Genomic DNA, 144,179 nt, shown 5'->3' with positions numbered 1-144,179 from the left:
ACTTAAATTATTTTTTCAAAAATTTAATTAACTTAAAATTATTTTCAAAATTTAATTAACTTAAAATTATTTTTCAAAACTAATTAAAGTTATTTTTCAAAAAAAATCAATTTAAAATTATTTTTTGAAAATTCAATTAACTTAAAATTTGTGTTTTTAATTACCTTAAAATTAATTATTAAAAAAAAAACTTATGCAGGGGGCACGTAGGCGCCTAGCGGAGGCACCTCCCACACGAGGGAGGCGCCCTTAACCACGGCGGGAAATTTCCCACCGTCTTAACCAAAGGCGCCTCGGATGGTCTCCGAGGCGCCTCTAACCTCCCCTTAGAGGCGCCTTATAAATCACATAAGGCGCCTCCAATCCAAGATTTCAGAAACGAACATAAGCTTTTCTGTTCGTTCACAGTTCGCTTCTCTCCCGCGATTCCCTTTCAAAATCGAGTGATTCCTTCCCCTAAGGCGCCTTCAACCCTTTGCAACTCCCTTACCCCCCTACAACGCCTCTTAGGTATATCTTACACCTCCCTATTATTGTTATTTGTAATTATTCTGCATTTTTTTTTCATATATTGTCAAATATAGGAAACGTCAAATTGTTGATCCTACACCATCTAGGGCCCCTTCCACAGACCCTAGATTCCCCTCGGAACAATATAGGATAGATTTTGCTAGGTTTACCTTTGAGTCCATTAAACCAAGATATATAGGTAGGGCATTTCTTGCCCAATATTGTATCCTTGCAGTCCAAATGATAGATTTTTATCATTTAAGAAAACTGGTTAACTGCAATTCCACAGTAAATCAAAACTTGTGTACCCAGTTCTATCACAACCTTGAAAAGGTTGATGATAGTACCTATTCCACCAGAGTTGGTGGAACTGACATTCAGTTTACTCCCTCCCTGCTTCGCACTAGCTTAGAGCTTAGGGAGTCTCAGTGTACATTTTTATGTTACCCGAGTAGGGAGCTACCTTTCGATGATCCCTATTCCCACATTACCTTAGATGACATCTACATGCATTTTTTTGGGGAGGAGAGATCCTTTGGCCTAACTGAGTTTAGGTCTACTCTTCTTCGAGTTTAGGACTATGTTATGTACAGAGTCCTGACAGCATGCATCCTGCCCATCACATCTCGAGACGTCTCGAAGATGCGATCATCCCACTCATTCTTTTTGTACGCACTCAGTCAGCGCCTAGATATAGACATAGCACTACATATGTTTCATAACATCATTCATGCATCTAGTACAGTTATATCTGGAGTGATTCATATACCCTACTGTCATATCCTGATCCAGATTTTCTCCGACTCTAGGATAGACACTACCAGAGGGGCACTCATCCCACTTACTATATATGATGAGTTAGGTCAGCGTAGTCTTAGATTAGCCGGAGTAGAGGTCATTGCCGAGGGGATTCTGGCCTGGAAGGGCCGGCCACCGCCAGTCGCTGCTCCTGGTGCTCCAGAGGCCGAGGACGTACCAGGTGAGGGTGAGGAGTGGCCCGACTTCCTGGCAGAGGAGTTTTTCGCAGACCCTTCCACCTCTGTCGGACCCTCCACATCAGCTGGGTCTTCGACTTCGGCTCCTCCTTCCGTCGAGGACAGACTTGCTCGGCTCGAGATCCAGTCCACTCAGATGCGACGGGCTGTTCTAGATAGCCATCGCTTCCTCCGATCTCTCCGATCCGAGATAGCTGCAGGGTTCGCGTCTCTCCGAGGTGAGATACGGCGCTAGGGACAGCCTCAGCCGGCACCCGAGCAGCCTCTTGCACCACCTCCAGCTGACGACCCTCCAGCTGATGATCCTGCTCTAGATGATCCTGCCTTTTGAGACTATCACTTGATGTATCTTGGACAGACACCTATTTATCTTCTCTGATTGTATTAGTATTTGGTTGATTTCTACTTACTCATGTTTATTAGTTTTTAGTTGTTTACTGAAATAGGTATGTGTTGAGTACAATAGTTTTTTATTTTCAAATCAGCTTCATACAGTTTTCAAAATCATCGTATGTTTTAAAAATTCTAGGAAAATATTGTTTTTAAAATTCCAATTTTACTAGACTTTCAAAAATATGGAATTAGCTTAGGCTCTACCCTAGAAATCTTGCTCCCCTAGAATTCAGCCAGAGCATCTCACAAACACCTAGGCTTACCTTGCTTGTGTTTGAAAAACATAGAACGACGTGAGATGCATAGGGTACAGCCTGGACTCAAGAATGCTTATATCTGTGCATCAATATGAGTCTGGGCGTTAAACACCTAGTCAACAGTAATCAAGTCAAGTCTTCCAGCACTAGTCAAATCTAACTGGATCTATTGACTTAACTTAACTAACCTAGTGAAAGCTATTTCTCTCTAAGTAATTAGCTAGCAGCTAACTGGTTAGACATGTGGCCGCAAACCTAAGTACTTGATTTTTAAACCTTTTTTCTAGGCATGAACATTAGGGCTCTGATACCTTACTTAAAGCGAAATTAACTAATCAACAATCAATCTAACTCAACTCATGCTTGGACATTAAGGATTAAAGCTCCTCCCTTGCCCTCAAAAGCTTTAAATTAATTATTTGACTAAAAGAAAAACTCTTTCAAATTTAAACTTTAAGCTAAGTTTTCAAAACCTTAAACTTTCGAATCATTTTTGTGTACTTTTTGAAAATTCTGGCTAAGTATTTTTAGACTAAGCTTTCAAAATTCTGGCCATTTTAAAAAGCTAAAGTATTTTGAAAATTTAACTAAGTACTTTTCAAAGTCAACTTTTTAGCTTTTTGAAAGAAAAATTGCTCTTTAGATCTTGGTTTCACTTAGCTAAAGAATATTATACAAAACCAAGTGTTACCAAAATACCTTGTCCCTTATTAAAAGCCTAATGTTTCAAAACCCTGACTAAATTGCTTAAAACTTAAATTGTTTTTGCTATACTACAAAAGAAAACTCTTTCTCCAGTAAAATTAATTTTTTGAAAACCAAACTTCGAGCTCAAACTGTTTTAACTTAGTGAATTTGATTTACAAGAAATGTTGCTTTTAGAAAGTTCAATTTTTTTTTCTCTTTCCTAAAAATCTTCACAAAGATTTAAGACTTTTTTCAAACGTGCTTATTTTTTGATTAATGGCAAAGGGGGAGAGTAGGCAAATTCAAAAGAAAGGTTAATAAAATTTTTTTTAAGAATGCCTTTATTAAGGGGGAGCCTGACGAAGTTTAAGTGTTTAGCTTAACCATGCGTGCATTTAAAATCTATTAAGCTTGCTTACTTAAAGTTTATGTATCTATTTTACTTAGCTTTGAATTTCAGTTGCCATAATCAAAAAGGGGGAGATTATTGGTGCAGGAAGCATCCGACGATTGACCGTTGTTTTGATAATGGCAAAGGAATTCAAAGTTAAGTTTTCTTGTGATCTAACATACTTAATTGAGTGTTTCAGGAAAGTCCTAGCTGCGGTTAGGCAGGTAGAAAACCCTAGGGGGTGGTAACCCTAGGTCATAGAGGGTGGTAACCCTATGCGGAAAGTCTTGGCGGGTTGAGAGCTTCAGGCAAAAGTCCTAGGGGGGATAACCCTAGGTGGAAAGTCCTGGTGTCGCGAACCAGGTGAAAGACTGGACCAGCCAGGAAGCGGAAGTCCAGTAGAAAGTCCGGAAGTTTCGAACGCTGAGCAAAAGTCCAGTCGATCTGGAGGATCGCACTAGCAACATGTAAATCTCCTGAGTGGAGTAGGTGAGGACGCGTTCCCCGTAGAGGGAACAGTAGGTGTCGGGTCGACCTAGGGTTTCCGGTTGGAAATCCGAAGTCAGACCCGGATAGTCCGATGACTGTCAAGTTTATCTATCATATTATTTCTGTGCTAACTTTGTTTTGCTGGATTAGTATTTGGGACTAACACAATTTGCAGGAATAAAGGAGCAACTCAGACCTCGGATGAACAGTGTCCGAGGCGCCTCCATGGGGTTTGGAGGCGCCTCGGGTGCTAGCCGAAGCCAGTTGTCCAGAAACGCTGGAGGCGCCCTATATGGACTTCAAGGCGCCTTGGAGCTGGGGTTTAAGGTGCCTTGAACTGGCCTTTAAGGCACCTTGAGGAAGATAAGCGCATAAGGAGTCTACACTGATCTACGCGGCTGAATCGGCTCGTTGGAGGCGCCTCGGACAGCCTTGGAGGCGCCTCCAGCACTGTTTATAAGGGGACTTTGAACAGCAGCTCAGAACAACTTCTTCCAAGCGATCTTTCTGCTACAAGCTGCTTACGAGACAATCTCAAATTGCTACAACGAGATCCCGACGACCCGGAGCTTCAGCTTTCAGTATTTCGTTGTCGGTATAAAGTTTGTTTACTTCTTTTACATTGTACTTAGTTTGTACTAACAACTTTCGAGCTTATAGTTGTTGCCCACCGGAAGCGATCAACGATCACGGGCCTTGAAGTAGGAGTCGCCACAGGCTCCGAACCAAGTAACCAACTTGTGTTAGCGTGTGCTCTTTTTGTTTCCGCTGCGTTTATTTACTCGATTGTTTTACGATTCTAAAACGAACGAAATAGCCACGAGCGCTATTCCCCCCCCCCCCCCCCCCGTCCCCCCTCTATCACTTTTGATCCAACAGTACCTTTATGAGGGAGATTGGTAGATTACCCACTATTAGGCTGCAGCGACTGACCATCTCTTTATCGTCCGGTGATGCTCTGGACATCACCCAGGAGGTCAAAGGTTGCCCGTTAGATTTTGGCAACATGATACTTACGGCAGATCTTTTAGTTTTAGAAATGGTCGACTTTGATATTATTCTGGGCATGGATTGTTTGTCAGCATATCATGCTACTATTGATTGCCAAATGAGGGTGGTCACATTCCGACCTCCGAACCAACCCTTGTGGGATTTCACTAGCATCAGAGACGACGACATATCGACTATTTCGACGATTCAGGCTCAGAAGCTGCTGTCACATGGTTGTCAGGGTTTTCTATTATCTTTGATTCATACTGAAGACAGCAGTATTTCTCAACTCTCCGACGTTCCAGTAGTCCGAGAGTATCCGGATGTATTTCCAGAGGAGCTACCAGGTTTGCCTCCCAGAAGGCAAGTAGAGTTTGCTATTGAGTTGATTCCAGGAACCGCGCCGACATCGAAAGCTCCTTATCGTATGGCACCAAAAGAGTTGAACAAATTGAAGGTTCAACTCCATGAGCTTTTAGACAGGGGATTTATATGCCCTAGTGCTTCTCCGTGGGGTTCTCTGGTATTATTTGTCAAGAAGAAGGATGGTTCTCTGAGGTTGTGCATCGATTATAGACAGCTGAATGCAGTGACTGTCAAAAATAAGTACCCCTTACCACGGATCGAGGATTTGTTCGATCATCTCAGAGGTACCTCAGTGTATTCTAAGATTGATCTGGGTCCAGATATCATCAGTTGAGAGTCAAAGAATCTGATATTCAAAAGATAACATTCTGTACCAGATACAACCATTACGAGTTTTTAGTAATGCCATTTGGGCTTACCAATGCTCCAGCGGTATTTATGGATTTGATGAACCGCGTCTTCCTGGAGTATCTTGATCAGTTTGTTATCGTTTTCATCGATGACATATTGGTCTACTCGCGTTCCGAGGAGGAACATGCACAGTATCTTTGCACAGTCTTGGAGATTCTTTGATGACATCAGCTATATGCGAAGTTCAGCAAGTGTCCCTTCTGGCTACCTTCAGTCAGTTTTCTAGGTCATGTGGTTTCTAGCCGAGGTATTTTAGTAGACCCTCAGAAGATCGAGGTTGTCACCAGTTGAGAGCAGCCAAAATCAGTGCAGAAGATCCGTAGTTTTCTAGGACTAGCTGGATATTACAGACGGTTCATCAAGGGTTTCTCCCGGATTGCTATGCTACTGACACGCCTGACCAGGAAAGGCGTGAAGTTCACGTGGTCTGAGGCCTGCGAGACCAGCTTCCAGGAGCTAAATTGGAGATTAGTGTTGGCTCCAGTTTTGGTTTTGCCTGCTGGAGAGGACGGATTCGTGCTCTACACTGACGCATCTCTTCAGGGTTTGGGCGTTGTTCTGATGCAGCACGGCAGGGTAGTCTCCTATGCTTCTCTACAGTTGAAGGAGCATGAGAAGAACTACCCAGTACATGATCTGGAGCTAGCCGCCATCATCTTTGCTCTGAAGATTTGGTGGCATCATCTGTACGACATTACGTTTGAGATTCTTACGGATCATAAGAGTCTCAAATATATTTTCACCCAAAAGGAACTTAATCTCCGACAGAGAAGATGGATGGAGTTCCTGAAGGATTATGACTGTACCATTAGCTATCACCCGGGGAAAGCTACTGTGGTTGTCGATGCACTCAGCAGGAAGTCCAGAGAGACTTTGGCTTGCCACCGAGCTTCAGTCATGGACTTGATTCAGGGTTTCTCCGGGTTGGGGCTTAAGGAGTAGGGATAGACAGAGCGAGGTGTTTTTGTTACTATGGTTGCTCAGTCGTTGATCAGGACGAGGATCCGAGAGGCCCAGGCCGGTGATCAGCATTTTCAGTTCATTGGCATCCAGATAGCTTCCGGGCAGCAGACAGAGTTCACCTAAGATAATGCGGGTATTATATATTTCCGAGGCCGATTATACGTACCTCCATCTCACCCGATCAGGGAGGAGTTACTTCAGGAGGCTAATCGCTCCCGATTTTCTATCCACCCAGGAGGGACCCGCATGTATCGAGATTTGAGGCATTCTTATTGGTGGAATGGCATGAAGAAAGATATCACGAAATTTATAGCTAGATGTCTAGTCTGTCAGTAGGTGAAGGCTGAGCACCAAAGACCTGCCGGATTACTTCAGCAGATTCCTATTCCTGAGTGGCAATGGGAACACATTACCATGGATTTTGTGGTGGGTTTGCCTAGGACACGTCAAGGCCATGACCCAATTTGGGTAATCATTGATCGATTAACCAAATCCGCGCACTTCTTAGCGATCCGGAAGATAGATTCCTTGGATCGATTGACAAATCTGTATCGCCGGGAGATCATCAGATTACATGGTGTTCCTTTGAGTATTATTTTGGATAGAGATCCACGATTCACGTCCCGATTCTGGCAGAGTCTGCAGTAGGCCTTAGGCACTCAGCTTTGTTTCAGTACAGCTTTCCATCCGCAGACAGATGGGCAGTTAGAGCGGACCATTCAGACTCTAGAGGACTTGCTGAGGTCTTGTGTATTAGATTTCAGAGGCAGTTGGGAGGACCATTTGCCATTGGTAGAGTTCGCCTACAACAACAGCTTTCATTCGGCTATCCAGATGGCACCATTTGAAGCGTTGTATGGTAGGCCTTGTCGGGCACCCACCCTCTGGGATGAGGCTGGGGAGGCCCAGTTGCTAGGGCCTCATAGAGCTCAGCAGGAGGCAGAGTTGGTCCGTACTATCAGACGGAGGATGTCAGAGGCCCAGGACCACCAGAAGAGTTATGTTGATCGGAGATGAAGACCCCTGGAGTTCTCTACAGGCAACCATGTATTTCTATGAGTCTCACCCATGAAAGGGGTGAAGAGATTTGGCCTTAGAGGTAAGCTAGCTCCGCGCTACATTGGACCTTTCCAGATCTTGGAGAGGATTGGAGCGGTAGCTTATCGTCTGGCACTACCATCGTCCCTGGTAGGCGTTCACGACGTATTCAACGTATCTATACTGAGGAGATACGTAGCCGACCCAGCACATGTGCTATCTGATATACCAGTTCCCCTTCAGCCTGACGCTACCTACGAGGATGTTCCGGTATAGATTCTGGACCAGAAAGAGCGTCGACTGTGGAACATGACTATCTGATTGGTTCAACTCGAATGGCAGCATCATTCAGATGAGGAGGCCACCTGGGAGCTCGAGGATACGATCTGAGCTCGATACCCCCATCTTTTCACTTAAGGTATGTGGGTTTAATTTACCATTCAATATTTATACTCATTATATGTTGCTCGTACTTGCTGATGGTAGATAATGAAATTTGGGGACCAAATTTTTATTAGTGGGGGAGAATGTAAAATATCGAAAATGGGTGAATCACCATAAGGGAATTTTCCAGAATTTTTAGAAATTTTTCAGGAATTTTTCGGAGACAGTATAACTTCGGTTACAAGGATAAAAACTGGGCCCCAAGAAAGCCTGTTTAAGCTATCCCATTTAACGAGGAAAAGTCAATTTTCTTTTTTTTTTCCTTTTTAATTTCTATTTTTTCCTTCCCCCCCCCCCCCCCCCCCATCGAACCCGCGTGCCCTAGCCTCTCGACGCCGTGCCACGCCGAACTCACACTCGATCTGCCATAACCGCAAGCGTCGGTTTCTTTCTCCCGTGCATACAAAACCCATCGGCCGAGCCCCTCTCCTTGCGTCGATTCCTCTTGCTCGTGAAATCCCTCTCTCCACGCCTCTCTGCATCGTCTCCACCCACCACAGCTCGACGCCGTCGGCCAGGGGAGATCTGGTGTCGCCGAGTTCCCCTCTCTTTTGCGATCACGCTATGCCATCCTCGGTTGATCGCTGCCATCACTGATCGCTCCATCACCGATCAGTCCCATCGCGCCAATCACCGGCCACAGGAACCCTAGCGTCGAATCCTCCCTCTCCTCTCCTGGTCGTGGGCATTGGAGACCGTCGGGAGTCTATCATCCGAGTCTCCACCTCACCTGTGCCCAGGGCCGCCGATTGCTTCTTCTCCATCGCGACACCGCTATTGCCCGTCACCGCCGACCCTCTTCCGACAGTGAACATCGAGCAACCGTCGCCAGCCAAGGTCCCTACTTCTTCATTTCCCCTCGTGTATGTGCCCTAGACTTCCACCACCACCTGTGGGAGTTGTTGGACAGATTATCCGGTTGCAATTCCTTCCGAGCTGCCAAAAATCTGAGATAATCCTCAACTTTAACCACTGATTTGGGTAGGGGAATGTGAGATGGTTAGTTTGGGTTACTTGGTTTGATATGGAAATTGCTGATTAGGGTTTTTGTTTTCCAGCAGCAACCGTGCATCTTGGCTGTGGATCAACAAGCGCGGTTGTGAGGTGAGGTATTATTCTGTGAATATGGGAGTGTTACGTATTTAACAAGAATTATTAATGTAGGTAAATACATTGAGTTAGGTTGGATTTGGAATTTCTTAATTTGATTAGGATTTAGTTTAGTTAATGGGTGCATGATAGAATTAGCTAAACTAAACATTGTGATACAGGACTTTGATTCGAGACGGTGTCTCGACAAGTGATCTATTTCGGATATGATCCTCTTATTGGAGGCGGGTACCTTGACTTATCTTTTTAGATATGTCATTTGATATGCATAGTAAGTTTTAACAAGTAGTAATAATAATTATGTTTTTTATTTGCATCGGTTTGTCACTATCGTATATCTGTTACATGCTTGCTTTTGCTTACTTGTTATGCATTCCATGTTAAAACCCACCTGATTTTATATGCTTATAGAGGTAGTGACATAACCATGTCTTATTATGTTCAGGTCCTAGGTTTTTATACCTTATCTTATTTGGGTACCTAGACTATTGATTAGATCTATTTATCCTATGGTACACATTATGTAGAGATGGATAGGATCAGGATATTTCCATACTTAGTGTCATGCACCATCTCGCATGATTGCATGTTGTACGATAGTCGGCTCCATTATTATTGAGCGCATCGCCAGTTACATAGATCTGCACACACAACCACTCATGGGTTAGTAGTATGTCAGGCAGGGTGTGTGGCAGTTCTGTTGTTAGGCTCCGCTGGTCCGGTGACTTAGCGTGGTAGCCGGCAAACAGTTCTGCTCTGTTAGGCTCCACTGGTCTGGAGACGCAGCGTGGTAGCCGGCAGACAGTTCTGCTCTGTTAGGATCCGCTGGTCTGGAGACGCAGCGTGGTAGCCGGTAGATAGTTTTGCTCTGTTTGGCTCCGTTGGTCCGCTCATGGGTACTGTGACACAGCGTGGTAGCCGGCAGAGATCCCTCCTCTGGATTGTCTCAGGGAGATGAGAGCATTGCGCTCTCCCACTTATGATTTGGGGTAGGAGGATAGGTGTACTCTAACATCATTCCGTCCACTCAGTCACTCAGGAGCAGTGATGGCAAAGTGCACGGTTGTCACAACCCTACCCACTCGGTCTCACCATCGTGTGTGAGACGACTGACTGGCAGTAGGGGTGACCAGGACATGTCATTGGCATCATGCACATTGATGCATTTATTGCTTGTGTTTGCTGCACTTATATGCTGCATATTTGGTGGATGCATACATTTGACATGCATACAGGATTTATGATACTCTTGGTCTGATGACCTTTTTATCTCTATACCAGGTCCTGTTTAGTACAGTTTTTCTCCTATATATTTCAGTTTGCATTTATCATTCCTATATCAAGAGACTGTACGCATAATTATTACTATTAGTTATTTCTTACTATGCATGTCAGTAGTTACCCGCTGAGGAGTTGACTCACCCCATTGATATTACTATTTCAAGTTGACGCTGTTCGGAGATCTCCAGTCGCTAGTTCCCTTGCAGATTACAAGGATGTGTGATTATCTTTTGGTTTTCTTATTATACTATACTAGTCTATGTTTTCAGACTTGTTCTGGATTTGACACTTGGATCTTGTACAATCCTTTATTTGTCGATGGGTTTTCTTTTTATATATATTTGGATATGTTCTGCTACATGCTTGCCTGGACGGCAGAAGAGGTGAGTTGATTTTATTTACGTTGTTGTGATTTGTATTTTATGTATGTAGTTGAGTAGGATATTGTTGGTTGCTACTCGAAAAACCTAGAGGTTCCACTGTACAAAAATTTTGTACAAAGGTCTGAACCTTTTCCTAACTACCATGTGTTCTTTTAAATTAAATTTTGGATCGCCTGCGGAACTTAACACGTTTGATCTAAAACTTAATCTATTTGTTCTTTTAGGTTTAGACTTGGATCTCCTGCAGAACTTAACACGTTCGACCCAAATCACCTTAAGTTATTAATTCCATTAAATATTAATTTCCATAATTGGTTCCCAGTACTGACGTGGCGAGGCACATGGCCTTCTTGGATATGGGAGCAACCACCACCGACTAGACAAAACCTTTTATGGAAAGCTAATATTTAATTTCCTAAAATAACTTTAGGTTAACCGAAAAGAACAATCAAATCACAAGGAAAAGAAAAACAAAAGAACACTATATTGAAAACAAATTCGAAATACTAGAATCGTATGCCTCTTGTATTTAGTATTATTTCCAAAAATAACTAGTATGATGAGGAAAGAAAAATACAAGTTATACCTTTTAGAAAAACCTCTTGATCTTCTACCATATTCCTCTTCTAACCTCGGACGTTGTGTGGGCAACGATCTTCCGAGATGAGAACCACCAAGCACCTTCTTCTTCCTTGTAAGTTTCGGCCATCAAAACTTCTTCTAGGATGAAGAGGTTCGGCCACCACCACCATGCTCCAAGGGATGCTAGAAAATAGGCTTCTTTTCTCTCCTTCTTCTCCTTCTTAGATCCGGCCACCAAAGCTATCTCCACCATGAGAGAGTTTCGGCCACACAAAGGAGAGGAGAGAAAAGAAAGGGCCGGCCATACCCAAAGAAGAAAAGAGGGAGAAAAATAATAGAGACATTCACCATGAAGTCTCCTCTACCCCCTCTTTTATAATCCTTGGTCTTGGCAAATAAGGAAAATTTAATAAAAACTTCCTTAATTCTTTTGCCATTGAAAAGGAAAATTTATTTAATTAAAAATAATTTTCTTTTCATCATGTTAATGGCCGGCCACCTTAATCCCTTTAATCAAGGAAATTTTAATTCACACAAGAATTAAAACTTCCTAATTTGCTTCCGGAAATTTATAAAAAATTCTCAAATAATTTTTCCCTTCATGGTGGTTAATAAAAAGGAAATTTTATAAATTAAAATATTTCTTTTAAACATGTGGATAAAAAGAAAGTTATCTCTAAAAAATTAAAATCTCTTTTAATCTACAAATAAGGAAAGATATCAAATCTTTTCTTAATCTTTTGTAGAAACTTATAAAAGAGAATATTTAATTTTAAACTCTCTTTTAAATCATGAACATGATTAAAATTGAAAGTTTTCTTAAAATTTAAAATCCTCCTTTAATCAACAAATAAGGAAAGATTTCAAATTTTAAACTCTCTTTTAAACATGTAGATGATTTATAAATAAGGAAAGTTTTTACCAAAAATTAAAACCATCCTTTTAAACTACAAATAAGGAAAGAGATTAATCTCTTCTCTTAACCTTTTGTAGAAAGTTATAAAAGGAAATTTTTAATTTTTTAAACTCTCTTTTAAAATCATGATATCCACATAAGAAATAATTTTAATAAAAATCTTTTTTAATATTCTAGTGGCCGGCCACCTAAGCTTGGGACCCAAGCTTTAGCCGGCCACCTACATGACTCATCCACTTGGTCTTGGCCGGCCCTATCTTGGGTTCCAAGCTAGCTTGGTCAGCCCCATTGGATGGGTAAGAAGGTGGGTATGCGGTGGGTATAAATCTCTATATACTAGAGGCTACGATAGGGACTGAGAGGAGGAATTGGTTTTGATCTCCCGATGAAATTAAGCATCCCGTGTTCACCCCGAACACACAACTTAATTTCATCAATAATAATTCATTCCACTAAAGAACTATTATTGAACTACCGCACCAATCCCAAATTACATTTTGGGCTCCTTCTTATTATGAGTGTGTTAGTCTCCCTGTGTTTAAGATAACAAATGTCTACTAATTAAGTAAGTTACTGACAACTCACTTAATTAATATCTAGCTCCAAGAGTAGTACCACTCAACTTCATCGTCATGTCGGACTAACTCCACCTGCAGGGTTTAACATGACAATCCTTATGAGCTCCTCTTGGGGACATTTTCAACCTAGATCACTAGGACACAGTTTCCTTCTATAATCAACAACACACACTATAAGTGATATCATTTCCCAACTTATCGGGCTTATTGATTTATCGAACTAAATCTCACCCATTGATAAATTAAAGAAATAAATATCAAATATATGTGCTTGTTATTATATTAGGATTAAGAGCACACACTTCCATAATAACTGAGGTATTTGTTTCTTTATAAAGTCAGTATAAAAGAAACGACCTCTAATGGTCCTACTCAATACACTCTAAGTGTACTAGTGTAATTATATAGTTAAGATAAACTAATACCTAATTACACTACGACCTTCCAATGGTTTGTTCCTTTCCATTATGGTCGTGAGCTACTGTTTATAATTTATAAGGTACTGATAACATGATCCTCTGTGTGTGACACCACACACCATGTTATCTACAATATAAATTAATTGAACAACTTCATTTATCATAAATGTAGACATTTGACCAATGTGATTCTTATTTCTAGATAAATGTTTATACCAAAAGCTAGGCTTTTAGTATACACTCTAACAGATATAAGTTTTGAGCTTTATGAGTGTAGTTGAGTAAGATTTTTTGAGATGGTTTTCCTTATCGTTGCATTAGTTTAGTTTTACTATTAACTGCGTGGGTGTTTACTTATTTTTTTTTATTGTTATTGTTTCGGTCATATTGGCCGAGGTATCTGGATGGTTGTAGGAAGTTTCAGATTGTCACCCGTACAGAGGAGATGCTGCCGAAATTTCTTCTGGCAGGGACTCCCCCGGGGCGTGACAATATATAGATGTAATTAGGAGAGAATTAGATACAAGTTTTATTATTTGGTTGATTGGCTTTAGGAAACTCAATCCTCCTCTCCCTCTCCTCTCTCTCTCGCTGCCAACAAAAGGGTGCTCTCTCTTATTGTCGTGACCACCACAAGGGAGAAAATTTCTCCCTTGTGTACTCTTCTCCTTCCTCTTGATTCCTCTTCTTTGCTCATGGCTAGTAACTTCTTAAGGAAATACTTATACTCAAGGAGTTGTTTTGAGGAGCTCGGCGTGGATATGAATAGAGGTGAGGTTTGACAACATCGCTACAGCTAATGCCCTTCTCGTTATAGGTCATCCATAAGGTATCCTAGCGTAAATTTATTTGCCGTAAAATTTTAATTATGCGATTATATTTGTCATATTGTATCCTTGTATGCGTGTAATGTGTATAATGTAATAATTAAGAATTATTATTATTTTATTTTATTCTACACATGTTTACGAAACTTGTTCTAACACGCACCCACATCAGGCATATCCCAATAGTATTTCCTTTGAGTTTGCTAAATGCTCTTCCCTTTGCTTCTTGCTCCATCTTGTTTTGTTGATTATTGTGTTATTTTCATCCCTAGGTATCTCAAACATTTTTCCATTATTAGCATAATATTGAAATCAGTATCAAAGAATACCTCCATTCTCTTTTTCCACCAAAAGAAGTCTCCTTAGAATTTAGGTGGTTGGATGTGTGTTCTAGCCATTTTGTTGAAAATGCTCTTCTCAAAGATTAGTCCGTTGAAGGGCAACCTGACTCTAATACCACTTGTTAAGGATCGGTGGCTGGCTAGAAGGGGGTTGAATATCTCGGTCATCCTAAATTGATCTTTTTTCTACAATGTTAGTTACGCAAGTAGAAATGAAACAAAACTAATAAGAAAGCTAAAGAATTAACACAAACTCTAACACATTGTTTAACATGGTTCGGAGATTGCTTGCTCCTACTCCACGGATTGTCCTTGAGATGGGCGATCTCTCAATCCGTCGGTAGATTAGTCCCTAACAATCTTTGACTAAAGCTTCCTCCCTATCGGTGGATTGAAACCTCTCATAAATCTCTCTTCCTCTTTATAAGATAGAAACTTAGATTAGGAGGAAGAGAATTGACTTAGAACTTAAGGGAATGACTTAGGAGTATTCTAGAAAGAATCAGTAACCTCCTTCATCCTCAAAGCTCCTTTAAATAGAGTGGAAAGAGTTGATTACAAGACAACTCATTTCCTGCACCACTCGACTGTTTCATATACCAGTCAACTGGTGTAGCCATTGGACACAACCAACGGTACTCCGTAGAATCTAGGATTTTGCCAACACCTTTCTGCTAGTAGATTGGTGCCATTACCAATTTGGACCAGTCAACTGGCCTTTGTACCAGTCATCTGATCCCTTACATTCACTCACACTCATCCTCTTCAGAGTTGCCCTTAAAGCCCTCTTCCTCGACCTTCATCCCTTAGATGCACTTGAGCCCATGGCTCCTCTTTATGTCATCCTTCACATTGCCTTGAAGTTTGCTTCCCTCAGCCCACTCCTTTTCTCCTTGTTTGGAGGTCCCTCGGATACACCATCCTTCACCGAAGGTTCCATATCTATTAACAAGAATAAATATGCAAGCTTCAACAGACCATTTATGGACTGAAGTAAGCATCTAGTATTGGTACCCCAAGATAGTTTTGATATGATCAACTAAGTCAGGTTAGGTTCTATTAGTGTTTAACCTTATGTCTAAGTGTGCAGGAGCACAAGAATTCGAGCAAAAGACGCAGCTAACAAGAAGGATGGCATGGGAGAGAGCCGACGGGCTTAGTGTGTTCGAGGGACGAAGTGCTACGGAAGAGTACATGGACGAACAAGAAGGAGGCGTGCGACATTTCTAAGGGACGAGAAACCGGAACGGAAGCTTGCTCGAAGGCCAGAAGTTGGATTCGGGTGAGCCCTATTCTAGATGGTCGAGATCACTCAAGCGAGCAAAGCCGGAGCGAAAGACCCAGACCAAGGTGAGCGGAACCGAAGCAAAAGGTTGAGACCGAAAGTCAATAGGTTGTTGACCTTCTTGGTCTAAGCGCCCGGACTCACCAGACTCCGGGCGCCTAGACTAGGATCTTTATCCGGATCATGTCAAACATGATCTGTTGTGACGGGGGTAAAGTTGTATCCCCCTCCAAGTGCCTGAAACTCTTCTAAGTTCCCTGACCAAGGCTATAAATCTAGTCCCAAAGGCTAAGAACAATAAGAAATTAGAGAAACAATACTTATGATTTGTTATGTTTGAGTTTAGCTTTCTATTTTTGAGTTGTGACTGCTGTAAGAGGCTTCTCCGCCCGAATGAGACTTTAGTGAGCTATTAACTTTCTTGGATTAACAACCTCCCCGGTTGTAACCAAGTAAATCGATTGAGCCTCTTTTTCTTTATTTAATTACTTAATTCCTTTTATGCAAGTGTTTTATTTAACTAAGCTATAAAAGATCGAGAAAGGTTACTTTAATTGTGCAGGTTATTCACCCCCCTCTAACCGGTCACCCAAGGGACTTACAAGTGGTATCAGAGCCTAACAGCTTCAGAAGGACTAACTACCGAACGAAGCACACAAGATGGTCGGACCGAGCATCTTCCCACCAAAATTCGAGGGAGAATTCACGAGTTGGAAAAAAATGGAGGTATTCTTTAAAACCGATTTTGAATTACTTTTAATAATGAAATTTGGTTTTGTAGCACCTGAAGGTAAAGAAAAATACCAATGGATAAGAAAAAGCAAGTCGACTTCATGGAAAATAGGAAAGTAGAATTCCATCTACTGAGCGTATTACCACCACAAGAAGTAACCGAATCGGAGCCTACCAGTCTCCCAAGGAGCTGTGGGAAAAATTCCTGGAACTATACGAAGGAACCTCGGAGGCAAAACTTGCGAGACAAGGCCTGCTTAGAAACCATATCAGCAACCTTCGATTAGAGGAAGGTGAAATTGTTGCACACCTTCAATCAAGGATCAAGGAGCTCATCACCAAACTCACGAATCTCAGAGAAAAGGTAAACAACTGAGATTTGCTAAGGTACACACTTAATGTATTCCCTAGAAATACTGAATGGGCATCATTAGTAGATGCTTATTATATATCCAAGGAATTAGAAATAAATACCTTAGAATAATTATTTTCAACTTTTGAAGTGCATGAAATGAGATGTGCAAATCCGAAGAAGGAGCCGAAGTACAACATTGACTTTAAGGCAAAGAAGGATGAACAAGACTCAGAATTCTCTCTCTGTGATGATGAAACGACGCTAATGGTATGTAAATTTTAAAAAAAAATTAAATCTAGAAAATCTAATCATCTGTAGGATAGAAAAAGAAGAAGGATCAGATGCTACTACTACGATAAAGAAGGACACGTAAAAGACAACTGCCCTAAATTGAAGAATAAGGACAAGGGCAAGAACAAGAACAAGAAACCCGTCCAAACAAATAAGTACAAGAATCTAAAGGTGACATGGGATGAAACATAGTCCGAATTGTAGATTGATGTCATCACCAGACTTGCGCTAGTGGCAAGTCATAAAGAAGACGAAAACGAAGCAAGCTCCTTCGAAATGAGCATCAAAAGTATCAATGAAGGGGGAGCGATATCGGAAGAAAGTAGCACTTCAGGGGGGGCTACGGATAATAGGATCGATGAGGTAAGTCAGGTATGATCTCTTCCTCCTAATAAGTTATTCAAGTTCATTAAAGTATTATCGAAAAACTGTTGTAAGACGGAAAAAGAAAATAAAGAGTTAAAATTAATTTTAACTAAATCTTCTGTATTAGAAGATTTTGATAAATTGAAATCAGAAAATGATAAATTGAGAACAGAAGTAGAAAACTTGAAAAATAATGCATGCTCAAATGTTCAATAAACTCAAAATTATAACGGATTAAGCTGGCATCTCAGATATCATAGGGGCCAAATCAAAAAATTATCAACAAAATATATCCCTAAGAAATTTCTGATTAACCCAGTCAGGAGGAACCTATATTAGGTTCCAAAATCTTACATAAATTAAAAAAAAATTTAATAGGGCTTTCAGAGAGAAAATTAAATATTTAAATTTCTTTAAGAGACCTTGTCTAGAAGTGGTTGTTACTCCAATAACCAAGAAGGCCTAGTGCCTCATCACAACCTAGAAGTCAATTAATGAAATAAATATTTAATTGATTAACGGATAAGCATTTAATTAAAATGCTTTCAATGTTTGTCAAAAATAGATTTTTTTTAAACAGAAAAAACTAAAGTTTTTTATTTATCTTGCAAAAAAAATTTTAACACTTAGAAAGTTTTTTAAAAGTTTTTTTTTTACTTTCAGAGTTTTAGTAACCCTTAGACTTTTTATCATTGTTAAGTGGAATTTTTTTTGGTACCCTATTTTTAATGTGATCAAAAGGGGGAGTAATAAAGATTAAGTCTAGGGGGAGGGTAGTAGTATTTCAAATTTTTGTATTTAAATTTTTTTTGGTACTAACAAATTTTTTTAAACTGCTATTTGTTTACCTAACTTAACTTGGATTTGATCACATCAAAAAGAGGGAGATTATTGGTACCCAATATAGTTTTGATGTGATCAACCAAGTCAGGTTAGGTCCTGTTAGTGTTTAACCCTATGTCTAAGTGTGCAGGAGTTTAGGAGCAGAGGAAGTTGAGCAAAATATTAGTGGGAGTGTGGTTATATTCCTAATATTATATGTTAATGGCACATTGCTCATAGGAAATGATGTGCCATTTTTACAGTCAATTAAAGTTTGGTTGTCCAAAACATTATCCATGAAAGACATGGGAGAATCAACTTACATCCTTGGGATGAAAATCTATAGAGATAGATCAAAAATATTGCTTGGTCTTTCACTGTCGACATATATAGATAGAGTACTAAAATGATTTAGCATGTCTGAATCCAAGAAATGTTTCATACCTATGAGGCATGAAAGATGGTAGAATTTGCATGGATAAGATATCTTATGCGTCCGCAATAGGATCTATCATGTATGCTATGTTATATATAAGGCCTGATGTATCATATACTCTGAGTGTTACGAGAAGATACCAGTCTGATTCAGGAATGGATCACTGGATGGCTGTCAAGAAGATCCTTAAGTACTTGAGAAGAACTAAGGATATGTTCTTGGTATATGGAGATGGTGATATGATCATATGCAAATATACAGATGCAAGTTTCCAGATAGACAAGAATGACTCCAAGTCCCAATTTAGATTCATATTCATATTAAATGGAGGCACAGTTAGTTGGAAAAGTTTCAAGCAAGACACTGTTGCAAATTCTATCTATGAGGTGAAATACATTATAGCTTCGGAAGCAGCAAAGAAAGCAGTTTGGATCAAGAAGTTTGTTACTGAACTTGGAGTGGTTCCATCCGCTGTTGAAGCATTACCTATTTACTGTGACAACACCGGAGCTATTGCGTGAACAAAGGAACCAAGGTCTCATCAGCGATCAAAACACGTGCTTCACTGCTATCATCTGATTAGGGAGATCATTAGTAGGAAAGAGATACAGCTCGAGAAAATTCTCAATGAAAGGAATCTAGTGGATCCTTTGACAAAGGCTCTACCATAAAGTTTGAGAGTCATGTCCATGCTTATAGTTTAGAACACCGTGGCGATTGGCATTAGGTCAAGTGGGAGTGTTAGATTTTGAGGGATATCCTAAGGCAACCTCCTTACAGTTTTTACTCAATATAAATTCACTATTTGAGTGCATATTATATGTTTTATTATCTTAAACTCATTTAATGAATGTCCACAATATAATTCATAGCATGAGAGAAATTATGATTGGATCACAACTAATGATTATCTCTATATGTACAACTATGAATGTATTGGAATTTCCCTAGTTGTCAAATTGATGCATTCGGATATCATCAATTTTATAAGAGTAGTATTGGTTATACTCCTTGTTTCGCCAAGTAGCTATTCTCACTGGCTGGAGACATTAGGATGTTGAGAGTTAAACGTGAATGCTAGTTATGATAACTAGTTTATTGGAGTGACTCGCTGCAAGACTTTATATGGTTATCTATATATATGAATGTCTTTAAAAATCTTACAATAGCTTGAGTGAAAGTTTCCTTCGACTTGTGGTATACAAGTCATCTTGGTCATAGAGACTTATACTTTAACATCTTAAGAAAACACCTCATTGAGGTGTGGACCTGGGATGATTGGGAATAAGTTGAAATGCTCGAAGATGTTTGGATAGCTCACAGAGGATTCAACGCTCCTTGCGAGGAGACGTATACCCTATGACCACTCGTTAGGATTATTACTCAAAGTCTTTGGTCAAAGAATCTCATGTTAAGAGTGCGAGACTCTTAGACATATATACAAGTAATTTGAATCCGTTAGAATGAGAAAGTATTACCTGAGCTAGGTGTGGCATAGTCAATCTAATGGGGACAAACACATAGACAATATCCTGAACAAAGTGGGTATAAGACAAGTAAAAGGAACAAGGTAATACTCACTGTAGTTGTTGAAGGGATTAGAATTAGTTCTAAGATCAACTATGATTTTCTGGCTAATTGGGGATCATGAGGTACTGCTCATGATCATTCTATAATTAAGTAGTTAATTATGTATGACCAAGATAAACCGAGAACCTATTGGGTCACACCCACTAACAAGTCTCTAAAAGACGTAAAATAAGTTTAAAATAAATAGGATTCTTAGATCAAGAGATAAATATTTGGTTGGACTATACATAAGACAAATATGGAAATATTTTTCATAATGAAAGCACTGATGGGTTACATCTCTTATGGTAGAGTTGAACCATATTTGGTTTAATTATGAATTAGTTATGAACCAACTTATTTTAGTTGTGAACCAAACCATGGGGTTAATGGGCTAATTTTTTATTAAGGGATAATGGGTTGGATTTGGACTTTCTAATCCGAGTCATTAAAAAGGATTATATATAGATGTAATTGGGAGAGAATTAGATATAACTTTCATTATTTGGTTGATTGGCTTTCGGAAACCCAATCCTCCTCTCCCTCTCCTCTCTCTCCCACCGCCAACAAGAGGGTGCTCCCTCTTATTGTCGTGACCACAATAAGGGAGAAAAACTCTCCCTTGTGTGTTTCTCTTCTTCTTCCACTTGATCCCTCTTCTTCGCTCATGGCTAGTAACTTCTGAAGGAGAGGCTTGTACTCAAAGAGTTGTCTTGAGGAGGCCGACGTGGATACTGAAGGATCAAATAGATAAGAGAGGGGGGTGAATCTTGTCCGTTAAAAGTCTTTTCTTTATCCTAAAACTAAATCAAAGTAAGCAGTGGAAATAATAAAACAAAAGCAATATAAAAGAGACACGGTTATTACTTTGTTCGGAGCCTATGTCGACTCCTACTCCAAGATCCACGATCCTTGGTCGCACCATTGGGTAATCCACTAAAACTTCTCTTTCCGAAACCTTCAGAAAAGAGGTAATTCGTACAATTAGGAAAACGATAGTAACACACTACTATCTTCTTATAATAATAATGATGCAAGCTAAACTAAAATACACCGATAAAGAATAGAAGGTGTAGATCGTCGGAGGCTTTTTAGTGTCTAGCTTGCACACAAGGTTGAAGCATAGTAAAGCAGCAGTAGCACAAATGACAAGCAGAGAGGATATTAGAAAAGTTAACATGGCTCAAACCTCGAGCTGTTCTTTTATAAGCCATGTTCGGTAGACCAAAAAGATGGTTGGTCGACTAATCTTTTTGGTCGACCGATCTCCTTATCGGTTGACTGAACGTCTAGATTTGCTTCTTTGCCAAGATCCGATTTTCGTTGCATTAAGTGCATTAATTGTTCAGTCGACTGATCACCTTGTTCGGTCGATCGATCCCTTAAATTACCTGAATCTTCTTTGTCATTAATGTTTTTAATGTTCAGTCAATTGATCCCTGGGTTTGGTCAACCAATCATGTTGTGATACCATGTTTATGAGCCTGATCTATTTCTCCATTTTACTTGTTTGGTCAACCAAACATTCATTCAGTCGACTGATAAAATACCCTAATATATCAATTGAACCTCTTGTTCAGTTGACTGAAACCTTGTGAAAATGAAGATCTATGAGTTGTGGACGCGCGTAGCTGCTGACAGAACCTGATTCTGAGTTCTGAGTCAAAAGTTATGACCTTTTGAAGTTTAAGGAGTCATATGATCCTGCAATACAGAGTTAGATAATAGATATTGAACCTGCAAAACAAAGTTAGGTAATTGATATTAAATATGTATGAGTATGATAGTTAGCACTGTCTTGATCTTAGCTTAAAAACCTCCGTTGGTTTCTTCAGTTGAATCAGCGGCCTAGGTTTGTCCTTTCCCGGAAAACGATCTCCCTATCGCTCTACTCTAGTTGCTTACCTCAACCTACCTACCAAGCATTAGGTCCTCCAGACCTATTTGGACTTTGTTGCCTACCCATGATTAGAGCTTTCTCAGTTGAGTAAATAGTTGCACACTTAGTCAAATCATCAGATCATAACAAAACTTAACTTGAACCTTTGACAGCATCAAAACTCAGGTTTAATTCTGGTGCACCCTACAACAAAATCCTTCTTTTTGATGTTTGGCAACCAAGTTTCATAGTTAAATTTAAAATATGCAGAGTTAAGTAAACAAATATTTAACTCTCCCCCTGAGTTTAATAACTCCCCTAAATTTACTATCTCTTCCCCTTTAATACACATTAAAAATAGGGGTAACATCAAACAACATGTTTGAAGTAGTTCAAGAGAAAAATTAAGTGTTTGAATTTAGAAAAATCTTTTGGAAAAAATTTGAACCAAAGTTCTCTAAGTATAAGTTAGAAGTTATATGATTGAAAATTATAGTACAAAATGTTTTTAAAAAATGCACAAAATTTCTAAGCTTTGAATTATTTTAAAATAATTAAGTTAAAATTTTTGAATTTGATTTTAGAATAACTAGGAAATTTTCATGAATAAGTCTAAGTTTAGAAAATTTTAAGCTTAAATTTTAAGATTTGTCAGAAAAATTTAGAAAAAATTTTGAATTTAGAAAATTTTCTAAGAGAAAATAGTGAACTAAGTTTTGAAATTAGTCTTTAGAAATTTTAGAAAAAATTTCTAAGTCAAAATTTTGAATAAGAAACTTTAATGCAAAAATTAAATTTTACAAATTTTTCTAATTAAGAACATTTATATTTTTTCAGGAAAATACATAAGTGTATAATTTTTGAAATATTTTGTAAAAAGAATTTCAAAATATATTTTGAAAATCTATAAGTCTAAAAGAAATTTTGAAATAATAAGTTTTGAAAACATGAATTTTGAAAAATTCTAAAAAGGTTGGTTTTGAAATAGATTCAAAAAATAATGTTGATGCTCCCCTTAATTAAATAATAACCTAAATTTCAAGTAGGATATAAAATGTATAAGTTAGACCAAAGTTTTGGAATAGTTTTTAATTTACTTAATTCATTTCACCATTTCTAAGTTATCAAATCAAATAAACCTATAGTTGTGTGAGATGGTTCAAATTATTTTGGTAGTTAGGTTAGATTAGTACTTGATTAATCATTAAAGTTTAATTTATGGTTAAAGTTTAAAGTTAATTTAATTAAGGATTAATTCAAGGTTAAGTTTGATTTAGTTAATTAAATATTATTTTCTAAATTTTATTATTGAATTATGTAAGTTAAACTTAAGTAAGGTTAGTTTCGAATTGATTAACATTAATTAATTATTATTTGGATTTATAAATTAATTTAGGATTAATAATTTATTAAAATACTTGATTAATTAAATATGAATTAATTTGAAAATTAAATAAGGTGATTAGTTTAAGTTGTTGATCAATTTTAGATTAATTAAAGTAAGATAATAATCAGTTAATTAATTTTGAATTAATTAATGTTAATTTTGAATTAAATTAGATTAGATGAGATTATTAATATTATTTCATCTTAGATTGAGTTTACTTTAATTAATTTACATATTAAATTAGATAATTTCTGAATTAATTAAGTTGATTAAGTTGAGAATTAAATTTGGATTAGTTTGAATTTTGGGTTAATTAGATTTGTAAAGTTAAATTGATTAAGTTAAATTAATTAATTTCAAATTAATTAATGATTTATTTATTGTTTGAATTAATTTAATTAAATTAAATAGGTTTGATATTAAAAATATTATTTATTAATTTATTTGTAATTTATTGTATAATTTAAGATTAATTAATTTAGAATTAATTAATTAAGGATTAATTTAAAGCTGATTTTTAAGTTAATTAATTAAAATAATTTAATTATTTTGGATTAACTTAAACTTAATTAATTTAGGGGTAGTAATTAATTAAAAACTTATTAATTAAGAATAATTGATTCATTTATTGATTAAATTAGATTAATTAATGAAGTTGATTAACTAAATTTAACTTTAATGGTTAATTTCAGTTGTAAATAATTTGATTAATTAAGAGTTATTTAATTGAATTAAATTAGTTTTGGATTAGCTTGATTTGATCGCTTACATTATTAAAATTATTAGATTAGTTATTACTTATTTCAATAAAAAAAAAAAAGTAATTTCATTTTAAGTTAGAGTTATTTTAGTTTTGAATTTTGGAAACTCAATTTTAATTAAATTAATTAATTGATCAATTAAGTTTAGAATTAATTAAGATTACTTAGAGTTAAGGATTGATTTATAGTTTTAATTTATTTAATTAATAATTTGATTATTGATTTAATAATTCATTGATAATAAATTTAGTTAAGTATATATTAAACTTCGATTGAGTTAAAAGAAATTCATAATTTGATTAAGTTGAGAATTTTAGTTTCGATTAATTTATAGTTAAATTAAATTTTTTTATTAAGAAGATTATTTATGATTAATTTTTATTTAAGCTTTAATTTAAGTTTTAATTAATTTAAGTTATTTTAAATTTTAATTAATTTTGAATTAAGTTATAATTAATTAATATTTTTAATTGGGTTTAAATTTTCTTAAGAATTTTGAAAAAGGTTGTTCAATCCATGTTAGATTCAAACTTAGCTTTGGGTTAATCAAGTAAGCTTTCTAAGGATAATTTTTAGTGAGTGGCAAAGCATATGACCTTCTTGTGTATCAACGATAGACCACTTTCTGAATACTTTCCAAAATAGTCCTACCCAAAAAACTTAATACTAGATTTTTGTCTAACCAGCTCATGTTAGGCTAAGGTAGCTTCGGCCAGATCCACTAAGTCTAATGCACCAGGTAGAATATGTTGGTGCAATATCCCCTGGGTCAAGGTTGACTAAGCTTGAGTTGGCTCAAGTTTGAGTCTCGATGTTTGGGTTTTGATGTTTGGAAATATATGGATATTACAGAATCATCCATTTGGAGATATTGTTGGTGCAATTCCCCTCTGGTCAAAGTTTGACCAGTTAGATGAGAAAAAGAGTCAAGTAGGTTAAAGGTTTGATTGGATACTTGATTGGGAAAGTTCTAACTGGAGGTTAGGCAGGTGAAAGTTTAGATGAGTAAAGTCAGGCAGTGGGAAAGTCCTGGTGAGTGAAGCTAGGCAAATGGAAAGTCTTGGTGAGTGATGTCGGGCAGATAGAAAGTCCTAGTGAGTGAAGCTAGGAAGATGCAAAGACCTGGTGAGTGAAGCCAAGTACGTGGAAATCTAGGTGGGTCAAGGTTGACCGGACACATGATGTTGGGAAGTCCAAGTAAGTCAAAAGAGTGACCGGATACTTGCCATAAGGAAATCCAACTGGGTCAAGGGTGATCGGACATCTGGTGGAAGGAAGTCGAAGTGGGTCTTAGAGGACCAGACACTTGGCATGAGACAGTAAGTCCAAGTGCGTCAAGGTTGACCGAACACTTAGCACGAGAAGAAAAGTCCAAGTGGGTGAAAGGATTGATCGGACACTTGGAGAAGAAGTCCTAGCAGGTCAAGGTTGACCGGATGCTAGACATGAGGAGTTCCAACAGGTCACGGTTGACTGGATGTTGGAATTGGGGGCCCTTGAGCTTGAAATAAGCAAGTCAAGGGTGGTCAATCGATCAGCCGATCGATTGAACCAAAGCCCAATCGATCCGCCCATTGATTGGGAGAGTGTTGCGATAAACAACAGCCTAATCGATCGGCCGATCGATTGGCATCTTATATCGCCCACACAGAAGCCTCCCCAATCGATCAGCCGATCGATCGGCCGATCTATTGGTAGTTGGAAATCACGCGTGACACGATAAAGGCTGAATCGATCGGGCGATCGATTCAGGCTTTTTCCAACAGAGCACAAAGGTGCTCTGAATTGATCGACCGATCGATTCAAGCCTTCCCAATCGATTGGTCAATCGATTGGGATGTGACTGTTGCATAGGTCAAAGACATTGGCAAGCGATTTCTTCAAAAAAAAACTTTTCGCCTGCTCCATCTCGATCTTCAGGTGTTCTTCTCCACCGAGCTCACACACACACACACCAGATCTTGGAGGCTTAGAGAGGAGTGTTGTTGCACTTCCAAGCAAGTCAAGAGGTGTATTCAAGCTAGAAGAAGAGCAAGCTAGGGTTTCTGTATTGTAAATCTTGTAAGATTTGCTATTGTATTAGTTTGTATTTCGTTCTTCTTGTATATCTTGTTGTGTGAATCTTGTACGAGGTTTCTCCACCTCCAGTAGTTATCAAAAAGTGTTTTAATTAGTGGAGTGTGTGTCGCGTGTGGATCCTTGGATTAGTTACATCTTCTTGAGGTGGATACCAAGTAAATCTACATGTTAGCGTTATGAGTCTTGTTTCGAGTTCTTTACGCTGCATATCAACAACACCGAAGCAAGCACACAAAGCGTGATGAGCTATTCACCCCCCCCTCTAGCATCAATCGACCTTAATAAGTAGAATCAGAGCGAGGTTGCTTTTCACCGGAATCATTGTCGGAAAGGGCAACAAGCTAGAGGGAGAAGAAGTTGAAGTAAAGTTCAATAAATTCAAAGACTTCATCAAAGGCACAACTTCAAATGGAATTCCAAGATGGATTCGGATTCGACACGAGGGTGCCTCCACCGTACACATCAACAAGTTTTGATCTTTGGAAATCAAGGATCAAAAATTTCTTCATGGTGGACATAGAGCAATGGTTTGTTCTAATAGAAGGTTTCCAAGCTCCAACAAATTCAAAAGGCAAAATTCTCATGAAGAGCAAGTGGAGCCAAAAGAAAATTCAAAGAAGCGAGCCCAATAACAAAGTGACCAAAGTATTGGTCAATATATTGTTGAGCAACATTTTGAAGCAAATAGGAGAATTTGAAGATGTCAAGGAGCTATGGAGCAAATTGGCTAAACTCTATGAGGTCCCCTCCACTGTACTAAACCAAGAAGAATGCAAAGATGGTGACTCATTGGATCAAAATCAAAAGGAATAGGACTCCGAAGTTGAGAGATGCTCAACTTCCAAAGGAGAAGAACAAGAAGTTTCATCCTCAATGGAATGCAACAAAAGGGGCAAAGAGGGAGCATACTCTTTGTTCAATGAGCAAGAGGATAAAGATGAAGAAGCATCCACCTCTAGGATTGAGGGGGAGTGTCATGTATTGACACTGGAGCAAGAAGAGGCTTCCACTTTCGGGTCAAATGAAGAAGAAGAAGAAGAAGAAGAAGAAGAAGATGATGATGATGCTACCTCCACAAATCAAGAAAAATCAAATGGAGAATCATGTGCCACCCCTACAAGTAAAGGTATAACAATTTCAATTTTAAATAATAAAAATCATATTATTTGCTTTGAGTGTAGGGAAAGAGGACACTATAAGAGCAAATGTCCAAAATTGGCCAAGAAAAAAGACCAAGTGGCACCCAAGGGCAAGGAGAAACCCAAGAGAGTCTGTCCCATGGAACGCAAGGGCAAGGAGCACATTGTGTATTTCTCTTGCAATCAAAAAGGGCATTATAGGAGTCAATGTCCTAAAGAAAAGAAGTTGACCAAAGTCAAAGGAGGAAATACAACTCAAGAGGGAGCTTCCAAGGTAAAATTCAAGGTATCATTCATTTAACCTATTCCTTTAACCCATGATAAAAATCATGCTAGAAATAATTTATATCATTTTAATATTATTTATCATGAAAATAGGAAGCATGATAGAATTAAGGAAAATCATGTAGCCTATCATGCTAAGACTACTAGACCTAAGGCTAGGAAGGTAGACAAATTAGGTAATAACTCTAAGAATTTTAGTTATAGGCCTAAAAATAGAAATGCTCATAGAAATCAAGAAAAATCAAAATCTAAATATTTAAGGTTGGAAAACCAAGCCTTGAGGTCAATGCTTGATAAATTACAAAAGACCCTAAAGAAAATTAAAAATGTTATTAAGGGTCAAAATGAGCATAACCTAGGAAGAGTTAGACAAGAACCATCCAATGGTCATAGAGGTTTGAGATACAAATCCAAAGCCAAGAAAGATGTTCCTTCTTATCATAGGGTTCTATATAGTTATGGAATCAACCCTAGGTCTAATGATCAAGTCAAAAATACAAGGAAAGTTATCCCTAAGAGTATTTTTGCCAAGACCAACGTGGCTAAGACTTTTAAGAAGTCAAAAAAAGTCACCAAGAAGGTCACCAAGAAGGTCACTGTTGGTGCAACCTTAGGTCAAGGTTGACTTGGTTGACCTGACTCGAGTTGGTCAAGGGTGACCTGACTCGAGTTGTATTTTGATGTTTGACAATGTTTGACGAGAGTAGAAAAGTTGTATTCTGATGTGTTGACAAGAATACAAACTTGGGAGATTGTTGGTGCAACAGTAGGTCAAGGTTGATCTGGTTGACCTGAAAAGTCCAAGCAGGGAGCTTGGCACTGGAAAAGTCCAAGCAGGGAGCTTGGCACGCGAAAAGTCCAAGTATGAAGACTTGGCACGGGAAAAGTCCAAGTATGGAGACTTGGCACTGGAAAAGTCTTGGTGAGTGAAGCCAGGCAGTGGGAAAGTCCTAACTGGGATGTTAGGCAGTTGGAAAGTCCTGGTGAGTGAAGCCAGGCAGTGAGAAAGTCCTAACTGGGATGTTAGGCAGTGTGGAAATCCTGGTGAGTGAAGCCAGGTGAAAGTCCTGGTGAGTGAAGCCAGGCAGTGAGAAAGTCCTAACTGGGATGTTAGGCAGTTGGAAAGTCCTGGTGAGTGAAGCCAGGCAGTGAGGAAGTCCTAACTGGGATGTTAGGCAGTGTGGAAATCCTGGTGAGTGAAGCCAGGTGAAAGTCCTGGTGAGTGAAGCCAGGCAAGGGAAAATCCAGATGGATCAGGGATGATCGGACATCTGGTGTAGAGAAAAGTCCAAGTGGGTCAAAGGGATTGACCGGACACTTGGTGGAGAGTCTTAGCAGGTCAAGGGATTGACCGGATGCTAAGCATGATGTACCAACAGGTCAAGGTTGACCGGATGTTGGTTTGGGAGACTTGGGACTTGGTTTGGGCAAAAACCAAGCTCTGGATCGGTCTGCAGACCGATCCAGCGATACGTTTGTGTATCTGATCGATCTGGTGACCGATCAGATAACAAACAGAAGGGTTCTGTAAGACATCTGATCGGTCTGGAGACCGATCAGAAGAGTTGAGCAGAGACACAGTCACCTCTCGTACAGAGACTGATCAGGGTACGCACAGAGAGTTGGGCAACTCTCTGTGCTCTATTCTGATCGGTCTGGGGACCGATCAGCATAGAGCCTGATCGGTCCCCACGACCGATCAGACCAGCCCCAGACCGATCAGGGTGATGCCTGATCGGTCCACACACTAGCCGTTGCGACACAACGGCTAGATTCTGTGTCTTCTGTGTCTTCTTCGCAGGTGCAGGTATAAGACCTCTACAGGAGACGAAGAAGATAACAACTCTCTTCCTCACGACACTGCGATTTGAGCTTTGCTGAGCTCCTCTTTGCTGAAGCTTCGCGTGAGCTTCGTGCTGGTTTTCTAGCTGCTGGCATCCGTGAAGCTGCTGCTTCATCAACGGACTCCAGACGAGAAGGCAAGCTTGTTTGTTTTACATTCATATTGTTCTTGCTCTTCTTTGTATCTCCTGTATTGCTTTTGCAAAGATTGTGGTGAGGTTTCTCCACCCACAAGGAGTATTTATTAGCCGGATTTCCGGGGACTCATCCACCGACGGATTGGTAGGCTTCGTCCACCTTACGGACACGCCGAGGAGTAGGAGTTCATCTCCGAACCTCGTTATATGGTTTGTCTTTCTTCTCCTGTTTTCTTTCTACGTTGTATTTCCGCTGCACTAACCCAATCGTAGGAAGAAACGCGAAAGTTTGGGGTCGGCTATTCACACCCCCCTCTCTAGCCGTACGAAGGATCCTAACAAGTGGTATCAGAGCAAGGTCGCTCTTCATCGGATCAACACCCGTGGGAGCAAAGCTAGAGAATGGATCTCTATGGAGAAGACATCACCATTCCACCCTTCTACGAATGCGGTGACTTCGCGTATTGGAAGGTAAGGATGAAGTACTTTCTTATGACTAACATAATGAATTGGTTTTGTGTACAAGAAGGTTTTATTCCTCCGGTGGATAAGGAAGGAAAACCACTTGAGAAGAAGGAGTGGACAAGAGAACAAATTCACAAATCCGAAATCAACGAAGAGGTAACGAGAATAATTGAATTTTCATTGCCTACTAACATCTTGTGTAAGATAGGTTACAACAATGCCAAGGAATTATGGGATAACTTGGCCAAGTACCATGAGGAGAGCTCCACTTCAAGCCATGAAGAGGAGCCTAGTGAGCCAAGTAGCTCACATCATGGAGGGAGCGAATTGGGAGTTGAGGGCTACTCAACATCCAAGGAAGAAGAGGAGGAGAGTTCCTCTTGTTCAAGATCGGAGCAAGAAGAAGATTCTACCTCCGGAAGGGATGAAGAAGAAAGCTCATCTCCACCCTCAACCCTAGGTAACTCAAGCAATTTAAGTTCAATTAAATTACACATTATGTGCTTTGAGTGTAGGGAACATGGACATTACAAGAGTAAGTGTCCGAAGAGGGTAAGAAAGACTCCACCGGCACCAAAGGTCAAGGAAGCCGGAGTCCCAACACGCAAGGGCAAGGAGCACGTGGTGTGCTTCCAATGCAAGCGAAGGGGACATTATCGGAGCCAATGTCCGAGAGGGAGGCAATCTCACAAGGACAAGAGATCGAGCACATGTATAGGGGGAGCTAGGGCAAACCCTAAGGTAATCTCTAAGGCACATTCTTGCAATTCTAGTAGGATGCATGCTAGTAGCCTTATTGCTATTGTCAAGAATGATAAGCATGTTAATTATAGAAATTGATACACATGCTTAGGTGCCAAACATGTGAGCCTAGATAAGGATAACACTAGGAAAGCCAACCCTAGAATTAACTCATCTAAGGATAAGGAAAATCTAGGTAGAAATCCCAAATCATCTAGACATATGCCTAGGAATACCTCAAAGAAAAATGACAAATTAACACTTGAGGTATTAGAGAGGGAAAATCAAGTCTTGAGGTCAAGACTTGATAATTTAGAAAAGGCTCTTAAAAACATGGAGAAGTCATCTCTAGGGTTTAAGAGTCAAAAACCCAAGTCCAAGGACAAGAAAGGTTTGGGTCACAAACCTAAGTCCCAAGTGGTCAAGCCCACTTATCATAGTGTTCCATTCGATTATGGAACAAAACCTAGGGCTAGGAAGACCATTACCAAGGTCACAAGGGAAGTCACCCCTATAGTTGACCTTGATGAGACCCAAATGACCAAGGCTTTAAAGCCTAAGAGGGTCATTAGGAGGGTTGCTAGGGAAGTTATCCCTAGTGAATATTTAGTGAACTCAATGAGCTCTAATAGGTATTGGGTTCCTAGGAGCATCTTCTCTACCCCATAAATGGGTTAGAGAGTGTCAACTCCAATAAGAAGGGTAGTTAACCCAACTTTGAGGAATTGACACTCAAGGAGCATTTTCAAGGTTTTGTGAACCTTTGAAAATGAAATGGAATTATCATTTACTCCTTGGAAGAGTAAAATGTGCCATTATGGAAAAGAATAATTTTAATTGGCACAATTTGGGAAAATCTAGAGAACTCTCGAGGAAAAATGAAACATGCCAAGTTTTGAGGATAAATTTGATCTTTAAGTGGCATGAATTAATCTAGAGTTCAAGAAGTGTCAAAATTAGGATTTTGGCATTTTAGGGCAATCAAGGGTTAAATTCTAGGTTAGCAAAGTGGTTAAGGATACTTAGATAGGTAATCTAGGTATATTTATTTGTGCTAACTTGCCATGATTGGTTGCCATATGTCATGCCATGACATCATATTTATTTTATTATCATTTGAAATGTCATGATAATGCTTAGGCTAGTTTATATGTCATGCTTTATTTAAGTTTTCAAACTTTATGCCATGACATCATGACATTGGCACATGTTATTATGTATGACATCATTATATGCCATGTCATCATCTTGCGCATTAATGATCAATGAAATTGATTTAAGGATGAAAAACACATTTTGATATTGAGATCAAATTTGTGTTTAGAAAATGCATGAGAACTTAGCCTAAGTTGACCTTAATCCATATCTCACATCAAATTGACTTGAATGTGGTTTGATACACCTTAGATGTGTGTGAGATATTAGGATCATGAGTTAGGATCAAGGTGCATAGTCCTTGTACCTAGATGACCCTAATTCAAGAAATTGAGGATCATAAGGAAAGCTTGTGTACAAGTCATGTACATCTAGCCCTAAGATTATGGTCCCAAATTCAAATGGTTTTAAAAGCATTTTAAAATTGATTTGAAAAACCTAGATGAAGTTTTCCTAGTGATAGCATTCATCATTGAACATTGTGATACAAAGTTGAGTTAAACTTGAACTATTTCAAAGTTTTTGAACTTTGTATCAAGATTGAAAAATGGAAGTTATTTTCATAGAAAACTATTTTTCCATGATAGTATATGTTATGAGGAATGTATCCTCAAAATTTCACAATTTTTCGAATTTTCTGGAATTTTCTAGGAGTTTCTGAATTTCGGGAAGGAAATTTCAGAAATCTGCCTATCAGAGTCAGGATCGGTCTGGGGACCGATCCAGGTAAGTCCTGATCGGTCTGTGGACCGATCCAGTGAAGCATGGATCGGTCTGCAGACCGATCCAGTGAGATCCAGAAAGCGTGGATCGGTCTGGGGACCGATCAGTGCGTGCCAGTTTCTGATTTTCAGCTGTTGGTCTGAAATTTCAGCTGGAAGTTGGGTTTTGTGGATTTCTAAAGTTTTGAAACTCTCCAAGACATTGTTGGTGCAATGGTCAAGGGGGAGTTTTACCTAATTGTCAAGGGGGAGTTGACTTTTAGGGGGAGTTTTTACTCCAAAATACTTTTGAGGATTAGTGATATGGGATTATCACTAAGTTGATTGTTGAGTTTAGTATCAAGGGGGAAATTAAGAGTTTCAATGAAAGGTATGGGACTTTCATTAGGAAGAAACTCTTGACCTTGATACCCTCCTTTTTCTTTTTGATGTGTGTCAAAAAGGGGAGAGCGTTCATTGGAGAATTATTGGAGAAACCAAGTTAGGTTATCGGGTTAACCTAAGCTAGGGGAAGAATGTCAAGGAATGTTCAAGGAAGAACATTGGAATTCTTTTTGATGTGTGTCAAAAAGGGGGAGAATTATTGGAGAACCCAAGTTAGGTTATCGGGTTAACCTAAGGGGAGAATGTCCAGAGAATGTTCAAGGAAAGAACATTGGACATTGGAAGATGGTTGGAAAACCTAAGTTAGGTTATCGGGTTAACCTAACTTGAGATGGTTGGAAAACCTAAGTTAGGTTATCGGGTTAACCTAACTTGATTTTGGATTTTGTCAAACATCAAAAAGGGGGAGATTGTTGGTGCAACCTTAGGTCAAGGTTGACTTGGTTGACCTGACTCGAGTTGGTCAAGGGTGACCTGACTCGAGTTGTATTTTGATGTTTGACAATGTTTGACGAGAGTAGAAAAGTTGTATTCTGATGTGTTGACAAGAATACAAACTTGGGAGATTGTTGGTGCAACCGTAGGTTAAGGTTGATCTGGTTGACCTGAAAAGTCCAAGCAGGGAGCTTGGCACTGGAAAAGTCCAAGCAGGGAGCTTGGCACGCGAAAAGTCCAAGTATGAAGACTTGGCACGGGAAAAGTCCAAGTATGGAGACTTGGCACTGGAAAAGTCCTGGTGAGTGAAGCCAGGCAGTGGGAAAGTCCTAACTGGGATGTTAGGCAGTTGGAAAGTCCTGGTGAGTGAAGCCAGGCAGTGAGAAAGTCCTAACTGGGATGTTAGGCAGTGTGGAAATCCTGGTGAGTGAAGCCAGGTGAAAGTCCTGGTGAGTGAAGCCAGGCAGTGAGAAAGTCCTAACTGGGATGTTAGGCAGTTGGAAAGTCCTGGTGAGTGAAGCCAGGCAGTGAGGAAGTCCTAACTGGGATGTTAGGCAGTGTGGAAATCCTGGTGAGTGAAGCCAGGTGAAAGTCATGGTGAGTGAAGCCAGGCAAGGGAAAATCTAGATGGATCAGGGATGATCGGACATCTGGTGTAGAGAAAAGTCCAAGTGGGTCAAAGGGATTGACCGGACACTTGGTGGAGAGTCTTAGCAGGTCAAGGGACTGACCGGATGCTAAGCATGATGTACCAACAGGTCAAGGTTGACCGGATGTTGGTTTAGGAGACTTGGGACTTGGTTTGGGCAAAAACCAAGCTCTGGATCGGTCTGCAGATCGATCCAGCGATACGTTTGTGTATCTGATCGATCTGGTGACCGATCAGATAACAAACAGAAGGGTTCTGTAAGACATCTGATCGGTCTGGAGACCGATCAGAATAGTTGAGCAGAGAAGCCACCTATCGTCTCGTGATCGGTCCGGGACCGATCAGGATGGTCCTGGATCGGTCCAGGGACCGATCAGGAGGCTTCGATACCGATCGGACAAGCGTCCGATCATTTCTTCATTCTGATCGGTCTGGGGACCGATCAGCATAGAGCCTGATCGGTCCCCACGACCGATCAGACCAGCCCCAGACCGATCAGGGTGATGCCTGATCGGTCCACACACTAGCCGTTGCGACACAACGGCTAGATTCTGTGTCTTCTGTGTCTTCTTCGCAGGTGCAGGTATAAGACCTCTACAGGAGACGAAGAAGATAACAACTCTCTTCCTCACGACACTGCGATTTGAGCTTTGCTGAGCTCCTCTTTGCTGAAGCTTCGCGTGAGCTTCGTGCTGGTTTTCTAGCTGCTGGCATCCGTGAAGCTGCTGCTTCATCAACGGACTCCAGACGAGAAGGCAAGCTTGTTTGTTTTACATTCATATTGTTCTTGCTCTTCTTTGTATCTCCTGTATTGCTTTTGCAAAAGATTGTGGCGAGGTTTCTCCACCCATAAGGAGTTCTTGTTAGCCGGTTTTCCGGGGACTCATCCACCGACGGATTGATAGGCTTCGTCCACCTTACGGACACGCCGAGGAGTAGGAGTTCATCTCCGAACCTCGTTATATGGTTTGTCTTTCTTCTCTTGTTTTCTTTCTACGTTGTATTTCCGCTGCACTAACCTAATCGTAGGAAGAAACGCGAAAGTTTGGGGTCGGCTATTCACACCCCCCCTCTCTAGCCGTACAAAGGATCCTAACAGTCACAAGGGAAGCTTTCCCTAGGGTAGACCTAAAGGAAGTGACCAAGGCTTTTAAGAAGCCTAGAAAGGTCATTAGGAAGGTATCTAGGGAAGTTATCCCTAACGAGTACCTATATCATCCAAGAAGCACCAATAGGTTCTGAGTTTCGAGGAGCATATTCTCTACACCCTAAATGGGTTTAGAGAGTGTCAACTCTAAATTGGAAGGGTGGCTAACCCAACCTTGATAAAGTTGATACTTGGAGGCATTTTCAAAGTTTTTGTTATCCTTTAAAAATAAAAAGGATTAATTGCTTACTCTTTAGAAGAGTAAAAAGTGCCAAAATTTGAGGAATTTGACTTAATTGTAATTGGCACAACAAATCAAGAGTAAAGGAAATGCTAAGTTGGGGTTTGACATTTTCTTGAGAAAATGAGGGCAAATCTAGCATCAATTTTAGGTTTAGCTAAGGATTAAGGATACTTAGATTGAATATCTAGGTATATTTTAATTATGATAAAATTTCCATACCTTGTTTGCTCATTATATGCCATGACATCTTATTTTGCATTCATGCTTACTATGAAAAATAAATAAAAATATCATGTCATGTCATACATACATCATGTAGTAATAGTATATTTTCTTTTGAGAATTATTTCTTTTGATGTATGTCATAACTCATCATGCATCATTTTAATTTCCTTATAATTAAGGATAATGGCATTTACTAACAAGTGACATCCTAGGTGGATGTTTATAATTCCTAAAATGTCTAGATAGATATGCATGATCCCTAATTTAGATCAAAATCAAAATCTACATCTCACAAAGGCTATAAGTTAACTTGTATGTGTTTTAGTACACATTATATACAAGTGAGATGTTAGTGTTGGTTGCTACTCGGAAAACCTATAGATTCCACTGTACAAAAATTTTGTACAAAGGTCTGAACCTTTTCCTAGCTACCATGTGTTCTTTTAAATTAAATTTTGGATCGCCTGCGGAACTTAACACGTTTGATCCAAAACTTAATCTATTTGTTCTTTTAAGTTTTGACTTGGATCTCCTGCGGAACTTAACACGTTCGACCCAAGTCTCCTTAAGTTATTAATTCCATTAAATATTAATTTCCATAATTGGTTCTCAGTACTGACGTAGCGAGGCACATGGCCTTCTTGGATATGGGAGCAACCACCACCGACTAGACAAAACCTTTTATAGAAATCTAATATTTAATTTCCTAAAATAACTTTAGGTTAACCGAAGAGAACAATCAAATCACAAGGAAAAGAAAAAACAAAAGAACACAACATCGAAAAACATATTCGAAATTCTAGAACGTAAGCCTCTTGTATTTGGTATTATTTCCATAAATAACTAGTATGATGCAGAAAGAAAAATTACTAGTTATACCTTGTAGAAAAACCTCTTGATCTTCTACTGTATTCCTCTTCTAACCTCGGACGTTGTGTGGGCAACGATCTTCCAAGATGAGAAACCACCAACCACCTTCTTCTCCTCCTATCTAGGTTCGGCCACAAAAGAAGCTTAACCAAGGATGAAGAACAAAACACCAACCAAGCTCCAAGAGATGCTAGCTTTCTCTCCTTCTTCTTATTCTTCTTCTCCAAGTAGTATCCGGCCGCCACAAGAGCTCCAAGCCTTTGAGAGATTCGGCCACCACAAAGAGGGAGAGAGGAAGAGGATGGTCGGCCACTCCAAGGAATAAAAGAGGGAGAGAAAATAATAGAGGTTGTGTCTCATGAAGGCACCCTCACCCCTTCTTTTATATTCCTTGGCCTAGGCAAATTAGGAAATTTAATTACAATAAAATTTCCTTAATTTCCTTGACATGATTTAATTGAGAAAAATAAAATAAAATTTCCCAATTTAATCTATATTGGTCGGCCACATCAAGGGGAAACAATTTAGACAAGTTTTAATCAACAAATTAAAACTTCCTAATTTGTTTCCGGAAATTTAAAAAAAAATAAAATTTCTCTTCAAATATCTCTTCATGGTTGATAAAAGGAAATTTCTATAATTTTAATTTTACAACATGTGAATAATTTTTAAAGAGAAAATAAAATATCTTACCAATCTACAAATAAGGAAAGAGATCTAATCTCTTTCTTTAATCTTTTGTAGATCTTTTATAAGTGAGATATTTTAATTTTAATTCTCTTTAATAAATTATTTCTTCCACATAATAAAAATTAAAATTAAAATTCCTTTTTAATTTAATTTGGCCGGCCCCCACTAGCTTGGGTTCAAGTTAGGGCCACCCCAATTTATACCTAGGTCGGCCCTAGCTTGGTTCCCAAGCTAGCTTGGCCGGCCCCCTTTGGGTGGGTATAGAAGGTGGGTATAGGTGGGTATAGTACTCTATAAATAAGAGGCTACGATAGGGACCGAGAGGAGGAATTGATTTTGGTCTCCCGATAAAATTAAGCATCCCGTGTTCGCCCCGAACGCACAACTTAATTTTATCAATAATAATTCATTCCACTAGAAAACTATTATTGAACTACCGCACCAATCCCAAATTATATTTTTGGGCTCCTTCTTATTATGAGTGTGTTAGTCTCCCTGTGTTTAAGATATCGAATGTCCACTAATTGAGTGAGTTACTGACAACTCATTTAATTAATATCTAAGTCCAAGAGTAGTACCACTCAACCTTATCATCATGTCGGACTAAGTCCACCTGCAGGGTTTAATATGACAATCCTTATGAGCTCCTCTTGGGGACATTATCAACCTAGTATCTCTAGGATACAGTTTCCTTCTATAATCAACAACACACACTATAAGTGATATCATTTCCCAACTTATCGGGCTTATTGATTCATCGAACTAAATCTCACCCATTGATAAATTAAAAAAATAAATATCAAATATATATGTTTGTTATTATATTAGGATTAAGAGTACACACTTCCATAATAACCGAGGTCTTTGTTTCTTTATAAAATCAGTATAAAAGAAACGACCTCAAATGGTCCTACTCAATACACTCTGAGTGTACTAGTGTAATTATATAGTCAAGATAAACTAATACCTAATTACACTACGACCTTCTAATGGTTTGTTCCTTTCCATTTTGGTCGTGAGCTACTGTTTATAATTTATAAGGTACTGATAACATCATCTTCTGCATGTGACACCACATACTATGTTATCTACAATATAAATTAAATGAATAACTACAAACAAATGTAGAAAATTTGACCAAATGTGATTCTTTATTCATAATGAATGTTTACAAAGCTTAGGCTTTCAGTATACATTCCAACAATCTCCCACTTATACTAATGACTAAGCTGCCATATCTTCTACCATACATCTGATTCCCATTCCCTCCACATGCCGATCGAAAGGTTTCGCCGGAAGGGCCTTAGTGAAAGGATCTGCCAGGTTATCCGCTGATGCAATCTTGGCGATGATAACTTCTCCTCGCTTCACGATATCTCGTATCAGGTGGTACTTGCGCTCTATATGTTTACTTGCCTTATGAGCTCGTGGTTCCTTCGAGTTTGCAACTGCACCACTATTATCACAATAAATTGTGATGATTTTGGGCAAACCAGGAATCACATCTAAGTCCATTAGAAAGTTCCTGAGCCATACTGCTTCTTTAGCTGCCTCAGAGGCTGCTACATACTCAGCTTCCATGGTTGAGTCCGATACGCATTTCTGCTTAACACTCCTCCATGAAATGGCTCCACCTCCTAAAGTAAACACATAGCCTGATGTAGACTTACTGTTGTCCCTATCTGATTGGAAATCTGAATCCGTGTAACCCACAGGGAGCAAATCATCTGCTTGATAAACTAGCATATAATCTCTAGTCCTTCTCAGGTACTTTAATATATGCTTTACCGCAGTCCAATGTCCTTGTCCAGGGTTACTCTGATATCTGCTAACCATGCCCACGACAAAACAGATATCAGGTCTCGTACATAGCATTGCATACATTAGGCTTCCTACAGCCGAGGCATAAGGAACTGCTTTCATGTCCTCTATCTCTTTTGATGTCTTCGGAGACATCTCTTTAGATAGAGCTATTCCATGCCTAAAAGGTAAGAAACCTTTCTTGGAATCCTGCATGCTAAAACGAGCAAGGATTGTATCTATATATGAAGCTTGGGACAGACACAACATTCTTTTCTTACGATCCCTTATAACTTTGATCCCGAGAATGTGTGCACAATCTCCTAAGTCCTTCATATCAAATTGTTTGGACAACCATACCCTTACGTCTGATAATACCTTAACATTGTTGCCAATTAACAAAATATCATCTACGTATAGTACAAGAAATACCACCACGTTTCCGTTACACTTCTTGTATACACAAGACTCATCCGGACACTGAATAAATCCATATGACTGGATTACATCATTAAACCGGATGTTCCAAGACCTTGAAGCTTGTTTCAGTCCATAAATGGACCGATTGAGCTTGCACACTAGATGTTCTTTGCCTTTTTCAATGAACCCTTCTGGTTGCTTCATATGGATGTTCTCTTCAAGACTTCCATTAAGGAAAGCTGTCTTGACATCCATTTGCCAAATCTCATAATCCATATGAGCAGCAATGGATAAGAGTATCCGGATAGACTTAAGCATGGCTACCGGTGAAAAGGTTTCCTCATAATCGATTCCCTCTTTCTGAGTGTACCCTTTCGCAACAAGCCTAGCTTTGAAAGTTTCTACCTTCCCGTCTGTCCCTATTTTCCTTTTGTAGATCCACTTGCATCCAACGGCTTTTACACCATCAGGTGGTTCTACAAGCTCCCAGACCTTATTAGAGTACATAGACTCTATTTCAGAATTCATTGCCTTTTGCCAAGATGCTGCATCTATATCTTGGAGTGCTTCGTCATATGTTCGTGGATCAGGTTCATGTTTACCCGGGATCAAGTCCGAAGACTCTCCCAAAAACATGAATCTTTCAGGCTGTCTTACAACCCTCCCACTACGACGAGGCACTGTCTGTGGTTGTGTATCATGTGTGACACGTGTTGCAGTCTCTTGTGGTACTTCATCTTGTACTATTGGTACTGAAGTAGACGTGTCCTCTTTAAGTTCTTCTAAAATAACTTTGCTACTGGGCTTGTGATCCATTATATAGTCTTCTTCTAAAAACTGGGCATTGGTGCTAACAATGACCTTCTGGTCTTTAGGACTATAAAATAAACCACGTTTCGTTCCTTTGGGATATCCTACAAACACGCGAACTTCTGTACGGGATTCTAACTTATCAGCATCTGGTTTCAGCACATGTGCTGGACTACCCCAAATCCGAATATGTCTTAGACTGGGTTTTCGCCCATTCCACAATTCTATGGGAGTAGAAGAAACTGATTTAGAAGGTACTAAGTTCAGAACGTATACTGCTGTTTCCAGAGTATATCCCCAAAACGAATTTGGTAATTCTGAATAACTCATCATCGATCTAACCATCTCCATAAGAGTCCTGTTCCTTCGTTCTGCTACACCATTCTGTTGGAGTGTTCCAGGTGCAGACAATTGGGATTGAATCCCGTCCTCTGATAAGTAATTCCTAAACTCTCCTAAGAGGTATTCGCCACCACGATCAGACCGTAGTGTCTTGATACTTTTACCTAGTCGTTTCTCCACATCAGCCTTGTATTCTTTGAACTTATCAAAGCACTCGGACTTGCGGCGCATTAGGTAAATGTATCCGTATCTTGAATAATCGTCTATAAAAGAGACAAAATATTCAAAACCACCTCTTGCTTGGACAGACATAGGACCACACAAATCAGAATGAACCAATTCTAACACTTCTTTGGCTCTATACCCCTTGGCCTTGAACGACCTCTTGGTCATTTTACCTTCTAAGCAAGATTCACAAGTTGGAAAATTTTCCAACTCTAATGAACTCAAAAGTCCATCGGCTATAAGCCTCTGAATCCTACTTAAGTTAATATGACCAAGCCTTAGATGCCAAAGATATGCTTGGTTCATTTCCGAAGGTTCTTTTCTCTTATTACAATTAGAAGATGAGTTATAAATTTCCATGTTTTGCTTTGTGGAAGAAATTAGATTTAAAGTATACAAATTGTCAACTAATGCACCAGAACAGATAATCACTTTATTTCTTTTAATAACTTCATCGTTACCAAAGGAAACTGAATATCCATCTAAAAACAGTTTAGAAACTGAAATTAAATTCTTTCTAAAACTGGGTACATAAGACAATTTCTTAAAATCAAATTTCTATTTCTACTAAAAGATAAGTAGGCGTCTCCCACTGCAACAGCTGCCACCTTAGTAGCATTGCCCATGTAGACGGTAATCTCTCCTTCAGATAGTCGTCGGGTTTCCTGGAACCCCTGCAGAGAATTGCAGACATGATCAGTGGCTCCCGTATCTACACACCAGGTGCTGGTAGATAACACCGCTAAACATGTTTCAACAACTGGAGCATGAGATATACCTTTGTTTTGGTTCCTACGAGTACAGTCCGCCTTCCAATGTCCTGCCTGCTTGCAGATGAAGCATTTGCCCTTCGGCTTCTTCACTCCAGCTTTAAATCCCGTACTCTGAGATTTATTCACTTTCTTTGCTGAACCGACTTGTTTCTTCTTCTTCTTTCCTCTCGGTTTAGAAGTAGAACTATTTTCAGCATAGTGAATTTGAGCTGCCTGAAGTTCTGTCAGTAGTTCCGCCAATGAATAAATCCTCTTATTCATATTATAGTTCAGGCGGAACTGCTCAAAACTTCTAGGTAGCGTTTGGAGGATCATATCTATCTGGGTTTCCCCATCAATTTCTCCTCCAAGGATTTGTATCTCGTTCAGATAAGCCATCATCTTTAGGATATGATCCCTTACAGGAGTACCCTCTTGCATGGTGGCTGTCATTATCTTTCTCATGGCTTCTTGCCTAGAAGTCCTATCCTGATGACCAAAGAGTTCCTTGAGATTGTTCATAATATCATAGGTTGTTGGTAAATCTTGATGCTGATGTTGCAATACATTTGACATTGAAGCCAAAATGTAACACCGCGTCATCTCATCTGCTTTTACCCATTTCCTATGATATTCAATCTCCTCTTGGGTAGATTCACCAGTAAGTGCTTCAGGACAAGGCTCAGTCAGTACAAATTTATAGCTTTCAGCAGTAAGGACAATGTCCAGGTTCCTTTTCCAATCTATGTAATTAGGTCCAGTAAGTCTATTCTGTTGAAGTATGATGGACAGTGGGTTGAAAGTCATCCTAAGAATCACAAATAACTTTTGGTCAGAACTCTAAATTTAGAATAATATTGATTCCTCAAACAATACTATTTTAAATTAACCAACACCTCATAACACCGTGAATTTTGTATGCCACGTTAGTGTGGACGTATACAAATTCAACATTTGTAAAAGGAGGGTTTTAACCCATTAATTTTATTATCTTGTCAACCTAACTTTTTGACAAATAAAATTAATAGTTGGTATCATTTGGTCACACAAATAATAGCAGTGACTCCGATGTTGGGTTCTTCGGGCCACGAAAACCGCTTTTTCGCGTCGCAGAAACCCCGAATCGCCCAAGCCACGGATCTCGTGCAAGGTAAAACCGAACGAAAATACGAGTACGAGTTTGAAAACTTTAATCTACAGTAGATCTACATAAGGATAAACCATTTATACCTTTGATGCGATGCCCTTCGCGTTCCCGCTCGTCCAAATGATGCCGGATCTCAAGACCGTCAAGCGCCGGTCCTCTAGAAGTATCCACACAGACACACTAGATGGAGATGACCAAAAACCAAGGTGTGCTAGCACCTATGTGGTTCGGCCAAGGGAGGAGAGGGAGAGGGAGAGCTTGAGAGGGAGAAGGAGGAAGAGGCACACAAGTGAATGAAAAATGAATTTCTTCACCCAAAAACAAAGTGGCCGGCCACATTTCAAAAATTCACATTAATTGCATTAATGCAATTAATATGAAACCATAAAATCACATTAATTGCATTAATTGCAATTAATATGAAACCATTAAGAGAGTGGCTTTATCACTTCCATGAGGTGGCACCCATGATGATGTGGAACATCATTATTGGTCCACCTAATGTCAACTCACCAATGAGGTGGCAAAAGGTCAAGTCAAAATTGACCTTTGGTCTTCCTTCTCAAGTCAAGTCAAACTTGACTCAATCTCTACCATGGTGGATCTAATCCAACCATTTGATTCGAGCCAACTTAATATAATGAATCTAATTCATTAAATTAAATTGATTCAATGAGTCAAAATCTAAATTAGACTCATTTAACACATAAATCAACTTGAGTCGAACTCAAGTTAGCCCAATTAGGATTACTCTTAATCCAATTTGATTCATCAAATATCAAATGAATCTAATCCTCTTGGTTCATCATATGAACCTAATCTCCACCTAATTGTCCTAAGTGTGTGACCCTATAGGTTCTTGTAACGTTGGCAATGCCCTAAACCCATTTAGGAGCATAAGTAATGAGCGGTATCTAGCAACACATCATTACTACCCAAGTTACAAGAATGTCGAGATCCGACATCACCTCGTGACTACCAATTGTGACTACTCACAAAATAATGACAAGTGTCCTTCTATCCTAGACATCTAGATTGATCAATGTGAGGCATAGACCGTGTCATCCTCTAATCAATCTAAATCTTAAACTCCAAGTAGACTCACTCGATCAAATGAGCTCAACATCTAATGTTGACTCATTTGGGTATGGCCATGCACTTAGTGGTCTCACTCTATCAAGAATACCGATGTCGCTCCCGTCATATGGGAGGGATAGATCCCATCTACATCACTCACATCCCTCTACATAATTCGTTATATACCCAGTAATCGCCTTTATAGTCCACCCAGTTACGGGTGACGTTTGACGAAACTAAAGTACATAACTCCTTATGTAGGGATCCATGGTGACTTCAGGTCTAAGGACTAATAGTCATACTAATAGCCACATGAGAAAGTATATGACACTCATATAACGATCCATGATACTTTCTCATGGCGGGTCATTCAATATACATTCTCTAATGCATACCCATGTGTCACGATATCTCTATATCCATGACTTGTGAGATCAAGTCATCGAGCTGACCTACATGCTAGTCTTATTGTATTAACATTGTCCCTGAATGCTAATACTCGACTAGGAATGATTTAGAGTAGTGTTCCCTATATCATCTCACTATCGATTCAACTAATCGATTGATATAGGTATGAACCTTCTACTCAAGGACGCTATTATACTTAGTCTATTTGGCACTAATATAAATAAGTATAATAACCAAACAAATGCCTTTATTAATAAACAAGAATATGATATACATGAGTCCATACAATCATCAAATGATTGGCTCTAGGGCTTTAACTAACAATCTCCCACTAGCACTAGTGCGAATCAGTATAGGCTCTAAGGCCTAAAGACCTAGTGTGACCATCATGCTTCCTCTGTGCCAAAGCCTTGGTCAAGGGATCTGCGATGTTAGCCTCTGTAGGTACTCTGCAAATCTTCACATCTCCTCTATCGATAATCTCTCGAATGAGATGGAAGCGCCGTAGTATGTGCTTGGTCCGCTGGTGTGAGCGAGGTTCCTTCGCCTGTGCTATAGCTCCATTGTTGTCACAATAGAGCTCAACTGGGTCAGCGATGCTAGGAACCACCCCAAGTTCAGTGATGAACTTGCGGATCCAAACTGCCTCCTTTGCTGCCTCTGATGCAGCAATATACTCGGCTTCTGTTGTAGAATCAGCTACTGTATCCTGCTTCGAACTCTTCCAGCTGACAACACCACCATTAATGCAAAATACGAACCCTGACTGCGATCGGTAATCATCATGATCGGTCTGAAAGCTGGCATCACTGTAACTCTTTACAGTTAGCTCATCATTGCCTCCATATATCAAGAAATATTCTTTAGTCCTTCGTAAGTACTTAAGAATATTCTTGACCGCTATCCAGTGACTTTCACCTGGATCTGACTGGTATCTGCTCATCATGCTCAAAGCATACGAGACATCAGGTCGAGTACACAGCATGGCGTACATGATCGATCCTATGGCTGAGGCATAAGGGATCTGATCCATGCGGTCTCTCTCCTCTCTAGAAGAGGGACCTTGAGTCTTCGAAAGACTCACGCCATGTGACATAGGCAGAAATCCCTTCTTGGAGTTCTACATGGCAAACCGAAGGAGTACCTTGTCAATATATGTACTCTGACTTAGGCCAAGCAATCTCTTAGATCTATCTCTATAGATCTGTATCCCAAGAATGCGAGATGTCTCACCTAAGTCTTTCATTGAGAAGCAACTCCCTAGCCATGTCTTGACAGACTGAAGCAGAGGGATGTCCTTCCCAATGAGTAGTATGTCATCCACATACAGTATGAGGAAGACAACTATGTCCCCTACAACCTTCTTGTAGACACAAGGCTCATCTTCGTTCTTGATGAAACCAAACTGTTTGATCGCATCATCGAATCGAAGATTCCAGCTCCGAGAAGCTTGCTTTAGTCCATAAATGGACCTATGCAGCTTGCATACTCTACTAGTATGCTGTGGATCTACAAAACCCTCAGGTTGTGTCATGTACACATCCTCAAGTAGGTTTCCATTCAGAAACGCGGTTTTGACATCCATCTGCCATATCTCATAGTCATGGTATGCTGCAATAGCAAGCATGATCCGAATGGACTTAAACATCGCCACTGGAGAAAAGGTTTCATCATAGTCAATACCATGAATCTGCTTGAAACCTACCTAGCGACCCTTATAGATAAGTTCATCCATGTCGTCTTTCTCTTAAAGACCCACTTGCACCCAATGGGTTTTACCCTTCAGGTGGATCAACCAAAGTCCATACTTGGTTGGTGTACATGGATTCTATCTCGGATCTCATGGCTTCTAGCCATTTCTAAGAATCTCATCACAGCTTCTTGATAGGTGGTAGGCTCATCCTCTATGAGCACAATGTCATCATGGTCAGACAAGAGAAATGAGTATCTCTCAGGCTGACGACGTACCCTATCAGACCTGCGAAGAGGTATCTCTACTTGAACTGGTTGTTGTTCCTCAACTCCTTGTGGAACAACATCATCCACAACACTTTGTGGTTCCAGTTCAATTTCCATCGAGGCATCAGTGCTATTGTTCGCATCTTGAACTTCTTCAAGATCGAACGTGCTCCCACTAGTCTTTCTAGAAACAAAATCCTTTCTAGAAAGACCCCAGTCTTTGCCACAACTACCTTGTGCTGACTGGGAATGTAGAAGTAATATCCCTTAGTTTCCTTGGGATATCCGATGAAATAGCACTTGTCGGATTTGGGTCCTAACTTGTCTGAGACTTGACGTCGAACGTAAGCCTCACAACCCCAAATCCTCATGAAAGACACCTGGGCATCTCTCCCAGTCCATATCCTATATGGTGTCTTTATCACGGCCTTTGATGGAACTCGGTTGAGTATGAAAGCTGCCGTGTCTAGAGCATATCCCCATAGATATGTCGGAAGATCTGTGTGACTCATCATAGATCGCACCATATCTAATAAGGTACGATTCCTCCTTTCGGATACACCATTCCACTGTGGTGTTCTAGGAGGAGTGAGTTGAGATAAAATCCCACACTCAGCTAAGTAGTCACGAAACTCATGGCTTAAGTATTCACCACCTCGATCTGATCGAAGTACCTTAATACTCTTGCAAAGCTGATTCTGTACTTCATTCTTGAATTCTTTGAACTTTTCAAATGATTCAGACTTATGTGTCATCAAGTACACATAACCGTATCTACTGAAATCATCAGTAAATGTGATGAAGTACCTATAACCGCCTCTAGCAGCAAGATTGAAAGGGCCACATACATCACTATGTATGAGTCCTAACAAATCAGTTGCTCTCTCGCTATGCCCACTAAAGGGGGTCTTGGTCATCTTGCCTCGTAGGCATGACTCGCATATCTCATATGATTCTAAATCAAATGAGTCCAGCAAACCATCCTTATGGAGCTGGGATAAGCGCTTGTCATTTATATGACCTAAGCGACAGTGCCAGAGGTATGTTTGGTTCATGTCATTTGACTTGAACCTCTTGGTACTAATGTTATAGATAGGGCTCTCAAGATCTAGAATATAGAGTCCGTTTATTAGTGGTGCACTACAATAGAACATATCTTTCAAATAGACAGAACAACATTTGTCTTTTATTATAAAATAGTATCCTTTCTTGTCTAAACAAGAAACTGAAACTATGTTCTTAGTAAGAATAGGCACATAACAACAATCATCTAAATCTAGTACAAGCCCAGAGGGCAGAGATAGCTGATAAGTTCCTACAGCAACAGCAGCAACCCGTGCTCCATTGCCTACTCGTAGGTCCACCTCGCCCTTTGCCAATGCTCTGCTATTTCTCGCACATCAGTACAAATGTGAGAAGCACATCCAGTATCTAATACCCATGATGTAGAAATAGATAGATTGACTTCTATGACATATATACCTGAAGTGGAAGTCTCACTTCGCTTCTTCTTAAGATCTTCCAAGTATACTTTGCAATTCCTCTTCCAGTGCCCGGTCTGACCGCAATGGAAGCAGGTAGCATCCTTGGCGACCCCTCCTTTAGGCTTCAGTGCCTTGCCTTTGCCCATGGCTTGGGACTTTCCTTTGCCTTTGGGCTTGCCTTTGCCCTTATGCTTCTGGACCATCAGAATGGGCTTAACCTTCTTAAGGTTAATCTCAGCAGTTCGTAACATACTAAGTAGCTCGGGCAGTGGCTTGTCAATCTCGTTCATGTTATAGTTGAGAACGAATTGACTATAGCTATCCGGCAAGGATTGCAAGATCAAGTCAGTGGCCAGCTCTTGGCCAAGTGGGAACCCCAGTCTTTGTAGGTTCTCTATGTACCCAATCATCTTGAGTACATAAGGACCTACAGGAGCCCCGTCTGACATCTTGCACTGAAACAGTGCCTTCGAGATCTCAAATCTCTCATGCCTCGCCTGTCCCTGATATAGTTGGCGAAGATGCTCAACCATATCAAAAGCGCCCATCAACTCATGTTGCTTCTGAAGCTCTGAGTTCATGGTCGCGAGCATTAGACAAGACACATCTAATGCGTCGCCTCTTGATGCTTCTTGTAAGCATCTTTGCCCGGGGCATTGGCGGGAGGAGCCTCCGGAATGGGCTGCTCCAGCTTACGTTCCTCGGTGAGAACTATTCTCAAATTCTGCACCGTCCGGAAATTTGCTCCGTTGAGCTTGTCCTTCTCAAGGATGAATCGCAAGGAGAAGGAATTCGTGTTCGACGTCATGGTTATCTACAATGAAAAATTTGCGAAATAAATATCATATTCTTTAAAAATCATTTAATTAGGCCTTTGAATTAAATGATGCTCCCACTGAATTCTATAATTCTTGTGGGACAAGATCCACATCATACTAACCCTTGAGTTAGCTTTGGCTAATACGCCCAAGGCTTAGTATGATCGGTAGGTAACGATTACCAATTACATCTCTATGCAACTCTTGTTTATAGAATCAATATCCGCATTTATATTAAAACTCGAGTTAGCTTTGGCTAATACGCCCGAGAGTTAATATAGATGTGATATTGACCTATCTTTCCAACTATTGGAAGAATGCCTATAGTTGACTCGATCCAACCGAGTAACTATGAATACTCAATCTAATTGAGTTTTTATTCACCCATGCGTTGATAGACGGGACCAAGATTGTCCCTCCGTACCCTACCAAGATAATATGTATTGCTCTGCTTTGGCAGATTCAACAATACATGTGATCGAGGTAGTGATAGGTATCACGGCACGGTTAGGCATTTTAGAGTTGGTTCGATCTAGATCTAATCTAATCGAGAAGAATGCATCTTGTGCACGACTTAGATCTAATCTAATCGTTAAGGTACTAATTAATTAATTAATTATTAAACATGCATCAAATACATAATAATTAATTAATTAATCTATTTGTGATTTAGTCATGGCCCTACTACGATCTTCTCAAGCCAATGAGAAGATCGATTGGTCAACCTAGGGTCAACAGCTTCTCCAAGCGCCTCCCTTTGACCACCTTGTGTTGCTCGTGCCCGCCTCGGAACTCCGTCTCGTGTGGACCCTCCACCGCTCCAATTTGTACATTACAATTTTAAACTCGAGTTACATTCGAATCTAAATCTAATTTACAACAAGAATAAAAGACGAGGCACGACGCGCAGGTCGCGAATAATAAAATAAATACAACACTCGAAAACACATCACGGCACGCAGGCCGTATTATGAATTACAGCACAACCAATCATATTGGGCTTTGGGCCATGACTATCACAAATTAATATATATAATTCAAAATTATATATTTTCATAATTTTCTATAATTTTAAAATTAATTTTTACAATTTTACAAGTAAAATTTCCCGGCGGTCCCGTTTAGCGGTTTCGGGCGCAATCGCGGAACGGATCCCCTTGCGGGGCCCAGGGGCAGCGCCCCTACCCGTGATCTAACCATCGCGAGGGTTCCTTTGTGATCCAACAGCGCCTAAACCCGCTGTCCCAAAACGATTTGGGCCGAGACATTACCGTTTCGGAAAAATCTTCCCGACGGGTTCGTTTTTAGCGATTTCGGGTGCGATCGCGGAGCAAATCCCCTTGCAGGGTTAGGGGAAGTACCCCTACCCATGATCTAACCATCGTGAGTTGATCCTTTGCGATCTAATGGCACCCAAGCCTGCTGTCCCAAATGGATTTGGGGCAAAACGAAGCCGGTTTCGAAAGATCTTTCCGGTAGCCGAAGCCTACAAGTGCCGAGACACTTATGCTTCGCTTCTACGGAAAAATTACCCATAAAATCATAAAAAACTAATTTTTACAGAAAATCATAGAAGGTTTTATTTTTCATAAAAATAAAAACAAACTCGTACAAGCCTTGCACGTGGCTCTGATACCACTGTTGGGTTCTTCGGGCCACGAAAACCGCTTTTTCGCGTCGCGGAAACCCCGAATCGCCCAAGCCACGGATCTCGTGCAAGGTAAAACCGAACAAAAATACGAGTACGAGTTTGAAAACTTTAATCTACAGTAGATCTACATAAGGATAAACCATTTATACCTTTGATGTGATGCCCTTCGCGTTCCCGCTCGTCCAAATGATGTCGGATCTCAAGACCGTCAAGCGCCGGTCCTCTAGAAGTATCCACACAGACACACTAGATGGAGATGACCAAAAACCAAGGTGTGCTAGCACCTATGTGGTTCGGCCAAGGGAGGAGAGGGAGAGGGAGAGCTTGAGAGGGAGAAGGAGGAAGAGGCACACAAGTGAATGAAAAATGAATTTCTTCACCCAAAAACAAAGTGGCCGGCCACATTTCAAAAATTCACATTAATTGCATTAATTGCAATTAATATGAAACCATAAAATCACATTAATTGCATTAATTGCAATTAATATGAAACCATTAAGAGAGTGGCTTTGTCACTTCCATGAGGTGGCACCCATGATGATGTGGAACATCATTATTGGTCCACCTAATGTCAACTCACCAATGAGGTGGCAAAAGGTCAAGTCAAAATTGACCTTTGGTCTTCCTTCTCAAGTCAAGTCAAACTTGACTCAATCTCTACCATGGTGGATCTAATCCAACCATTTGATTCGAGCCAACTTAATATAATGAATCTAATTCATTAAATTAAATTGATTCAATGAGTCAAAATCTAAATTAGACTCATTTAACACATGAATCAACTTGAGTCGAACTCAAGTTAGCCCAATTAGGATTACTCTTAATCCAATTTGATTCATCAAATGAATCTAATCCTCTTGGTTCATCATATGAACCTAATCTCCACCTAATTGTCCTAAGTGTGTGACCCTATAGGTTCTTGTAACGTTGGCAATGCCCTAAACCCATTTAGGAGCATAAGTAATGAGCGGTATCTAGCAACACATCATTACTACCCAAGTTACAAGAATGTCGAGATCCGACATCACCTCGTGACTACCAATTGTGACTACTCACAAAATAATGACAAGTGTCCTTCTATCCTAGACATCTAAATTGATCAATGTGAGGCATAGACCGTGTCATCCTCTAATCAATCTAAATCTTAAACTCCAAGTAGACTCACTCGATCAAATGAGCTCAACATCTAATGTTGACTCATTTGGGCATGGCCATGCACTTAGTGGTCTCACTCTATCAAGAATACCGATGTCGCTCCCGTCATATGGGAGGGATAGATCCCATCTACATCACTCACATCCCTTTACATAATTCGTTATATACCCAGTAATCGCCTTTATAGTCCACCCAGTTACGGGTGACGTTTGACGAAACTAAAGTACATAACTCCTTATGTAGGGATCCATGGTGACTTCAGGTCTAAGGACTAATAGTCATACTAATAGCCACATGAGAAAGTATATGACACTCATATAACGATCCATGATACTTTCTCATGGCGGGTCATTCAATATACATTCTCTAATGCATACCCATGTGTCAGCTTGATATCTCTATATCCATGACTTGTGAGATCAAGTCATCGAGCTGACCTACATGCTAGTCTTATTGTATTAACATTGTCCCTGAATGCTAATACTCGACTAGGAATGATTTAGAGTAGTGTTCCCTATATCATCTCACTATCGATTCAACTAATCGATTGATATAGGTATGAACCTTCTACTTAAGGACGCTATTATACTTAGTCTATTTGGCACTAATATAAATAAGTATAATAACCAAACAAATGCCTTTATTAATAAACAAGAATATGATATACATGAGTCCATACAATCATCAAATGATTGGCTCTAGGGCTCTAACTAACATCCGATGGGGAGGATACTATTAGATATGTCTAAGTGTATACCATTACTTGACACTAAGTCCATTAATAAGATTATGCCCCTTCCGTTGGGGAAGATCGCACGCTCTTAATTAACTTCCTATAGTCATCCAAAAATGGAAGTCTGTTCTAGTGATCCACAAACAAGCTCATCCGTTATGGAGGAAGGCACCCAGAGCCAACGCGCAAGCTTGTTTGCATCACTTACAAACCAGTAATGAAGACCATGGGATTTACTTAAAAATCCCTCTCCCACTTAGTTATTTATAAATGAGGAATTTTAACTATGCTAGCCTACTAAACTTGTAAACTAACATGCACACACAGCACAATATAAAAGCAATAAATAGAAAATCTAATTTTCAACTATTATGGCTTTTATCTCTAGTTGTCCTCCGTGTGTTGTCATCCCAAGTTGCTGCCATATTTGGCCACCGCTACCGGGTCTAGCTGTAGCATCCATCTTGCTCCTTGTTCCGCTGCGCCTCTGGTCCTTAGAAGATTCCACGCTTTGCAAGATTCGATCCGCGACATAAATAGAATTTTACATTTTTTATCCTATATTCCATAAAAGGAATGTACATGTATCTAGATCAAAAATAAAATCCTAATAAAACTAAATACAGCTCCTGCTGTATTTTAATACAATCATGCACACACATATAAATGCCCTTGACATGTCCAAGGGTCCAATCACACATATAATAACTAAAAGTCATAATAGTTGGATCCTGCATCCACAAAGTTAGCACATCCTACTATTAACCTGCCTAAATTATGTATGACATGTGCATAATTAACCTAATACCAAATACACAGAGGCAAAACCCTAGCTCTGATACCAATTGTTGGTTGCTACTCGGAAAACCTATAGGTTCCACTGTACAAAAATTTTGTACAAAGGTCTGAACCTTTTCCAAGCTACCATGTGTTCTTTTAAATTAAATTTTGGATCGCCTGCGGAACTTAACACGCTTGATCCAAAACTTAATCTATTTGTTCTTTTAGGTTTTGACTTGGATCTCCTGCGGAACTTAACACGTTCGACCCAAGTCTCCTTAAGTTATTAATTCCATTAAATATTAATTTCCATAATTGGTTCTCAGTACTGACGTAGCGAGGCACATGGCCTTCTTGGATATGGGAGCAACCACCACCGACTAGACAAAACCTTTTATAGAAATCTAATATTTAATTTCCTAAAATAACTTTAGGTTAACCGAAGAGAACAATCAAATCACAAGGAAAAGAAAAAACAAAAGAACACAACATCGAAAAACATATTCGAAATTCTAGAACGTAAGCCTCTTGTATTTGGTATTATTTCCATAAATAACTAGTATGATGCGAAAAGAAAAATTACTAGTTATACCTTGTAGAAAAACCTCTTGATCTTCTACCGTATTCCTCTTCTAACCTCGGACGTTGTGTGGGCAACGATCTTCCAAGATGAGAAACCACCAACCACCTTCTTCTCCTCCTATCTAGGTTCGGCCACAAAAGAAGCTTAACCAAGGATGAAGAACAAAACACCAACCAAGCTCCAAGAGATGCTAGCTTTCTCTCCTTCTTCTTATTCTTCTTCTCCAAGTAGTATCCGGCCGCCACAAGAGCTCCAAGCCTTTGAGAGATTCGGCCACCACAAAGAGGGAGAGAGGAAGAGGATGGTCGGCCACTCCAAGGAATAAAAGAGGGAGAGAAAATAATAGAGGTTGTGTCTCATGAAGGCACCCTCACCCCTTCTTTTATATTCCTTGGCCTAGGCAAATTAGGAAATTTAATTACAATAAAATTTCCTTAATTTCCTTGACATGATTTAATTGAGAAAAATAAAATAAAATTTCCCAATTTAATCTATATTGGCCGGCCACATCAAGGGGAAACAATTTAGACAAGTTTTAATCAACAAATTAAAACTTCCTAATTTGTTTCCGGAAATTTAAAAAAAAAAAAAATTCTCTTCAAATATCTCTTCATGGTTGATAAAAGGAAATTTCTATAATTTTAATTTTACAACATGTGAATAATTTTTAAAGAGAAAATAAAATATCTTACCAATCTACAAATAAGGAAAGAGATCTAATCTCTTTCTTTAATCTTTTGTAGATCTTTTATAAGTGAGATATTTTAATTTTAATTCTCTTTAATAAATTATTTCTTCCACATAATAAAAATTAAAATTAAAATTCCTTTTTAATTTAATTTGGCCGGCCCCCACTAGCTTGGGTTCAAGTTAGGGTCACCCCAATTTATACCTAGGTCGGCCCTAGCTTGGTTCCCAAGCTAGCTTGGCCGGCCCCCTTTGGGTGGGTATAGAAGGTGGGTATAGGTGGGTATAGTACTCTATAAATAAGAGGCTACGATAGGGACCGAGAGGAGGAATTGGTTTTGGTCTCCCGATAAAATTAAGCATCCCGTGTTTGCCCCGAACGCACAACTTAATTTTATCAATAATAATTCATTCCACTAGAGAACTATTATTGAACTACCGCACCAATCCCAAATTACATTTTTGGGCTTCTTCTTATTATGAGTGTGTTAGTCTCCCTGTGTTTAAGATATCGAATGTCCACTAATTGAGTGAGTTACTGACAACTCATTTAATTAATATCTAAGTCCAAGAGTAGTACCACTCAACCTTATCGTCATGTCGGACTAAGTCCACCTGCAGGGTTTAATATGACAATCCTTATGAGCTCCTCTTGGGGACATTATCAACCTAGTATCTCTAGGACACAGTTTCCTTCTATAATCAACAACACACACTATAAGTGATATCATTTCCCAACTTATCGGGCTTATTGATTCATCGAACTAAATCTCACCCATTGATAAATTAAAGAAATAAATATCAAATATATATGCTTGTTATTATATTAGGATTAAGAGTACACACTTCCATAATAACCGAGGTCTTTGTTCCTTTATAAAATCAGTATAAAAGAAACGACCTCAAATGGTCCTACTCAATACACTCTGAGTGTACTAGTGTAATTATATAGTCAAGATAAACTAATACCTAATTACACTACGACCTTCTAATGGTTTGTTCCTTTCCATTTTGGTCGTGAGCTACTGTTTATAATTTATAAGGTACTGATAACATCATCTTCTGCATGTGACACCACATACTATGTTATCTACAATATAAATTAAATGAACAACTACAAACAAATGTAGACAATTTGACCAAATGTGATTCTTTATTCATAATGAATGTTTACAAAGCTTAGGCTTTCAGTATACATTCCAACAGTTAGGATGATGAACAAGACTCAAGATGTTGATTTAGTGCATCTATTTGAGTTTTGATTTCATCAAAACACATAGTTATGTGTACTTCAATTATTGGGAAAGTTAATATACAAGTCATGTGCATTGAACCCAAAGAACATGGTTGGAAATTGGTTTTGAAAATGATTTCAAAATGCTTTTGGAAAACCTTGGTGAAGGCTATCTTTTGATAGTAATCATCATTGAAAAATTGGACACAAACTAGAAGAAAATATAAAGTCTTCAAAAGTTTTCAAGTTTGTGTCAATTTTTTAAAATAAGAAGTATTTTCTTATAAAACTATTTTTTTCCATGATAGTATATGCCTTAAATAATGTCTACAAGAAGTTTCATGATTTTTTGAATTTTGTAAAATTTTGAGGGTATTTCTGAATTTTGACTGAAAGTGGAATTCAGAAATTCAGAAACCCAATCGATCAGCCGATCGATTGGGAAGGCTCAATCGATCAGCTGATCAATTGAGAAGGGAATTGTCGCGCGCAAAAGCTCGCTGAATCGATCAGCTGATCGATTCAACCCTGGCTAGATCGATCAGTTGATCGATTCAAGCAGTTTTTCTGTGAACATCACCTTACTAAATTGATCAGTGGATCGATTGAGCAAGTGGCAATCGATTGAGTCCCAACCCAATCGATTGAAAAGGCTGATTTTGGCTAGAAAAGTATGATTTCAACACTTTAAGTCATTTTTAGTCCCTTTAACCGCTTCTAAATCTTTGGAATATATTTATATACATTTAAAGGTAGTTTTCATGATGAAAACAAGAAGAAATGGTTAAGGAACACTAAATTGGAGTTTAGGTTGAGGTTTGACTTCAAATATTGATACTTAAACCTCAAAACTTCAAATCTTTGGGATTCCTAAAGATTTAGGGATTCCAAGTCATTGTTGGTACAATGACAGAAGTTTGGAGTATGTCTTTAGGGGGAGTTACCTTTTAAGGACATGAAAATTAATTTTTTAAATACCATGGAAGGTGGTTAACCTTCGTTCGAATAAATGCTCAAGGTTGAGCATTGAAAAATAATGGAGAGTGGATATCTTCATTATTGAGTTGTGGATGTTCTTGGATGAGCATTATGAAGTGGATTAATGCTCAAGGGTGAGCATTGGCTACAGTGAAGGGTATGAGACCTTCATTGTTGGAATGATGAATGCTCTTGGATGAGCAGTGTGGCGTGGTTTAATGATCAAGGGTGAGCATTGGATACAGTGAAGGGTATGAGACCTTCATTGTAGTATTGTGAACAATATGTGAGGTTGTGAACAATGTTGAGTAACTCTTCAGGGGGGAGAGTTTTTGATGTGTGCCAATAGCGGGAGAATGTAGGATTTAAATTAGGCCTTCATTGCCCTCTAGGAAAGTTTGGGGGAGAAGGTAGGGTTTAAATTATGTCTTCATTATCCAAAGAGGGAGTGTGCTCTCTAGGAAGGGAGAGAATGAAGGAAACCCTCATTCATGCTTTGGCATGAAGAAGAATTTGAGGCTATGGGATTAGCCTAACTTAAAGGTATTGTCAAATATCAAAAAGGGAAAGATTGTTGGTGCAATATCCCCTGGGTCAAGGTTGATCAGGTTGACTAAGCTTGAGTTGGCTCAAGTTTGAGTCTCGATATTTGGGTTTCGATACTTGATAATATATGGAGATTGCAAGAGCAATCGTCCATTTGGGGAGATTGTTGGTGTAATTCCCCTTTAGTCAAGGTTTGACCAGTTAGATGAGAAGAAAAGTCAAGTAGGTCAAAGCTTTGATCGGAAACTTGACTGGGAAACTTCTAACTGGAGGTTAGGCAGGTGAAAGTCCTGGTGACTGAAGCCAGACAGTGGGAAAGTCTTGGTAAGCGAAGCCGGGTAGATAGAAAGTCCTAGTGAGTGAAGCTAGGCAGATGCAAAGACCTGGTGAGTGAAGCCAGGCACGTGGAAATCCAAGTGGGTCAAGGTTGATCGGACACCTGGTGTTGGGAAGTCCAAGTAGGTCAAAGGAGTGATCGGATACTTGGCACAAGGAAATCTAGCTGGGTCAAGGGTGACCGGACATCTGGTGGAAGTAAGTCCAAATGGGTCTTGGAGGACCAGACACTTGGCACGAGATGGTAAGTCCAAGTGGGTCAAGGTTGACCGAACACTTGGCACGAGAAGAAAAGTCCAAGTGAGTCAAAGGATTGACCGGACACTTGGTAAAGAAGTTCCAGCATGTCAAGGTTGACCAGATGCTAGGCATGGGGAGTTCCAACAGGTCACGGTTGACCGAATGCTGGAATTGGGAGCCCTTAAGCTTGAGTCAAGCAAGTCAAGGGTAGTCAATTGATCAGCCAATCGATTGAACCAAAGCCCAATTGATCAGTCGATCAATTGGGAGAGTGCAGTGATAAACAGCAGCCCAATCGATCGACCGATCAATTGGGAGCTTATATCACGTGCATAGAAGCCTTCCCAATCAATTTCTGATCGATTAGGGACCGCTAATCATCGATTGATCGATTGGGGACCGCCAATCGATCGGTCGATCGATCGGCAGCTAGACATCACGCACGACACGATAAAGGCTGAATCGATCGGGTGATCGATTTAGGCTTTTTCCAGCAGAGCACAGAGGTGCTCTAAATTGATCGATCGATCGATTCAAGCCTCCCCAATCTATTGGGATGTGACCGTTGCACAGGTTAATGTGGTTGGCGAGCAATTTCTTCAAAAAAAAATTCGCCAACTCCATCCCGATCTTCAGGCGCTCTTCTCCATCGAGCTCACATACACACACACACACACACACACACACCAGATATTGGAGGCTTAGAGAGGAGTGTTGTTGCACTTCCAAGCAAGTCAAGAGGTGTATTCAAGCTACAAGAAGAGTAAGCTAGGGTTTCTACATTGTAAATCTTGTAATATTTTCTATTGTATTAGCTTGCATTTCGTTCTTCTTGTATATCTTATTATGTGAGTCTTGTATGAGGTTTCTCCACCTCTGGTAGTTACCGAGAAGGAGTGTTTTTATTAGTGGAGTGTGCGTCGCGTGTAGATCTTTGGATTAGTCACCTCTTTTTGAGGTGGATACCAAGTAAATCTACGTGTTAGCGTTGTGAGTCTTGTTTCGAGTTCTTTCTGCTGCATATCAACAACACCAAAGCAAGAACACGGAGTACGATGAGCTATTCACACCCCCCCTCTAGCATCAATTGACCCTAATAGAATACACATGATTAGGCCAAGACATGCCTTTGACAGAGTTTCCTTGGCGTACTATCATCCCAATCCATTCTGATGCTATGTTGTTAGGGTTTAGTAACCTTTTTGTTTCTAACCATCCTAATCTAAGTAGAAAAATAAATCTAAGTTTAAGCATGCATAATCAATCAAGTAGGGTAAACAGTTTTCTATTTGCTCCCCCTGAGTCATAGCTTAGATATGGTCTATCTAAGAGATAGATCTGACTATTGGGAACCAAATATTGATTCAGTTCAATTATTTTAGTTAAACCTAACTTATGTACCCATACTTGGACTTGTTTTCTAATATTTTGACTAAGTAAAGACATATATGATTTGTTAGTTGTGTTTGGTTTGTACCCGAGTTTGGATATGTTGTATAGAGTTTGTTGCAATCCAAGTATCATGTTTAGACACTTGGACCCCAATTCAAACTTTTTCAATGTTTTCTTAAGTCGCTCCACTTGACCTTTCAAGTTGGAATTTTGTTTCTCAAGTTTTGCAACTTGAGTTGAAGTTCCAACCTGAACTTGGTTAGTCGAGTGACTCAAGCTAACTTGCTCCTTAAGGTGATCCATTTCCTTAAGCAATAAGTTATTTTATTCCTCATATTTGGATAACTTTTTTAAAAAACATTTAATTACTTGCAACATTTCAGACTTCGAATTGAAAGTTATCTTATCGGGTCCTTCAGAAATGGATGTGGATCTGTGGCTTCTCTCGGACTCCTTGTCAGACTCTGACTCGTACTCGTCTTCAGACTCGAATTTGGACTCTACAGTCTTTGCCATAAATGCTATATAACTCAAGTGCTTTGGATCTGGTTTTGATCGGAGCTTAGCCTCCTTATTTGGTCCTGCATACAAAGCTAACCCTTTCTTGGTTTAACTTAAGTTAGCCTGCTCATGTAATGTTAATTCACAAAATAGTTCATCTAATTTAATAATGGAAAGATCCTTCACAACTTTATAGGCATCTATAATAGATGCCCATAAGGAGTTTCGAAGGAATGAGTTAAGTGTGTACATGATGATATCATGATTCTAAAGTTGATGGCCGGTGATATGTAGTCCATTGAGGATGTTCTTAATCCTCATGTGTAGTTGGTTTGCCGACTCACCATCTGACATTTTAATATTTAGTAATGAATTTAATAAAAGATCACACTTTATTACCTTTGTGTCATTTGTCCCTTCATGTAATCTAACTAACTTATCCCAAAATTTTTTTGCATTGTCGAAGGGACCGACTCGATTTAATTCTTCTTTTGATAATCCGCATTGTAAAGTGTTAAGTGCCTTTTAATCGATTTGTATTTTCTTCTTTATTTCTTCTGTCCATTCCTCCGGGTTGTTGACTCGTAATGTGTAGCCACATCGGATAATGAGCCATTGGTCAATGTTCGTTTTGAGAAAAACTTCCATTCTTTTTTCTAGTTTAGAAAATCGCTTCCATCAAATAGAGGAGGACACACAGTGGAGTATCTCTCGGATTGTGCCATATGTTCTTGCACCAAAAATTGAGAAACAAAAAAAAATCCAAGACTCTTGTCTTGGAATTAGCAGCGTGAGATAAAGAAGAAAAGCGAATAAAAAAATTTAACAAAAATAAAAGAAAATATTTTTAAAGTGCTCGAAAAATGATTAAGTTAATTCAGAGGAACTCGGATCTGATACCAATTAAAGGATTGGATAGAAGAGAGAGGAGGTGAATCTCATCTATTAAAAATCTTTTCTTTATCCTAAAACCGAATCAAAGTAAGCAGCAGAAATAATAAAACAAAAGTAATACAAAAGAGACACGGTTATTTACTTGGTTCGGAGCCTATGTCGACTCCTACTCCAAGACCCGCGATTCTTAATCACACCGTTGGGTAATCCACTAAAACTCCTCTTTTTGAAACCTTTGGAAAAGAGGTAATTCGTACAATGAGTAAAAATGATAGTAACACACTACTATCTTTTTATAATAATAATGATGCAAACTAAAATAAAATATACCGACAAATAATAGAAGGTGTAGATCGTCGGAGGCTTTTCGGTGTTGAGCTTACACACAAGGTTGAAGCAAAGTATAGCAGCAGTAGCACAGATGACGAGTAGAGAGTAGATTAGAAAAGTTAACATGGCTTGGACCTTGAGCTGTTCTTTTATAAGCCACGTTCGGTCGAACGAAAAGATGTTCGGTCGACTAATCTTTTTAGTCGACCAATCTCCTTATTGTTCAACTGATCGCCTAGATTTCCTTCTTTGCCAAGATCCGATCTTCGCTGCATTAAGTGCATTAATTGTTCGGTCAACTGATCACCTTGTTCGATCGATCGATCCCTCAAATTACCCGAATCTTCTTTATCATTAATGTTTTTATTGTTCGGTCGACCGATCTTGAGTTTGGTTGATCGATCATGTTGTGATACCATGTTTGTGAGCCTGATCTATTTCTTTATTTTGCTTGTTCGGTTGATCGAACCTTCGTTCGATTGACTAATAAAATGCCATGATCGGTCCACTGAACCTTTTGTTTAGTTGACCGAAACCTTGTGAAAATGAAGATCTCTGAGTTTTGGACGCGTAGCTGCTGACAAAGCTTAATTTTGAGTTCTGAGTTAAAAGTTATGACCCTTTGAAGTTCAAGGGGTCATATGATCCTGTAACACAAAGTTAGATAATAGATATTGAACCTGCAAAACAAAGTTAGATAATTGATATTAAATATGCATGAGTATGATAGTTAGGATTTTCTTGATCTCAACTTAGAAACCTCCATTGGTTTCTTCAGTTGGATCAGCGACCTAGGGTTTGTCCCTTCCCGGGACACGACCTCCCCGTCGTTCCACTCCAGTTACTTACCTTAACCTACCTGCCAAACATTAGGTCCTCCAAACCTGTTTGGACTTTACTATCTATCCATGATTAGGGCTTTCTCGGTTGAGTAAATAGCTTGCACACTTAGTCAAATCATCAGATCATAACAAGACTTAACTTGAGCCTTTGACAACATCAATACTTAGATTTGATTCTGGTGCACCCTACACCAACAAAAATGAATAGAGGCAAGATTCAACAACATCGCTACAGTTAATGTCATTCTTGTTACAGGTCATCCTTAAGGTATACCTAGCATAAATTTACTTCCCGTAAAATTTTAATTATAATATCATACTTGGCATGTTGTATCCTTGTATGTGTTTAGTGTGTATGATGTAATAATTAGGAATTATTTTATTTTTCGCTGCGCATGTTTATGAAACGTGTTCTAGCACGCACTCGCATCGAACATATCCCAACAGTCATGTGATCAACTCTTTCCACTCTATTTAAAGGAGCTTTGAGGGATAAAGGAGGTTACTGATTCTTTCTAGAATACTCCTAAGTCATTCCCTCAAGCTCCAAGTCAATTCTCTTCCTCCTAATCTAAGTTTCTATCTTGTAAAGAGGAAGAGAGATTTGTGAGAGGTTTCACTCCACTGAGAAGGAGTAAGCTTTAGTCGGAGATTGTCGGGGAGTAATCCACTGACAGATTAAGGGATTTTCCACCTCAAGGATAAGTCGTGGAGTAGGAGCAAGCAATTTCTAAACCACATTAAACAACGTGTTAGAGTTTGTGTTCATTCTTTAGCTTTCTTATTATATATATATATATATATATATATATATAGAGAGAGAGAGAGAGAGAGAGAGAGAGAGATGATATGCTGCTTAACACTTCCTGCGTGACCGTGAGCGACATCTGACGTGGGCGATCTGACACGACCAAACTCAATTTTATTAATCTCTCTCATCTATATGCAACAAATTTTCCCTCTTTCCTCTTAAAATAAATTCTATCTTCTCTCTCCTATTATTACATGCAACAATCACTGTGGTATTGATGCTACAATGTTATAGCAGCCAAGTAGCTGCTACAACTGTGCAGTAGCTACTACAACAGTGAAGTAGCTGCTACAACTGTGAAGGAGCTTCTACAACTGTAAAGTAGCTAGTACAACTATGTAGTAGCTATTACAATGTTTTAACAGCTATTATGTAGTAGCAGTTATTGCATAGTTAATAGTTGCTACAACTGTGCAGTAGTTGTTATTATGTAGTAGTTACTACAACTGTAAAGTAGCTGCTATAATTGTGCAATAGTTTCTACAACAGTGTAGTAGTTGCTACAATGATGCAATAATTGTTATAACTGTGCAGTAGTTGCTACAACGTTGTAGCAGCTATTATGTAGTAGCTGCTATAAATATGAAATAATTGCTACAACTATGTAGTAACTGTTACAATTATAAAGTAGTTGTTACAACTGTGCAGTAGCTATTACAACGGTACAATAGCTGCTACAATGTTACAATAGCTGTTACAATAGTGCTATAGTTGCTATAACATTGCAACAACTATAATTGCTACAACTATGCAATAGATGCTACAACGATGCAGTAGCTACATAATAATTGCTACTACTGTATAGTAGGTTCTACAACGTGTTACAGTTATTGTATAGTAGTATAGCAATTGCTATAACATTGTGGCAGCTACATCACCTTTAAAATTAGCACCGCAGTGATTGTTGTATTCCATCATAGGAGAGAAACAAGTTGTTTATTTTAATTTAAGAGGAAAGAGAGAAAAATTATTGCTTACAAATGAGAAAGAGATTAAAAAAAATTAGATTTTGACCGTGTCAAATAACTCACGCCGAATTTCATTTACGATTATACAAGAAGCATTAGGCAGCATATCAATTTTGTATATATATATATATATATATAAACAAATCTATACATTTTTTTGGTATTATCTATAGTTGAAATTAAAAATAAAATAAAAGTATAGGTGATGTGAAATTATATAAGTAATTGTATATTATAAGGAAATATTATTAATCGTTTTTCTTTTCCTTTCAATTTCTCTTACTCTTACATGAGAATAATATACACATGGATATTTATAAGTACATAATAATCTTAAAACTTTCATACTCGTGTTTATATAAATTAGAAAATTATAAGAGATGATGAGTTATGAAGTAATAAAGGAGTTTATGGAACATATATTATTTTACAAGAGTTCTATTATGTTTCTTTTGTTTAGAAAATATTTATTGTTATTGGATTGTTATTGTTGCTAAAAATGCATAACGTAACCTATCTAAATAACATACAACACTCAAAATGATTTTTCATAAATCCTAAATGATTAACTAAGAAAATATTCTAAAATCGGTGTGAAAATAAGTTCAAATTTAACATGAAATATTTCATCATTCTATAAAACGATCTCACAGAATATTTCGGACTCGACTATTCACGATGAGCCATGGTCGTGCCCATTAGTATTACACACGTCTCGAAGAAATGGATCTTGATCCAGCAGCATAAGCGATTGTAGTCTTCCCAAATTGTATAATTCAAATTCAACCACGAAAAGCAAAGGCGAGATGCGCGATCACGTGGAGCAGCCCCGCCACCACCGTTGCCGCCGCCGTCACACTCACCGGCATCCTCCCCCCGTCTCTCCTCCAAAACATCGCTCCATAAATCGGCCAGCAATTCACCGCCACAAACCCACACAGCGCCAACTGCATCGAGAACTCCCCGATTTCCACCTCCCCCGTCACCACCCTCTTGATCCCCACAGCGACCGCGCTCAAGTTCACGACCGCCACCGCGGCGAGCGCCCCGAAGAACGGCGAGCGCGCCGCGAAATCGAACTCTCCTCTGGCGTACCGATCGGCCTGCTCCTCCTCGGTGACCTTGGAGGTGACGTTGAACCCCGGGGCGGATACGGACAGCGAGTTCAGCAGGAACTCGAATGTGCCAAAGAGGTACGCGGTGGGACCGCGGATGAGCCAGATGCGCTGGTCGTTCCACCACCGGCGAAAGGGGACGCCGTCGAGGAGGAAGTCAAGGAGGTCGCAGAGGTAGGCGGCCAAGAAGAGGTATGCGTAGACGAAGAACCACGGGTCAGATACCTGGAGGGACGACGACAAAGTAAAACCTACCGTCGAACATAATCAACCATATATATATATATATATATATTCACCTTGGGAAACAAAGGTACGTGATTGATGAGAGCCAACCGCGGAAGCAGGCCATAGATCATCAACGGAACGCACCAAACGCCCAAAAAGGCGCAATGCGCGTAGAACAATCCCACTGGGAAGGAAGCCTTCCTGACGCCATAAGACAGAGGAGTGTGCCTCGAGAATCCCACCTCGTACAGCCCCACGACACAACGCTTCATTTGGCTGATCGCGTCGTTTAAGTTCTTGGGCACCTCGCCAACGAACGCCGCCCTCTCAGGGTTGCAGAAAACTGACCTCCAGCCCTCGCAGTGGAGACGATACCCCGTGTGGAAGTCCTCCACCAGCGATCCGTACCGGAAACCAATCTACGGAGAAGTAATATATATCTATAAATTAAGAATCTACATAAAAGCTTAAAAATCTTGAATTTTACCGTTGAACCCCAACTGGAGGCGTCTTCATAGTCGCACTTCGCCAGACCGTGAGCTTTTTTCAGAACGCCCTCCGACGTCGAAAACCGGCCAGCTTCCAAACTCGATATCGGCAACGCTGCCTTTGTGTCGCCGTGCAAAGACACTCGAGCGAAGAAGCAGCCGGTACCAACGTAGCTTGGGCCGCGAAGCCCGTCCATCCCCCTGGGGTTTAATCGGAAAAAGCGCATGTACCGGGAGGCGTAGATGTCGTCCTCATTGATCCCCCGGTAGCGTTGCGGGAACTGCACAAAGGCGAGATCGGTGGCGAGGGAGGGATCGAGGAAGTAGCAGAGCGCGCGGAGCGGTGCGCGAGGATCGTTGGAGAAGGTATCGCAATCCAAGGTGAGGACGATCGGCGCATTGCTGAGGGCGCCGGACACCCGAGTCTAGTGAAAAAAATCAAAACGTAGAATGACGACACAACAACAACAACAAACAATGGAAATCAAATTCAAGAACAAGAAATTTTGTTAATTACCAGGACATTGAGAGCCCCTGCTTTATAATGGTGATGGGAAGCTGGGCTTTTCTCTCTGGAGACGTAGATGAGATTGGGCAGTGAGTTGCCGGCGATATCTACGTCTTTGCCGTTTTCAAGCAACACCTGTTCAAGAACAGCATCTTCAGGTGCTAACAAACAGAGATTCGTTGAATCTTAATTTGTTGATGTTCACTGAGACAAAGAAAACCTTGATGATGGTAGGTTGGTTATTGCGGGAGAACCCCTTCCACGTTTTGAAAATTTCAAGTTCCTCCTCGTCTGACACCAAGTCTTTGGACATGTAATTTCTCTCCGTTGCCCTCCCTATCCTGTCTTTCATGTTCTCGTACATTTTCTGCATTTATTCTCAAAAATAAATGCTCAAAATCTACAATTTGTCAAGAACATGAAAGGGCGCCTTAATGGGTATGGAACACCCTTTGTACTTATGCAAAAATTAACAGATAAACATGCCGACTGATATGATAATTTGCAGCGACAATTTTGTCATAATCAAATTTATATTTAAAAACAAAACTCACTCATGGTAACATGTGTAACTCGTTAAATTTATGTCAGACTTTCATCCTTAAACATCATTTTCTCATAATTCTCTTTTTATGAGACAAGGAAATTTTTTTAAAAAAAAACAATTGCAATTTATTGATCATCTCTTGAGGTTGTTATGGGCCTACCCTCTTGGTGTGATACCAATTTGTTAGAAACTAGATAAATGGATATACAAATATTAAGTAAAAGGAATATATATTATACATAAATATCAATTCATGATATTCATAAAAAAAACATGATACATCTTGGTTTCCGTTAAAATTGCGTTTGTGTACATATATAAATATTTTTTTTTAAAGATTCGAGATCTTTATTATTTCACTCCACATAAATAATAAGCTAGGAATTGATAAAGAAAATTATAATCTCTTTCCAAGTTTTGTCACTAGATAAGCATGTCTTCTTGGCCTGTGCGGGGAAGGCTTCGACCAATACTGGTAGTTACATTGTTTATACGATATTCCGTTTTCATAATTCTTAACGGTTTAAAGTCCTGGGGGGGTTGTGGAAATACTGCGGATCGAAACAGTAAACTTGGAATAAAAGAGATAAGGACTTATTAAATCACATACTCTTCTTATTACAAGTCTTTAAATTACAATTCTTTTTCTAAGTAGAGTTCAAGGGACTCTTGAATACTCTGCAAAAGAATACAGACGCTTCTTTTATAGGAGAAGAAAGAGAACTCCGGGTGCACGATGAGCCCCATTGTCAAGTTTCTCTTACTCATCAGATAAGAGCGAATCTTATGAGGTGCTCTAAACACCAACGTACCTTTACACAAAGCAAACTTGACAACACACAAAGCAAACTTGACCGCACACAAAGCAAACTTGACAACACACAAAGCAAACTTGACCGCACACAAAGCAAACTTTACAACCTAGTTACTTTAGGTGAACGATGGTGGTGTCTTGGACAGGATGTAGTGGGTGGGTCCACTGTGTCTGTTAGACTTTGAAATTATTCATTCTTATGATAGCATCACTGAGTAGGTTGGCAACTAGTTCTAGTTATTGATCCACTTGCGTTATACCAGGATACCAATCGGACCACCAGTTATCATTTGTCCTTAAGCTTTAGCACTCCCTGCGTTTGAGAGGGTAGAGTATTCGTAGTTATTGTAGGGCATTGGTGGCTTGTGTAGCTGCTTGCTGTTGTAATTGTTGGAAGAAGATGAGTATATACAGATAAGGAGATAGTATCTTATTCTATTGGAAAGTCTTCCTAGCAATTTTCCGAAGAGTTTAGTCCCTTGTTAAAAGAGCTAAAGGAGAAAGGTTTTATTGGCGACAATCCTCTTCAGCACTGGTCAAAAAATAAGATTCTTTGTCATCTGAATATTAATAATCCAGATTTTATCATTGAAGACAGACCCCTAAAGCACTTAACGCCAAAACAGAAGGAAGCATTTACCAGACACGTCCAAATTCTATTAAAACTAGGAGTCATAAGACCAAGCAAAAGCCAGCACATAACTACTACTATCATTGTTAACTCAGGCACAATGATGGATCCTGCCACTGGTTAAGAAGTAAATGGGAAGGAAAGTATGATATTCAATTATAAGCGACTCAATGATTTAACCAACAAGGACTAGTATAGTCCACTTGACATTAATACGATTCTACATAAGGTCAGCAAAAGTTCTATTTATTCAAAATTTGACCTTAAAAGTGGTTTTCACCAGGTAGCAATCCATCTTGAGTTCATCGAATGGACTGCATTTTGGGTACCGGACGGATTATACGAATGGCTAGTTATGTAATTCGGACTCAAGAATGCACTCACCATTTTTCAAAGGAAAATGGACAACTGCTTTAAGAATACAAGAGATTTTATCGTCATCTATATTGACGACATCCTCGTATTCTCTCATAACAAGGAAGAACATGGAAGACATCTGAAGATTATGCTTGACATCTGTCAACAATATGGGCTGGTACTCAGTCCTACAAAAATGAAGATAGCAGTTCCGGAAATTAAATTTCTTGGTGTGGTACTTGGCAACCGAAAAATCAAGTTTCAACCCCACATCATCACCAAGATAACTGAGTTTAAAGAAGAAGATCTCTTAACTAAGGCATAAGATCCTGGTTAGGAATATTAAACTATGCCCAAAATTATATTTCTAACTTAAGGTGATTGTTAAGCCCATTATATGCCAAGACTAGTCCCACAGGAGATAGAAGAATGAATTTTCAAGATTGGTCATTAGTAAAGAAGATTAAAGAAACAGTCAAAAGGCTTCCTGACTTGGAAGTACCCCTGGAAGATTGCTTCATAATTCTCGAGGTCGATGGATGTCTTGAAGGATGGGGCGGTGTCTGCAAGTGGAAAAGATGTAAATTTGACCCCAAGACCTCTGAGAAAGTATGCGCCTATGCTAGCGGCAAGTATTCTCCTATAAAATCAACAATTGACGTAAAAATATATGTCGTGATGAATACGCTCGAGGCCCTCAAAATCTACTATCTAGACAAAAAGGAGCTAATTATCAAGACAAATTGCCAGGCAATTATTAGTTTCTTTGGGAAAACAGCAACCAATAAGCCCTCCAGATTGAGATGGCTCGCCTTCGCTGACTACATCTCAGGAACCAACATTCCAATAAAATTTGAACACATTGAAGGCAAAGACAATCAATTAGCCGACGCATTATCTCAACTAATAACTTGTCTTGTTATTTCAAAATGGTCAGAACAAATTCTTGGAGGCATGAAGCTAGTCCCCGCAACATTGCAGGAGCTTCAAATGAAACCTAGCCTGGAAGCCCAAATGGAGATGACAACGGTCCTCATCAACCTCTCCAATTGTCTGAACAGTATCAAAAACTATTACAACGACAATGCCCAATATCCCTTAAATAGGATCAAAGAATCAGAGAGCAGCTGCATCAATTATAGTAGCAAGCAGCTACACGAGCCACCAATGCCCTACAGCAACTACGAATACTCCACTCTCTTAAACGCAGGGAATGCCAAAGCTTAAGCACAAGTGATAATTGGTGGTCTGATTGGTATCCTGCTACAATGCAATTGGACCAACAACTAGAACTAGTTGCTAAGCTACTCAGTTATGCTGTCAGAAGAATGAATAATTTCAAAGTCTAGCAGACGAGGTGGACCCACCCACTACATCCTATCTAAGACACCACCACTGTTCACCTAAAGTAACTAAGCTGTATAGTTTGCTTTGTGTGCTGTAAAGTTTGCTTTGTGTGCTGTCAAGTTTGCTTTGTGTAAAGGTGCGTTGGCATTTAGATCACCTCATAAGATTTACTCTTATCTGATGAGTAAGAGAAACTTGACGATGGGGCCCTTCGTGCACCCGGAGTTCTCTTTCCTCCTCTATAAAAGGATCGTCTCTATTCCTTTGTAGAGCATTCAAGAGTCCCTTGAGCTCCACTTAGGAAAAGAATTGTAATTTAAAGGCTTGCAATAAGAAGAGTCTGCGCTTTAGTAAGTCCTTATCTCTTTTATTCCAAGCTTGATGTTTTGATCCGCAGCATCTCCACAGCCCTCAGTATTTTCATTTTTGATGGGGCGGTGTCTGCAAGTGGAAAAGATGTAAATTTGGACCTCTGAGAAAATATGTGCCTATGCTAGCGGCAAGTATTCTCCTATAAAATTTGTTGGTTGATCCTAGGAAGATTGTACCGGCTCCACTGTACAAAAATTTTGTACAAGTGTCGAACTTTTCCTAAACAACCTATTGTGTTCTTTAGAAATTAAATTAGGAATCGAAAACGGAACTTAACATTATTGATTCTAATTTTAACTTATCTGTTCTTAATGGTTTAGATTTGGATCGCAAACGATGCTTAACATTATTGATCCAAATCCACCTATGTTATAAATTCAATTAAATATTAATTTCCAAAATTGGCTTCCAGGACTGCATGACGAGGCACTAGTCCTTCTTGGGTATGTGATCATCTACCATCGCCTAGACAAAGCCTTTTAAGGAAAGCTAATATTTAATTTCCTTATATAACTCTAGGTTTAACCAAAAAGAATAATCGAATCACAAATTGGGAAAACAAAAAAAACACAAACTCGAAACACAAATTTGAAACTCTAGAATCATATGTCTCTTGTGTTTGGAATTCATACAAAGAAAAACTAGCATGATGCGGAAAACAATTACTAGTTATACCTTTTCTTTGTATGCTAATAACCTCGAGATCTTCTGCCGTATTCCTCGCCTCCTCTTGGACGTCATGTGGGTGACGATTCTCCAAGATGAACACCACCCAAAAGCTACTCCTTCTTCTCTAATATTTGGTCACCACCACCACCAAGGAAAAAGAGAGCAAGGGGAAAGGAAAGGGGAGAGTGCCGACCACAAGAGAGAGAACAAGCAAGAGAATAAGAATTGACACCTCATGAGGCCTCTCCTCCCCTTCTTTTATAATACTTGCCCAAGGCAAATAAAGAAAGATTTTTTACAAAAATTAAAATCTTCCTCTTGTTTTCCTTTTCTCCTTTTTAATTTCCTTTTCTCTTTTTAATTGATTGAATGGCCACCCTTGTTTGGGCACCAAGCAAGGGGGCCGGCCCTTAAAAGAAGAAAGAAATATTTTGTAAAATTTTATAAGCAAAGAAAGAAAGCTCTTATAAATTAATTTCCTAACGTGGATGTTTAAAAAAGAAAAATTTTAAAACAAGTTTTAAGATTTAAAACTTCTCATTTAAAATTTTCTTTTTTTTTTAACATGGTTACAAAAAAGGAAAGTTTAAAATTTAAAATTCTCTTTTTAAAAACCATGCATATGGTTAAAAAAGGAAAGTTTTAAAACTTCTAAAAACTTTCTTTTAAACCATGTGACCTAATTCAAATAAGGAAAGTTTTATAATTTTAAAATTTCTCTTTTAAAACTTGTAGATATCTACAAAGAGAAGATTTTAAAAATTCAACACACCCCTCATACTTTGAATTATAGTGGCCGACCCCCCTCTTGCTTGGGCACCAAGCAAGGGGCCGACCCCTTTGAGAAGGAAGTGGCCAACCCTATGGCTTGGTTACCAAGCCATGGGTCGACCCCCTCTTGGACACCAAGATGGACTTTTCATGAGTGGATTTGAGACTTCATTGAGGCTATAACAGGGACCTAGAGGAGAAATTAGTTTTTACCTCTCGACGAGCTCGAGTATCCCATGTTCACCCCGAACACACAACTCAAATTCATCAATAATAACTCATTCCACTAGAGAGTTATTATTGCACTACTACACCAATCTCAAATTACATTATGGGCTCCTTCTTATCATGAGTGTGTTAGACTCCCTGTGTTTAAGATGTCAGATGTCCACTAATTAATTGAGTTACTGACAACTCATCTTAATTAATATCACAGTCCAAGAGTAGTACCACTCAACCTTATCGTCATGTCGGACTAAGTCCACCTACAAGGTTTAACATGACAATCCTTATGAGTTCCTCTTGGGGATATTATCAACCTTAGTTACTGGATGACCTCGGATCATGGAAGCTCATTTGAAAAAATCTAAATCCCAACATATGCATCTGACCTTTGTGATTAGTGTAACACCTCTATAGCACCAAAAAAAGGAAATAATAATAATAATAATAATAATAATAATAATAATAATAATAATAATAATAATAAAAGAGTTGAATAAGGGATAAAAAACTGTTGTCGTGAGTGAAAACTAACAATTTACCCCTTTGAGACCTAGTTAGGTTATTGGGGAAATAAATATTATGTTTCTCTTGATTCCGAGTAGTATCCTTTGATACCTTGTGTAATTTAAGGAAAATAAACCAAGTGTGTGGTAGGTAAGTGCCTATCACCGGGAATATTAGGAACCCAATTGTATGACGACTTAACTAGTACAGAAAATTGAAACTTGAAGAGTTTGAGTTACTTATTGCACCGAGCATAAAGAACTTATGCTTAGGTCATACTTAGGTTACTCCATAATCATGCTTATCAATGAAACTAGTTGATAGAGTTAGGCGAGTACACTAGGGATTATGATACACTATAGGAACTCATTAACATAGATTGCAGCATTTTGCTTGAGGACAAGCAAAGGTTCAAGTCTAGGGATGTGATATTCGTAGATATTATGATCGTTTATACATGTTTTAACGCACATTCACTTGCTTTATTTGTATATATTCTTTGTACGATCATCTCTCTTATCGTTTATTCAGTATTTATTACTCTTTTGTTGGAGATCTACTGTTTGTTTGATTTTGTGTTGACAAGGGCAACTTTTGGAGCGAACACGGCGATTGTTGATGCACCTGAGCAAAGCAAAGCACGACCGTGCACCCTTGCACGACCGTGTGGTGATTCCATACAGAGAGCAGGGTACGGCCGTGCAGGCCGTGCAACCCTGCACGGCCGTGTGGCCATTCACCGAAAGAGAGTAGAGCAACAACCAACAGCCAAGATCCACACGGTCGTGTGAACCTCACACGACCATGCAGTGCAGCCCGAGCCAAAGCAAGACACGCTCGTTCAGACGTGGCACGGTCGTGCCACTTTACCCGAAGATAAGAAGATCTTGGCCGTGTGGATTTCACACGGCCGTGGCACGGGCCTTGCGGCGCCCGTGCCTTAGCCTATATAAAGGCTTTTAACTCTTCTTCTCGGGGGAGGAGGCGAGCCGTCAGAAAGGATTTACCTTGGTGTCGTTCCACGCTATCCCGGACTTCCGAGATCACCGTCATCATCACATCAACTCCAAAAGCAAAGGATTGGACCCGAAGATCACTCGACGTTATTGGATAAGCATCTTTTCTCTTTCTCGCTTCTCGTTTAAGGATTGTATGTTTGCTTATATTATGTCTTTGGGATTTTCTCCGGCGTCTATGGAGTAGATCCCTTGTTTTAGGATCAGGAAGTAGTTATGGATAGGGTTTGATATAAGACTCATGTTTATGCCTTTACTTATTGGATGATTTTGCTTGCTTTGTTTCTATTTGATATGCATGAGACTCGCTGCTAAGATTATCTCGTCATATTAGTTGATTGTGTAGGAATTGCTAATTTCGTAAAGAGAGGATCTTAGATCGTATACTCGAGGGGCCTTAGTGACAGGGGTAACCCATTCACGGACATCTAGGATACTCCCTTGAAAGGAGAGGCAACTTCTCCACAAGGAGGTAAGAGACCAAACTAAATCCCTATCTCTATCCTTAATGATATCACTTAGATTTGTATTCTTGTGATCTTCCAAGTCGCCCTATTGATAGAGGTTAACCGTAACAGGATTTCACAATGATCTTCTCTGTTTAGTGCTTAAGGATAGTAGCTTTAACTTCCGGTGAATGCATGTCGATTGACAATGAGGAAAAGATAGAACATGATACATCAGGTTCCATCACAACGAAACCAAACTCCTAGAACTCTTTCCAAGCCAAGTTAACCTTTCTCTCTTTTGCTAGTTCTCACGTCTACTTCCCCATTCCCTTTCCTCTTAGGAAATAGTTAACATACAACTATCGATAGTTTAGCTAATTCTACGTGAACAATCGCTAGTGCTTATAACCAGTCATCTTGGGATCTATAATATTTTATTACTGACGACATATCTGTGCACTTGCGGAAGCGTAACACTCCCTGACACCGTTTCTCGAGGGCCTTTGAGTGCCACTCGAGTGTCGCCTCTCGGAGCAACGCCACTGTCTTCTCCGTGCAAAGATCACTTAGCGACGTTGTATCTGTCGCCGAGATCTCATCGCCATAGATTTTTGATCGTGCCAGCACCGTGCGACCACCGCCAAACCTGAGCCCTATCTTCCCCTTTCTCGCAATCGATCCACCGCCAACAACTTAGTCCATGCGCCTTCTCCACCTCCGGCCTCTTCCACAGCATATCGACGGATGTGTCGCCACCAGATTATGATGACATCGTCATCATCCAGCCATCGTAGGCTAAGCAACCACCATTTCCAGTGAGCAACCGAGTCGATTGCGGCAGATCTACTCCTTTAGGCACAAGCAGGAAGGATGTGTGTTCTAACCAGATTTGGAAGGAGGATGATCATCAAGCATCATCTTCCCTACGGATTTCTTCATCGAAGGGACTCAAATTCTTGTTGGGGGTAAGATTTGCCGAATTTAGGGTTGATTTGGATTACAAGGATAGTTAATGAAGCCACTGATTTGATCATTAGGTTTGCAAGGGAAGGAAGAATCGGACAGTAGTAGATCACTGCTGTTGGCCAAGAGTCCATTTCGGTGCCACCTTGCAGCAAAATTTAGGGTAATGGTTTAGTAATTGGATTTAATTTCAAGTATAAGGGATGCATCACAGGATTGGATCTAATGCTATATTGTGGTTGGGATGGTGGTGTTACAGGGTACTTGATTTGGAGATTAGCAACTCTACTTAGCTCCGATGGTAATTTTCCAGTAGCAATGCTTTTGGTCGTAAATCAACGGTAGAGCACCTTGGAATTTGGGGTGTTGATTCGAGACAAGCGTCTCGACATGGAATTGGATTAGCACGATCTTCTTTTGAGTCAGGTATCTCTTGACTTATCTTTTACGATATTGTCATTTTGATGTGCATAGTAATTTATAGCTAGTAGCAATGATCATGCTTAGATTTGCCTTGGTATGTGATTATTTGATACCTATTGTATGTTCTATTTGTTGTGGTTATGTATCCATGTTTATGTCTCTTGATTATTGTCATGTGTACCTTAGTTCCTATAGGAAGTGACATACTAGGCTTCACTGAGTATAGAACTAGTTCTCTGGATTTTATTATCTGGCATGTGTACTTAGATCTATGATACCTAGGTCATGGTATGACTTATTTTCCTATTTGGTACCTATTATACAGAGGTGATTATGGTTAGGATTTACATGCTTAGTGTCATGCACCATCTTGCATGATTACATGCTGTGCGATTGTCGGCTCCATTATTATTGAGCACATCGTCAGTTACATGATCTGTACACACAACCACTCATGGGTTAGTGGCATATCAGGTAGGGTGTGTGGTAGTTTTGCTCTGTCAGTGCTCCATTGGTCCACTCATGGGTAGTGTGACGCAGTGTGGTAGCACGTCAGGGATCCCTCCTTTGGACTGACTCAGGGAGATGAGAGCATTGCACTCCCCCACTCTGTTTGGGATAGGAGGATACGTGTACTCCGACAACATCCTGTCCACTCGGTCACTCAGGAGCAGTGATGGCAGAGTTCACAGTTGTCATAGCCCTACCCATTCGGTCTCACCATCGCGTGTGAGATGGCTGATTGGCGTCAGGGGTGACATAGGTCATTTTTGCATCATATGCATTGATTGCATTTGTTGTTTGTGATTGCTGCATTTTGGTGTTGCATATAATTGACATGCATATATGTGACATTATATATCTGGTTTGCCGACCCTTACATCTGGATAGGGGGTCTTGGTGAGTACCGTTCTTCTTCTGTTACCTTTTCAGTTTGCATTTCTTATTATTGATCAGAAGACTATACTCCATGGTTATTTTTGTTTGTTATATCTTGCTAGGCATGTTAGCTTGATATCCGCTGAGTTCTTTGAACTCACACCGTTGAGCTATTTCCATTTCAGGTAGCAGGTAGATTTTTGGAGTCGCTTGGAGTATCCTATCTGTTGATTCCACATCACATCTGAAGACCTGTTTCTGATTTTCATTTGTACTTTATTTTATCTATGTTTTTGGTTTACTTAGCAATGTATTTCGGTTTCGGAGTGTTGTGATGTGGTGTTTTGTATTGTTTGTTGTGTTGTGTAAGTCTAGCCGGCTAGCAGTCATTCTTTTGGTTTGCAATGGTTTTCTGTTGTATTTTTGTTGTGTTCTTCTCTGTAGTACAACCAAGTGGGTTGTTAGATATATATAACTGCATGGTTGTATTATTTTATTGTTACAGCCAGGTGGGCTGAATATAAACTACGTGGTTGTATATATATTCCAGCCGTGTGTGGCTATTGTATATCTGTGGATGTAGAAATGATTCAGATTGTCACGTGTACAAGGGAGATGCTACCTCTGGCTGGGACTCTCCGAGGTATGACAATTTATTTAATACCAGAGTCATAGGTTTACGATGCCTATTTTCTTGTATTTTGGATTTCGTGTTTTGGTTTTCTCAATGTGACTTTTTAGGTTTTGGGACCAGGCAGCAGGACATCTCCAAGCTATAGGAGGTATGTTGGTATTTTGTTATCATACATTTCTGTTAGTATATGCATTGTTGTTTATGATAGTTATGACATGTGTTAGTACTCTTTGTTAGTGCATGTCTAGTTGTTATAGCATATGTTACATGTATTGGGTCAATCACTGATCATGGTCGACCCTAATAGAGATTAAGGATTACAATCTCAGGAGGCTTTTCATATCATATCACCATTAGTTTTAGCTGCTTTTACTACTGGTTGGTTAGGAGTTAGAGGCCCACACCAGACTCTTCTATTACTAGCTGAGAAATGGATAGTATTTGTATATTCATGTTAACTCAGCCAATAGAATACCGATTTATCTTAGTTAGTTTCACTAGTAGATGATTGATTTACTCTCGTTAGGTCGATCAAGAGAAGACTGATTTACACTAGTTGACTTGGGTAGTCGTAGATCGATTTACCTTAGTTACCTTTGTCGAGAAATGATGTACTCTTAATGGATCAGTTCGTAGATGACCGATCTATTTTGTTGGACCGATCAGTAGGGACTGTCATACTCTATTTTTTAGAGGTAATGATCTTTGGGTTATTCGTGCAGTTAGATATCTTGAGCACATTTGAGTACATAACTTGTACCGACGTGGAAAAGACTGAATTAGCTGTATGCCATTGTCAGCTTGGTCAGTCTATAAAGGATCGATGTATCTTGTTCCATGGGGACTTTGACCATGGACTGTTTGTACCTGGTCAGATGACTTAAAAGGTACAATCGGCTAGGTGACCCCCACTGATGTAGAAAAGTGTAGAGCTATCTGCTTAACACTTATGAGAAGAACTGGGAGAGTACATTTAGATACATGATTTATGTTGGGGTTGCAAGGTTGCAAACATAGTCCCATATTGAAAACACATGGAAAAGATCATGGGTTTATAAGAGAAAGATATCTCCATTGACATGAGGCCTTTTGGGTAGAGCCCAAGAGCAAAACCATGAGGGCTTAGGCCCAAAGTGGACAATATCATGTCATTGTGGAGATATCTAAATTCTTTTCGATACTAACAATTGGTATCAGAGCCTGGACTGCCAGAAGGTTTAACCGCCGACTGTGCACAAGAGTTATGGTCTAATTGAAACATGTGAGTACAATATTGACCTCGAACAAAGAAAGTGGGGGCTCCTATGTTCGGATCAAGAGGACCAGACACCAGGCAGGAAGTCCTAGTAGGTCGGGTGGACCGAGGGGCAGGAGGTCCTAGTTGCGGCTAGGCAAGGAAGTCCTAGTAGGTCGGGTAGACCGAGGGGCAGGAAGTCCTAGTAGGTCAGGTAGACCGAGGGGCAGGAAGACCTGGTGGGTCAAGGATCGGACGTGGGAAGCCCATGGTCCTTTGTTTGAGGGGGGGATTGTTGGGGTTGCAAGGTTGCAAACATAGTCCCATATTGAAAACACATGGAAAAGATCATGGGTTTATAAGAGAAAGATATCTCCATTGACATGAGGCCTTTTGGGTAGAGCCCAAGAGCAAAACCATGAGGGCTTAGGCCCAAAGTGGACAATATCATGTCATTGTGGAGATATCTAAATTCTTTTCGATACTAACAATTTATACTGGCATGAGAAAGTTGAAGATAGTTGTTTAACATTTATGTGATCATGTACCACGTGAAGGAAGCAGATGATGATACTAGAGATCCAGGCATTACTTGGTGATTACTTTGAGGTGTTTGGAGAGAGAGTAATCCTCTACCTCTTTTGGTAGCATGATAGTTTATAAGATGATAATTAGTCGACTCGCCTAAGGTCGTTTCATGGGAGATCCTGACTCATGGACTGATCAGAGATGATTAGATAACCTCAATATACCTTGGGATTAGTAGGGTTTTATACTCCTATCTCATGGATTGATTGTATCTCTACTATTGGAGAGTTATTGATTATCGATTCGAAAATCAAGAGATACCTTGGATTTCAGTTGTGATACACTTTTGGTAGGATGGTAATATATATTTTTATATCTCGCAAGTACCCCATGATGAGAGTGGGACACTAGGAGTTAAATATGTGAGAACATGGCTGGTTTGTTTCACTAAAGATATATGATAATAAACTTTCCCCATTAGATATAGACTCTGTGGTGGTACGACACAGATGTGCAATGTGGAACCATGATGAGTGTTTTCTTTCCTAGTCTCTATTAGTTCTTTTGAACTTAGAGCATGATTACTACTGATGATTAGGCTGCCATACCTTGGATTGTCTATGATTATTATTTTTCTTGCTTGATACTTATGCTTGATTTTTTAGGTATACCACTAACCCATGAGAGTAGGTAGCATCGGATTTTGTCTGGTTGATTGGGTTAATATGCTGATTATGCATATCTATGTTATGAGTACACATGATTGGTATATGTTGTAGGAGTCCTAAGGTGGACTGTCCATTTCCAGGTAGTGTTTGTATGCATATATAGTTATGATTGTTGTAGGTTTCTTGTGGATTATACTTATGTGGTTAGGTGTACATGTCTGATTTTTTTATTGGAGCTATCTTGTCGATTGAACCAGTGTTGCGGTATATGTACATGTGTTTGGGTGTTTTATTAGAGGTATCTTGTAAATTGAATCTAGGTAGTAGTACGTGCACATGTATTTGGGTGTTATGATGGAGGTATCTTGTCGATTAAATCTGTGTCAGGGTATGTGTACCTGTGATTTGGTGTATTATTCGAGGTATCTTGTTGATTACATCTGTTTTGTGGTTGCACTCGTGTCTATTATGTTTTATTGGAAGTATGGTGTTGATTACACTCATGGTGTATATATGTTAGGTGAGTATTATTGGAAGAGTATTGTCGATTATACCCACGCTGATATATGCACACGTGTTCGGGTGTATTATTGATAGTATCATGATGATTATACCTATGTTGAGTGTCTACCATTATGTATTTGGCTGTATACTTTGTCAACTAATTCTCCTATTAGTGAGTGACCCACTACGATGCTGAGAGAGTTGACAATGGATTTGATATGTTTACTAGGTTGTTATACCCTTGGATACCCACAGTGACCTGTGGTAGAGCGACCTCGTGCATTCTCTAGCTTGATAGTTAGATGTCTTGATCACTTATGGATTGTTTGTGGTGGAGTGTAGCTCACACATATTATAGATTTTTGTGGTGGAGCATTGCTCCCACATATTATGGATCGTTTGTGGTGGAGCGTTGCTCCCACATATTGAGAATTGCTTGTGGTAGAGCGTTGCTCACACATATGTTGTTTTTCTTGTGATGGAGCGTTGCTCTCGCATTTGATGATCTATTCCTTGGTGTTTATTGTCAGGGATTTTATGGTTGAGGATGTCTGATGTACGGACATTATAAGTGTTAATACAGTCTGACTTGGCTGTTGTTTTGATGTTGACACTGATTTAAGTTTGTATCAGATATTGATTAAACTCAGATTGATTAATGATCAAGGTTAATCATGTGGAGAGGAAAATTCCAAGTACGGATACTTGGCACGCGAAGTCGGAGAGGGCTCGGTAGCTCGTTCTCCGGACTAGGTCAGAGAGGGCTCGGTAGCTCGTTCTCTTGACCGGACGAAGTCGGAGAGGGCTCGGTAGCTCGTTCTCCGGACTAGGTCAGAGAGGGCTCGGTAGCTCGTTCTCTGGACCGGACGAAGTCGGAGAGGGCTCGGCAGCTTGTTCTCCCGACTAGGTCAGAGAGGGCTCGGTAGCTCATTCTCTGGACCGGACGAAGTCGGAGAGGGCTCGGCAGCTCGTTCTCCAGACTAGGTCAGAGAGGGCTCGGTAGCTCGTTCTCTGACCCAGACGTGGAAGTCGGAGAGGGCTCGGTAGCTTGTTCTCCAGACTAGGTCAGAGAGGGCTCGGTAGCTCGTTCTCTGGACCAGGAAGACGTTAGGGTTTAGGGCTGGGAAGCTCTAAAACCAATAGAGGCATTGGATCGGTCTGTTGACCGATCCAGTGATACTTTGGTTGTCTGGATCGGTCGACAGACCGATCCAGTGATACCTTAGTTACCTGATCGGTCTCGTGACCGATCAGTAACCACACAGTAGCTTTCTGTGGGTTATATGATCGGTCTGGGGACCGATCAGTAACCAAACAGTAGTTCACTGTGAGTTATCTGATCGGTCTGTAGACCGATCAGAAGGAAGCGATGGATTCGGAGGACTATAGGGGATCGGTCTGTGGACCGATCCACCTATAGGCTGATCGGTCCACAGACCGATCAGAAGCCTCCCAGACCGATCAGGATATGTCCTGATCGGTCCAGAGGGATATGGATCGGTCTGTTGACCGATCCACAACGATGTCGTTTGTCTTCTGATATTTCTCTGCGATTTCTGATTCATCTGAACTAACCATCTGCTGTAAGCTTTTTGAGTTACAGATTACAGGTGTCGTGCCAATGCTTGAATTCAAATTGAGCTCCATCAATTTGAATAAGACCAAGTGCTCTTTCTGTTGTGTTTCGCTGCAAATTGTGCAATTGGAGCGTCAACGTTCACTAGCTGCGATCAATTGGCAACAGCTTGACTCCTGCGTATTGGTTCGAGCTCAGAGACACCAGTGAAGACCATGGATGGTATTGGTGTGAGTTCAGAGAACTAGATGAGGAGGAAGAGTGATTGGCGACGCCTGAGTTGGTCGCAGTGATTCGATACAGGTGACAGTGATTCGGCTCTGGCTGAAGACAGTAAGAAAGCAGAGGGATAAGAAGAAGGAAGAAGAGAGGTTTTATAAGAAGGTTTTTGAAAAACTCTCTGTCGATCAAGCAAGAGGCTGTGTGTTTGATCTCTTGGCTGAGGAACTTCTTCTGTCTTTGCGCTTTGCTTTCATCGTGGCTGTAAGTTTATTGTTCATTCCTTTTAGCCACTAAACTCTGTAAGTCTTGTGCTTCATTTCAAATCTTGTCTGAGACTTTGTGGAGAGGTTACTCCACCGAAAAGGAGAAACACTTAGCCGAAATCTGTCCGGGGTGTGATCTACCGAAAGATCAAGGGATCGTCCACTTTACGGACACGCCGAGGAGTAGGGGCAAGTTATCCCCGAACCTCGTACATCCTTGTGTGTTAGTGGTGGGTTGTTTCTTTTCCTTGCATCAGTTTTCCTTTTGTTTATTTCCGCTGTGCTAACAAATTTTTGTGAGGAATTAATTGAGTTTTTAGTAGAGGCTATTCACACCCCCCTCTCTAGCCATCCGAAGGTCCTAACAAGTGGTATCAGAGCAAGGCGCTCTTCATCCGGATTAACACCCTAAAGAGCAAGAAGATGGCTATGAAGGAGGGTTTTAGCACCAATCGTCCACCCTACTTCGACGGAGCGGACTTCCAATATTGGAAGAGTCGTATGGAGTATTATCTCAAGACTGACATCTCCATGTGGTTCTCAGTCAAGGAAGGGTTCACACCTTTGAAGGACGAAGAAGGTAAGGAACTAGAGTCGTCAAGGTGGTTCGCCGAGCAAACTCGCAAAGGACAAGCTGATGCCAAGGCGGTGGTCACTCTACAATGTGGGATAGCCAAAGATCAACTTGTCAAGGTAGGTCCATTTGTGAGCACAAAGGATTTGTGGAACAAGCTCATCGAGCTCCAAGAAGGAACCCGAGACTCTCGGATCGCTAAGAGATACTTGTTCCTAAACCAACTACAAAATCTCACCATGAAGGAGAACGAAACGGTAAGTGAACTACACGGAAGGTTCAAAGAGATCATCAATGGTCTTCATTCCGTAGATGAACGCGTAGAGAATCACGATCTTGTAAGGTACGCTCTCAAAGCCTTTCCGAGGAATGCTTTGTGGTCATCTATGGTAGATGCCTACAAGGTATCCAAGGACCTTTCAATTGTTAAATTAGATGAATTCTTTTGTGAAATGGAACTTCATGAACTTGCTAACAAGGGTCAAAAAGAGAAAGGTATTGCCTTAGTTGTAGGAGAAAAAAGCAAAGATGGAAGAAGGAAGAAAGAAAAGAAGAAGGAGAAAGAGATTCCTACATCCTCATCCTCCTCCGAGTCCGATGATGAAGGTGGATCATCATCAAGCGAGATGGCCAACTTCGTAAGGAGAATCATGAGAAGGAGCCGGAGATACAAAGGGAAAGGTAAGTCTATTGATCAAAATGTTGATAAGACTAATGTTACGTGTTATGAGTGTAGTAAGAAAGGACACTATCGGAGCGAGTGTCCAAAACTAAAGAAGAAGGAGGGAAGGGCCAAGAAGAAGAAAGCTCTTAAAGCTACTTGGGATGAATCCTCCTCAAGCTCATCGGAGGAAGAGAAGAAGGAGAAAAGCACTCGTCAATTAGCGCTCATGGCAAGGGAGGAATCGGATTCCGGAAGTGATACATCAGCCGCGGCTTTATCATCTTCGGATGATGAAGAGGTAATTTCTCCTCACTTAGAAAAATACTATAAAACTATTGCACATTTATCTACTTTGCTTAAGAAATCAAAAACTGAAATCAAATCATTAAAAGATGAAGTAGAACACTTGAAGACTCTTAGGGAAGATGAGGTTGATGACCTACATCAAGAGCTTCTTGAGGATGAAAACAAAGCCTTAAAGAGTGAAGTTGAGAAACTCAAGAAAATGCTTGAGAAATTCTCAACTAGCTCTAAGACCTTAGATATGATTCTAAATGCCCAAAGGGCGGTCTACAACAAGACTGGGTTATGATATCAACCTAAGGAGTCTAGTTTTATTTCCCTAGTGTCTAGGACCCAATTTCATAGATCACATGCTTCTAGGGTTCATGAGACTAGGAAGGGTGTGACCAAGGCATGGGTTCCTAGGTCTTTCATTGTAGATACATTAGGTCCCAAGATTTGGGTACCTAAAACATCTATCTTTCGTGTCTTGTAGGCATTTGTCAAGGGGGAGCATCTATCAACTTGGTTTGTTGATAGTGGATGCTCCAAGCACATGACCGGGGACAAGTCACTCTTTACTACCCTTCAAAACAAAAATAGAGGTAATGTGTCCTTTGGTAATAATGGTAGCCTTAAGGTTATAGGAGTTGGAGATATTCATATATCCGAATGTCTCCCAATCAAAAATGCCCTTCTAGTCAAGGGGATGACCTTTAATCTCCTAAGTGTCATCCAATTGTGTGATACAGGTTACACAATTGAGTTTCATTCAAGTCAATGTCTGGTCAAACACATTAACACACTTGACATGGTACTAGTAGGCACAAGGGTAGATAACATTTATCAAGTATCGTTTAAAAGTGCTACTAATGCCTCTGCTAAGTGTGTCATGTCAAAAGAAGAAGAATCATGGCTGTGGCATAGGAGGTTGGCCCACGTAAACATGAAGAATATTCGAAAGCTGGCCAACAAAGGATTAGTGCGAGACTTACCAAGCATCAAGTACCAAAAGATAAAATTATGTGATGCATGTCAAAAGGGTAAGCAAACAAAAGCGTCTCATAAAGGTAAAAGCGCTGTAAGTACATCTACTGCTTTAGATTTATTGCATATGGATTTGTTTGATTGCAGTAATATCATTTCATTAAATGGAAGTAGGTATTGCTTAGTAATCATTGATGATTTTACTAGATATACATGGACTTTCTTTTTGAAAAATAAAGATCAAACCATAGATGTTTTTGTTTCTTTTTGTAGAAGAACTGAAAATGAAAAATCAACAACCATTAAAACAATTAGAAGTGAACCATAGATTTTTAGAATTTTGTCAAGAAAAAGGATATAGGCATGAGTTCTCTACTCCAAGGACCCCACAACAAAATGGGGTTGTGGAGAGAAAGAACCGAGTCTTGCAAGAGGCTGCACGAAGCATGCTCAATGAGTACTCACTACCGAGCTACTTATGGGCTGAAGCTGTAAATACCACTTGCTATGTGCAAAACCGAGTCTTGATACATAGGTTTTTAGGAAATACTCCCCATGAACTTTGGTTTGGGAGACCCCCTACAATTAAACATCTTAGGGTGTTTGGTTGTAAGGTGTTTATCTTGAACACCAAGGATCATCTTGGAAAGTTCACGGCTAAGGCTGACGAAGGGATACTAGTCGTGTACTCTCTCATCAGCAAAGCCTATCGAGTCTACAACAATAGGACTAAATTGATTGAAGAGTCCTCGGATGTAGCATTTGAAGAAATTCCTAAATCAAATGATCAATCAAGGGATGTAGGAGAAATTCAATTTGAACTTAGAAATCTAAGTTTAAATGATCAAAACATAGAAAGAGTCGAAATTGACTCCGATGATGATGAGCAAAGGCAGGAGAGGGCTCAGTCTGATCCTTTGCCTGATACTGAGCCCTTGCCTGTGTCTAGTGAGACCACTCATGAGGCACCGCCAACACCAAGGCAATCTAGGATAGCCTCTAGTCATCCCCAAGACCAGATTGTGGGAGACATTCAACAAGGGGTTAGGACTAAATCATTCTTTAGAAATGAGTCTAATGAGGTCGCCTTGATCTCAGAAATTGAACCAAAATTAGTTGATGAGGCATTGCACGATCCTGATTGGATCATAGCTATGCAAGATGAGTTAGGTCAATTTGAAAGGAGCCAAGTGTGGGACTTAGTTCCTAGACCTAAGAAGACCACCATTATTGGAACCAAATGGGTCTTCAAAAATAAGTTAAACCAAAAGGGAGAAGTCGTAAGAAACAAGGCAAGACTTGTAGCCAAGGGCTATAGTCAAGTCGAAGGCCTCGATTATGATGAGACTTATGCTCCCGTGGCTTGATTAGAGTCCATTCGTTTAATGCTATCTTTTGCTGCACATAGAGGCTTCAAGCTCTATCAAATGGACGTTAAATCGGCCTTCTTAAATGGTTTCATTAAAGAAGAGGTCTATATTGAACAACCACCGGGGTTTGTGAATACCGAAGCTCCAAACCACGTGTACAAGCTCAAGAAAGCTCTTTATGGGCTTAAACAAGCACCTCGAGCATGGTACGAAAGGTTGTCAACTTACTTACTAGAAAAGGGTTTTGTAAGAGGTCAAATAGACCCAACACTATTTCTGCGTAGAGATGGTGAAAACATATTTGTAGCCCAGGTGTATGTCGATGACATAATTTGTGGCTCAAATAACAAGGGCTATTTGAATGAATTTATCACTCACATGGAAAATGAGTTTGAAATGAGTCTGGTGGGAGAATTGACATTCTTCCTTGGACTTGAAATCAAACAAACTCGAGATGGCATTTATGTCCATCAGACAAAATACACTCAAGAGATGCTCAAGAAATTCAAAATGAGTGACTCTAAGGAAGTATCCACTCCAATGGCGACAAACACTCGCCTTGACAATGACGAGATTGGAAAACCAGTTGATCTAACGCAATATAGAAGCATGATCGGTAGTCTTCTATATCTCACAGCTAGTCGACCGGACATACTTTTTGCTGTGGGCATGTGCGCTAGATATCAAGTATGTGCCAAGGAATCTCATTTGATTGCAGTTAAGAGAATTCTGAGATACCTTAAGGGCACAATTAGAGTAGGTCTCTGGTACCCTCGTACGGAGTCTTTTGACTTGATAGGTTATACCGACTCCGATTATGCTGGGTGTAAATTGGATCGGAAAAGCACTAGTGGGGGTTGCCAATTTTTAGGTTCATCATTGGTTAGTTGGTCAAGTCGGAAGCAACATTGTGTTGCTCTCTCCACAACCGAGGTTGAATACATTGCCATGGGAGAGAGTGTATCACAATTGTTGTGGATGATCCACACCCTAGAAGATTATGGGCTTTCATATAAGGGAGTGCAAGTGTTGTGTGATAACATCAGCACAATAAACCTAACAAAAAATCCAGTCCATCATTCAAGGACCAAACATATTGAAGTGCATCATCACTTCATTAGAGATCACGTAGCTAGGGGAGACATTGCACTCACATATGTTGAGTTAAAGTCAAACCTAGCCGATATTTTCACCAAACCTCTTCCGAAAAATAAATTTAGTCATTTGAAGAGAAAATTGAAAATGTGTTTGGCTCAATAGGTCATTAGGACCACATCATGTTCAATAAGGACAATTAAAACAACAAGAGAAATTGGGAAATTAATTTGGGCAACTTGGGGACATCTCACACAAACTATAAGGTTAACAAATTATTTTTGTTTGCTAGAAATGGGGTGAGATGCTAGGATCAGCCAAATTATTCAAAATGTATCATGCATCCCTTGAATAATTAGGTTGAAGAGACATAAATTGAGTATGGGAAAGACCATTACATAATTCATGTGTATTTGGTTCCTAGATCTTACTCATATATTCCAACCAAGGAAACTTGGTTGGACCCTTATCTAGAAATTATGTAACTTTAGTTGATGGATTGTTTGATACCTTTGATCGATACTTTTCATGATTTTGATTGAAACTAGGACCAAGGAAACTTTCCTTGAAATAATGATAGCATTTTGGTTATATTTTGACAAACCTGAAACTGAACATAACAAGGTCGAAAATTTCAGTTTTCAAACCTTGAGTTGTCTGTTTTTATAAATGACTGAAACTTTCGGGCTATAAACAATTTCAGACCATAATCTTTAGGAAATAGTTATGCTTGTAGATTCTTCAGGATCTAGGTACTGAATTTGGAAGTTTTACTGGAGAAACTTCTCCGAATTATCGAACACCTCTACGAATTTCAGTTACTGAAATTACTGGAGAAACTTCAGTATCAGACACTGATCGGTCCAGGGACCGATCAGGTCAGTCTGGTACGCAGAGAGGGCTACTGATCATTTTCTGATCGGTCTACAGACCGATCAGGAAGTTCCCTGATCGGTCCGGGGACCGATCAGGTCAATCTGGCACGCAGAGCATCATTTTCTGATCGGTCTACAGACCGATCAGGAGGTTTCCTGATCGGTCCAGAGACCGATCAGGAGGATCCCTGATCGGACTGGTGACCGATCAGGAAGCTTCTGATATCTCCTGATCGGACATCCGTCCGATCATTTCAACACCTGGACACCGATCTCTCTTAAATCTTCCCGATCTTTTTTCTTCTCCTTTCACACTGAAGCCCTAGCCGACACTTTCCTACACCTCAACTCTTCTCTTCTCTTTGCATGCCGAAGCCCTAGTCAAAGCCCTAGACAAAAGATACTTCAATGGCACCAAGGTAACTCCATACTTCTCTAGAACTACTCACCTTGGCATTTCAGTTTCATTTCTCACCGTATCTGTGCATTTTGTTTTGGCTTTCGGTTGTTGGTGGCTCCGGTGCTCACTTATTTTCCCCATTGTATCACATTATTAAACCTTAGGAAGAAACAAGTGGGTGAAGGAACCTCTAAGTCGCCTGAGAAGTCTAAGTCTAAAGCTCCCTCCCGACCTCAACCATCTGTCTCCGGGAGATTCCCGAATCACCATTTTGAACAAGCCTTTAAACAACGGACCTTCAAATTGCTCCCTTGTAGGTCTGTGGATCGAAAATTCATGGACGAATTTTGTCCATCCGTATCAGAAATCATTGCCTATTACAAACTTGATTCACTTGTATATTTAGAGCGAGATATCAATTATGACTTAGTATCTGAGTTTTATAACAATCTTCATCAAACTAATGATGTAAGTTATAAAACAAAAGTTGCTAAGAAGACTCTTGATTTCAGTTTCTCAGCATTCTTTGATTATCTAGCTTGTCATAGGTGTTCTGGAAATGTCTTTTCTATATATCCTGACTTACCAGACCCCTTACCTTCTCCTTTTGATATCTCATCTGACTCCATTTATGAGTATTTCTTTGGACATCCTAGACCGGGTGGACTAGATGAGTTAGATGTTGATTTTCCTACTTTTGCAGCCTTGAGATTATCTGCCCCCGATTACATTCTTTTTAAGATTGTCACGAACTGCCTTCTGCCTATCACATCTAAACCATTGTCTGAGATCCGACCATATCATTGCCTGATGCTTTATGGATTGCGTCGGCATCTCGACTTTGACATCATGTCTAGCATCTATTCTTCGATCATCTCCTATAGTGAGCCAAACAACTTCACTGTTTATATGCCTTATGGGCATATAATTACAGATTGGCTCGAGACCCTTCAGATTGATGTCTCCAAGGGTAGAATAGTCAAGATGGTCAGGCAGGACTGCAGACTTGGGAAACGAGCATTTTCCAAGTCTGGCATCATAGGACAGAATGGGGAGGTTCGGTGGAAGGATGGGAGAGCACTAGGTGAGCTACCACGGGCACCTCCACGACAGGTTACGGCTGCTCCTCCTGCTGCTGCTGCTGATGATGGAGAGGCAGACCCTGATCTGCGCTAGTGAGCTGTTGGTTGCTGAGCTCCACGGGCTGCGCGTTCGGATTGACCAGCGCTACGATGATCTAAGCAGTCAGCAGTTGGCGACACATCAGGCGATTATGGGATGGATGGCCAGATACCCACCTCCGTAGGATTTCCCGGGCTATCCATCCTCGAGCAGCGGCATGCCACCTCAGGGACCCACTCCTCCAGCTGATGATGCTGATGCTCCTCATGATGAGGAGACTGATTGATACACATTGTTCTATGCTGTCATTATGATTATCTATGTTTTGGATGTTGTTTGTTGGATACTTATGTCTGACCTGGATACTTGCTGATTTCATATACTTATGCTGCTCATTTTCTTGATTTTCTTTATGTTTCACTTTCTATTGGCTATTAATATGCTGTTCATATGTCATGTCTTGTATGTCTCTTATTTCTTTATTACTGTCTTATAATACACTTAGAGGGCATTCTAGGTGGATTAAGAAAAAGACAGTATGGGTTAAGGGGGAGTCCTTTAACGTTTTCTTACCTAATTCGCACCTTTTCGGTGTTTGACAAAGGGGGAGAAGATAACTAAGTTTAGAGATAAATGAGAGTTTGACTTTAGGGGGAGGATCTTGATTCCTCTATCCTTACATGGTGTTGTATCTGTCTTAGGGGGAGGATCTTGATTCCCCTATCCTTACATGGTGTTGTATCTGTCTTAGAGGGAGGATCTTGATTCCCCTAAAATTAGGGAGATATGAACATTTCTGATCTAAACTTAAATCGTGTTGTCAAACAACAAAAAGGGGGAGATTGTTAATACAGTCTGACCTGGCTGTTGTTTTGATGTTGACACTGATTTAAGTTTGTATCAGATATTGATTAAACTCAGACTGATTAATAATCAAGGTTGATCATGTGGAGAGGAAAAGTCCAAGTACGGATACTTGGCACGCGAAGTCGGAGAGGGCTCGGTAGCTCTTTCTCCGGACTAGGTCATAGAGGGCTCGGTAGCTCGTTCTCTAGACCGGACGAAGTCGGAGAGGGCTCGGTAGCTCGTTCTCCGGACTAGGTCAGAGAGGGCTCGGTAGCTCGTTCTCTGGACCGGACGAAGTCGGAGAGGGCTCGGCAGCTTGTTCTCCGGACTAGGTTTAAGAGGGCTCGGTAGCTCGTTCTCTGGACCGGACGAAGTCGGAGAGGGCTCGGCAGCTCGTTCTCCAGACTAGGTCAGATAGGGCTCGGTAGCTCGTTCTCTGACCCAGACGTGGAAGTCGGAGAGGGCTCGGTAGCTTGTTCTCCAGACTAGGTCAGAGAGGGCTCGGTAGCTCGTTCTCTAGACCAGGAAGGCGTTAGGATTTAGGGCTGGGAAGCTCTAAAACCAACAGAGGCATTGGATCAGTATGTTGACCGATCCAGTGATACTTTGGCTGTCTGGATCAGTCGACAGACCAATCCAGTGATACCTTAGTTACCTGATCGGTCTCGTGACCGATCAGTAACCACACAGTAGCTTTCTGTGGGTTATCTGATCGGTCTGGGGACCGATCAGTAACCAAACAGTAGTTCACTGTGAGTTATCTGATCGGTCTGTAGACCGATCAGAAGGAAGCAATGGATTCGGAGGATATAGGGGATCGGTCTATGGACCGATCCACCTATAGGCTGATCGGTCTACAGACCGATCAGAAGCCTCCCAAACCGATCAGGATATGTCCTGATCGGTCCAGAAAGATATGGATCGGTCTGTTGACCGATCCACAACGATGTCGTTTGTCTTCTGATATTTATCTGCGATTTCTTATTCATCTGAACTAACCATCTGCTGTAAGCTTTTTGAGTTACAGATTGCAGGTGTCGTGCCAATGCTTGAATTCAAATTGAGCTCCATCAATTTGAATAAGACCAAGTGCTCTTTCTGCTGTGTTTCGCTGCAAATTGTGTAATTGGAGCGTCAACGTTCACTGGCTGCGATCAGTTGGCAACAGCTTGACTCCTGCGTATTGGTTCGAGCTCAGAGAAACCAGTGAAGACCATGGATGGTATTAGTGTGAGTTTAGAGAACCAGATGAGGAGGAAGAGTGATTGGCGACGCCTGAGTTGGTCGCAGTGATTCGATACAGGTGACAGTGATTCGGCTCTGGTTGAAGACAGTAAGAAAGCAGAGGGATAAGAAGAAGGAAGAAGAGAGGTTTTGTAAGAAGGTTTTTGAAAAACTCTCTGTCGATCAAGCAAGAGGCTTTGTGTTTGAGCTCTTGGCTGAGGAACTTCTTCTGTCTTTGCGCTTTGCTTTCATCGTGGCTATAAGTTTATTGTTCATTCCTTTTAGCCACTAAACTCTATAAGTCTTGTGCTTCATTTCAAATCTTGTCTGAGACTTTGTGGAGAGGTTACTCCACCGAGAAGGAGAAACACTTAGCCGGAATCTGTCCGGGGTGTGATCTACCGAAAGATCAAGGGATCGTCCACCTTACGGACACGCCGAGGAGTAGGGGCAAGTTATCCCCGAACCTCGTACATCCTTGTGTGTTAGTGGTGGGTTGTTTCTTTTCCTTGCATCAGTTTTCCTTTTGCTTATTTCCGCTGTGCTAACAAATTTTTGTGAGGAATTAATTGAGTTTTTAGTGGAGGTTATTCACACCCTCCTCTCTAGCCATCCGAAGGTCCTAACAATAAGTTCTTTGTTTTATCATTTAGTCTTATAGTGCTCTAGATGTTATCATAGACTCGATAATTTGGGTATCCCTAGGATATTGAATCAGTATCCGTTACCTCTATTGACAACGTGGTGATTTATTCCCGTTCTGAGGTGTATCATGTACACCATCTTCACATAGTTCTAAGGATATTTTGATGGGAACATTTATATGTGAAATTCAGTAATGCGTATTTTGATTGTCTTCTGGGAGATGATTGAGAGACATGGTCACCAATAGGGATATACCGAGGATCCACAGGAGATAGAGGTTGCTACTAGTTGGGAGTTGTCGTAGTCTATACAGGAGACTCGCAACTTCTTTTGTCGAGCTAGCTATTAACGGAGGTTCGTTGAGGGGTTTCCTCGCATTGCTATGTCACTAACATGGCTGACCAGGAAGGGCTTGAAGTTCACGTGGCCAGAAGTCGGCGAGACCAGCTTCCAAGAATTGAATCGGAGATCAGTGTCGGCACCAGTTCTGGTTTTTGTTAGTTAGAGCCCTAGAGCCAATCATTTGATGATTGTATGGACACATGTATATCATATTCTTGTATATTAATAAAGGCATTTGTTTAGTTATTATACTTATTTATATTAGTGCCAAATAGACTAAGTATAATAGCGTCCTTGAGTAGAAGGTTCATACCTATATCAATCGATTAGTTGAATCGATAGTGAGATGATATAGGGAACACTACTCTAAATCATTCCTAGTCGAGTATTAGCATTCAGGGACAATGTTAATACAATAAGACTAGCATGTAGGTCAGCTCGATGACTTGATCTCACAAGTCATGGATATAGAGATATCAAGCTGACACATGGGTATGCATTAGAGAATGTATATTGAATGACCCGCCATGAGAAAGTATCATGGATCGTTATATGAGTGTCATATACTTTCTCATGTGGCTATTAGTATGACTATTAGTCCTTAGACCTGAAGTCACCATGGATCCCTACATAAGGAGTTATGTACTTTAGTTTCGTCAAACGTCACCCGTAACTGGGTGGACTATAAAGGCGATTACTGGGTATGTAACGAATTATGCAGAGGGATGTGAGTGATGTAGATGAGATCTATCCCTCCCATATGACGGGAGTGACATCGCTATTCTTGATAGAGTGAGACCACTAAGCGCATGGCCATGCCCAAATGAGTCAACATTAGATGTTGAGCTCATTTGATCGAGTGAGTCTACTTGGAGTTCAAGATTTAGATTGATTAGAGGATGACACGGTCTATGCCTCATATTGATCAATCTAGATGTCTAGGATAGAAGGACAATGTCACATATTGTGAGGAGTCACAATTAGTAGTCACAAGGTGATGTCGGATCTCGACATTCTTGTAACTTGGGTAGTAATGATGTGTTGCTAGATACCGCTCATTACTTATGCTCCTAAATGGGTTTAGGGCATTGCCAACGTTACAAGAACCTATAGGGTCACACACTTAGGACAATTAGATGGAGATTAGGTTCATATGATGAACCAAGAGGATTAGATTCATTTGATGAATCAAATTGGATTAAGAGTAATCCTAATTGGGCTAACTTGAGTTCGACTCAAGTTGAGTCATGTATTTAATGAGTCTAATTTAGATTATGACTTATTAAATCAATTTAATTTAATGAATTAGATTCATTATATTAAGTTGGCTCGAATCAAATGGTTGGATTAGATCAACCATGGTAGAGATTGAGTCAAGTTTGACTTGACTAGAGAAGGAAGACCAAAGGTCAATTTTGACGTGACCTTTTGCCACCTCATTGGTGAGTTGGCATTAGGTGGACCAATGATGATGTTCCACATCATCATGGTGTGCCACCTCATGGAAGTTACAAAGCCATTTTCTTATTAACTTCACATTAATTGCATTTAATGGGGAGTTACTCTTGATGAGAAGTGGCCGGCCACTTTTGAATTTGATTTGATTTTCATTCATTTCATTCAAGTGTGGTGATTCTTCCTCCTTCTTCCTCTCAAGCTCTCCCTCTCCCTCTCCTCCTTGCTTGGCCGAATCTCACCAAGGTGCTAGCACACTTTTGTGTGAGGTTTTCTCCACCTACGTGTCCGTGTGGATACTTCTAGAGGACCGGCGCTTGACGGTCTAGAGATCCGGCAATTCCTTGGACGAGCGGGATAAGCGAAAGGCACGCTTCGAAGGTATAACCCTTATCTAGTGTAGATCTAAAGGTTTTACAAACTCGTACAAGAAAAGGTTTTTCGAATAAATTTTGTTTACGAATCTTTGCACGGATCTACGGCTTTGGGTGACTCGGGGTTTCCGCGACGCGAAAACGCGGTTTTCGCGGCCCGAAGAACCCAACAGTGGTATCAGAGCCACGTGCAAAGACTTGTACGAGTTCGTTTGTATTTTTATGAAAAATAAACCTTCTGTAATTTTCTGTAAAAATTGAGATTTTAGGGTTTTTATGAGTAATTTTTCCGTAGAAGCGAAGCACAAGTGTCTCGGCACTTGTAGGCTTCGGCTACCGGAAAGTTTTCTTTTAAACGGCTTCGTTTTGCCCCAAATCCATTTGGGACAGCGGGGTCGGGTGCCATTAGATCGCAAAGGAGCAACTCACGATGGTTAGATCGTGGGTAGGGGCATAGCCCCTAACCCCGCAAGGGAATTTGCTTCGCGATTGCACCCGAAATCGCTAAAAACGAACCCGCCGGGAAGATTTTTCCGAAACGGCAATGTCTCGACCCAAATCTTTTTGGGACAGCGGGTTTAGGCGCTGTTGGATCGCAATGGAACCCTCGCGATGGTTAGATCGCGGGTAGGGGCGCTGCCCCTTCCGCGATTGCGCCCGAAACCGCTAAACGGGACCGCCGGGAAATTTTATTCATAAAAATTGTAAAAATTATTTTAAAATTATAGAAAATTATGAAAAATATATAATTTTGAATTATATATTAATTTGTGATAGTCATGGCCCAAAGCCCAATATGATTGGTTGTGTTGTAATTCATAATACGGCCTGCGTGCCGTTATGTGTTTGCGAGTGTTGTATTATATTCGCGACCTGCGCGTCGTGCCTTCTCTTATTTTCTTGTTGTAAATTAGATTTAGACTCGAATGTAACTCGAGTTTCAAATTGTAATGTACAAATTGGAGCGGTGGAGGGTCCACACGAGACGGAGTTCCGAGGCGGGCACGAGCAACACAAGGTGGTCAAAGGGAGGAGCTTGAAGAAGTTGTTGACCCTAGGTTGACCAATCGATCTTCTCATTGGCTTGAGAAGATCGTAGTAGGGCCATGACTAAATCACAAATAGATTAATTAATTGCTTGTGTATGTGATGCATATTTAATAAGTAGTTAATTAATTAGTGCCTTACGATTAGATTAGATCTAAGTCGTGCACATGATGCACCCTTGCGATTAGATTAGATCTAAGTCGTGCACAAGATGCATCCCTTTCGATTAGATTAGATCTCAATCGACTCAACTCTAATGCTTAACTGTGCCGTGATACCTATCACTACCTCGATCACATGTATTGTTGAATCTGCCAAAGCAGAGCAATACATATTATCTTGGTAGGGTACGGAGGGACAATCTTGGTCCCGTCTATCAACGCATGGGTGAATACAAACTCAATTAGATTGAGTATTCATAGTTACTCGGTTGGATCGAGTCAACTATAGGCATTCTTCCAATAGTTGGAAAGATAGGTCAAAATCACATCTATATTAACTCTCGGGCGTATTAGCCAAAGCTAACTCGAGTTTTAATATAAATGCGGATATTGATTCTATAAACAAGAGTTGCATAGAGATGTAATTGGTAATCGTTACCTACCAATCATACTAAGCCTTGGGCGTATTAGCCAAAGCTAACTCAAGGGTTAGTATGATATGGATCTTGTCCCACAAGAATTATAGAATTCAGTGGGAGCATCATTTAATTAAAAGGCCTAATTAAATGATTTTAAAGAATATGATATTTATTTCTGCAAATTTTCTGTTGTAGATAACCATGACGTCGAACACGAATTCCTTCTCCCTGCGATCTGTCCTTGAGAAGGACAAGCTCAACGGAGCGAATTTCCTGGACTGGTACAGGAACTTGAGAATAGTTCTCACCTAGGAGCGTAAGCTGTACGTTCTGGAGCAGCCCATTCCGGAGGCTCCTCCTGCCAATGCCCCGCGAGCCGACAAAGATGCTTACAAGAAGCATCAAGACGACGCATTAGATGTGTCCTGTCTAATGCTCGCGACCATGAACTCAGAGCTTCAGAAGCAACATGAGTTGATGGGCGCTTTTGATATGGTTGAGCATCTTCGCCAACTATATCAGGGACAAGCGAGGCATGAGAGATTTGAGATCTCGAAGGCACTGTTTCAGTGCAAGATGTCAGACGGGTCTCCTGTAGGTCCTTATGTACTCAAGATGATTGGGTACATAGAGAACCTACAAAGACTGGGGTTCCCACTTGGCCAAGAGCTGGCCACTGACTTGATCTTGCAGTCCTTGTCGGATAGCTATAGTCAATTCGTTCTCAACTATAACATGAACGAGATTGACAAGCCACTGCCCGAGCTACTTAGTATGTTACGAACTGCTGAGATTAACCTTAAGAAGGTTAAGCCCATTCTGATGGTCCAGAAGCACAAGGGCAAGGACAAGCCCAAAGGTAAGGGAAAGTCCCAAACCAAGGGCAAAGGCAAGGCACTGAAGCCTAAAGGAGGGGTCGCCAAGGATGCTACCTGCTTCCACTGCGGTCAGACCGGGCACTGGAAGAGGAACTGCAAGGTATACTTGGAGGATCTTAAGAAGAAGCGAAGTGAGACTTCCACTTCAGGTATATATGTTATAGAAGTCAATCTATCTATTTCTACATCATGGGTATTAGATACTGGATGTGCTTCTCACATTTGTACTGATGTGCAGGCGATAGCAGAGCATTGGCAAAGGGCGAGGTGGACCTACGAGTAGGCAATGGAGCACGGGTTGCTGCTGTTGCTGTAGGAACTTATCAGCTATCTCTGCCCTCTGGGCTTGTACTAGATTTAGATGATTGTTGTTATGTGCCTGCTCTTACTAAGAACATAGTTTCAGTTCTTGTTTAGACAAGAAAGGATACTCTTTTATAATAAAAGACAAATGTTGTTCTATTTATTTGAAAGATATGTTCTATTGTAGTGCACCACTAATAAACGGACTCTATATTCTAGACCTTGAGAGCCCTATCTATAACATTAGTACCAAGAGGTTCAAGTCAAATGACATGAACCAAACATACCTCTGGCACTGTCGCTTAGGTCATATAAATGACAAGCGCTTATCCCAGCTCCATAAGGATGGTTTGCTAGACTCATTTGATTTAGAATCATATGAGATATGCGAGTCATGCCTACGAGGCAAGATGACCAAGACCCCCTTTAGTGGGCATAGCGAGAGAGCAACTGATTTGTTAGGACTCATACATAATGATGTATGTGGCCCTTTCAATGTTGCTGCTAGAGGCGGTTATAGATACTTCATCACATTTACTGATGATTTTAGTAGATACGATTATGTGTATTTGATGACACATAAGTCTGAATCCTTTGAAAAGTTCAAAGAATTCAAGAATGAAGTACAGAACCAGCTTGGCAAGAGTATTAAGGTACTTCGATCAGATCGAGGTGGTGAATACTTAAGCCATGAGTTTCGTGACTACTTAGCTGAGTGTGGGATTTTATCTCAACTCACTCCTCCTGGAACACCACAGTGGAATGGTGTATCCGAAAGGAGAAATCGTACCTTATTAGATATGGTACGATCTATGATGAGTCACACAGATCTTCCGACATATCTATGGGGATATGCTCTAGACACGGCAGCTTTCATACTCAACCGAGTTCCATCAAAGGCCGTGATAAAGACACCATATAGGATATGAACTGGGAGAGATGCCCAGGTGTCTTTCATGAGGATTTGGGGTTGTGAGGCTTACGTACGACGTCAAGTCTCAGACAAATTAGGACCCAAATCCGACAAGTGCTATTTCATTGGATATCCCAAGGAAACTAAGGGATATTACTTCTACATTCCCAGTCAGCACAAGGTAGTTGTGGCAAAGACTGGGGTCTTTCTAGAAAGGGACTTTGTTTCTAGAAAGACTAGTGGGAGCGCGTTCGATCTTGAAGAAGTTCAAGATGCGAACAATAGCACTGATGCCTCGATGGAAATTGAACTGGAACCACAAAGTGTTGTGGATGATGTTGTTCCACAAGGAGTTGAGGAACAACAACCGGTTCAAGTAGACATACCTCTTCGCAGGTCTGATAGGGTACGTCGTCAGCCTGAGAGATACTCATTTCTCTTGTCTGACCATGATGACGTTATACTCATAGAGGATGAGCCTACCACCTATCAGGAAGCTGTGACTAGACCAGATTCCGAGAAATGGCTAGAGGCCATGAGATCCGAGATGGATTTCATGTACACCAACCAAGTATGGACTTTGGTTGATCCACCTGAAGGGGTAAAACTCATTGGGTGTAAGTGGGTCTTTAAGAGAAAGACTGACATGGATAGACTTATCTATAAGGGTCGCTTGGTAGCTAAAGGTTTCAAGCAGATTCATGGTATTGACTATGATGAAACCTTTTCTCCAGTGGCGATGTTTAAGTCCATTCGGATCATGCTTGCTATTGCAGCCTACCATGACTATGAGATATGGCAGATGGATGTCAAAACCGCGTTTCTGAATGGAAACCTACTCGAGGATGTGTACATGACACAACCTGAGGGTTTTGTAGATCCACAGCATACTAGCAAGCTGCATAGGTCCATTTATAGACTAAAGCAAGCTTCTCGGAGCTGGAATCTTCGTTTCGATGATGCAATCAAACAGTTTGGTTTCATCAAGAACGAAGATGAGCCTTGTGTCTACAAGAAGGTTGTAGGGGACATAGTTGTCTTCCTCATATTATATGTGGATGACATACTACTCATTGGAAAGGACATCCCTATGCTTCAGTCTGTCAAGACCTGGCTAGGGAGTTGCTTCTCAATGAAGGACTTAGGTGAGGCATCCCGCATTCTAGGGATACAGATCTATAGAGATAGTTCTAAGAGATTGCTTGGCCTAAGTCAGAGTATATATATTGACAAGATACTCCTTCGATTTGCCATGTAGAACTCCAAGAAGGGATTTCTGCCGATGTCACATGGCGTGAGTCTTTCGAAGACTCAAGGTCCCTCTTCTAGAGAGGAGAGAGACCGCATGGATCAGATCCCTTATGCCTCAACCATAGGATCGATCATGTACGCCATGCTGTGTACTCGACCTGATGTCTCGTATGCTTTGAGCATGACGAGCATATACCAGTCAGATCCAGGTGAAAGTCACTGGATAGCGGTCAAGAATATTCTTAAGTACTTACGAAGGACTAAAGAATATTTCTTGATATATGGAGGCAATGATGAGCTAACTGTAAAGGGTTACAGTGATGCTAGCTTTCAGACCGATCAGGATGATTACCGATCGCAGTCAGGGTTCGTATTTTGCATTAATGGTGGTCCGGTGGAAGAGTTCAAGCAGGATCTGATGGTGATTCTACAAACGAGTATATTCTTGCATCGAGGCAAAGGAGGCGGTTGGATCTGCAAGTTCATTCTTGAACTTGGGGTGGTTCCTAGCATCGACCCAGTTGAGCTCTATTGTGACAACAATGGGGCTATAAGCGAAGGAACCTCGCTCACACCAGCGGACCAATACTGCGCTCCCATCTCATTCGAGAGATTATCGATAGAGGAGATGTGAAGATTTGCAGAGTACCTACAGAGGCTAACATCGCAGATCCCTTGACCAAGGCTTTGGCACAGAGGAAGCATGATGGTCACACTAGGTCTTTAGGCCTTAGAGTCTATACTGATTGGCTCTAGTGCTAGTGGGAGATTGTTAGTTAGAGCCCTAGAGCCAATCATTTGATGATTGTATGGACTCATGTATATCATATTCTTGTATATTAATAAAGGTATTTGTTTGGTTATTATACTTATTTATATTAGTGCCAAATAGACTAAGTATAATAGCGTCCTTGAGTAGAAGGTTCATACCTATATCAATCGATTAGTTGAATCGATAGTGAGATGATATAGGGAACACTACTCTAAATCATTCCTAGTCGAGTATTAGCATTCAGGGATAATGTTAATACAATAAGACTAGCATGTAGGTCAACTCGATGACTTGATCTCACAAGTCATGGATATAGAGATATCAAGCTGACACATGGATATGCATTAGAGAATGTATACTGAATGACCCGCCATGAGAAAGTATCATGGATCGTTATATGAGTGTCATATACTTTCTCATGTGGCTATTAGTATGACTATTAGTCCTTAGACCTGAAGTCACCATGGATCCCTACATAAGGAGTTATGTACTTTAGTTTCGTCAAACGTCACCCGTAACTGGGTGGACTATAAAGGCGATTACTGGGTATGTAACGAATTATGCAGAGGGATGTGAGTGATGTAGATGTGATCTATCCCTCCCATATGACGGGAGCGACATCGCTGTTCTTGATAGAGTGAGACCACTAAGCGCATGGCCATGCCCAAATGAGTCAACATTAGATGTTGAGCTCATTTGATCGAGTGAGTCTACTTGGAGTTCAAGATTTAGATTGATTAAAGGATGACACGATCTATGCCTCATATTGATCATTCTAGATGTCTAGGATAGAAGGACAATGTCACATATTGTGAGAAGTCACAATTAGTAGTCACAAGGTGATGTCGGATCTCGACATTCTTGTAACTTGGGTAGTAATGATGTGTTGCTAGATACCGCTCATTACTTATGCTCCTAAATGGGTTTAGGGCATTGCCAACGTTACAAGAACCTATAGGGTCACACACTTAGGACAATTAGATGGAGATTAGGTTCATATGATGAACTAAGAGTATTAGATTCATTTGATGAATCAAATTGGATTAAGAGTAATCCTAATTGGGCTAACTTGAGTTCGACTCAAGTTGAGTCATGTATTTAATGAGTCTAATTTAGATTATGACTTATTAAATCAATTTAATTTAATGAATTAGATTCATTATATTAAGTTGGCTCGAATCAAATGGTTAGATTAGATTAACCATGGTAGAGATTGAGTCAAGTTTGACTTGACTAGAGAAGGAAGACCAAAGGTCAATTTTGACTTGACCTTTTGCCACCTCATTGGTGAGTTGGCATTAGGTGGACCAATGATGATGTTCCACATCATCATGGTGTGCCACCTCATGGAAGTTACAAAGTCATTTTCTTATTAACTTCACATTAATTGCATTTAATGGGGAGTTACTCTTGATGAGAAGTGGCCGGCCACTTTTGAATTTGATTTGATTTTCATTCATTTCATTCAAGTGTGGTGATTCTTCCTCCTTCTTCCTCTCAAGCTCTCCCTCTCCCTCTCCTCCTTGCTTGGCCGAATCTCACCAAGGTGCTAGCACACTTTTGTGTGAGGTTTTCTCCACCTACGTGTCCGTGTGGATACTTCTAGAGGACCGGCGCTTGACGGTCTAGAGATCTGGCAATTCCTTGGACGAGCGGGATAAGCGAAAGGCACGCTTCGAAGGTATAACCCTTATCTAGTGTAGATCTAAAGGTTTTACAAACTCGTACAAGAAAAGGTTTTTCGAATAAATTTTATTTACGAATCTTTGCACGGATCTACGGCTTTGGGTGACTCGGGGTTTCCGCGACGCGAAAAAGCAGTTTTCGCGGCCCGAAGAACCCAACAGTTTTGCCTCTGGAGAGGACGAGTTTGTACTCTATATTGACGTTTCTCTATAGAGTTTGGACTCTGTTTTGATGCAACACGGCAAGCTAGTCTCCTATGCTTCTCATCAGTTGAAGGAGCAAGAGAAGAACTACCCTGTACATACTCTAGGGTTAACCGCCATTATCTTTTCTTTGAAGATTTGGTGGCATCCTCTATAGGGTATTACATTTGGGATTCTTACGGATCGAAAGAGTCTCAAATATTTTTTCACCCAGAAGGAACTCAATCTCTGACAGAGGAGATGGATGGAGTTCCTGAAGGATTATGATTGTACCATTTGCTACCACCCAGGGAAAATTAATGTGGTTGCCGATGCGCTTAACCGGAAGTCCAGAAAGACTTTAGCTTGCCACCAAGTTTTAGTCACGGACTTGATTCAAGGTTTCTCCGAGTTGGGCCTTGAGGAGCAGGGACAGACAGAGTAGGGTATTCTTGTTAGCATGGTTGTTCAGTTGTTGATCATGAAGAGGATCCGAGAGGCCCAGGCCGGTGATCAACACTTATAGTTCATTAGCAGCTAGATAACTTATGGGCAGCAGACCGAGTTCACCCGATATGACGAGGGTATTACTTATTTCCGAGGCAGATTATGCATGCCTCAATCTCACCCGCTCATGGAGAAGTTACTTTAGGAGATAGAGTTGGTCCGCACTATAAGATGGAGGATGTCAGAGGTGTAGGACCGCTAGAAGGGTTAGGCTGATCGGAGACAAAGACCCCCGGAGTTCTCTACCGGTGACCATGTATTTCTAAGAGTCTCACCCACAAAAGGGGTGAAGAGATTTGGCCTTCGAGTTAAGTTAGCTCCATAATACATTGGGTCTTTTCAGATCTTGGAAAGGATTGGAGGGGTAGCTTACTATCTTGCGCTACCACCATCTCTGGCAGGCGTTCACGATGTATTTCTTGTGTCCATGCTGAGGAGATACGTACTCGACCCCGCACACATTTTGTTAGGTATATTAGTTCCCATCCAGCCTGACGTTACCCACAAGGAGGTTTCGGTACGGATTCTAGACCACAAAGAGCGTCAACTGTGGAACAAGACTCTCCGGCTAGTTAAAGTCGGATGGAAGTATCATGCTGACAAGGAGGCCACTTAGGAGCTCGAGGATACGATTTGAGCTCAATACCCCCATCTTTTTACCTGAGGTATGTGGGTTAATTTCCGTTCAGCGTTCATACTATCTATCTATTATTAGTACTTGCTGATGGTAATAACGAAAATTTATGGACCAAATTTTTATTAGTGGGGGAGAATGTAAAATACGACACTCAAATAATAATAAAATAATAAGATTATTTGAGGAATAACCTTAAGGGAATTTTTAGAAATTGTTAGAAATTTTCTGAAAATTTTTCAGATCACGTATGAGTGAGTTTATGAGGATCAATTATTGGGTCACAGGAAAGTCTATTTAAGCTACCTGATTTAAACGAGGAAATGTTTAATTTCCTTAAATAATTATTTTTTGTCTTTTTATTTAATCCTTTTTCCCGTGCCCTATTCCTTCTCTCGCCGAAAGCCTTCTTCTCCTCGTCGTCTTCCCCTCTCCCTCACGCGGCGCGCAGCACCTTCTCCTCTTCCCCGAGCCCTAACTTTTCTCCTCCCCATCTCGCCGATCTCCTCCTCCCCTCTCCTCTTCACACTGCCGCCGACCTCTATCTCCCCACCCGATCGTCGCCGGTGATCCTCAGCCGGCGTTCTCGGGGCCTCGAGCTGTGGTCTCTAGGCGATGCCCTGTCGGAGCAATGTCGCTGTCTTTTCCGTGTAAAGATCACTTGACGACATTGTACCTATCGCCGAGATCTCATCGCCATAGATTTCTGATCGCGCCGGCACTGTGCGACCACCGCTGAACCTGAGCCCTTTCGGCCCCTTTCTCGCAATCGATCCACCGCCAGCAACTGAGTTGATTCGCCTTCTCCACCTCCGGCCTCTTCCACAGGATGTTGACGGATGTGTCGCCACCAGATTGCGACGACATCGTCATCATCCAGCTATCGTAGGTTAAGCAGCCACCATTTCCAGCGAGCAACCGAGTCGATTGCGGCAGATCTACTCCTTTGGGCACAAGCAGGAAGGATGTGTGTTCTGACCAAATTTGGAAGGAGGATGATCATCAAGCCTCATCTTCCCTACGGATTTCTTCATCGAAGGGACTCAAATTCTTGTTGGGGGTAAGATTTGCTGAATTTAGGGTTGATTTGGATTACAATGATAATTAATGAAGTCACTGATTTGATCATTAGGTTTGCAAGGGAAGGAAGAATCAGACAGTAGTAGATCACTGCTATTGGCCAAGAGTCCATTCCAGTGCCACCTTGCAGCCAAATTTAGGGTAATGGTTTAGTAATTGGATTTAATTTCAGGTATAAGGGATGCATCATAGGATTAGATCTAATGCTATATTGTGGTTGGGATAGTGGTGTTACAGGGTACTTGATTTAGAGATTAGCAACTCTACTTAGCTCCGACGGTAATTTTCCAGAAGCAATGCTTTTGGTCGTAAATCAATGGTAGAGCACCTTGGAATTTGGGACGTTGATTCGAGACGAGCGTCTCGTCGTGGAATTGGATTAGCATGATCTTATTTTGAGGCGGGTATCTCTTGACTTATCTTTTATGATATTGTCACTTTGATATGCATAGTAATTTATAGCTAGTAGCAATGATCATGCTTAGATTTGCCCTTGGTATGCCACTATTCGATACCTATTGTATGTTCTGTTTGTTGTCGGTTATGTATTCATGTTTATATCTCTTGATTATTGTCATGTGTACCTTAGTTCCTATAGGAAGTGACATACTAGGCTTCACTGAGTATAGAGCTAGTTCTCTGGATTTTATTATCTGCATGTGTACTTAGATCTGTGATACCTAGGTCATGGTATGACTTATTTTCCTGTTTGGTACCTATTATGCGGAGGTGATTATGGTTAGGATTTACATGCTTAGGGTCATGCACCATCTTGCATGATTACATGTTGTGCGATTGTCGGCACCATTATTATTGAGCACATCGCTAGTTACATAATCTGCACACACAACCACTCATGGGTTAATGGTATATTAGGCAGGGTGTATGACAGTTTTGCTCTGTCAGTGCTTCATTGGTCCACTCATGGGTAGCGTGATGCAGCGTGGTAGCACGTCAGGGATCCCTCCTCTGGACTAACTCAGGGAGATGAGAGCATTGCGCTCCCCCACTCTGTTTGGGGTAGGAGGATAGGTGTACTCCGACAGCATCCTGTCCACTCGGTCACTCAGGAGTAGTGATAGTAGAGTACACAGTTGTCATAGCTCTATTCACTCGGTCTCACCATCGCATGTGAGATGGCTGACTGGCGTCAAGAGTGACACAAGTCATATTTGCATCATATGCATTGATTGCATTTGTTGTTTGTGATTGCTGCACTTTGTTTGCTGCATTTTGGTGTTGCATATGATTGACATGCATACAGGTGACATTATATATATGGTATGCCGACCTTTACATCTGGATAGGAGGTCCTGGTGAGTACAGTTCTTCTTCTGTTACCTTTTCAGTTTGCATTTCTTATTATTGATCAGAACACTGTACTCCATGGTTATTTCTATTAGTTATATCTTGCTAGGCATGTCAGCTTGATATCCGTTGAGTTCTTTGAACTCACACCATTGAGCAATTTCTATTTCAGGTAGCTGGTAGATTTTTGGTGTCGCTTGGAGTATCATGTCTGCCGATTCGCACGTCATATCCGAAGACCTATTTCTGGTTTTCATTTGTACTTTATTTTGTCTATGTTTTTGGTTTACTTAGCAATGTTTATTTCAGTTTCGGTTCCGGAGTGTTGTGATGTGGTGTTTTGTATTGTTTGTTGTGTTGTATAAGTCTAGCCGGCTAGCAATCATTCTTTTGGTTTGCAATGCTTTTTTGTTGTATTTCCGCTGTATTCTTCTTTTTAGTATAGCTGAGTGGGTTGTTAGATATATTTAACTACGTCGTTGTATTGCTTTGTTGTTATAGCCGAGTGGGTTGAATATAAACTGCGTGGTTGTATATATATTCCAGCCGTGTGTGGCTGTTGTATATCTGTGGATGTAGAAATGATTCAGATTGTTACATGTATAGGGGAGATGCTGTCGGATTTTTCCTCTGGCTGGGACTCCCCGGGGTGTGACAACAACACACAAGTACAATTACTCGTACAAATCTCAGAAAGCCTAAAGGACATCCAAGCTGACTTGAAGACTATACTTGAGCGATCAAAAGGCAAAGGCCTTGCTACTCCCCTACCAGAAGAATTAATTCAAAAATTACAAAGTCTATCCTTAGGGCCAAAGCCTAAGGAAAAGCTAGGTAAACTTCGAGTCTTTCAAGATCCATATAAATTATTAAAACAGGAGCAAGATAAGCTCAAGAGGTAATGGCCGCAAGAACACTCAATGAACAATCTACAACCCAGAGTTCTTTTAACAAGGGACTAAATTGTTCGAAAAATTGTTGGCTCGCCCTTTGGGCTCTATGATGCAAGTGGCATTGGCCGCTAAATCAAATCCTGCACCTCCATAGGTCTTTTGTTCTAATATAGTAGCAGTATTAGTGAGACGATGTACCAGTATATAAGGATAATCTTCTTTATCTGTTGCTGCTGCTGGAATTTCAGAGTAGTCTTCTTCATAGCCCAGGCAAATATCAATACTTGGGTGCTTTTCAGTGAGAACGACAATAATTTCTCCTCCTTCACTCTGGATTTCTTCATCATGACTATTGTAATAAGGTGGTTGATTATCTCTTGTTGCAGTATCGTTAGAAAAGCTGATTAAAATTCTTCCATCCATAAGGGTGTGACTGTTTACCTCCATGGGTTGCAGATGAAGATAAATTTGGGTTGGTCTGATCACCCAGTCAAGCCACTGAAATGGCGCTGTAGAATGTCGTCATCCTGGTAATGTATGAACTCCATGGCTGGTCAGGTAATCGACGATGCCTTGTATTTCATACACGAAGCCAACGTTTGGGGTGTTTGATAGTCGCCTAACCATTCCCCTAGTGATGAGTAGATTTGCTTCGCCATTTCTCCATTGTTCATAGCCTCTTGTCAGGATGGAGATTTGTATATTTCTATAAAAGTCACTGATGGTCATCATAGTGTCAGGCATGACGTATACCATCTGACTTCCACGGGTCAGGTCAATTTCCATGGTGGCTAGAATTGCCTGGTCATCGACCCATCTGTTGTCTCGGAAGACAACAAGTGCCATCACACCTTCTTCTTGGTGATGGAGAGTTTGTATTCTTACTTAGAGGATGTCGATGTCTATGTATTGCATTCAGTTTCGTTGTAGTTGATTGAAACTTTCCTCTTGAATAAAATTTCTTCTTGACGATGGAGAGTTTGTATTCTAGCTCTGATACCAAAAACGAAAACGCTGGGGGGCTGTGAAAATGCTGCGAATCGAAACAGCAAGCTTGGAATAAAAGATGAGCAAAAACAAAAACGTTGGGGACTGTGAAAATGCTGCGGATCGAAACAGCAAGCTTGGAATAAAAGATGAGTAAAAACAAAAACGCTAGGGGGCTGTGGAAATGTTACAGATCGAAACAGCAAGCTTGGAATAAAAGAGATAAGGACTTACTGTTGGTACAAGTTGCACCAGAATCAAACCTAAGTTTTGATGTTGTCAAAGGTTCAAGTTAAGTCTTGTTATGATCTAACAAGTTGACTGAGTGTGCAGGATGTTTACTCAACCGAGAAAGACCTATTTGGAGGCTAGGCAGGAGAAATCTTAGCAGATCGTGGAACCCAGGTGCAAGTCCAAGAAGGTCGAGGGGACCCGAAGCTTGGTAGTGTGATCGAGAGGTCTGGAGGACCGAAGATCAAGAGAAAAGTCCTGAGGAGCCTATCAAGGCTGAGTGAAAAGTCCAAACTAGATCTGGAGGATCAAAGTTTGACAGGTAGGTTGAGGTAAACAAACTGGAGGAGTGACAATAAGGTCGGGTTCTCGAAGGGAACAACCTTAGGTCGTTGATCCAACTGAAGAAATCGGAAATGTTTCTAAGTTGAGATCAAGATAGTTTTACTATCTTTCATATTACTCATGCATTTTATATTACTGTGCTAAATCTCGATTTTGTAGGGTGTTTTGCTTAACACTATTTTGCAGGTTCTTCCCGATCGGTCGACCGAACCACCTGATCGGTCGACCGAACCAGGCAAGCTCAGTTCAGTATCCAGATCGAACCAAAATAGATTCCGAGCCCGATCAAAGCTTGATCGGTCAACCGAACAGTAAGATCGGTCGATCGAACAATGGTGACTTAGCACAGAACAGATCATTAGCATCGATCAGCAGAAAAAGGAAAAAGGCTGATCAGTCGACCGAACCAGAGGATCAGTCGACCGATCCAATCAACATTAATGGTGCAATAAATAAAGATCTCGGCAGATTGCAACGAACAAGGAAAAAGCTTGTTCGGTCGACCGGAAGGCATGATCGATCGACCGAACAATTAAAGGTCAGTTAATGTCAGAGATCAAGCCAGCGTCAAACTCCAGCCAGGAAGGAAGGAAGGAGCAGGTTCGGTCAACCGAACAGTGGGATCGGTCGACCGAACAGTGGGATCGGTCGACCGAATGTCCAAGGCCTATAAAATAGGGCTCGAAGTCTGAGGCAGTACAAGACTTTCTGATCCATTCAAGCTCCCCTCTGCAAGCTGCTCGTGCTACGAATTCTCATCAGTCTTGTAAAGCTACTCCGTCCGACCAAGCTTCAACTTTAAATTTCTATTGTCAGTATATTTCATTTTTAATGTACTTAATTTTATAAGATAGTAGAGTGTTACTATCTTACATCTTTGTACCTGTACGATCCACTTCTTTCTGAAAGTTTCGGAAAGAAGTGTTATAGTGGTTTGCCTATCGGTGCAGTCAAGGACCGCGGGCCTTTGAGTAGGAGTCGAGCTAGGCTCCGAACAAAGTAAACGCTTTTGTCTCTCTCTTTATTTTCCGCTGCTTAACTTTGTGTTTTAAAAAGATAAGTAAAGTTTAAAAAAAAGCGATATTCACTCCCTCCCCTTCTATCGCTCTTAATCGATCTATTACTATTGCAAGCCTTTAAATTACAATTCTTTTCCTAAGTAGAGCTCAAGGGACTCTTGAATGCTCTGCAAAGGAATGCAGACACTTCTTTTATAGAGGAAAGAGAACTCCGGGTGCATGAAGGACCCCATCGTCAAATTTCTCTTACTCATCAGATAAGAGCGAATCTTATGAGGTGCTCTAAACGCCAACGCACCTTTACACAAAGCAAACTTGACAACACACAAAGCAAACTTTACAGTCTAGTTACTTTAGGTGAACGGTGGTGATGTCTTGGACAAGATGTAATGGGTGGGTTCACCTCGTTTGCTAGACTTTGAAATTATTCATTATTCTAACAGCATCACTGAATAGGTTGACAACTAATTTTAGTTGTTGATCCACTTACGTTATAGTAGGATATCAATCGAATCACCAATTATCATTTGTGCTTAAACTTTGAGGGTGACAAACTACTCCATCTTTATAATAGTGAGGACAAAAAACAATTTCTCTATTTGCATTCATGGAGGTCAGATCCTCTGGTCCAGAAAATTCTGGACCAAAAGAGGCTTTGTCTATTCATTGGTTGGATGAACTAGATCTCATCTGTATCCAGTTCATTTAACCAATGAATAAACAGAGGACCAGAGATGATTCAAGGATCTTAAATCAGAAGATCCCTGTCAGCATTCATGTCACTCTCCCAGGCTGGCTTGATACTTGCGTTCTTCTTTCAATGTTGGACGAGTAATACTTTTCGTTGCAGCAAAAGGTGAAATCCTCGCCCCCAGGGCCCCCACCGACCGAACCCACGGTCATTATGAGGGAGGTAAATCGCAGCACCCGGGTGGGATACAGGGATAGCCGATTTATTTCCCCGTTGCCACTGAGTTTCAACCTAACGATCTCCTTGCAGCAACTTCCGTCCCATGTCATCTCGGATGACCCACGGGGTCACGAGTAATACTTTTGGTGTTTTGTGGTGTGGTAGCCTGTCAAATCCACACCACATCCACCGACGACGTAATTAAACAGTGATGCGACAGTCAGAGTCTTGTTATTTTAGACTTTAGTGCATCGGCTGAGACCACCGAATGGAATTCAGATGCAATGACGTACCGCCGTCGGCATCCGTATAAATTAAAATATACATGGACTAGCTAAATTATGGATCTAACGATTGAATAAGCAGTCCGTATTTATGCAGCTCTAATAATTAACAAATATGTCAAAAAATAAAAATTAACAGAGCGCGCACGTACCTTAAGATTTTTAGAGCCTGCCTCGTCGCTGCTTTCTTCTTCAAAGTACACCTCCGGCGATCTTTTGACGACTGCGTTCTCCTTACAGAAGGGCAGCCAGTAGCGCGCGAACCGCGCCGCCTCCATGAACGCGAAGAGCGTCACAGCGGAGCCACCGTCGTCTGACAGGTATACTGACAGCCTGTCTGTCGGGTAATCGAAGGCCATGGCGGAGAGCGCGGTGCTGGCGACGCTCGCCGGCGGCTCTCGGCGGGGGTCGGCCGTGCAAACGAATACGTCGATGGCTGGGAGGTCGTCGCGACCGACCTCCCGGAGAAGGCTGTCGGGGAACTCTTTCCGGCGGACGGGGCACCACCGGAAGGGAACGGCGGAGGCCCATAGGAAGGATAGGACGAGGTCGGCTGCCAGGAGGAGGACGGAGGAGGGATAGAGGAAGTGGTGGAGGAGAAGGGCGAAGAGGGCAAAGGAGTAGAGAAGCGCGTGGGCGCGGAAGAGGAGAGTAGCGAAGCGGGAGACATGGAGAGAGTGGAAGGCGGTACCGCCGTTGAGTGACGTCATCGCTGCCGTAGTCTTGTGAGCCATGGAATGAGATAGCTCGGTGACAGTCATTTATAGACTTAAATGGGCCTTAAATCAAGTTAAATGGGCCAAACAAAATGGTCCCAATAAGCGACACCGATATCACTATAAAATGACGGGTAAGATTACACTTGAAACTAAATAAATTTACAAAATTTAGAATATTTTTAGTTATCCATTTCAAATTAATTATCTTAAAGAATAAATTTAAAAAATAATGTAAAAGTATACATTATATAAATATCTGGTAATATAAAAACTTCCAACATACTATTTTACAATTACAACGACTAATATTAATTATAGATAAAATTTGATTTCAAATAAAAACAATTAGTGTTTAGTTTTGCTCAATGATTGAAGTTTATTTTCAAAAATAGAATTTCTAAAAGTTAGTTCACTACTGTTCACTCAAATATTAAGCTCCCAAACAAAATCAAGAAAAACGAAGACAAGAACATGTGTGCTACAGCAAAATATTTCTTTTTTGATCATAATCAAATCCACCAAGCTGATAAATGTTTGTCCTAACTAAAAAGAATAGTAGGTTCACAAAACGAAAGGAAAGGAAAGAGAGGGAGTCAACTAGAGGAAACTCACCACAATGGATATCAAAGAAGCTCCGATATTCTTCTCTCAATGGGGACTTCTTAAACACAATGGAAGCAACCTAGGTCACCAACAATGGGAGAAGCTCCGGGATGACCGGATTCACTGCAAGCCAACAATGAGATACTAGAGGAATCGGAAATTTGAGCAAAGAAAGATCGTTAAGTAGCAAACCTCATCACTTTGAAGGGTTTAGCAACTAGAGTTTTTAATGAGAGCACAAATAAATGGAACATATACACAACTGTATTTGGAAAAAAAACTAGTTATTTTATGGTTGATATGTTCATAAACTAGTTTGTTATGGAATAAATGGACAAGGATATTTAGAAGTCCTAAGGGTATTTTTTTTTAATCTATCAAAATTTCCCTTTCTTTCATACTTAAAAGAAACAAGAGTAGGGGTTGTATTTCATTTCTCTATAAACAAATAGGTAAACATATTCAAAGGAATAGATTACTTTCACTTTTTTTATTCCACTTTTTCTTTTTCATTGACTTTCTTTCCTCCATAAAGTAAAATTGTCATCCTCTTTGTAAGTCTTATCCATGAATCCATAAATTCTATGGAAGAGGAAGAAGAATCAAGGGTTGGTCTTCTTAAGAAATTAGGTTGACAGCATTGTAATATCTTCACTGATAGAGAGCAAAGAGATTTATCAAAATATCCAATCCAACAAAGACTCATCTCTATATATGGTGGACTGCATCTATTATCAACTCATAGATAATAATGGTACATGATATTAAATTTCTATACATGTAAACTCACATCCAATAATCAAAATCCAATAAACATGAGTTAGATCACTTGATGGGTTCTAAATTTTTGATGACATACATCTGCATGTCACAAATCATATGTGATCCTACCTAAAAGAGGTAAAATTTAGCAATCTTTCACTTGGGCTATATATAACTTATATACAATACACAAACAATAACTTTAATTGACGTCAACAACAATGTCAAACTTTATGGGTAAATAATGCTCTTGTAAAATAATCTGGTCAACTAGCTCCATTGATATATATAAAACTAAAGAGATCACTATTACTAGAATATTGCTACAAGATTGTCCTCGAATAGTCACGAAATTAACGTTGAAATTTAATTTCATCACTATTTAGCTACTGATAAATTATTTTAGTCGACCGGACACCCATCGATCACCCTGAGTTTAGCCAAAACTTATCTGAGACTCGATTCATTCGAACTAGATTAGGTCTACTTCTTGTTGATAGGACATTTTGGTTAACCCTGCCTTTTAGTCTATCGAATTCTGAGTTCGGCAACCCAAACCAATTCCCAACTGGTCCTGCCCAAACCTTCATCCAACTGTTGTTTCCTGTAAAACACACAAGCAAACAACAAGCAAAACCTAGTACTTAGTTTACCTAACCTACTAGGTTCACTTCTCTATTTGTCAAGAAATTAGCTAATAGCTGACTCCACTTGGACTTGTTTGCCAAGCAATCAACTTCCAATTGACTCTACTTGGACTTATTTCCTAAAAAGTTAGCTCCTAGCTGACTCTACTTAGACTTGTTTGCCAAGCAATCAACTCACAATTGACTCCACTTAGACTTATTTCACCTAGTTCTCAACTATAACTTTCACTGTATTGTTTCCAACCATAACTTCCACTACCTAGCCTTGCTAGGACTTCTACTACCTGATTTCCAACTAAAACATCCACTTCCTACCCTCACTAGTGTTGGGACACTTCGAGAGCTAGAGGGAGGGGGTGATTAGCTCCGTTCACTTGGTCTATGAGTTGTTGCACCGAAAAATACTCAAGCAAATACTAACGCCAAGATTTACTTGGTATCCACCTCAAATGAGGTGACTAATCCAAGGATCCGGCCTTCTCTCACACATCCACTATGTAAACACTCCTTCTCAGAAATAATTTGAAAACAAAGAAGCCTCGTACAAGCTCATAATACAGCAAGAATAAAAGAAAAGTTAGTACAATAGAAATCTTACAAGATTTACACAAATGAAACCCTAGCTAGTTTTTTCTTCTTGTTTGGCAAAGCCTCTTGAACTTGGAAGTGCAGCAGCACATATCTCTAAGAAACTTCAAGAACTGGCGGTGATGATCTGAGCTTAGTGAAGAGTGTGGGAGAGGAGCAGTTGAAATAGTGCATGCCAAAACCCTTTTATCGGGCTCATAACGACTAGTTTTTAAAAGTAATTGATTACTTAATCGATTATACTTTCCTAATCGATTAGGAAGCTTTTTGTTCTCACAAGAGTGGTCCGTAAGTGATTAAGGCTCCCTATTTAATCTCTTACCATACCTACTGTTTCCTTAAATCAACCTTAATCAATTAGCTTAATCGATTGAGGCTTGCTGAATTGATTACCCTAATTGATTCAGCTCCATTTTGTTTCTCACTAAAACATAATCCATTAAAACTCCTCTTTCTGAAACCTTTGAAAAAGAGGTAATTCGTACAATTAGGAAGAATGATAGTAACACACTACTATCTTCTTATAATAATAATGATGCAAGCTAACTAAAATACACCGATAAAGAATAGAAGGTGTAGATCGTCGGAGACTTTTCGGTGTCTAACTTGCACACAAGGTTAAAGCGTAGTAGAGTAGCAGTAGCACAGATGACAAGCAAAGAGGATATTAGAAAAGTTAACATGGCTCAGACCTCGAGCTGTTCTTTTATAAGTCACGTTCAGTCGATCGAAAAGATGTTCGGTCAACTGATCTCCTTATCGGTTGATTGAACGCTTGGATTTTCTTCCTTGCCAAGATCCGATCTTTGCTGCATTAAGTGCATTAATTGTTCGATCCACTGATCACCTTGTTTGATCGATCGATCCCTCAAATTACCTGAATCTTCTTTGTCATTAATGTTTTTATTATTCAGTCAACTGATCTTTGAGTTTGGTCAACCGATCATGTTGTGATACCATGTTTATGAGCCTAATCTATTTCTCCATTTTACTTGTTCGATCAACTGAACCTTCATTCGGTCAACTGATAAAATGCCCTAATTGGTCAACTAAACCTCTTGTTCAGTTGACCAAAACCTTGTGAAAATGAAGATCTCTAAGTTTTGGACGCATAGATGCTGACAGAACCTAATTCTGTGTTCTGACACAAAAGTTATGACCCTTTGAAATTTAAGGGGTCATATGATCCTGCAACACAGAGTTAGATAATAGATATTGAACCTGCAAAACAAAGTGAGATAATTGATATTAAATATGCATGAGTATGATAGTTCGCACTGTCTTGATCTCAACTTAGAAACCTCCATTAGTTTCTTCAGTTGGATCAGCGACCTATGTTTGTCCCTTCCCGAGACACGACCTCTCTATCGCTCCACTCCAGTTGCTTACCTCAATCTACCTACCAAACATTAGGTCTTTCAGACCTATTTGGACTTTTCTACCTACCATGATTAGAGCTTTCTCGGTTGAGTAAACAATCTGCACACTTAGTCAAATCATCAGATCATAACAAGACTTAACTTGAACCTTAGACAACATCAAAACTCAGATTTGATTCTCGTGCACCCTGTACCAACAAAATCCTCCTTTTTGATGTTTAGCAACCAAGTTTCACAGTTAAGTTTAAAATATGCAGAGTTAAGTAAACAAACATTTAACTCTCCCCCTGAGTTTAATAACTCCCCCTAAATTTACTATCTCTCCCCCTTTGACACACATTAAAAATAGGGGTAACATCAAACAACATGTTTGAAGTAGTTCAAGAGAAAAATTAAGTGTGTGAGTTTAGAAAATTCATTTTGAAAAAATTTGAACCAAAGTTCTCTAAGTATAAGTTAGAAGTTATGTGTTTGAAAATTATAGTACAAAAAGTTTTTAAAAATGCACAAAATTTCTAATCTTTGAATTATTTTAAAATAATTAAGTTAAAATTTTTGAATTTGATTTTAGAACAACTTGAAAATTTTCATGAATAAATCTAAGTTTAGAAAAATTTAAGTAAGCTTAAATTTTAAGATCTATCAGAAAAATTTTCTAAGAAAAAATTTTGAATTTAGAAAATTTTCTAAGAGAAAATAGTTAACTAAGTTTTGAAATTAGTCTTTATAAATTTTAGAAAAAATTTCTAAGTCAAAATTTTAAATAAAAAACTTTAATAAAAAATTAAAATTTGCAAAATTTTCTAATTAATAACATTTATGCTTTTTCAAGAAAAATACAGTATAATTTTTGAAATATTTTGTAAAAAGAATTTCAAAATATATTTTGAAAATCCATGTCTAAAAGAAATTTTGAACCAATAAATTTTGAAAACATGAATTTTGAAAAATTCTAAAAAGGTTGATTTTGAAATAGATTCAAAAAATGATGTTGATGCTCCCCTTAATTAAATAATAAACTAAATTTCAAGCCGGATATAAAATGTATAAGTTAGACCAAAGTTTTGGAATAGTTTTTAATTTACTTAATTTATCTCACCATTTCTAAGTTATCAAACTAAATAAACCTATAGTTGTGTGGGATGGTTCAAATTATTTTGGTAGTTAGGTTAAATTAATACTTGATTAATCATTAAAGTTTAATTTATGGTTAAAGTTTAAAGTTAATTTAATTAAGGATTAATTCAAGGTTAAGTTTGATTTAGTTAATTAAATATTATTTGCTAAATTTCATTATTGAATTATTTAAGTTAAGCTTAATTAAGGTTAGTTTCGAATTGATTAACATTAATTAATTATTATTATTTGGAATTATAAATTAATTTAGGATTAATAATTTATTAAAATAATTGATTAATAAATACGAATTAATTTGAAAAGTAAATAAGGTGATTAGTTTAAGTTGTTGATCAATTTTAGATTAACTATAGTAAGGTAATAATCAGTTAATTAATTTTGAATTAAATTAGATTAGATGAAATTATTAATATTATTTAATCTTGGATTGAGTTAACTTTAATCAATTTACATATTAAATTAGATAATTTCTGAATTAATTAAGTTGATTAAGTTGAGAATCAAAATTTCGATTAGTTTGAATTTTGGGTTAATTAGATTTGTAAAGTTAAATTGATTAAGTTAAATTAATTAATTTCAAATTAATTAATGATTTATTTATTATTTGAATTAATTAATTATATAAATTAGGTTTGAGATTTAAAATATTATTGATTTATTTAGTTTCTAATTTATTGTATAACTTAAGATTAATTAATTTAGAATTAATTAATTAAGGATTAATTTAAAGCTGATTTTTAAGTTAATTATTTAAAATAATTTAATTAGTTTGGATTAACTTAAACTTAATTAATTTTGGGTTAGTAATTAATTAAAAATTTATTAATTAAGAATAATTGATTCATTTCATGATTAAATTAGATTAATTAATGAAGTTGATTAACTAAATTTAACTTTAATGGTTAATTTAAGTTGTAAATAATTTTATTTGATTAATTAAGAGTTATTTAATTGAATTAAATTAGTTTTTGGATTAGATTGATTTGATTTACATTATTATAATTGTTAGATTAGTTATTACTTATTTCAATACAAAAGTAATTATCATTTTAAGTTAGAGTTATTAGTTTTGAATTATTAAATTTAATTTAATTTAAATTTGAATTAAGTTTTAAAGTTTAGGATTGATTTATAGTTTTAATTTATTTAATTAATAATTTGATTATTGATTTAATAATTTGATTATTTATTTAATAATTTATTGATTATAAATTTAGTTAAGTATTATATTAAACTTCGATTGAGTAAAAAAAATCATAATTTGATTAAGTTGAGAATTGTAGTTTTGATTAATTTATAGTTAAATTATTTTTTTTATTAAGAAAATTATTTATGATTAATTTTTATTTGAGCTTTAATTTAAGTTTTAAGTTAATTTAAGTTTTAATTACTTTTGAATTAATTTATAATTAATTAATATTTTTAATTGGGTTTAAATTTTATTAAGAATTTTGAAAAAGGTTGTTCAACTCATGTTAGATTCAAACTTAGCTTTGGGTTAATCAAGTGAGCTTTCTAAGGATAATTTTTCAGTCAGTGACGAAGCATATGACTTTTTTGTGTATCAACGATAGACCACTTTCTGAATACTTTTCAAAATAGTCCTACCCAAAGAACTTAATACTAGATTTTTGTCTAACTAGCTCATGTTAGGCTAGGGTAGGTTCGGCCAGATCCACAAGGTCTAGTGTACCAAGTAGAATATGTTGGTGCAATATCCCCTGGGCCAAGGTTGACCAGGTTGACTAAGCTTGAGTTAGCTCAAGTTTAAGTCTCGATGTTTGACAACATATGGAGATTACAGGAGCAATCGCTTGTTTAGAGAGATTGTTGGTGCAATTCCCCTCTGGTCAAGGTTTGACCAGTTAGATAAGAAGAAGAGTCAAGTAGGTTAAAGGTTTGATCGAATACTTGATTAAGAAAGTTCTAACTGGAGGTTAGGCAGGTGAAAGTTCTAGTGAGTGAAGCCAGGCAGTGGGAAAGTCTTGGTGAGTGAAGCCAAGAAGATGGAAAGTCCTGGTGAGTGAAGCCAGGCAGATAGAAAGTTCTAGTGAGTGAAGCTAGGCAGATGCAAAGACATGATGAGTGAAGCTAGACATGTGGAAATCCAGGTGGGTCAAGGTTGACCGGACACCTGGTGTTGGGAAGTCCAAGTAGGTCAAAGGAGTGATCGGATACTTGGCACAGGAAAATCCAGCTAAGTTAAGGGTGACCAGACATCTGGTGGAAGGAAGTCCAAGTGTGTCTTAGAGGACCAGATACTTGGCACAAGACGGTAAATCCAAGTGGGTCAAGATTGATCGAACACTTGGCATGAGAAGAAAAGTCCAAGTAGGTCAAAGGATTGATCGAACACTTGGTGAAGAAGTCCCAGCAAGTCAAGATTGACTGGATGCTAAGCATGAGGAGTTCCAACAGGTCACGATTGACTGGATGTTGGAATTGGGGGCCCTTGAGCTTGAGTTAAGAAAGTCAAGGGTGGTCAATCGATCAACCGATCGATTGAACCGAAGCCCAATCGAGCAGCCGATCGATTGGGAGAGTGTTGTGATAAACAGAAGCCCAATCGATCGGTCAATCGATTGGGAGCTTATATCGCACGCACAGAAGCCTCCCCAATCGATCAACCAATCGATTGGGGACCGACAATCGATCGACCGATCGATTGGCAGTTGCAAATCACACGTGATGCGATAAAGGATGAATTGATCGGGCGATCGATTCAAGCCTTTTCCAGCTAAGCACAGAGGTGCTCTAAATCGATCGACCAATCGATTCAAGCCTCCCTAATCGATTGGGATGTTACCGTTGCACAGGTTAAAGCCATTAGTGAGCAATTTCTTCAAAAAAAAAAACTTTTCGCCAGCTCCATCCCGATCTTTAGGCATTCTTTTCCACCGAGCTCACACACACACACACCAGATCTTGGAGGCTTAGAGAGGAGTGTTGTTGCACTTCTAAGCAAGTGAAGAGGTGTATTCAAGCTAGAAGAAGAGCAAGCTAAGGTTTCTGCATTGTAAATCTTGTAAGATTTGCTATTGTATTAGCTTGTATTTCATTCTTCTTGTATATCTTGTTGTGTGAGTCTTGCACAAGATTTCTCCACCTCTAGTAGTTATCAAGAAGGAGTGTTTTTATTAGTGGAGTGTGTGCCACATGTGGATTCTTGGATTAGTCACCTCTTCTTGAGGTGGATACCAAGTAAATCTACATGTTAGCGTTGTGCATCTTATTTCGAGTTCTTTCCGTTGCATATCAACAACATCGAAGCAAGCACATGGAGCACGACGAGCTATTCACCCCCCCTAGCATCAATCAACCATAACAAGTAGTATTAGAGTGAGGTCGCTCTTCACTGGAATCATCGCTGGAAAGGGTAACAAGATAAAGGGAGAAGAAGTTGATGCAAAGTTCAACAAATTCAAAGACTTCATCAAAGGCACAACTTCAAATGGAATTCTAAGATGGATTCAGATTCGACATGAGGGTGCCTCCATCGTACACATCAACAAGTTTCGATCTTTGGAAATCAAGGATCGAAAAATTTTTCATGCTGGACATAGAGCAATGGTTTGCTCTAATAGAAGGTTTCCAAACTCCAACAAATTCAAAAGGTAAAAGTCTCAAGAAGAGCAAGTGGATCCAAGAGAAAATTCAAAGAAGCGAGGCCAATGACAAAGTGACCAAAGTATTGGCCAACATATTGTCGAGTAACATTTTGAAGCAAATAGGAGAATTTGAAGATGCCAAGGAGCTATGGCGCACATTGGCTAAACTCCATGAGGTCCCATCCACTGTACCAAACCAAGAAGAATCCAAAGAGGGTGACTCATTGGATCAAAATCAAGAGGAAGAGGACTCCGAAGTTGAGAGATGCTCAACTTCTGAAGGAGAAGAACAAGAAGCTTCATCCTCAATGGAATGCAACAAAAGGGGAAAAGAGGGAGTATACTCTTTGTTCAATGAGCAAGAGGATGAAGATGAAGAAGCCTCCACCTCTAGGATTGAGGGGGAGTGTCATGTATTGACACCAGAGCAAGAAGAGGCTTCCACTTTCGGTCCAAATGAAGAAGAAGAAGATGGCGCCACCTCCACAAATCAAGAAAAATCAAATGGAGGATCATGTGCCACCCCTACAAGTAAAGGTATAGCAATTTCAAGTTTAAATAATAAAAATCACATTATTTTCTTTGAGTATAGGGAAAGAGAACATTATAAGAGCAAGTGTTCAAAATTGGCCAAGAAGAAGGGCCAAGTGGCACCCAAGGGCAAGGAGAAGCCCAAGAGAGTCGATCCCATGGAACGCAAGGGCAAGGAGCACATTGAGTGTTTCTCTTGCAATAAAAAAGGACATTATAGGAGTCAATGTCCTAAAGGGAAGAAGATGACCAAAGTCAAAGGAGGAAGCACAAGTCAAGGGGGAGCTTCCAAGGTAAAATCCAAGGTATCATTCATTGAACTTATTCCTTTGACCCATGATAAAAAGCATGATAGAAATAATTTATATCATTTTAATGCTATTTATTATGAAAATAGAAAGCATGATAGAATTAAGGAAAATCATGTAGCCTATCATGTTAAGACTATCACACCTAAGGCTAGGAAGGTAGACAAATTAGGTAATAACTCTAAAGATTTTAGTTATAGGCCTAAAAATAGAAATGCTCATAGAAATCAAGAAAAATCAAAATCTAAGGATTTAAGGTTGGAAAACCAAGCCTTGAGGTCAAGGCTTGATAAATTAGAAAAGACCCTAAAGAAAATGGGAAATGTTAATAAGGGTCAAAATGAGCATAACCTAGGGAGAGTTAGACAAGAACCATTCAATGGTCATAGAGGTTTGGGATATAAACCCAAATCCAAGAAGGATGTTCCTTCTTATCATTGAGTTCCATATAGTTATGAAATCAACTCTAGGTCTAGCGGTCAAGTCAAAAATACAAGAGAAGTTATCCCTAGAAGTATTTTTGCCAAGACCAACGTGACTAAGACTTCTAAGAAGTCAAAGAAAGTCACCAAGAAGGTCACAAGAGAAACTTTCCCTAGAGTTGACCTAAAGGAAGTGACCAAGGCTTCTAAGAAGCCTAGAAAGGTCATTAAGAATGTATCTAGGAAAGTTATCCCAACGAGTACCTAGAGCATCCAAGGAGCACCAATAGATTTTGGGTTCCTAGGAACATATTCTCTACACTCCAAATGAGTTTAAAAAGTGTCAACTCTAAATCAGAAGGGTGGTTAACCCAACCTTGATAAAGTTGACACTTGGAGGTATTTTCAAGATTTTTATTAACCTTTGAAAATGGAAAGGATTAATTGCCTACTCTTTGGAAGAGTAAAAGGTGCCAAAATTTGATGAATTGGACTTAATTGTAATTAGCACAATAAATCAAGAGTAAAGAAATGTCAAGTTGGATTTTGACATTTTCTTGAGAAAATGAGGGCAAATATAAGATCAATTTTAGATTTAGCTAAGGATTAAGGATACTTAGATAGAATATCTAGGTATATTTTAATTATGCTAAAATTGTTGTTGTGTGTAGATTATATACCTTTGTTTAGCATATTTTGACGCGCATTCACATACTTTGCACATGCTTTGTTTACGTATTTTCGTACTTTCAGCTTTCCTTTTAGCATATTTACTCTTTTTATTCGGAGATCTGCTTTTGTGCATTTTCTGTACACGGGGACCGAATTTGGTGAAGGATTCATGTTCGAGGCCAAATCTGCAAGCGAACCTAGAGAGGAAGGCACCATTCCTTGACCTCACACGACCCTGCAATGGGGGTAGGCCAGGCCGTGTGGAGATTTCTGGTCATGTGGCTGCAGCAGAGGTGGAAGTTGCCAAGGCCGTGTGAACCTCACACGGCCGTGCTAAGATTTAAAGCCAGAAAGACCATGGACGTGTACACTACACGGCCATGCAAGCCATCCAGAGCTGAAGCCTTATTTGGCCATGTAAATCTACATGGTCGTGCAAAGTTTCCAGAGACCAAGAAGCCACACAGTCATGCGAGGTTTCCAGAGACAGAGGCAGTGCAGGCCGTGTAGATCTACACGACCGTGCAAGGGAAGTAGAAGCAGTGTGTGCCACGACCGTGTATCACACACGACCGTGTAAGGTAGGCAGAGAAGGGAGTGGCCTTGGTCGTGTGAAACTCACACGGTCGTACCTCGGGGTCGTGTGGTGCCCAAACCCCTCCTCTATATAAGGCATCCTTCATGAATTGAAAGGGGGTCTTATCCCTTTTGTGGGGAATTCAAGATTTGGGCGTTCCTCCACCATTTTGGAGGGACTTTCCGGCGATTCAAGGGTGGATCTTCATCGTTTCGACTCCTAGGAATGAGGATTGGATCCGAAGATGGTTCTTCATCGTAGATAAGCTTTTCTTCCCTTTCTTTCTTGGATTTGGGATCAAGATGCTTGTATTCTTCTTATCTTTGGATTTCTTTCCTTGTTCTATGGATTAAATCTCTTGTTCTAGGATGGAGAGAGCATTTGTAATGAAAATTTGATGTAAAACTCTTGTGGATTTGCCAATTTCCTATTGCAATAATTTTGTCCTATTTTGTATCTCTTTGATCTTGTGTGGAATGTTGTGATTTGGACCTAACGCCCATTCTTGATTGAATGTTTGAATACCTTGTGGATCTTGTAGAGATTATTTCCCATTCGATTTTCCGAGGGACGTTCGTGACAGGAACAAGCCCGTGTAAGGATGTTTGAGAGATGATCTTGAGGGTGAAATAGGGTTATTCAAGGGGGTAAGATAGATTGTATGTATTCATATCTTATACCTTGATGCGGTTGAGGAGAGATAAATTCTTATGTTGATTATCTGAGGGACGCACGTGACAGGCAAGCCCGTGTAAGGACAACATAGATTCATTCCTAATTGATCACATTTAGGTATAGACTTCAGTCCAAGGCTGGTTGTCTATTGCAAGAGGGAACCGACAACCTCCTACAAACGTTAGACAATTGAGGAATAAGATTTGGTAGATCATTTGCATTGAATAATCTTACAAAGAAACCGAAACTCCTAGAACATACCTTTATCATAGCCCTTACTCTTGTTTCTTATTCTTTTATTTCTATCTTTACCTTTCATAGTTACACTTTGCTTTTTTAAATCAATTGATTAATTGTTTAGCTAATTCGTATTGAGAAATCTTTAGTGGTTATTCCAGCCCCTGTGGATACGATATCTTTTATTATTACTTACGACATTTTCGTACACTTGCGGAGAGTCAACAAGTTTTTGGCGCCGTTGCCAGGGACTGCGCTATAACATTAGAGATTGTCAATTGAGTTAAACTAAACATGACTTTTTCTTTTATTTTCATTAGCATAGTTGTAACTAATCTTTAGAATTCTATTTTCATAATTTTTTCTTGTATAACTTTCTACTTCTTATCAATTCTTTTTGTTGCAATTCTAATTCTGCATTTTTTATTTCTAACATTCTAGTCTAACTTTTCTCTGTTTTTCTTTTGATTTAGTTTCTTTCTTCTTTTTCTTTTGCAAATATATCTTGCAATCTTGTTCTTGTGTATGTGAAGATCAAACGTCGTAAAGGCCTCAAGAATAACAAGAACATATAAACACATTAGTTGATTAGCATATGAATTATTTTAGATATTTTTCTTTTTCCTTTTGTCTTTTCTTTCTTGTTTTCATTATGCAATTTCTTGCTTACAATTTAAATTCTACATTTTCTTTCTTGCTTTTCATATTGCATTTTATTACTTGTCTTTGATTCTTTTTATATTTTTTTTCCTTGAATATCCATGAGCACCTACATGTCAAGCAGGCCCATGAGAAATTTTTCTACACCCTTTTCTGCAAGATTTTTATCTCTCATTGTGCAACCTCAAATTGAAGAAAAAAGTTTCCAACTAGACCCAAATTTAATTTTCATGATACAAGGTCACAAATTTGGAGGAGAAGTATTAGAAAGTCCTTATCTGTATCTTGAAACATTTTTAGAGATTTGTGATATGGTGAAATGTGAAGGAGTGTTAGCAGATGCAGTTCGATTGATGACATTTCCTTTTAGTATCAAGGATAAAGCAAGGACTTGGTTATATTCTCTTCGTTCTCAAAGTATCACAAGTTGGGAACAATTGGAGAAGCAATTTCTGAATCATTTTTTTCCTCCAAGCAGAACAGTGTGTATGAGGAATTTCATAACAATTTTTTCTCAGGCATATGGAGAATCATTATTTGAAGCATGAGATAGATTCAAGAGTTTTCAAAGACAGTACCCTCATCATGGTTTTGAAAAATGGTTGATTCTGCACATATTCTATGGGGGAATTTCTTTTTCAGACAAGAGTATATTGGATTCATCAGCTGGAGGTTCTTTTATGGATAAAAGTGTAGATGAAACATATACATTAATTGATCAAGTGACAGTGAACCTCCATGAATGGTCGAACATAAGTTGGATGAAATCTCCTTCAAACATTCAAAAAGTGCAAGCCATAAATACTATAGAGTCTGTCAAACAAATTGTAACTCATCCATCTATAAATCTTGAAAATCACAAGTCACAGAACGGGGAGTTCAAACATTTCGGGGCAAAGATTGAAAGTATTGTTTCAAAATGGTTTAAAGAAGATCCCCCTCCTTCGCAGACAAGATCTAGTGAAAAGTGTGATGATGTTGGGTTGAGAATTGGAAAAAATCATGAAGAACTTCTGAAGAAGGACATGTTTAGAATTGAGGAGAAGAATAATAGAAGATCACAAGAACTCAATTCCATTTCTCCAGGAAGTTCCCAAAGGTCACAAGTACCTTTCCCTCAACGATTGATCACACCAACACTAGATAAGCAAGTTAGACCTCCTCCAAAATCTCAAAGGGAATTTGGGGAAAAGGAAGTTAAATCTTTCCCAGGACCTTCACTAAGGGTTCCTTTTCCACAAAGGTTAGTGGGGGTCGATGAAAATAAAGACTTCGGCAAATCCTGTGACACTAATATGGTTGAGTGCAAATTTTTGAATGTATATGAAGATGACGACTCTTCAGATGAGGATTTTATTGATAATGCAGTGGTAAATAAGTTTTCAGATCTATCTCCAAATTTTATAGAGTGTTATAGTGACATTTAATTTTCAGATGATGAATGTGATGTGGTAGATCAACTTAAAACTACAAGTGAAGTTATTGATCCTCTTGTTATTGATTCTCCTATTGAAGATATAGATGTTGGTTTATTTTTTGATGTATGTGTTGATGATGATGATCTGGAAGAATGTTTAGGGAGTTGTGTTGTGGAAGTAGCATATCAAGAATCACCACCTTTGTCCACACAACCCTTAGAGGTTGCAAGATTTGAGCATGTTGTGGAACAATGTGTAGGGACTCATGTAGATATGGTTGAGTCTGAAGAATCACCATCTTTGATATCATCAACACCTGAGCCAGAGCCAAAACCATCATTTGATTCAGAGGAAGTCACATCCACATGTTTAGAAATATCAAGTATTTTCTCAGCAAAGTAAGGTTAATATTTCTTGTGATCTTTTGGAAAATTTTATTGAGGTACCTATTATTGACTTTGTTGGATGTGATTCAGTTTTTATTTCTTATTCTGCTTATCTTATTATGGTGATGGCTCTATCTTATCTAATATGTTTGTGGGAGATTTGTATTTTCTTTGCATGTACAGATTTCACTTGGGCTAATAATTGGAAGCTCACACTGAACCGTCTTCGACCACCTGAAAGAACTTCAAAGAAAAGTATTATTTGATGTTGTAATAATGTTAGCACGTTCATTATCTAGATTCATGATATTGTAAATGATGCTAGTAGTATGCCTAGTGTACCTATTTTCTCTATCTTGAGTAGCATGAAATAAGCTAAGTATCATTTGGAGATAGGTTTTAGTCTTGGCTTAACCTTAAGAATTTTATTTTTACTTCACAATACTTGAGCTTGGATAGTTGATATCATTGAAATAGTCATGATTCATCTTGTTTGTTTAGTACTTGGTTTCCATGGTGATTTCTCAAACTTCATTTTGGTTACTGAATGAGGCTCAAGTCATGTAAACTCATTTAGAAAATTTAAAGTATCCCAACAATTGTGCTAAAAGTACATTTGTAAATAAGTTTTGCACAATGCAAATACTTATGAAAAAAAAGTGAAAAAAAAATCAGAAAAAAGTGAATAAGGGATATAAAAAATAGTTGTCATGAGTGGAATCTAGCAAGTCACCCCTTTGAGACCGAGTTAGGTTACTAGGGAAATGACTGCTTAGCTTCTTTTGAGATTGAGCACACCTTTGAGACCTTGGGTTGATTGAGAAATATAAACCAAGTGTTTGGCAAGTAAGTGTCTATCACTGGTTACTTGTCTATCATCGGAAACATTAGGAATTCAAATTTGATGACGACTTGACTAGGACATAGATTGAAACTTGAAGAGTTTTGAGTTACCTTGCACTGTGCACAAGAGACTTATGCTTGAGTCATACTTAACTTGTTTCCATGATCATGCTTGTTAATGAAACTTTTTGATAGAGTTAGGAAAGTGCATTAGGGATATGAGAGCATTGTAAAACATATGAATTTAGATTGTAGTATTTTTCTCGAGGACAAGTAAAAGTTTAAGTCTGGGGGTGTGATGTGCGTAGATTATATACCTTTGTTTAGCATGTTTTGACGCACATTCACATACTTTGCACATGCTTTATCTACGTATTTTCGTACTTCCAGCTTTCCTTTTAGCATATTTATTTTTTTGGTTTGGAGATCTGCTTTTTTGCATTTTCTATACACAAGGGCCGAATTTGGTGAAGGATTCATGTTCGAGGCCAAATCTACAAGCGAAGCTAGAGAGGAAGGCACCATTCCTTAACCTCACACGACCCTGCCATGGGGGTTGCCCAAGCTGTGTGGAGATTTCTAGCCGTGTGATTGCAGCAGAGGTGGAAGTTGCCAAGGTCGTGTGAACCTCACACGGTCGTGCTAAGATTTGAAGCCAGAAAGACCATGGTCGTGTACACTACACGACCATGCAAGCCATCTAGATCTGAAGCCTTATATGGTCGTGTAGATCTACACGGCCGTGCAAAGTTTCCAGAGACCAAGAAGACCCTGGTCGTGTGCACCACATGGCTGTGCGAGGTTTCCAGAGGCAGAGGCAGTGCAGGCCATGTAGATCTACAAGGCCGTCCAAGGGAAGTAGAAGCAGTGTGTGCCATGGTCGTGTATCACACACGGCTGTGTAACGTAGGCAGAGAAGGGAGTGGCCTTGGCCGTGTCAACCTCACACGATCGTGCCTCGGGGCCGTGTGGTGCCCAAACCCCTCCTCTATATAAGGCATCCTTCATGAATTGAAAGGGGATCTTCTCCCTTTTGGGGGGAATTCAAGATTTGGGCGTTCCTCCACCATCTTGGAGGGATTTTTCGGTGATTCAAGTGCGGATCTTCATCGTTTCGACTCCTAGGAACGAGGATTGGATCTGAAGATGGTTCTTCATCGTAGATAAGCTTTTCTTCCCTTTCTTTCTTGGATTTGGGATCAAGATACTTGTATTCTTCTTATCTTTGGATTTATTTCCTTGTTCTATGGATTAGATCTCTTGTTCTAGGATGGAGGGAGTATTTGTAATGAAAATTTGATGTAAAACTCTTGTGGATTTGTCAATTTCCTATTGCAATGATTTTGTCCTGTTTTGTATCTCTTTGACCTTGTGTGGAATGTTGTGATTTGGACCTAATACACATTCTTGATTGAATGTTTGAATACCTTGTGGATCTTATAGAGATTATTTCCCATTCGATTTTCTGAGGGACGTTCGTGACAAGAACAAACCCATGTAAGGACATTTGAGAGATAATCTTGAGGGTGAAATAGAGTTATTCAAGCGGGTAGGATAGATTGTATGTGTTCATATCTTATACCTTGATGCGATTGAGGAGAGATGAATTCTTATGTTGATTATCCGAGGGACGCACGTGACAGGCAAGTGTTGGTGCGGGAAGCATCCGACGATCGACCGTTGTTTTGATAATGGCAAAGGAATTCAAAGTTAAATTATTTTGTGATCTAACGTACTTAATTGAGTGTTTCAGGAAAGTCCTAGCTGCGGTTAGGCAGGTAGAAAACCCTAAGAGGTAGTAACCCTAGGTCATAGGGGATGGTAACCCTATGCGGAAAGTCTTGGCAGGTCGAGAGCTTCAGGCAAAAGTCCTGGGGGGGTAACCCTAGGTGGAAAGTCCTGGTGTCGCTAACTAGGTGAAAGACTGGACGAGCCGGGAAGCGGAAGTCCAGCAGAAAGTCCGAAAGCTTCGAACGCTGAGCAAAAGTCCAGTCAATCTGGAGGATCGCACTGGCAACATGTAAATCTCCTGAGTGGAGTAGGTGATGACACGTTCCCCGTAGAGGGAACAGTAGGCGTCGGGTCGACCTAGGATTTCCGGTTGGAAATCCAAAGTCAGACCCGGACTGTCCATTGACTGTCGATATCATTTATCATATTTCTGTGCTAACTTTGTTTTGCAGGGTTTGTGTTTGGGACTAACACATTTTGCAGGAATAAAGGGGCACATTTAACCTCGGATGAACAGTGTCTGAGGCGCCTCCATGGGGCTTGGAGGCGCCTCGGGTGCTAGCCGAAGCCAGCTGTCCAGAGACGCTGGAGGCGCCTCGGAGGTCACTGGAGGCGCCTTGAACCAGGCGTTGGAGGCGCCTTGGTGCAGCTTGGAGGGGCCTTCAATGGGATAAGGCGCGACCAGATCAAAGCTGATCCACGCGTGCGACTCGGCGGCCTTGAGGCACCTCGGACAGGCTTGGAGGCGCCTCCAACACTGTTTATAAGGAGGGTTCGAGCAGTAGCTTTTAACAATCAATTCTCAAGCGATCCTTCAACTATTTGCTGCTCAAAAGATGACCCAGAAGTGCTGAAGCGACGCCCCGACAACCAAAAGCTGCAATTCTACTTTTCTCTGTTGTCGGTATAAGATTACGATTGTTTTATTTGTATTGCATTTCTGTAAAACTTTTAACGATTATAGTTGTTGCCCAAAGTAAACGCTCAACGAGCGTGGGCCTTGGAATAGGAGTCGCCACAGGCTCCGAACCAAGTAAATACTTGTGTTCGCATTTGTTATCTTTTATTTCCGCTGCTTTAAAACTCGATTAGTGTTTTACAAATACGAAACGAAATAGCGACGAGCGCTATTCACCCCCCCCCCCTCAAGGGCTTTCGATCCAACAGCAAGCCCATGTAAGGACAACATAGATTCATTCTTAATTGATCACATTTAGGTATAGACTTCAGTCCTGTTAGAGTGTATACTAAAAGCCTAGCTTTTGTAAACATTTATTTTTGAAATAAAAGAATCACATTGGTCAAATGTCTACATTTATTTGTTAAGTGTAGTTATTCAATTAATTTATATTGTAGATAACATGGTGTGCGGTGTCACACACAGAAGATCGTGTTATCAGTTCTTTATAAATTATAAACAGTTGCTCACGACTAAGATGGAAGGAACAAACCGTTGGAATAGTCATAGTGTAATTAGGTATTAGTTTATCTTGACTAATAAATTACACTAATACACTCTAAGTGTATTGAGTAGGACCATTTAAGGTAAGTTCTTTTTATACTGACTTAATAAAAGAACTAGACCTTAGTTATTATGGAAGTGTGTGCTCTTAATCCTAATATAATAACAAACACATATATTTAGTATTTATTTCTTTGACTTATCAAAGGGTGAGATTTAGCTCGATAAATCAATAGGTCCGATAAGTTGGGAAATGATATTACTTATAGTGTGTGTTGTTGATTATAGAAGGAAACTGTGTCCTAGTAATCTAGGTTGAGAATGTCCCCAAGAGGAGCTCATAAGGATTGTCATGTTAAACCCTGCAGGTGGACTTAATCCGACATGACAATGAGGTTGAGTGGTACTACTCTTGGACTAAGACATTAATTAAAATGAGTTGTCAGTAACTCAATTAATTAATGGACATTCGATATCCTAAACACAGGGAGACTAACACACTCATCATAAGAAGGAGCTCATAATGTAATTTGGGATTGGTGCGGTAGTGCAATAATAACTCTCTAGTGGAATGAGTTATTATTGATGAACTTGAGTTGTGCGTTCTGGGCGAACACGGGATACTCAAGTTCGTCGGAAGGCCAAAATCAATTTCTCCTCTAGGTCCCTATCGTAGCACTACAAGAAAATCCCCATTCAACAACACTCAAACGACAACGGTTTTATGTCAAATCGTTGTCTTTTTGCCTTTTAACAACGGTTTTAACAAAAAATGTTGTCTTTTAGCAGTTTTTTTTAGCTTACGACAACGGTTTTTAAAAACCATTGTCTATTTATGATTTTTTAGGGCTACGACAACAGTTTTTAAAGTTACGACAACAGTTTTTGAAAACTCTTGTCTATGTGCGCTGTTTTTTGGGATTACGATAACAGTTTTTGAAAATCGTTGTCTATTAAGTGTTGTTGAATACCATTGCTTTTTCCCTTCGCCGTTTTTCCCCTTCGCCATTTTTTGCCGCCGCATTTTTTCTTTCCCTCTCCTCGAAATTTTTTGCCGCTGCATTCCCCCCTTTACGATCTCTTCATCTACTTCACATTTTTCTTTCTCCTTTCCTCTCCAAGCCCTAAACTCACCGCCCCTTCTCCTTTCCTCTCCAAGCCCTAAACTCATCGCCCCTTCTCCATTCCTGTCCAAGCTGCGCTACCATCATCCTGGACCACCAGAAATAGGTCGAGAGGGTGAAACAAGTTCATGAAGTTTGGTTAGCGCTCGGGGAACAAAACTCTACTTCTACAAATCCTCCTCCCAGTCGTCACTGACCGCGAGGGCGACGCTTCCCTGCAGGGCAAAGCTGGATTACTCGCACAACCCAATAATCAGCTCATCGTCGCCCATAGATCTGATTCCTTCGTCGAAGATTTGGAAGCTGTAGTACTTGTTCGGGGGCTGCATGAGGGCTGCGAAGAAGACGTTGCAAAAGTGCCTGAGCTTCCTCGTCCCCTCGGCGCACCCGACGCTCAGGTGCTCGAGATTGGTTTCCTTTTCCAAGTCAACGTCAACCTGGGGCGGCTGCAAGGACTCCGCCAGAAGCAGCAGCGCTTCCAACGCCACTGCAGCTGCGGCCTCTTCCTCCAACATGGAGTGGCATCGTAGCAACGCCGATATCTCCATCTACAACGTGATTGTTCACTGCAAGAAATCGATCATAATTCTCCCTGGCTAGCTGATTTTGTACTCTGTACGTAGCTCAGTGCTCTCTAATTTTCCCTGGCTAATTTTGTTCCTTTAATTTCTTCAGGGACAGAGTTAAAGGTGATTGAACTACCAAGATTAAGAAGAAAAATGGTTGGGTTGTCAAATAATATAAATCGTCAAGTTTTTTAATTTATCTCGTAATATAATTGGTGACGATCTATCATCATAATTGATCAGCAACTACAAAGCGCGATATAATGTACATATATGAATGAAAAATTTAGACTGTTTCAAGTCATTTTGTCTAGCTACCAAGTGTCATTTTTATGAGTTGGAATGTTGTAGGGGATGTATTGCAAAGATGTCAACCTCAGAAATCGATGTAAGTTACAAAATGGTTTTTATATATATATATATATATATATATATATATATATATATATATATATATATATATATATATATATATATATATATATATATATATATATATGAAAGTATTGTGGAAGAAGCAAGGGGCGGTGGATTATATTGTGACTTGATTATGTGGATGTGCAAAAAAAAGACGAGCATTTATTTGTCTCTTTAAGCCCCCCACAGAATAATTGATTTTATCCTCAACAACTCATCATTCATTGTATCTTATAAGAAATACAATCTTTCTCTTATTCTTTCATTTTTTTTTCTCTCGTGGATTCATTGCCATAAAAAGAAAGTAGAGATTTGATTGTAATGGTTACTTTTGTTAATGGTGAGGATGGTAGGAGAGACTTAGTTGTGACCAATCTTCTATGATTCTAAATGTTCTAATGTATAGGGCCTAGGATTTGCTCTCATGCCATGATACAACAACAACACTGCATTAATAGTGTCCATCCCTGTCCTACTCACTAATTTGTCTTGTTTGATTGTTCATTGTAGTAGGAGGATCAACTCTACTTTCAAAATACCATGTGCATAAACAACAATTAATCCCATTTTGTTTGGTTGAGAATTTTCACAACCCCATGCGCTTTGATTCCTTAACTATGAAATGTTACAATCATTGCAAGCTAATAAATTAATGCATGGAACTGAACAATGCTATTTTTTATATTTATTGTCTTCCATGATTTTTTTAAATTATTTGTCTGGTAGGTGGCGAAGCCAAGACCGTTGCAAGCTGCCAGCATTCTTGGGCTGCTTGGAATGCTCCAGAATATGTGTATTCTGAACTCTTTGTTTTGAATATGGATTGCAATATATTCTTTTAGTTACCTTAACTATCTAGTTGTCTTATCAATTGAATGTAATAAATGTCTTTTTCCTTGAATTCTATGTGTTACATGAATTTTTAAATAATCTGACATGCTTTTATGTTCTTTCTAGTAAATGGGTTGAGGATAAGTTTCTTCTTCCTATGATGTAATCTTAATCTTTGCACGACTTGTAAGATAGATAGATGGCAATGGCGGATAATATAAAAAAGATCTTTTGAGTAATTTCACCTCTTCAATAGTGTTAGTTTAGAACTTAATCCTAATTATTATGCATCAATTAGTATAGATTTGATTATGTGGTCTAATCATTTGCATGTATCAGTTTGTTGTCATGGCTTGTCCTTATCCTAATTTTCTAGAATAATCCTTCTTTATACTTTACAACCAATGTATTGATCCTTAAAGAATTTAATGTTGTTTTTCTTCTGTTGAAACAGGAATGGGATGCTCTGATGCTATCTAATTTTGCACTTGAGAATCAATTACACACAGCTAGGCAAAAGTTGAGTCATGCTCTATATCAGGTATGAAAACTCTTAGACAAGTGCATGTTTTGTTGACTAGCTGCTTTATGCATCAGAATATGTTATTTTTGCCTTTTGTGCATGTAGCTATAACATATTTTTATCTTTAATTTGGTCATTTACTTTTCTCATTAAAGTTTGTTGTATTGATTAAAGCTTGAGGATATAGAAGTTTTGTCCAACTTAAACATAACGTCATACATTTGGCTAACACATTAAAATGAGTCCAACTCAAGTACAACTACATCAACAACTTCCCCTTAAGTTTATGAAAAACGATTATACCATAACTAGAGATGATACTATAGGAAGGTTCAAGTCTATCTAAGTACTCACTAGAATCCATGACCTTGCTTGCCTTTCATGTAGTCATGTTGGCTTCTAGGAGATGATACCATAACTAGAGATCTCAGCATCCAAGTCGTTACAAAGAAAATAACCTACAATCCAATGGAATGGACCAACAGATAGACTCCATCAATACCAATAAGTATAGTTGCATGATAAGTTATATGCATTGGCTTGTGATATGAGTAATCTATTATGTCTGTCATGTTAAAGGATTATTACTTCACTTCCATAATGCAATAATTCAATTGAAATGTCTATTGTGTCGGTTAAAGGATTGTTTTTGACCTCACATCAATTACTGTTTTCTTCTTTTTTTTAAGCAGAAATGGCTAATGAATGTTGCTCTATCCAACTGATTGACGGAGATGGTGTATTCAATGTCACGAGTCTTGAACACTTTATGAAGTCAGTGAAGTTGGCAGAGCATGGATTCTCCTATGCTGTAGTTTCTATCATGGGTCCACAAAGTAGTGGTATGTCTTTGAGTTTCTTGAATTCTATTTTCATATTTTATGTGCTTGAAGGCTATGTTTATTATAAGGTATCTCACATTTTGAACTTTAGAAGTATTCAACCTGAGTAAGAGATTACCACATTTTTCGATTCTTTACCCTTATAAAGACTAGAGTAGCTGGAGATATTACTTCTTCCTTGTTGTGTAAAGAAGTCAATTCAATAAAAAAAATATTATTGATCAAGATAATTACCTTTTTCTATCATTGCTTTGTTTCCTATAAATCTGGAAGTATGGGGCAAGTAGCATATAATTTTACAGGGAATAAAGTTAACTTGTGCATATGTATTATTGTTCATATTTGTTTCTATGTGATTGCTTGGGCTTTGGAATAGCAAGTGATGCTCACAAGACTAAGAATTATTCTGAAAAAAATAATAAGTACTCCATTTCTCAGTCTGTCGATAACACAACTTTGAGTTGTATTTCTACTTTATTCAGGATGATACTGTCTTTGAGAAGCAGAGTGCTCTTTTTGCCTTAGCAGTTTCTGATATAGTCCTAATAAACATGTAAGTTCATTTTCATTATGCGTCAACTGCTACCTTTGTCTAGAACAAGGGTGAGCATTTGCCTCTATGATATAGGTGGTGCCATGATATTGGTCAAGAACAAGTGGCAAACAAGCCTCTTTTAAAGACAGTCTTCCAGGTTATCTTTCATTATCTTAACCTTATTCCCATCTTACAACAATTTTTTTACATATACTTTTAATTTGAGTTTTGCTTAGTTGCTTTCGTTTACCTCATGACAGGTGATGCTGAGACTGTTTAATCCTCATAAGACCACTCTACTGTTTGTTATACGAGATAAAACAAGGGTGAGTATTTTTATATGTGCATTTTTTAGCTTCCGTATTGGAGACTTCTAATCCAATGAAAATGAGTATTCATGTGCATTTTTTATATGTCGAGATCTCTTGGTGTCTTATCAAAGGGGCGGAAAGATTGGACTTTTTGATGGAGCTGGTGTGGGAAGACTGGATTTATTATGGAATTGATGATCAACAATGTTGGAAAAGGTTGACATGGAAGAATCAGCAAGTGAGAAAGAGGAGTCTAATGGAATTCTACAAGTTGAAGATTGTGATGGGGCTTGAGTTGACAATAATTACTTGCAATCCTACATGGCATGAACCACCATCACAAGTTTCTAATCTTTTGACTATTGTTCATTAGTTGTAAATGAAGTTTATTTGTTTATTTGTATTGGGATAAATTTTATTTGAATATTAGACATGTTTCTTCTTTTGTGATTGTAATTCTTGTATAAGTAACATTTTGAATGACATTGATATGGAAAATATTCTTTCTTTTGTAATTATGACTCTTTATTATATATTTATATTGAAATATGATATATTGATATTAAAAGATAATAATTTAAAAGACAACGATTTAAAACTGTTGTTGTTATCTATCACCCTCAAAGACAACGGTTAAAAACCGTTGTCGTAGCCCCAAAAACGGTTGTAAACTGGCAATGTTAATAAAAATTTAAATGAAAACATAAACCAGCTTAAGCGGGAATCAAACCCGAGATCTATGGACTCTATGTCATATAGGGTGATTCTAGCAACTAATGGGCCCTAGTAGGGGTGTGCTGAAAGAAGAGGAGAACAATTCTATTTAAGATTTAGTTGGGTGGTATAAATCACTTAATATAAATAGGAAATTAAGAGAGGAGTTATTAGTTTCCAATCGGCAATTCTCTTTTCTCCTTAAACCCTCACCGCCGAACCCTTTTCTCCTCATCCTCTCGACGCCAAGCCCCAAGGAAAAACCTAGGGTTCCACCCTAGGGTCATAGGAACACCTTCCGACGATAATTTCAGCACGAGGACGCTCCCCTCCGCGAGAAGGAAGCGTAGACGCAAGAGGATCGCCGAAATGATCATCGTCTCCAGAAATCTAGTGATCGGATTGTAAGAATATCTAGCGCAGGATGTGAGTAACCCCTCACCTGCAGTATAAGTAGCTATTCACATGCTTTTATGATTCTCGTTCACTTTTATGGTCTTAGTTTAGCTATATACAGAATTAGAGCACACCAAGTGCTCGATAAAATGCCTAGTATAGTTAAGTGATACAACAAGCATTTTAATAGTTCAGTTAAATGCCCTAGATGCATTTTTGAATTAGCAAATATAGCCTTGCTTCAGTGATATAGGACTACGGTCCAATGGGTGGGCTCCCATAGTCGCCTCTAGGTTCAGATAACCTAGCTCTAGGTTCAGATAACCTAGTAAAAGCAAGGTAAGATAAATCAGTTTATAAAATCAGTATTTTACTTTTCAGTGGCACTGTACTGGACTTCAGTTATCCTTGGGTTGGGCTCCCATAGTCGTCCCTAAGTTTAGATAACGTAGTAACCCTACTAGATTCTGGACTTGCTACCTCAGGCCTAGTTAGGGATGCGCGCACAGCAAGTACAGTTGTCGGGCCCATTAGCAACATGTTTAGTATTTTTATCTATGTATATAAATAGTTTTCAAACTTCACAAAACAGATGAGTGAATTCAGCTTAGCTTCAGTTCAGTTTTCTATTGATATAGCAGATAGCTTTATGTTTAGTTCTTGATTGTCATGATTTACATGCTCATGTGCCATGTTCTAGCATTTCTAGTATGATTCTCTGCTTGCATATCAGCATAGCATCTTTTAAAAAGCATGATTTCTGTAAATGCATGTTTTTGTGAGGTAAATGGTTTCTTACTAAGCTCCTAAGCTTACAGTTGCATTTTCCTTATACTGCAGATAAAGGTAAAGGAATGATGGAATAGCGGAGCCTGGAGGCAATGCGATGAAGGTGTGTGTGTGCAAGGAACCTGGAATAAAGGCCCTTGGGGAGTAGCCCATTAAAAGACTTTGTATTTATGTTTTTAGATACTTTCTTCACTCTTAGGATGTTAAGTATCATGAATTGTGATTCTATGAATTATGCCATGCGTAGGTTGTTAGTTATCTTGCGATAGATAGTAAAATATATCTAAAGTCATGTCTAGTAGTATTGCTTCATAGTTTAGTGATTTATGAAGGTTCTGAATGAGTTCGGGTGGGTTCCTGCTGAAATCAGAACCCCGATTGAGGAATCCTCAATCGATCAGCCGATCGATTGGGAGAAACTCCCCATGCATAGAATGCTATTGAATCGATCAGTTGATCGATTGAGGAATCCTCGATAGATCAGCCGATCAATTGAAGCACGATCTGTCACGTACAGAGAGCTGATGAGTTGATTAGCTGATCGATCGACCATGGATCGATCAACCGATCAATCGGGAATTTAATTCTCGCAAACAGAGAGCCTCTGAATCGATCATCGAATCGATTGGCTGGGCTGGATCGATCAGCCGATCGATCCAGAATTAATCCCGTGCACAGTAGCCTGTTGAATCGATCAGTGGATCAATCAAACAGCTCCAATCGATCAGCCGATCGATTGGAATGTCTGAATTCAACTAAAAAATGCCTAAGTTCAGTTTTTTGATCAAGAAGAAAGTTAGTCTCCCTTCTTTAGCATGTGTACCACTTCAGAAGTGTACTCTAAGAATAATCTCCAGTGTTCCTAATAAATAGTAGGGACTTTTAATTAGTACAGTCATTTCTCTTTCCGCATCAGAATAGTTAGCATAATGTAACCCCCGGCCTTACAACCTAGTCAGTAGGAGGTGGGTCGTTACAGAGTGGTATCTGGATCGATCAGCCGATCGATCCAGAATTAATCCCGTGCATAGTAGCCTGTTGAATCGATCAGTGGATCAATCAAACAGCTCCAATCGATCAGCCGATCGATTGGAATGTCGGAATTCAACTAAAAAATGCCCAAGTTCAGCTTTTTGATCAAAAAGAAAGTTAGTCTCCCTTCTTTAGCATGTGTACCACTTCAGAAGTGTACTCTAAGAATAATCTCCAGTGTTCCTAATAAATAGTAGGGACTTTTAATTAGTACAGTCATTTCTCTTTCCGCATCAGAATAGTTAGCATAATGTAACCCCCGGCCTTACAGCCTAGTCAGTAGGAGGCGGGTCATTACAGAGTGGTATCAGAGCAAAGTTCCATACTTCCTCACACACACATCAACATTGAACCTGCAGCTTCCAAGTAAGAATATCCCTCACTTTAATTATGTTTCTTGCTTTCATGTTTATAGATAATTAAAGCATGTTTAGTTTATATATGAGAGCATCTAACCAGATAATAGTAGTTATGTAAACGTGATTGTATTAGTTATGCATGTCCTCTATTCCTTTAGAAAATGGTACGAGGATGCCCAGCTAGAAAGACACCAGCTATTGAGCCCCAGCATGAGGTAGGCAGTTCAGTGCCTCCCCCAGACCTTGCAGCAGTAGTGGCACAGTTACAGAAACAACTAGCTGAACAACAACAGGAGATAGCCACCCTAAGGGCTATTCAGCAGAACACTCCCACTGTCACCCCAGAGACTAACTTAGCAACCCCAGTGGTGATAGAGGTTCCACCAGTCTAACCTACAGCACCAGTAGCCCCAGCAGCAGGGGCAAGGAGAGAAGCCTATCTGATCCAGTGGCAGAAAATCAAGCCAGAGAATTTCTCAGGCACCAGTGAACCATGGGATGCTGAAGCCTGGTTCCAAACACTGGAGAGTACGATGGAGCTTCTGGACTGGACAGAGTATGAAAAGGTGAAATGTGCCTCCTTATGCCTGACAGGAGATGCACGTATGTGGTGGGAGAGAATTAAAGCTAAGCGCCCAGTGAACCAGATGACATGGGCCGACTTCGAGAGAGAGTTCTTTGAGGAATTCTTTCACATGCGGGTCACAAACCGCCACTATGATTATTTCACTGAATTTCGTCAGGGCAACCTATCAGTTGAGGAGGTCGTGAAGAAATTCAACAGACTGGCTCGTCTATGCCCCGAATTAGTCAGCACTGAAAGAGAACGGGTCCGGTTGATGCTTAAAATGTTAAGGCCAGAAATAACAATGAATGTGGCCAGCGGCGTTCATAGGCCGCAAACCACAGAAGAACTGATAAGTAGTGCTCTGACCACCAAACATTACCAGAACAGCATCAAACAGCAGAAGCAAGCTCTCTCAGAGTCTAAGGGCCAAGGAGGCACAGGTACTCAGAAACACCAGGGTCACAACTCTAACCGGAAAGGGAACTCCAGTAATAAACGTAAACCAGGGAGTTTCCCAAAAGGAGGACCAGCTAGTAAATAGCCTAGCTACCCCAAGTGCTCTACTTGTGGGAAATTCCACCCTGGAGTTTGTCGCAAGGGCACACGAGGATGCTTTGAATGTGGTCAAGAAGGGCATATGGCTAAGCAATGCCCAAACAAGACCAGTCTCCCTCCACCACAGTCGATCCAGTACGGAGGTAACCCAGCGCAGTTACATTAGATGCAGACTGCTTTAGATGGTCCACACATCAGTCAGGGCAGACTAGAAGCCCCCGCAGCCACAACAAATGTGAGGATCTACTCACTCACCAGAGAGGACGTAGCGAATGCCTCGACAGTTGTTACAGGTCAGATCAGTATTTTATAGCAAAGTGCAACTGTATTATTCGATACTGGGGTAACCCATTCTTATATATCCAAGACATTCGCCGATAAGCTAGCAATACCTCCAGAAGCACTTAGTGGTCAGTTTCTGACAACACTACCTTCAGGAGAAATCATGGCATCCACGCACTGGCTTCGAGCAGTGTCATTCATTATAGCAGACAGAGAGCTTTTTGGTGATCTGATAGTGCTAGATATGGCAGACTATGATGTCATCTTGGGAATGGACTTTCTGATCAAGTACGGCGCCTTCATAGAGTGTCGTAAATAGAGAGTTATATTCCAACCCGAAGTAGGAGTGCAGTTTGGGTATGTTGGAGAACCAAAGAGAAAGGCTAAGAAGTTTCTCTCAACTTTGAAAACACAGAAACTATTGGATTCAGGTTGTACGGGGTTCTTAGCGCATGTAGTCAATACCAGTCTGGACAAGGACCAAAAGCTAGAAGAGGTCCGAGTTGTATGTGACTACCCAATAGTCTTCCCTGAGGAGTTACCAGGCCTAGCACTAGACAGGGAGATGGAATTTGAGATAGAACTTATCCCCGGTACAAATACCATCTCCAAAGCACCCTACCGCATGGATCCAGCAGAACTGAAGGAACTTCAGGAGCAACTACAGGAGCTGCTTGACAAGGGCTTCATACGCTCTAGTCACTCACCATGGGGAGCGCCTGTATTGTTCGTGAAGAAGAAGGACGGGAGCATGCGCCTGTGTATAGACTACCGGGCACTAAACCAGGTTACGATTAAGAACAAGTATCCTCTTCCCAGGATAGATGACCTGTTCGATCAGCTAAAGGGAGCAGCAGTGTTTTCTAAAATAGACCTCAGATCGGGAAATCACCAGGTGAAAGTTAAAGAAGGTGATATAACCAAGACGACTTTCAGGACCAGATACGGACATTATGAGTTCGTAGTCATGCCCTTTGGCGTGACGAATGCTCCAGCTACTTTCATGAACCTCATGAACAGAGTATTCAGAGAATACTTAGATAAGTTTGTTACCATGTTCATCGACGACATCCTTATCTACTCCAGGACTCAGGAAGAACACGCAGAGCACCTGGAGATAGTACTGCAGACCCTTCAGCAGAACCAGCTATACACCAAGTTCACGAAATGTGAATTCTGGCTCGATCAAGTATCCTTTCTGGGTCACATCATCTCCAAGGATGGTATCATGGTAGACCCCAGTAAGATAGAAGCTGTGAGTAACTGGAAAAGACCTAAGAACACTAGTGAAATCAGGAGCTTTTTGGGACTAGCAGGATATTATAGAAAATTTGTAGAGGATTTCTCCAGAATAGCCTCCCCACTAACAGCTCTCACCAGGAAGAACAAAAAATTTCAGTGGACAGAGGATTGCGAGAACAGCTTCATGGAGCTCAAATGAAGATTGACCAGTGCTCCCATTCTGACTCTGCCAGAAAACACAGACAGCTTTGATATTTACAGTGACACCTCTAAATTGGGACTAGAAGCGGTACTGATGCAAAATGGTAAGGTGATAGCTTATGCCTCCAGACAACTCAAGGACTATGAGAGGAACTACCCTACTCATGACCTTGAACTTGCAGCAGTTGTGTTCGCCCTCAAAATTTGGAGACACTATTTGTATGGAGCTCAGTGCAGAGTGTATACAGATCATCAGAGTTTGAAATACTTCTTCACTCAGAAGGATCTGAATATGCGACAGCGAAGATGACTCGAGCTGGTCAAGGACTATGACATAGACATCCTCTACCACCCAGGAAAAGCCAATAAGGTGGCAGACGCACTTAGCAGGAAGTCCAGTGCTACCTTACTATCCCTATCAGCCATGTCACCACCCCTACAAAAGGAAATTATAGAGTTTGGTCTCGAACTTATAGTTGGACAGCTCTCTACTATGACATTAGCATCTACCCTACTTGGTGATATCCAAACAGCTCAGGAACAGAACCCTGAAATTCAGAAAATCAAGCAAGGATTAGCAGAATCAGAAAGTGGAGAGTTCAGAGTAGCTGATAGTGGGGTAGTATATTTTGGTGAGAGACTATGTGTTCCGGATTAGGAGGAACTACGTAGGAAGATCCTAGATGAGGCTCACAAGACTCCTTATGCGATGCATCCTAGTTCCACCAAAATGTACCAAGACTTAAAGAAACATTTTTAGTGGCCTGGGATGAAAAGAGACATCGTTAGATATGTCAGTACCTGTCTGACCTGTCAGAGGGTCAAGGCAGAACACCAGAGACCAGGAGGAGTTCTGTAGCCTATTCAGATTCCAGAATGGAAGTGGGAGGATATTTCCATGGATTTCATAGTGGGACTACCCAGAACCACAAATGGTTTTGATGCCATTTGGGTAATAGTCGACAGATTAACTAAGTCAGCCCACTTCTTAGCTATCAGGATATCCTACTCCATGGAGCAGCTAGCTCAGTTGTATCTCAAGGAGATCGTCAGACTGCATGGAGTCCCACGGACCATAATTTCAGACAGAGATAGTAGATTCACGTCACACTTCTGGGAGTGTGTACAGTCAGCATTGGGCACCAGGTTAAAGTTTAGCACAGCTTTCCATCCTCAGAAAGATGGTCAGACGGAGCGAGTAAATCAGGTACTCGAAGATATGCTCCGAGCATGTGCCCTAGACTTCAAGGAAAGTTTGTGCAAATATCTGAGTTTAGCATAATTTGCATACAACAATAGCTATCAGGCCACTATCGGTATGACACCTTACGAGGCTCTCTACAGGCGGAGGTGTAGATCTCCAATCTGCTAGTATGAAAGTGGTGAACAGAAAGAATTAGAACTTCAGACAGATCTAGTGGCAGATACCACAGCATCTATACAGCAGATCCGCCGGAGGATAGAGATAGCTCAGAGCCGCCAGAAAAGCTATGCTGATACACGGCGCCGACCCTTAGAGTTTTTGGTTGGGGATACAGTATTCCTCAGAGTAGCTCCCATGAAGGGAGTAATGCGTTTTGGGAAGAAGGGAAAATTGGGTCCCAGATATGTGGGACCATACCTTATCATTAGAAAAGTTAGAAAAGTAGCATATGAGCTAGAGCTACCCCAGGAAATGTCAGCTATCTATAACGTATTTCATGTCTCTATGCTGAAGAAGCATATCCCAGATGCCACCCAGGTGATTGAGCCCCAGTCGGTACAAGTCTGCGAAGACCTCAGCTATGACAGTCAGCCTATTCAGATAATAGACTAAGCAGTTAAGAAATTACGGAACAAGGAGGTACCATTAGTAAAAGTTATTTGGCAAAATCACACAACAGAAGAGGCAACTTGGGAGACAGAAGCTAGATGAGGCAGAAGTACCCAGAGTTATTCTAAGTTCGAGGACAAACTTTTTATAAGGTATGGGGGATTGTAATGCCCGAAAATTCTCAAATTAATTTTAGATATATTCTAGGATTTTTCTAAAATTTTAGAATATTTTTTCTGGAATTTTTTGAATAGCCGAAGTAGCAAAATTAAATGAAAACATAAAACAGCTTAAGCGGGAATCGAACCCGTGATCTATGGACTCTATGTCATATAGGGTGATTCTAGTAACCAAGGGGCCCCAGCAGGGGTGTGCTGAAAGAAGAGGAGAACAATTCTATTTAAGATTTAGTTGGGTGGTATAAATCACTTAATATAAATAGGAAATTAAGAGAGAAGTTATTAGTTTCCAATCGGCAATTCTCTTTTCTCCTCAAACCCTCACCGCCGAACCCTTTTCTCCTCATCCTCTCGACGCCAAGCCCCAAGGAAAAACCTAGGGTTCCACCCTAGGGTCATAGGAACACCTTCCGACGATAATTCCGGCACGAGGACGCTCCCCTCCGCGAGAAGGAAGCGTAGACGCAAGAGGATCGCCGAAACGATCATCGTCTCCGAAAATCTAGCGATCGGATTGTAAGAATATCTAGCGCAGGATGTGAGTAACCCCTCACCTGCAGTATAAGTAGCTATTCGCATGCTTTTATGATTCTAGTTCACTTTTATGGTCTTAGTTTAGCTATATGCATAATTAGAGCACACCAAGTGCTCGATAAAATGCCTAGTATAGTTAAGTGATACAACAAACATTTTAATAGTTCAGTTAAATGCCCTAGATGCATTTTTGAATTAGCAAATATAGCCTTTCTTCAGTGATATAGGACTATGGTCCAATGGGTGGGCTCTCATAGTCGCCTCTAGGTTCAGATAACCTAGCTTTAGGTTCAGATAACCTAGTAAAAGCAAGGTAAGATAAATCAGTATATTACTTTTCAGTGGCACTGTATTGGACTTTAGTTGTCCTTGGGTTGGGCTCCCATAATCGTCCCTAGGTTTAGATAACCTAGTAACCCTACTAGATTCGGGACTTGCTACCTCAGGCATAGTTAGGGATGCGCGCACAGCAAGTACAGTTACCGGGGCCATCAGCAACATGTTTAGTATTTTTATCTATGTATATAAATAGTTTTCAAACTTCACAAAATAGATGATTGAATTCAGCTTAGCTTCAGTTCAGTTTTCTATTGATATAGCAGATAGCTTTATGTTTAGTTCTTGATTGTCATGATTTACATGCTCATGTGCCATGTTCTAGCATTTCTAGTATGATTCTCTACTTGCATATCAACATAGCATCTTTTAAAAATCATGATTTCTTTAAATGCATGTTTTTGTGAGGTAAATGGTTTCTTACTAAGCTCCCAAGCTTACAGTTGCATTTTCCTTATATTGCAGATAAAGGTAAAGGAAAGATGGAATAGCGGAGGCTGGAGGCAAAGCGATGAAGGTGTGTGTGTGCAAGGAACCTGGAATAAAGACCCTTGGGGAGTAGCCCATTAAAAGACTTTGTATTTCTGTTTTTAGATACTTTCTTCACTCTTAGGATGTTAAGTATCATGAATTGTGATTCTATGAATTATGCCATGCATAGGCTGTTAGTTATCTTGCTGATAGATAGTAAAATATGTCTAAAGTCATGTCTAGTAGTATTGCTTCATAGTTTAGTGATTTCTGAAGGTTCTGAATGAGTTCGGGTGGGTTCCTGCTGAAATCAGAACCCCAATCGATCAGCCGATCGATTCAGGAATCCTCAATCGATCAGCCGATCGATTGGGAGAAACTCCCCGTGCATAGAATGCTATTGAATCGATCAGCTGATCGATTGAGGAATCCTCGATCGATCAGCCGATCGATTGAAGCGCGATCTGTCGCGTACAGAGAGCTGATTAGTCGATCAGCTGATCTATCGGCCATGGATCGATCAGCAGATCGATCGGGAATTTAATTCCCGTGAACAGAGAGCCTCTGAATCGTTCATCAGATCGATTGGCTGGGCTGGATCGATCAGCCGATCGATCCAGAATTAATCCCGTGCATAGTATCCTGTTGAATCGATCAGTGGATCGATCAAACATCTCCAATCGATCAGCCGATCGATTGGAATGTCTGAATTCAACTAAAAAAATGCCTAAGTTTAGCTTTTTGATCAAGAATAAAGTTAGTCTCCCTTCTTTAGCATGTGTACCACTTCAGAAGTGTACTCTAAAAATAATCTCCAGTGTTCCTAAT

General features: G+C 39.8%; 1 protein-coding gene and 1 non-coding gene across 2 annotated transcripts; both read right to left on the bottom strand.

Moving 5' to 3' along the window:
* Window positions 1-63,942: 63,942 nt before the first annotated feature.
* LOC122017984 (cellulose synthase-like protein G3) lies at window positions 63,943-110,092 on the bottom strand. The gene is made up of 6 exons (XM_042575716.1): window positions 109,519-110,092; window positions 65,926-66,072; window positions 65,715-65,840; window positions 65,197-65,622; window positions 64,781-65,128; window positions 63,943-64,706 (listed from the first exon to the last, which is right to left on the bottom strand). The coding sequence occupies exons 1-6, from the start codon at window positions 110,074-110,076 to the stop codon at window positions 64,149-64,151; spliced, it is 2,163 nt and encodes a 720-aa protein (XP_042431650.1). The 5' UTR covers window positions 110,077-110,092; the 3' UTR covers window positions 63,943-64,148.
* A 13,284-nt stretch (window positions 110,093-123,376) lies between these two features.
* Window positions 123,377-123,483, bottom strand: LOC122018226. The gene has a single exon (XR_006121655.1). It is a non-coding gene; the product is annotated as a small nucleolar RNA R71 (small nucleolar RNA).
* Between the last annotated feature and the right edge of the window lie 20,696 nt (window positions 123,484-144,179).

The sequence above is a fragment of the Zingiber officinale genome, chromosome 8B (genome assembly GCF_018446385.1).
Source record: "Zingiber officinale cultivar Zhangliang chromosome 8B, Zo_v1.1, whole genome shotgun sequence".
NCBI classification, from domain to species: Eukaryota; Viridiplantae; Streptophyta; class Magnoliopsida; order Zingiberales; family Zingiberaceae; genus Zingiber; species Zingiber officinale.
Note: the sequence above shows the minus strand (reverse complement) of the source record. Positions and strands in the feature narration are given on the sequence as shown.

Excerpts from the sequence above, each read along its gene's own strand:
- LOC122017984 (XM_042575716.1), bottom strand. The coding sequence starts at position 110,076 with ATGACGTCACTCAACGGCGGTACCGCCTTCCACTCTCTCCATGTCTCC. Across the intron at positions 65,623-65,714 it reads CAGGGGCTCTCAATGTCCTG|ACTCGGGTGTCCGGCGCCCT; the intron begins GTAATTAACAAA and ends TTTTTTCACTAG. Across the intron at positions 65,129-65,196 it reads CCTCCAGTTGGGGTTCAACG|ATTGGTTTCCGGTACGGATC; the intron begins GTAAAATTCAAG and ends ACTTCTCCGTAG.